The 142428-nt window shown below is 40.6% G+C and overlaps 3 protein-coding genes across 9 annotated transcripts in view; 1 reads left to right on the top strand and 2 right to left on the bottom strand.

Annotated features, from left to right (window-relative positions):
- Asb13 (ankyrin repeat and SOCS box containing 13) overlaps positions 1-3540 on the bottom strand; it is an 18201-nt gene extending 14661 nt beyond the window's left edge. Inside the window, exon 1 of one of the 3 annotated variants that reach the window (XM_041630878.1) lies at positions 3317-3540. In XM_041630878.1, coding sequence (XP_041486812.1) covers positions 3317-3359 — 43 coding nt within the window. In that variant the 5' untranslated portion in view covers positions 3360-3540. The remainder of the gene's footprint in view (positions 1-3316) is intronic. The other 2 variants (XM_041630876.1, XM_041630877.1) reach the window with 2 other exon arrangements.
- A 12456-nt stretch (positions 3541-15996) lies between these two features.
- Tasor2 (transcription activation suppressor family member 2) lies at positions 15997-68187 on the top strand. 5 transcript variants are annotated; one of them, XM_041630550.1, is made up of 21 exons: positions 16095-16313; positions 18068-18119; positions 25681-25805; positions 25946-26082; positions 26161-26186; positions 26276-26375; positions 28797-28897; positions 29864-29967; positions 31080-31152; positions 31254-31316; positions 35426-36142; positions 37241-37483; positions 39956-40829; positions 49562-49991; positions 54984-58679; positions 61553-61678; positions 62361-62514; positions 63690-63795; positions 66379-66560; positions 66977-67091; positions 67499-68187. In XM_041630550.1, the coding sequence occupies exons 4-21, from the start codon at positions 26057-26059 to the stop codon at positions 67500-67502; spliced, it is 7140 nt and encodes a 2379-aa protein (XP_041486484.1). In that variant the 5' UTR covers positions 16095-16313; positions 18068-18119; positions 25681-25805; positions 25946-26056; the 3' UTR covers positions 67503-68187. The 5 variants fall into 5 exon arrangements, with proteins under 5 accessions (XP_041486485.1, XP_041486484.1, XP_041486483.1 ...); XM_041630551.1 differs by lacking the exon at positions 18068-18119 and having other exon boundaries at positions 15997-16129; XM_041630549.1 differs by lacking the exon at positions 18068-18119.
- Positions 68188-68460: 273 nt separating this feature from the next.
- Gdi2 (GDP dissociation inhibitor 2) lies at positions 68461-91823 on the bottom strand. Its single transcript, XM_041630554.1, has 11 exons — positions 91598-91823; positions 83241-83348; positions 80879-80978; positions 78841-78975; positions 77497-77695; positions 76943-77074; positions 73480-73579; positions 71934-72105; positions 69650-69794; positions 69415-69469; positions 68461-69324 (listed from the first exon to the last, which is right to left on the bottom strand). The coding sequence occupies exons 1-11, from the start codon at positions 91640-91642 to the stop codon at positions 69178-69180; spliced, it is 1338 nt and encodes a 445-aa protein (XP_041486488.1). The 5' UTR covers positions 91643-91823; the 3' UTR covers positions 68461-69177.
- Between the last annotated feature and the right edge of the window lie 50605 nt (positions 91824-142428).

Raw genomic sequence — 142428 nt, forward strand, 5'->3', positions numbered from 1 at the left:
CAATGTGACTTTAAAATGCACTCAGTGTTGAAGAAGAAGAAGAAGAAGAAGAAGAAGAAGAAGAAGAAGAAGAAGAAGAAGAATCCCAATCTATACATTTTTTAGAAACACACAGTGAGGTTCAAGAAAAAAAGTTTGCCTCGGTGGAAGGACTAAGGAGGTGCAGCTCTAAAAGACTGAGGAAAAGAAATGGAAAGAGAGAAAGTGAAAGTGAAAACATTGCCTAGGAGGAGAAAGAACCAGGAAGTTGCTGCACCATGAGCAACAGGAGTCCCCTTCCACAGCCCTGCTAAACACACTTGCCTAGAATGATTGATCTTTTCCTTCTCCTCCACATCACTCCCCCAGTAATTTGCTGCCTGCCTTCCCTGTTGTTAGCCATCCTACGATGCTTACACATGAGGATGCTCTCCCTTCCTTCCCAAGCCTCAGTCACAAAACACAGCAAGCTGGGGCTTCATTTCACACAGCACTGCACTCTTGTTCTGTCTTTTCTTGTCTTTTTTTGGAAGTAGTCTGAGCTGGCCTTGAACTCATCACCATCCTCCTGATATTACAAATGCATACCTCCATGCCTGGCTTATCTTTTTCATTTCTGTTGAAGAACTTTAGGAAAGGTTTTTTTTTTTCATTTGAAGTGGCAGCCTTAGTTTTCTTGTGAAGGACCTAGCTTTTCACGGGGCCCACATTACGGAGAAAAGATAAGGATGTGTGTGCTGTTTTGCTCATCAAAAGTGGATTTATTGGGGCTGGAGAGATGGCTCAGAGGTTAAGAGCATTGCCTGCTCTTCCAAAGGTTCTGAGTTCAATTCCCAGCAACCACATGGTGGCTCACAACCATCTGTAATGGGGTCTGGTGCCGTCTTCTGACCTGCAGGCATACATACAGACAGAATATTGTATACATAATAAATAAATATATTTTTAAAAAAGTGGATTTATTAGTTACTATTTTCTTTGAGATCTTTTTAAGCCTCAGATATGCTTGTCTTGCTTGTTTGGCAACAACTTCTCTTTGAATTCCTATTTCAGGGTAAGTTTTCCATTCTGACCCTTCAAAGTATGACTCTAAGCTTTGGAAAGCATCCTGAATTCTTGCTAAGAGTAGGTGGTCACATTAAAAAAGAATAATGAAGCTGGGGGTTCCCAATGACACATGGACAATCTTTTCTGGCCCTTCTCTCCAAAGGCCTCATTAAACTGAAAGGGAAACATAGCTACATAAGCAAACAAAAATGATCTAAAAAGTGGTATGCACAAATATTTTGTTTACAATACAACAGGAATATAGAAGTACAGGTCAGAATGTCACACAGGTAAAATTCCTATGGCGGGCTCCACTTTTGCTGGAACAGTGATGCTGTTTTGGATCTAACACATTCAGTTTATTCAGTTAGGCCAGAAATACAAATACCCCCAAGACAGATTTTTGGAGAAGCATAGTATTTTTTAAATGACAATGCCAAAAAAAAAAAAAAAATACAGCGTAGTGGCACAAGCCAGGTACTCGGGAAGCAGAGGCAGGTGGCCAGTTCAAGACCAGCCTGGGCTACAAAGTGAGTTCTACGACTGCCAGGGCCACACAGAAAAACTGTCTCAAAAAAAATAAAGAAAGAAAAAAATTAAAATTAAAAACAAAAAATCCAAGAACCTCAACATGTGTGCATCCACTAATTGAGAATGTGATTTTCTTTTCTACCAGCTGTGCAGAAAATATACTTGGGAGTGATGTTTTTAAAATATTTATTTAGAGACAAGGTCTTGCCATATAGCCTAGGTTGGCCAGGAACTCTACTTTCCAAGGGCTAGGGTTTCAGGTGACTTCCACCAGGCCTGGCCTGGATGCTGTGCTATCCTCTACCTGAGCAAAATAAAACGTGTGCTTTACAGGCTTCCGTAGTTAGCCACCCATTGCATATTCGCTTGTCAAATATTGACCATGCTACAAGGGTCAAAGTCTTGGACCAGCCTCGGGTGCCAAGAAAAACAGATACTCATTAAACGGTCTTATCCTTCTGAAGGTGTTTGTTTTGCAAAAATCAATTAAAATAATTTTCTGCCTTGTTATATCTGCAATTTCCTACTTGGCCAAATTAACTTAGGGTTTTTTACTTTCTTTACATTACTGTTTTTATTTATGTAAAAATGCTGGGGCGGGGTGGGGGCGGGGTGGGGGCGGGCTTTTGGTTTGTTTAACTTTGCTTTTGTTTGTTTTCTTTCCAAGCTTTCAGAATATATTTTCGTTTATTTATCATGCTATTACTTTGTAAGCAATAAAAAAAAAAAAAGATTTGCTTCTCCAAAGACTGCCCCTTCGCCTTCAAATCCATTTCATTCTAAGGCTGCCCTAAAGGTACAGAGAACACTTTTTTAGCGCCAGAAATGCCACAGGTTTGGGCCTAGTCCTCATTCTGGTGCTTACTCCCTAGTAGGGCCTGGCCATGGCAAGCTCAAGAGAGGTCTGGGTTTCAGTTTACCCTAAGGCAATGCCTGGTTCCAAGAAAGACCACCCAGGTACCAACCAGGAATGGGTTCAACCATTGTAGGTAGGATCACCTGCCAGCACACACCCATCGCTTTTCACCAGGACACTCCTAGACAAATGCCAATCAGGGGTCCTGAACCTTAGAAATCCCTCAGCCCAACCTCTGGTTTTATAAAAACCCCACCCCAACTGAGCCTGGGGCTCTCTTATCATGCCAATGCGTTGGACACAGGGAGAATCCGAGTTTGAACTTGAATAAGAATAAAGGTTCTTTGCTTTTACGTACAGGACTAGGTCTCCTAGTTCGTTTTTGGGGGGGGGGGGTGGGGGGGGGGCTCCGTGATCTGGGCATAACAGCCGCAGCTGAAGTATGGGTAGGATGCTGTGAACCACCACGCGATACACTGCACCAAGCGCCCGGAAAGTGGTGCTGAAACCGCAGTGGGCTCCTGCTGAGGCTGCCAACCAATGTGTCCAGTGCACACACGCTTCCCAGGATCTGTCACTGAACTAGGCAACGACCCCGCTTGATCCCCAAAGTGTGCGGTTCTCGGGTGGACTGGCGGTTCTGAATCCCACACCTGGTGAAACTCAGGGACGACCAGCCCCGCAGTTCACCGGTCTGGAACAAGGTGATAAAATTAAACGCCGATCCGAGATGCTCAGAATCATCCGGACCCTGCTCGAATCCCTACATCCCACTCCACCAACCGGGCACGCTGCCCATCTCCGGGATAAAGGCCACCCATAAGCTTACTCTATCCCCAAGAGCTGATACTTGGCTCCAGCCCCTGTGTGGTGCCCTTGGCCTCTGCGGCGCGAAGCACGTACCCACGTCTCCAAAAAAGCTGCAGTCCCCGGCGCACAGCTCCATGGGGCTCGCCGGCTCTGGGGCCCTATCTACTGGCCTTGTGACTCCGGGCACTGGGACTTGAGCCCAGACTTAAGCCCGGACCCAAGCCGGGAAGTGAGCCGACTCCTAGCCGGGAGAACAGGCCGCTGGGCGGGGCCTGACTGCTTCCATGGCCACCTCTGGGAGTTGTAGTTTCTGTTGATTCGCAGCTTGCAGCTTGCCACCCACACCCGTGTCACCACCAAAAGGTGTGCGCGCTTGCGCATGCAAACTGAAGTGTGCAAAATGTGCTTTCGTGTGACACGTTGCACGTGTGAATACGTGTCCATAAACAAGTCCTGCATTTAGACAAGAACCCTGGATACCTGTGTCCGCATGTAAAAGATGCGTCCGCGTGCAAAATGTTTGGTCCCTAAAACGCGAGTCCATGTGCAAAATGTGCCTAGCTGCCGAAACTGGCCTCCTGTAGTTTACACTGTTCCAGCTGAGCAAAGTATCCAGGCCCTTCATGCCTTAAAGAGGAGACTTCCAGTGAAACTGGTGATCAAAAGGCCTGATTCTTCCACTTTTTAAAATAAATCATAACTTTCAGATAGTTGAAATTCATTGACGAAAATTACGTTTTTTAGTGGACAGTTTTAATTTGGCGTCTTGATAACCGTTTTAGCAGAAGGAAGCTGGAGTGCCATGAGCAGCCTGGCAGAAATGAGAAACTGGTCTTCCCCCTGGGGAATTCAAAAACAAGCAGTATCCTCTTCTCCTCTGCTCTCCTCTCCTCTCCTCTCCTCTCCTCTCCTCTCCTCTCCTCTCCTCCTCTCCCCTCTCTTCTGTTCATTTGTCTTCTCTTAACGTTTGGTGTTTGGGGGGAATTATTGCTCTTTTTCTGCTTTGTTGCTATATCACTATGTTGTGCCAGGCCAAAATCAAACACACATTTCTCCTTCCTTGCCTCACAAGGATCAAGGACTACACAGGCATGTCCTGGCTTGCCCAGATTTGAGGTATCTTGGAGGGATAGTTTGCCTATTAGAGCACAAAACTCTCCGTGAAATGCAGAAACTGAAACAGTATGATAATATGAAATATTAGAGATAGGGCCCAAGAATCAGGTTAACTTACATGGAAGAACTTTTTGTTTAACAGAAAACATTTAACAAGTAAATAGGAAAGGAGGACTCAGTCAATAAACTCTAATGAACTCATGCTGCTCTATATGAAAAAAGATAAAAATTATTTTACATCACAAAATTAGTTCCAGATGAGTGAAACCAAGTGTGGAAAAAAAAGAGGAGCTTGGGAAATGGCTCAGTGGTTAAGAGCACTGAATGATCTTTCAGAGGTCCTGGGTTCAATTCCCCATGCATATGGTGGCCCACAACCATCTATAACTGTACCCCCATGGGATCTGATGCCCTCTTCTTAAATACAAACGTACATGTAGACAAAACAACCATCTACGGAAAGTACATAAATAAATCAATCTTTAAAATAAAAGAAAAATGTGACTATAAGAGAAAATTGCTTTGGCATCATAATAATTTCTTATACAAGGCACAAACACAGAAACGCAGAAGGGGAATTACTGGTGAATTTGACGACACTAAAATCAAAAGATCTTGAAGGACAAAAGACACCTGTAAATAAGATAAGAGTATAAACCACAGAAAGAAAGCAGCTGCAGCCATGAAGTCAGCAGCAGATGGATCCCTGATACAACCTACGTTCTCCAGAACAGCGAGAAAAAGACAAAACAACAGGGGGAAACTATGCATCAAAGCATATGAAGGGGTAATTCACAAAGAAATGAGGTTTGGTTTGCCAATGAAATGCTTTTGTATGCCTATTCATTTGGCACAAATGTTAAAGTTTGACAATAAGAAGATATAACAAAGACATTAAGAATTAATCATTTTTCTTTTTTGTTCTTGTTTTGTTTTGCTTTGCTTTTTTTTGTTTTGTTTGGTTTGCTTTGGTTTTCTGAGACAGGGTTTCTCTGCGAAACAGCCCTGGCAGTCCTGGGCTTTGTAGACCATGCTGGCCTCGAACTCACAGAGATCCACCTGCCTCTGCCTTCCAAGTGCTGAGTTTAAAAATGTGTGCAGGGGCTGGAGAGATGGCTCAGTGGTTAAGAGCATTGCCTGCTCTTCCAAAGGTCCTGAGTTCAATTCCCGGCAACCACACGGTGGCTCACAACCATCTGGAATGAGGTCTGGTGCCCTCTTCTGGCCTGCAGGCATACAAGCAAAACAGAATAATGTATACCTAATAAATAAATTTTTTATTTAAAAAAAAATGTGTGCCAATACACTCATCGAAGAACCAATTCTTATATATGACCAGTGGAAGGTAAAATTAGTATAACTACTTTGACAAAGCTGAGTCAGATTGGTTCCCAGAGTGGTCCCCAGGATGCCATTCTGGGAAAGCTTCCAGGATCCAGTTTCTCTTTCACTCTATAGCTTTAAGTCCTTCCTTTATCAGCATAATGGCTGACTTCCTGCTGTCAGAAAGGAAAACCTAATTGATCATTGACTCAATAAGTTCTTTCAGAAGGGCCACTCAGAATGGGCGAGTTCTCAAGTCCAATGTACTGGTAAATCCCTGTTGGTCATCACCATAGACAGGAACATTTCTCAGAGGTACAGGTAAGAATTGTGATTTTAAAAAGAAGTATCTCATTCCACCTCCCTTGAAGGAAGGTATTAGCAGGTTTTAGGCAAATAAGAGTGTATTGTATCTTTTTAATGATCTGAGAATTATCACTTTGAACTTTTCTCTATAAAATGGAAATACTAATCACTCAGGCATTAATGTAAGATCATAAAGTCTCTGAAATCTGTAAAATGTTCAAAATTGCTATACTAAGTTCAAGGGCTTCTTTTTGCATTCAACAAAATCAAGGTTAAAAAGTTGAATCATCCTGAATCATCCCCACCCCTTGTAAACTAATATAGAATCTTACATTCACCTCACTGGTTACACCTTTATGAAACTCTGGAAATCTTTTATTAGAATTCCACGTTTGAACTTTAGACTTTAACAGTGCAACAATCCTTGCTCTAGTTTCCTCTCTGCTTCATTCATGTCCTATCTTCCCTCTCTCTACCCCTTCCTCCCGCCTTCCCTCCATCCCTCCTCTGTCTTTCCTTTCTTAATTCCTTCTCTACAAAACTTTGTAATAAATTCAGAAATCAGGAAACGTGGGCTGGAGAGATGGCTCAGCAGATAAGAGCACTGGCTGTTCTTCCAGAGGTCCTGAGTTCAATTCCCAGCAACCACATGGTGCCTCACAACCATCTGTAATAAGATCTGATGCCCTCTTCTGGCCTGTATGGATATATGAAGGCAGAACACTGTATACATAGTAAATAAATAAAACTTAAAAAAAAAAGAAATCAGGAAACATGAGTCAACTTTGTCCTTGCATAATGTTTTTACAGCTGTATTTGAAGTGTAGCATTCACCTGAACTGTATGATAAGATTGCTAATTTCTGCCAGCAAGAACATCAGTTGGGATTTTGATTGAGGAATGTATTTTACCTATAAGTCAGCAGGAAGGCACTGTCTTCTTAACAGTGTTCAATGTTTTGACGCAAAACATGAAGTAACGGCCCATTTATTTCTGTCTTACTTTGTTTCAAATTTTTTCTCTAGCTTTCAGTATACATGGCTTCCAATTTTTTGTGAGATCTATTTCTAAATATCTTATTGGGTTTTGTAGTATTGGAAATTACTTTCTTAAACTTAATAGTCTTTATTATGAATGTAGAAAACATGATTGATAATGGATTTGGTTTTTTATTGATATTTATTGAGCTCTACATTTTTCTCTGCTCCCCTCTCTGCCTCTCTGCTCTCCCCTTCAATCCTCCCCCAAGGTCCCCATGCTCATAATTTACTCAGGAGATCTTGTCTTTTTTTTCACTTTCTACTTCCCATGTAGATTAGATGTATGTAAGTCTCTCTTAGTGTCCTCATTGTTGTCTAAGTTCTCTGAGATTGTGGTTTGTAGGCTGGCTTTCTTTGCTTTATGTTTAAAAACCACCTATGAGTGAGTACATGTGATATTTGTCTTTCAGGGACTGGGTTAACTCACTCAAACTGATGTTTTCTAGCTTCATCCATTTGCCTGCATAATTCAAGCTGTCTTTTTTTTTTTCTGTGTAGTACTCCATTGTGTAAATGGACCACATTTTCCTTATCCATTCTTTGCTCATGGGACATTTAGGTTGTTTCCAGGCCCTGGCTATGACAAACAAAGCTGCTACAAACATAGTTGAGCACATGTCCTTGTGGCATGATTCAGCATCCTTTGAATATATACCGAAAAGCGATATTACTTGGTCTTGAGGAAGGTTGTTTCCTAATTTTCTGAGAAATCACCACACTGACATCCAAAGGGGTTGTACCAGCTTGCACTCCCACCAGCAAGGCGGAAGTGTTCCCTTTTCCCCACAACCTCTCCAGCATAAGTTGTCATCAGTGTGTTTGATTTGGGCCATTTTTACAGGTATAAGATGGAATCTCAGAGTTGTTTTGATTTGCATTTCTCTGGTGACTAAGGATGTTGAACCTTTCCTTAAGTGTCTTTCAGCCATTTTAGATTCCTCTGTTGAGAGTTCTCTGTTTAGGTCTGTACTCCTTTTTTTTTTTTATTGGATTATGTGATCTTTTGGTGTCCAATTTCGTGATTTCTTTGTATATTTTGGAGATCAGACCTCTGTCTAATGTGAGGTTGGTGAAGATCTTTTCCCATTCTGTAGGCTGTCGTTTTGTCTTGTTGACCATATCCTTTGCTTTACAGAAGCTTTTCAGTTTCAGGAGGTCCCATTTATTAATTGTTTCTCTCAGTGTCTGTGTTGCTGGGGTTATATTTAGGAAGTGGTTAACTGTGTCAATGCATTCAAGTGTACTTCCCACTTTCTCTTCTATAAGGTTCAGTGTGACTGGCTTTATGTTGAGGTCTTTGATCCAATTGGACTTGAGTTTTGTGGATGGTGATAGATATGAGTCTATTTTCATTCTTCTATATGTTGATATCCAGTTATGCCAGCACCTCTTGTTAAATATGCCTTCTCTTTTCCATTTGATATTTTTTGCTTCTTTATCAAAGATCAGGTGTTCAAAGATGTGTTGATTCAGTTCCATTGGTCCTCCTGTCTGTTCTTATGCCAATACCTTGTGTAAACTTTTAAATTACTAACTTAAACCTACTTCAGATAGGTTTGTTCACATTTTCTATTGCTTTTTAAATTATTTTAAATTATATTTATCTATTTGTCATAAGTATGTGTGTAGACATCAGAGGGCAGCTTGCAAGAGTCAATTCTCACCTTCCATAATATGGGTTCTGGGTGTGAACTCAGGTTGTTAGATTTAGAGGCAAGTGTCTTAGCTCACTGAATCATCTTGCTAACCTAGATTTCTATTCCTTCTTGGCTCAGTTTTATCAATCTGTTCCTTTCTCAAAATGTGTCTATACGATTTACCTAATTTGTTGCCTTGAGTTGTTCATAGTAGTTCCTTAGAATATTTTTTTATTCCTGTGTTTTCATCGCTGCTCTTCTTTTGTGAAGAAACACCATGATCGAGGCAATTTTTTGTTGTTTTTTTTAAAATATTTTATTTATTTATTTATTTGGTTTGGTTTGGTTTGGTTTGGTTTTTTTGAGACAGGGTTTCTTTGAAGACTGTCCTGGAACTCACTTTGTAGACCAGACTGGCCTAGAACTCAGAGAGATCCACCTGCCTCTGCCTTTCAAGTGCTAGGATTAAAGGCATGCACCACCACCACCCAGGTCCAAGGCAATTCCTACAAAAGAAACTATTTAGTTGGAGGCTTGCTTATAGTTTCAGAGGTTTAGTCCATTATCAATATGGCAGGAAGCCTGGTGGCATGGAGGTAGATGCTGGAGCAGTAGTTGAGATCTGCATCAAAATCATTAGGCATAGAGAAGGAGGGTTTGTTGAAACCCAAAACCCATCCCAAGTGACATACTTCTTCCAAAAAGGCCAAACCCCTTATCTTTCTAATTCTACCAAAGAGTTCCACTCCCTAGTAACTAAACACTCAAATATATGAACCTCTGGGGGCATATTTATTATTATTATTATTATTATTATTATTATTATTATTATTATTCAAACCACCACATTCTACTTCCTGGCCTCAATAGGCTGCAAGCCTTACCAAAATGCAAAAATACATTCAGTCTGACTTCAAAAGTTCCCACGTCTACCACAATCTCAACTGTTTAAAAGTTCAAAGTCTCTTCTGAAACTCATGGCAATTGGTTAACTGTAACCCCCTGTAAAATCTAAACCAAAAAGCAGATGACAAACTTCCAACATACCGTGACACAAAATATACACTACTATTCAAAAATGAAGGTAAGGAAATATAGTGAGGAAATACTAGACCAAAGCAAATCTAAAACTCAGCAGGGTAAACTCCAAATGCTATATTTCCATGTCTGATGATGTCAAAGGGCATTTCAGATCTCCAACCCCTTTCAGCTTTGTTGATTGAAACATATTTCTCTCTCTTATGCCGGTTCCATACCCTGTCTGCAATTTTCCTTGACAGGTGTCTCATGACTCTGGCATCTCCATCATCTTGGGGTCTCCAACATAATCCAGAATTCACCTTGACAGTTTTATACGGTAGCCTCTCTAAGCCTCCTTGCAGGGATTTCCCTGACCTGGCCTGGCCTGAGCAGCTTTCCTTAGCTACAAAGGGAAACTCCACAATCAATTTCTTGTGTCCTTGATTATAAAGTCAGAACCACGTAACTGCTCCCCCATTCCAGTCTCTCCCGGAAGCTGCCAAGTTCTACTGCTTGCCAGCGCTAGAACTTGGACCCCTCCTTCAGTCACATTTGCATGAGCTTTCTGTTTTTGAGGAGGTCCTTCACCTCTTAAGCTTTCCTTTAATTACTTTCACAAATTGGAAGATTAGCTGGGTGGGGTCTTGCCCTGAGGTCAACACTCCTTTTAGTCCCTCTAAAATCAGGCTTTTCTTTAAACTTTTTCTCTTTGATCACAGGACTTGACTCCAACTAAACACTACCAAGTACTCTTTTTCTCCTCCAACTGCACACTCTTCACTTTTCTTTGTCCATCTCGCTCCTTTTCATTATAGATCTGCACAAGAGTGATTACTGATAACCCCTTGACTAAGTCAATACTCCACTGTTTTTCGTTATGAGAAAAAAATGAGCAACCCATTCCCAAGCTGGAAGGACCGAGTCTTACACAGTAGTTTGTCTACCTGTCTACTTTACCAATAATGTGATAATCACACACCAGCCATCTTTTTGCACTGAGCTATTTTTTTTGTGGTTATGCTTTAGTTTATTGTAGGCACTTCTTGAGATTATGCCATGCGTAATAATAGGAGGCCTTAATTTTTTTTAGCTTCATGTGTATGTTTTGTCTGCGCATATGGCAGTGCATCACTTGCATGCCTGGTGCCCTTGGAAACCAGAAGAGAATGTCAGATCTCTTGGAAATGGGATTACAGAAGGTTGTGATTTACCATGAAGATGCTTGAAATAGAACCTGAGTCCTCCAGACCTCCCAGGAGGCCTTCTTTTTAAAAACTGTTTCTTTTACATTTGTAGATTAATATGATTAGATAATCCTTCCCTTTCCTCTTTCCAAACCCTTGGTGTTGTGTAATTGTCTCCATCAGTTGCAAAGAGAAGTTTCCCTGATGTGGTATGAGGACTACAATTATTTGTGAGTTTAAGAATAAATGTTTAGCATATAATTAGAGAATGGACTGGTAAAGTGGTGGTTATAGTACTCCAAGATCCATGACATCACCAGCCCTGAGTAACTGGCCTCGGTTCCAGTACCAAGGCATGATTGCTCTCTTATTGAGTAGGTCTTAAATTCGATTAGAGAGACGTTAGCTGTAATGCTAAAAATAAAACAGTGCCATTCCCCGAGGGGTGGCAGCAGGAAGCAAGCAGGAAGCAAGCAGTGAGCAGCAGGCCACAAGGGGCAGCAGGTCCCAGGAAGGTGAAAGACCTCAGGGGGTCAGCAGGTCCCAGGAGGAGCAAGGAGTGGGTAAGAGATAGAGAGAATAGGCACACCATGCAGAGAAAGTGGGTATTTATTTAATGGGTTATAGAAGGGAAGGGAAATGGGGAGAGGGAGAGAGAAGGGAGACAAGGAGAGAGAGACAGAGACACAGAAAAGAGAGAGTGTGTGCAGGTTGGAAGCAGAGGGACAGAGGAGGGAGTGGGGAGGGGCTTGTCTCTTAAAGGGACAGGAAAGACCAGTACATTAGCTACTATCAAGGTATGTGTGCCGCTATTGTACTCTAAAGATTTTGGTGCCATGTGGTTCATTGTTGTGGTTCATTGGTGTCAGAGCTATGTAGGACTGTTGGTTGACTCTCTCATTTGGAAGTTTACATGGTGCCTTCTGGTAGCATGAAAGCTAGTCTTCAGCTAGCTTTCAGGTCAGTTCCAGTTCAAGGGTTTTTGGGTCCTGTGTCTGAAGTGCATGGTGTCTTCAGTAATAGGGACTTACTTTCCACCTCCAGGAGGTCTTCTTAAACTAAGAAGTCATTCTCTTTTTCTAATTTCCCCTTTTATGACTTGTTTACCTATCGTATAAAATAATGGGTATATGTGGTTTGAGTAAGAATGGCCCCCATAAGGTCATATATTTGAATGCTTAGTCACTAGGGAGTGGCATTATTTGAAAGGATTAAAGGGAATAGGAGGTGTGACATTATTGGAGGAAGTATGTCTTTAGCGGTAGGTTTTGAGGTTTCAACAAACCCACACTCACTCTGCCTAATGATTATGATGTGATGGCGTTCTCAACTACTGCTCTAGAACCTGCCTCCATGCCGCCATGCTCCCTGCCATAATGATAATGAATTAAACCTCTGAAACTCTAAGGAAGCCCCATCTAAATGATTTCTCTTATAAGAGTTGCCTTGGTCATGGTGTCTCTTCACAGCAATAAAACAGTGACTAAGACAAGGATGAAGATGTATGTGTGTTTATGCATATATATTGCTGGTACTTTGCACAAGTTCACATCTGAGATTGATGCTATTATTCAAATGAGAAAGTAAAATTAGCAGCTAACATAAGAGCAAATTTGGAACAAGAAGATTTCAAATAACAAATCATTACTGGACCAATTTTACAGGGCTTTTCCCCCAAAGCAGTAGAATGAATAAACTCAGTATGCTGTGGCTCTTTGAACGCATTGTTCTTTGTCTTCTCCCAACACTAGTTCTTTCTTCTTTCTCCTTTGATGGAACATCCTTTGTCAGTATTTAACTACTGAGATTGTGTTTAAGTAAAATTTTGTACAAGGTACCGTGGGGGGTAGAAAAGAAAAGGAAACTATGATCCTCAAACTAAGTCTCCTCTACTTTCTTCCTCTGCTCCACACTTTCGAACACAGTATTCTGTGTGACCATTAGATTATTTCCAAAACACAGTTCTCATCAGACCCAATCATACCTCTGACACACTAGACACCTGGCAATGGGCTATTTCTTGACATGGCTGGTTTAAGACAAACCATTAAGGTGTAGTCTGTGTAGTTTTTGATAGGTTCTCTTGTGGTTCAGCCTGGATTCAAATTTGATATGCAGTTGAGGATGACTTTGAATTCCTGATCTTCTTACTCCCACCTTCTGAGATTATATACCCGCACTACCATACCCAATTTGTGCATTTCTGGGGATCAAACCCTGGTGTAGGAGGTCCTTCTGTCTATGTGTTGCTCTCATTGGTTGAATAAAGAAACTTCCTTGGCCTTTTGATAAGGCAGAACTTAGGTAGGTGGAATAGACAGAACAGAATGCTAGGAAGAAGGGCCGTGTGGCAGATGCCATGAAGCTCCTGCCTGAGACTGATGCTGGTTAGAATCTTTCCTGGTAAGCCACAACCTTGTGGTGTTACACAGATTGGTAGAAATGGGTTAGATCAGGATGTGAGAAAGAAATTGAAGAAGACACCAGAAAGTGGAAAGACCTCCCATGCTTTTGGGTAGGCAGAATTAACATAGTAAAAATGGCAATCTTACCAAAAGCAATCTACAGATTCAACACAATGCCCAGCAAATTTCTTCAAAGACCTCAAAAGAACAGTATTCAACTTCATTGGGAAAAGCAAAAAACCCAGGATAGCCAAAACAATCCTGTGCAATAAAAGAACTTCTGGAGGCATCACAATCCCTGACTTCAAACTCTACTACAGAGCTACAGTACTGAAAACAGCCTGGTGTTGGCATAAGAACAGATGGCGAACAATGAGGGCTGAGGAGAAGCCAAGGACAATGGCACGGGGTTTTGAACCTACGTAATGTGCTGGCTTTGTGGGAGCCTAGCCAGTTTGGATTTTCACCTTCCTAGAAATGGACGGAGAGGGGAGGACCTAGGACTTACCACAGGTCAGGGAACCCTGACTGCTCTTTGGACTGGAGAGGGAGGGGGAGAGGAGTGGGGGGAGAGGGAGAAGGGTGGGAGGAGAGGGAGAAGGGTGGGAGGAGGGGGAGGGAAATGGGAGGCTGGGAGGAGGTGGAAACTTGTTTTTTTTCTCCTTTTCTCAATAAAAAATGGAAAAAAAAACAAAACTCAGGGAGAATAACAAAAGAATGAGTAGAGAATGAAAGAAGTTAATAAAATATTTATCAAAAAAAAAAAAGAACAGAAAGGAGGACCAATGGAACTGAATAGAAGACCTGGATATCAATCCACACATCTTCGAACACCTGATCTTTGATAAAGAAGCAAAAAATATCAAATGGAAAAAAGAAAGCATATTAACAAGTGGTACTGGCATAACTGGATATCAACATGTAGAAGAATGAAAATAGACTCATATCTATCACCATCCACAAAACTCAAGTCCAATTGGATCAAAGACCTCAACATAAAGCAAGTCACACTGAACCTTATAGAAGAGAAAGTGGAAAGTACACTTGAACACATTGGCACAGGGAACCACTTCCTAAATATAACCCCAGCAGCACAGACACTGAGAGAAACAATTAATAAATGGGACCTCCTGAAACTGAAAAGCTTCTGTAAAGCAAAGGATATGGTCAACAAGACAAAACGACAGCCTACAGAATGGGAAAAGATCTTCACTAACCCCACATTAGACAGAGATCTGATCTCCAAAATATACAAAGAACTCAAGAAATTGGACACCAAAAGATCACATAATCCAATAAAAAAAAAAAGGAGTACAGACCTAAACAGAGAACTCTCAACAGAGGAATCTAAAATGGCTGAAAGACACTTAAGGAAAGGTTCAACATCCTTAGTCACCAGAGAAATGCAAATCAAAACAACTCTTGAGATTCCATCTTACACCTGTAAGAATGGCCCAAATCAAACACACTGATGACAACTTATGCTGGAGAGGTTGTGGGGAAAAGGGAACGCTTCTGCCTTGCTGGTGGGAATGCAAGCTGGTACAGCCCCTTTGGATGTCAGTGTGGTGATTTCTCAGAAAATTAGGAAACAACCTTCCTCAAGACCCAGCAATACCACTTTTGGGTATATATCCAAAGGATGCTGAATCATGCCACAAGGACATGTGCTCAACTATGTTCATAGCAGCTTTGTTTGTCATAGCCAGGACCTGGAAACCACCTAAATGCCCCATGACCAAAGAATGGATAAGGAAAATGTGGTCCATTTACACAATGGAGTACTACACAGCAGAAAAAAATGACAGCTTGAATTTTGCAGGAAAATGGATGGAACTAGAAAACGATGATTTGAGTGAGGTAACCCAGTCCCAGAAAGACAATTATCACATGTACTCACTCATAGGTGGTTTTTAAACATAAAGCAAAGAAAGCCAGTCTACAAACCACAATCTCAGAGAACTTAGACAACAATGCAGACACTAAGAGAGACTTACTATAGATATAATCGACATGGTAAGTAGAAAGTATAAAAAGACAAGATCTCCTGAGTAAATTATGAGCATGGAGACCTTGGAGGAGATTTTGAAGGGGGGGGGGGAGGGAAGCCGAGAAAAATGTAGAGCTCAATAAATATCAATAAAAAATATACCAAAAAATGTAACAACCGGGCCAAGGAGATGGCTCAGAAAAAAAAAAAGAATGAAAAACTCTAAGTATAGCAAATTAAAAAAAAAAAAAAGGTAAAACTACATCCCAGTATCTCACCCAGCAGCTGAAGGGGGTTGGTTTGGACAAGCAAGCAATTAAATAGAAGTCAGCTGGGGCATATTGGCCTACGGTCTTAGAACAGAAGTGGGTAATTTTCTACAGGATCCTCCATTAAGGAGATCAGATTCTAATTAAACCTGAAGTGACCTCAGCAAGAATACATGACGGAAGTCTGTGTACCATCTAGCCCTGTCTCAATAGCACCTGGTACACGAAGCACAGGAAGTTGCGCATAAGCGACGCACGAGACACTAGAGGCCCTGACTGAGGAACTTCACTTCCTGTGCACGATTCCATATCCGGCTGCCTACATCCGGTGAGAAGTAGCGGAACTGGGTTGGCCGTCCAATGCGAAGCAAGCTGTATCCGCCCCGCGCCTGCGCAGAGAGGAAAAGCAAGCGCAACGTGGACGCCGCGGGCGGTCGCGCCTGCGCCTCCGCGTCCTCCTCGTGATTGGCTCCCGTCTGTTACGAGACCAGGGCGCTTCAGTTTTCACTTTCTGTCTGTCTTGCCCCCTCCCTATTTCCTAGGGCCACGAGGTTTCACTTCCGGTTGCGGGTGCCCGGGGCTAGAGACGGAACCCGTTCCCAGCGCCGGGGTTGAGGTGAGGCTGCTACCCGCCTGTGTGACTGAGCGACTGGTGCGCACGCGGCCCGTGTCTGAGGCGAGGTCGGGAGTCGCCTCAGGGTGAGGGGCCAGGAGGAGACAGGGACGGGCAGGAAAAGCATGGGAAGGACGCTGAGCGGTGAGCTCGACTCCTCGGGGAAGGCGGCCGCGTCGGGGGACAGGTAACGTTCCCTTGAGTGGCGGGGCGTCTCGGGCGAGGATTTCCACAGACACCCGTCGGGAAGGCGGAACGCCGCTCTCGCGCGCGCGTCGGGGGCACCCGCGGTGATTGAGGGTTGGCGGGCGGGGTGGGCGTCCCTCGGGGGCCGCTGGACAGATGGCTGGGTCGCCCCGGACGGGCAGCCGCGGTCATTTGCTCCAGCGTGGAGAAGGTAGTCATGGTGCGAGCCCGTGGACGGCTTCGGAATTGGTCTCTGCACTCAGAGGGGGCAGGACGACTCGTCAGAGCGTTTTGTTTGTGTCGCCTGTCACAGGTCAGCTCCATTCCCAAGGGATGCGGTCAGTTCTGCACTCAAGTTTTCCCTTTATTCGGGGCGGACTTGCTCATTCCCTGAGGGTTCTTAGGAAAACCCTCAAGTTTGTGAAGGCTGTAGGCGGCGAGGCAACACGTGGCATTACTTACTTATTTATTACGTATAAATGGGCCTACCCATATGGCAGTCAGCAGGCGGCTGGAGTGACGGTGAAGGAATATTGCAGTGGCTAGGGTCCCGCAGTTGCTCAGAAGACAGTACCAACCAGCACTTGGTAGGAAAAGTGGCTTAGCTTCAGAATCGGAGATTGAACGTTGTTGAGTTTCCCTTCATCGCGATTTACCAGTTCGAAAGGCCTAACTTTAAGCAGCTTGAACCTGTATTCTCTCTGAAGGTCAAATTAGGATGGGAAAGTTAATGAAATTCTTTCTTAACACTTGTCCAGTGACCCGAGGACTCACAGGGTTTCCCCCCTGAGACAGCAGAAAGAAGACGGGAGCGTCTATGTGGTAGTATAGAATCTGAGATTGTTGGAAATCCTACCTAAGAGGTTTAGTAAAGAGCACATATACTTGGTAGTGTAAGAGGGTGCTTTTCTATTGGAAAATTGTCTTGTAGTAAAGGAGAGTTCTATTGTCACTAGTATACTAATACCCAGTGAGCCCATGTTAGAAAAAAAATAATAAAAGATAGCCAAGTTATTTCTCTGTAATTATTATTTTAAGGAAGATGATGTTTGAAGTGTGTTGCCCGTGTATTTTCTCACTTTCACATTCTTTTAAATCATTACATTCTTTTAAGTAAGAAAGATAAATTGGCAGGCATCTCTTCTAGCCCAAACATTTGTTTAAATAAATTGAAATTTGAAAATTGCCAGAAAACCTGGCTGGTACTTGTTTCCCATAGCATATCTATTTAATACAAGTATCTTAGACATGTTTATTCTTTGTGTCTCATCGGTGGATTTTAAGATTTTTCTCACAGCAATACTGTAGAGCTGAATTTTGTTTTGTTTTGCACTACAGATATTATAAACAGGTTTGGGTGCTGCTGATGTTTCTGTGGACTCAAATTCGTAGGAGAATGCTAGGCAGTCTGTTAAATGCCCTGGGGTGATTGTAGTTTTACATTTTCATTTCCTCTTAGGTATGGTTTTCATTACTCCTAGGCAGCACTGGAAGGTAACAATGTTTTCTAAACATCTAAACCCATCTGATAGTTGAAAAAGATCTTGTTTTAATTTTTAATTTTCCCTAGACATTTGGGACATTAGCCCTTGTTTATGACCTTGAATCTGAACACTCTTTGACCTATTTAGCAGCTGCCATACTGTTTTACTTGTGGTAGCTTTATAATATAAATTGGTACTTTATTTTAGGGAACCAGAAAAAACTGTGGATTCTTCTTCTTCTTCTTCTTCTTCTTCTTTTTCTTTTTTCCAGACAAATCATCTCAATTTCTATAGAAACTCTGACTGGAATACTTGTATTTGCAGTGAGTAGCTTATTCCTTGCATTTATAAATTTATAGATTTGCTGGGTAGTGGTGGCGCATGCCTTTAATCCCAGCACTTGGGAGGCAGAGGCAGGCGGATCTCTGTGAGTTCGAGGCCAGCCTGGTCTACAAGAGCTAGTTCCAGGACAGGCTCCAAAGCTACAGAGAAACCCTGTCTCAAAAAATAAATAAATAGATAGATAGATAAATAAATAAATTTATAGATTTAAGAAAAGACATTGTTTTGATTTTTTTTCCTTTCTAAAAGAACAGATTTTATTGTATTGAAAATGTATTTACAAAGAAAAAGCAAGCAGGGTATCTCTGCACCTTGCTTAGTAGGGCACTGCAGGTACAATAGAATGGCTTGTGTGCATCTATTTTAGAAGGAAAGTATCCCTTGAACTGTCATCATGCATGGTCTTTATTTCATTAACCAATAAATATTCACCTGTTTTGAACTTAAAGAGAATTATACTTTATACTTTTTTTTAAATGTAGCATTTTTAATGTGTTTTTTAAATATTTATTTGTTATATATACAATATTCTGTCTGTGTGTATGCCTGAAGGCCAGAAGTGGGCGCCAGACCTCTTTACAGATGGTTGTGAGCCACCATGTGGTTGCTGGGAATTGAACTCAGGACCTTTGGAAGAGCAGGCAATGCTCTTAACCACTGAGCCATCTCTCCAGCCCCCTATACTTTATACTTATATGTTCTGTTCCAAGATTATGTTACAACAGTATCCATGCTCTTTCACACTTTTCTTTAAACTGTAGCCCAGGCTATCCTTGAACTTGATCTGTAGCAAAGGCTGGATTCAAACCCTTGATTTTCTTGCTGCCTTCTCTTAAATGCTGGGATTATAGACACACTGCCATACTGGATTTGTGCAGTGCTAGAGATTGAGGTGGGACTTTGTGTGTTCCAGACAAGCACGCTTCTACATTCCCAGCCAACTCCTTTACAATTCAAAAACTATTGCACACTCCAGGTGTATCTGTGATAGATGTTAAGCCAATTGCTCTCAAACATATTTATTGGTATCTTTAAAAAACAAATCAGTTACATCTTGACTTAAGTAGCATTTTAAGTGAAAAATAGCTATTTCTCTTCCAGAAAATATTAGTGATAAGAATGGCATTGTAATATGTTTTTGCAAATAGCCTTCCTGCCACTATTATTGTTCAAGTATTGCTTCTGCGCTTAGTCTGTTGTAATAGATTGTTTTAGTTGAAGTATATGGCACAATAGTCTGGCATTGGCTAGCTAAGTATTTGGAAAAAGAGAGACACTTTAATAGCATTTTCAGATGTGTTTTCTTTGGTATTCATCAATTTTGATAAAAGTTTCTTAAAGTTGCCTAAACAGTGTAAATTTGAAACCTTATGAATGAACTTATTAAAATCAGTTTATCTAGTTTGCACTTTGGCTTTCATTCTTTCATTAGTCATTTGGGAAAATACTGGTCTTCCAAATGATGGCAAGTGTTACTGTGTGTGTGCCTGTGAGATCACATTAACTAACATAGTCATCACCTCTTAGAGAGCCTTTGTTTATCATTCATTTCCTTTGAGATACAATTTATTGTAAGAATATGTTCTGTTCCTCACCATATCTCTGTCATTCTGTCATTGGACTACTCCTAATCACTTGAGCCTACAGTTTTGTTTGTGGCAGATGTTAGGTTAGTGGTTTAATCTCGTTAGTGGTTAAAAGCTACTTTTTTTTTTTGTTTTTTGTTTTTTGTTTTTTGTTTTTTTTTTTTTTTGTTTTTTTTGGTTTTTCGAGACAGAGTTTCTCTGTAGCTCTGGAACCTGTCCTGGAACTAGTTCTTTAGACCAGGCTGACCTCGAACTCACAGAGATCCACCTGCCTTTGCCTCCCAAGTGCGGGATTAAAGGCGTGCACCACCACCGCCCAGCTTTAAGATTTTTTTAAAAATTAGTTTAGGGTGCCACATGTGGTAAATTAGATTTTTCTAGGATTTGTTTTAATATTTTTCATTGGTTATTACAGGTATGCTCTTACTTTTGAAATGTCTTACTATTTTACATCTCCTTTTTTAAATTTTAATTTTGACTATCTTTTCTTACTACCCAAGTTGCTTTGATTCATCTTACCTCTAAGCTTCTCATTTATATTACTCTTAACAATGAAATCTATGCTCATTTTAAATTTCTCACTAAACTATTTTGATATAACTAGATGGGATAGACACTTGTATGTTTTATTTATTCATTTATTTTGTCGTGCTAAGAATTGAATCTAAAGTTTAATACAAACTAAGCTACAACTGAGCAATATCCCCATCCCTTTACTTTTATATTTCAAGTAAATACTAATGGAAGGGCTCTAAATGTTGCATATGCCTAGTATGTGTACCACCCTGGATTCAATTCCTAGTACCACTAATAAATAAAAAAGTATCTGTTAGAATTTTCTTTTTTCTTTCTTTGATTTTTTGACATTATGTAGTTTAGGTTGCCCTTGTACCTATGATTTCCCTGCCAAGTCTCCCAAGTTCTGGGATTACAGGTATGTTCCATCATGCCTGGCTGGGATTTTTTGTTTTAAGACTTCATTTTTATTTTAAATTTTACATATGTCTTTGTGAGGATACAGTTACTTGAGGGCAGGTATCTGTTAAGGCCAGAAGAGGGTGTTGGATCCTGGATCTGGAGCTACAGGATGCTAAGTTTTGGGGCCTCTTCAAGAGCAATATGTGCTCTTAACCACGTAACCATCACCTCTGTTGCCTGGAAATTTTTAAAAGCAATTTTAAATATCTTTAGGGGCAGAGCATTACAATTTATTTGAATTTAGTGTAATTTTTTTGTTGTTTGTTTGCCTTGTCCTATGTTTCTAGTCTTTTCATTTTTATATTTTCCTAGAATTCTGTGTTCTTAATTATTCAAAATTAAGTTTACAAGCATCTTTATCTTAGAATTGCTAACTTCAATCACCCGCCTCATGATTTATATGCTATTTTTGTCATGTAATAGAACTCCTTTTAAAGTTATTATCACATAGCTGGCAGCCTGTTGAGAGTTGTTGGGATTTAGAAAGCCAGTACTTAATATTTCTCAGATGTCTTCTGTGCTCTCCACTCATGACTGTCTTTATCCATCTGGAGCTATCTTCCTTGTGATTAAAGTAGAGGCTTTTATGAAAAGTTTGTGGGTTTTTTTTTTTTTTTTTTTTTTTTAGTTTTGATGATAAACTTTTTTGATTCGCTTTCTTTCTTGGAAAATGTTTTTGCTGAATGTAAACATTGTACTTTGATGATTGTCTTTTAGCATGTTGGTTTTAAATACTCCTTACATGTCCTCAGATAGCCTCATTTCTGTTTTTGGCTTCCATTCTTGCTACCAATTCACCTGTTAAAATCTTTGGGTTTGTTTTTCTCTGACTGCAATTATATAAGTTTGTAAACTGAAAGTGTTTTTTAATGCTTATTGGCTATTAAATGGCTCTTGAAATATGAATTTTCATTTTTTTAAATTCTGTCTTAATGTATTAGTATAAATCTTTTATTGTATAGTGAATATTCTCTTCTAGTCTTTTTCTTTTTGTCTTTTTCAATTGGTTTCTGTTTTAATTACTGCCTTTGTCATAAGAAATGTGCCTAGGGCATACTTTCTGTTTTTCCTTAATAAGATATAATAACATTTAATTGGAGAACTAAACCCCTTGCTAATAGTCAGTACACTGTTGCTTGATCAAATACGCCGTTTAATGTACAGCTGCTCTCTCGTTAGGAGAAGAGATATTTGACCTCAGCTCTTAAGGCCCAGCTCATTTGGTACAGGACCTGTTTCACCTCAGTGGAAATCCTCTACTTTGTGCTCAGAGCATTTGGGGTGGAATATATCTAGCGGTGAAAGCAGTTTTAAACATTACTTTATTTTTGCCTCTTTGTAAGATATAATGATGGAGAGAATCAAAGATGGATTTTAAAATGTAATTGTCACAGAAAAATTAATTCAGCTTTTTCTTTTAGATTTTCTTCTAAGAGAAAAACTACTTAATATCTTTTTTGGAAGGTACACAGCATACCAGTGAGTTTGGTGCAACCACTTCATTGAGAATTAATAGTTTAAATGCCATAGCACAAATTCATAAACCCAATTTGATGAGTCAGAACATTGTCACTGAGATTATATGGATGTCATCATAAAGGACAGGGAGGGTGTGCCTCGAAGGATTTAGCATGTGGGATCCCCAGTATCACAAGAGAGAAATGCACATACCACATACATGTTAAAATAATTTTATTTTATTTATTTATTTATTTATTTATTTTTGAGACAGGGTTTCTCTGTGGTTTTGGAGCCTGTCCTGGAACTAGCTCTTGTAGACCAGGCTGGTCTCAAACTCACAGAGATCCACCTGCCTCTGCCTCCCAAGTGCTGGGATTAAAGGCGTGCGCCACCACCGCCCGTAAAATAATTTTAATAATAACAAAATTATATGATCTCAAACAACTTATTTACTTTTGTACATCATGCCAAAACAAAAAATAATACTTTCAAAATTGTAAGTATCAGCCTGGTGATCAGAAACTTTGTATATCAAATTTTAAGAGTATTAAAAACAGTCTTCAGAAATTGAATGTTGCACTTAGGAGACTGAGACAGAAAGATTGCTACAAGTTCAAGGCCACTTTTGGGCTACAGGATGAGAGGGACCCTGTATCAAAAATCATGGAAGAGGGGGCAAAGTAGCTCAATGGATAAAAGCACTTGCTGTCAAACCTGATGGTCTGAGGTTGACCTCAAATCCACTTGGTGGACAGAGAGAACCAACTCCTTCCAGTTGCCCTCTGACCTCCACACACATACATGTTTAAAAAAATGTAGTTTACATTTATTTTAAAGTTGAATATTGAATCCAAATGTAAGCAATTTGCAGTCAGATGAAAACGTCATCATTTGTAGATATAACTTGTTTATTGTACATGAACTTGTTTTGAGCTGTGAATATACAGTGATCAGATTGTATATTGCTTTATAGATTATATAAATTATATTTTAAGATTTATAATTTTAATTTTAACATTTGTAATAAGCAAAATAGTTCCATTGTTAAAAGGCAAAATTGGCATGTCATTGTGCACTCTATGTTGGCCAAGTGCTGTTACCACAGATAACAGCCAGATGTAGGGCTGAGGAAAGTGAATTTCGACTTCTACAAAATGAAGTGAGACTTAGTTATTTCCCTGAGATGACTATAATAAAAGCTAGATTCATTAGTGTTAAGAAGGTCATAATCTTCAATTAGAAGTTTAGACATAATTGAGTTTTGAATCTAAAATGATATTTTTCAGTGCCAAGAGATTAGTACTTTGGTAAGACTCCTATGCCATTGTAATGATAAAAGAATAGAGAACAGATAGATCTGAGCAAGCTTGACAACTGTGGAATGTTAGGGGTGAGCGAGACTGTAATGCTGTCAACACACTGCAGTGGTGCCCTGAGTAGAAAGAAAGAAAGAAGAAAAGATTGACAGGGATGCTTATGAATTCAGGGCGATAAGTAGGTAATAGTTAAAAACATAATTAGCATGAAAGTTTTAGGCTTTGTTTTCTTATTTGGAAAAATAGTTAACTTTGTAGGATTACTGTGAGGATTAAATGACATTTAGAGTCCTTTACCAAGGAAAAAGAACTTGTACTTAATAATTTCTCAGTAAGTGGACAGGTATTATTTTATGAATTAAAGAAATACTCAGCCTTTCAAGATGTTTCTGAAGCAGCCTTGTAGTAATAAAAGTAGTGTAAGAGGGATCCAGGGTTGGGGGTATTAGTTGAAGCCAAGACGGCATTAGGTGGCTTGTATAGGAGTAGTAGAGTAGATGAATCTAGATAATAGGGAAGTGGAGGAACATATGCACCCCACAGCAGCAGGAACTCAAAAAGAGGGTGTTTAGTAGTGTTGATAAAGCAAAATATAACAGAGGACTGAAAAAGATCATTATGCACGCTGGCTGATTATTGATGATTGTGGTTTTTAAGGTGCTTCGCAGTATTTCCTGTGCAGTAGTATTCACCCATTTAAATTGTGTGGTCTAGCATGTGTGTTGTTCTCATGTATTCAGATTTGTGAAACCATCACTGTAATCAATCTGCGACCCTCTCGTCACCAACCCAGGCAACTAGTCTATTTCCCACCTTTTTAGATCTGTCTATTTTAGATATGTATGTAAATAGGACCACACAGTATACAGATTTGTTTTTATTTTGTATATGAATGTTTTGCTTAAACATCTATCTGGATACAGTATACATGCCTGTTGCCCGAGGAGGCCAGAAGAGGGTTTCAGATCCCCTGGAACTAGAAGTAACATTCAGTTAATAGTCATCATTTGGATGCTGGGAATTAAATCCAAGTCCTCTAGAAGAGTAGCCAGTGTTCTTAATCATTTGAGCCAGCCCCTGTTCTTTTACTTACTATAGTAGTTTTGTTAATTATTTGAGGATTTCATATAAAGTATTTTGATATTTACTTCTTGTAATTCTCAAGATTCATCTCCCCCTTCCCTAACCCTTCTCAACTACCTGTTCTTTTTTCCCCTAAGTAAACTACCTAGTCCCATTTGTGCTGCCCATATAACCATGAGTGTGGTGTCACTCACTGGGAGTGTGGTGGACATATTGGGACTATACCCTTAAAGAGAACTCTCCCTCCCCCAGAAGTCATCAACTGTCAGTAACTCCTCAGCTACTAGTAGAGGCTTATGAGCCCCTCCCCCCCTTAGCACTTACTCATTCTATGCCGGTTCATCCTATGTTAAGACTTGACTTTTTTTTTTCCTATTGCTAGAAATCAAAACTAAGGCCTTTCCCCTATTTGCCCACGTTAGGTGAGCACTCTACTACTTAGTTATACTCCTAGCTTCAGGAAACCCGACTTTTAATCCTTCATCTAATCTATCACAGAAAATACTGTTGTATCTGCCTGTGATTCACTTTATTACATGTTCTCTCTTTGAGGACTTTCTGGGCACTGGCTTAATTTACAATTCATCAATTCTTTGCTTTGGAAACTCATCTTGTTTTGTCTTTTGAGACAGGGTTTCTTTGTGTGACAGCTCTAGCTATCCTGGAACTAGCTTTGTAGACCAAGCTGTCTTCCACCTCACAGAGATCCACCTGCCTCTGCCTCCCAAGTGCTGGGATTAAGGGTGTGCACCACCAGTGTCCAGAGGAAATTCATCTTTTGATAATTTAGGTTTTATTTGTTACATTTCCTATTACAACTACTACATAGCCGTTCAGTGAAGTTTCATTAAAGGTAATTGGTGTGATCAAGTATTCCTTTGATACTTGATGGAAACTTTTGAAAGATACCCAAGTACAGCTATTTTTTCAAGTTTTAAAGTGCTTATGAGTGATTAAAACCATCAGTGACTATAAGATGATTATTTTTCTAAGAAGCATAACTTTTATTTTGGTTACTAGTGAAAAAAATACGTCTATATCCCTATTTTAAAATGAGCCCTACTGTTAAGCCTATTGCTATTTGAAGACATCTCATGAGCCTTTTGTTTTAATTCTAGGGAAAAATCAAGTTTGTGTCTGAGAATTGTACAGGCCATCTTCTGATAGTGTCTGATATGTGGCCGCAGATACCTACATGTTTTCTTACAAAAGAAGTCATTTTCGTGCCTTCGAACTAAGTCAGGTATAGTCACTATAAATAAATTATGCCTAAAAAATTATTTCTTAGACTAATGTCCTAAATTTCAGGTTTGACTAGGGTTGGGATGAACTTAATCCATGGGTAATTCTATAGTACTGATAATACATTTTTCCTTCTTTCAGAATTTTCTTTCAGAATTACCTCTATGAATTTTCACGCAACGCTGTTATTAAATGACCCAGACAGACCTTTCCTCTTATAATTGTAGCTTTTCAATCCTGGGAACCTAAAAGATGGCAACGCCCACTTATAAAAACATGTGAGTGATTGCCTGTGTACTTTGTTTGTTTGCTTTAGTTTTTTTCCTCTAATAAAAATATTTTTTGTTTCTTTCTAGACTTGAAAGAAGTCTCAATAAAAATGGTAAGGAATTAAATAATTCTTATAGATTTTGTTGTTTTAGTAAATGTTTCACAAAGTAATCAGCTTCTTTCTGTCCTCATTTCTTCAAGCTCTCACCTCTCCATGGAAAGGGCAGTTAATTATTCAGGGTTGTTTCCTGTGTGATATAACTCTTTGTTCTACTTATGGCACAGTAATTCCAGTACAACTGTAAGTATTATATTTGATGTCATCCTTAATGCATATTTTGTTTTTCCAGTCCTAGGTACTTGGTACTCTTTTCAAGGTCTTAATGGTGTGAAATATATTTTATATATTTTACTTGGTTTTAGGTTAGAATACATTTGTTTAAGTGTGTAGAGTAGAAGTACACAAGTGACCTGAATTCTGATCCTTAAGGGAAAATAGTATTTCTCTTGTTGTAGTTGAGATGGGATCTTGCTATATTGGCCAAGCTGGTTTGGAATTTATAGGTTCAAGTGATCCTCTCACTTCAGCTTCCTGAATAACTGGGACTCCATGAATCTGTTGCCATGCCTGACTGAATTACTTTATATTTAAAGCTTGCATTTCCTCTAAAGCAAATGAAATTTGTCCAGCGAGCAATACAGCTAATGATAGTCCCTATTGATTCTTCATTAAGATTTATGTTATCTGATGTTCTAATACTCAAATCACTCCCTTTCAAAAAATACTAAAAGTAACTGTTAAATCTGTTTGTAGTATGATGAATTATGATAATGAAGTTGTTTTCGTTTTTTCTTCATTTCTCTCTCTCCTGGAGAACTGTGAAGGACGTCTTAAGAAACCATTTTGTTAAAAAGCCGGGCGGTGGTGGCGCACGCCTTTAATCCCAGCACTCGGGAGGCAGAGGCAGGCGGATCTCTGTGAGTTCGAGACCAGCCTGGTCTACAAGAGCTAGTTCCAGGACAGGCTCCAAAACCACAGAGAAACCCTGTCTCGAAAAACCAAAAAAAAAAAAAAAAAGAAAGAAACCATTTTGCTTCTTCTGTTCATACTTTGTACTCCATATCACTGAAAGATAGATATAGTTTACTTGACTTGACAATTTTATTCTGTCAGAATTCATTTTCTTTTGGCCATTTGTAAGAACAGAGAATAGGGATAGTATAGCCCATAAATAGTAAAGTAAGAATTTTGTCAAAAATAATTTTAAAAGAAAGAAAAGCTCTTTCTTACTGTAGAATGTAGTTACTAAATGTAGGAAAAATGGTAGCACATAGTATTCTATTAGATGATAAAGTGAAAATCTGGTTGTGTATCTTTTAATATTTTCCTACAACCTGCATATTAATCAGAAATGAAAAAAAAAGGCAGACTCTTCACTGGAGACAACTGAAAATCTTTTTGGTTTTTCAAGACAGGGTTTCTCTGTGTAGACCATTCTGGCCTCGAACTGAGAGATCCACCTGTCTCTGCCTCCTGAGTGCTGGGATTAAAGGTGCGCTATCTGTCTAGCAAAATCTATTTTTTAAGTTTTTTGTTTTTGTTTTTGAAACAGTTTCTCTGTGTAGCTCTGGCTATCCTGGAACTTGCTTTGCAGACCAGACTGGCCTCTGCCTCTCAGAGTGCTGGGATTAAAGACTTGAGCCACCACTGCCCAGCTTTTTAAAAGTTTTCAAAAATGCTTTTAACTGAAATAGATTTACATCACTTTACGCCTTCCCTTTCTTTTAGTCCCTCCCCTCAAGCTTCTCTTTTGTCCCCTCCTTAAATAGATAGCCTCTTTTTCTTGATTGCTATTTGTGCAACTTTCTCAGTCTGTTTTCTTAGGGATAGTTGGTTTTTGAAGAATCTTAGCAAAGTTTGGATAAGGTATAAGCTAAGTAATAGTAATCTGTGATTGTGAATTTGTTTATTTTTGGTAATTTATTGTACAAGGAAATACTATTTGGGGGAGGAATGTGAGGAAGTATTTTGAGGTAATAGGGTATCAGATATGCCTCTCAAAAAAAAGAAAGAAAATTAGAAAAAACAAAAGCATGTAGAGTAAGCAAATATAGTACAGTATAGAATTTTTTTGTGCTGCTTTTACAACTTTTATATAGGTCCGATACCATTTCAAAATAAATTGTGAAGAAAAAAAAATTTGGGGGAGACAATAGAATAAGGATCTGCACATGACTCATTCTATGGTATCACCCAGTATTTCAGACTTTTCAATTTAGTAAGTTTTGAAAAGTCTCAGTTTTAGAACACAATTTTTAACATACCTGGATAATTGAGCATTGCCAGAAATACATGTATTCAGAAGATGTAAACATGTTTATACATGATATCTGTAGGTCATGTGCGTGAGAATTTATATTGTCTATAGATATCTAAATTACCTAGCCTGGAATTTAAGGGCTTTAAAACATTGTGTATGTATGCATGCCTTTTGTGGGAATATGTATGTGCAGGTGCCAGTAGAGGCCAAAAGGAGGGGTCAAACTGCCCATTGTGGGTGCTAGGAACCAAACTCAGCAAGAGTAGGACTCTAACAACTAGGCCATTTCTCCAGCCCTGAAGGACTGTTTTATGGTTATATTTTTGTTTTCATTTGAATTTTAAAGTGATAAGCTTATGTCACTATTTATTACACTGATTGATAACATTTTTGTTTTTTAGGCCACGGGAACTAGATTTTAAGTATGTAATGAAAGTATCTTCTCTGAAAGAAAGCCTACCAGAAGCTGCCTTTAGAAGACAGAATTATTTGGAGCAGAAAGGTCTGTCAAAATGTAATAGCACAGTACATACTCTGGGCTTACTATAGTTACTGTCCACTCTGTCATCCAAACATTCGCATACATGTCTAAATTTCATCTTAAATGATTCATAAAATGGTCTCTTGAGAAAGCTGTAGAATTACCTTGTTGTCTACTTCTTGGATGCCTGTTAGAAACTGACTGATTCATCTGAGATGACAAAGATTTTATCTTTAATACAGAATGCTCAGAGAATTGAGCAAATGCACTTTAAAAAAAAAAAATTTCCAGGGGCTGGAGAGATGGCTCAGTGGTTAAGAGCATTGCCTGCTCTTCCAAAGGTCCTGAGTTCAATTCCCAGCAACCACATGGTGGCTCACAACCATCTGTAATGGGGTCTGGTGCCCTCTTCTGACCTGCAGGCATAAACACAGACAGAATATTGTATACATAATAAATAAATATTTTTAAAGAAAGCTGAAAACTCTGACCTGTTCCTCTCCTGCACAAAGTTTTTATTGTTTTTAATTTATGCACTGTTAAATTAAAAATAAATAAGAGATCAGCATTTGGGAGGCAGAGGCAAATGGCTGGAGCTCTAGGAGTTCGAGGCCAACCTGTTCTATAGAGCTAGTTCTAGGGCAGCTAAGGCTGTACAAAGAAACCCTGTTTCAACAAACAAACAAATGTTCTAAAGCATGGTATGGTTGCTCATGCTTTTAATCCCAATCCTAAGGAGGCAGAGGCAGATAGGTCTCTGGGTTCAAGGTCATTCTGTTCTATAAAGCAAGTTTCAGGCCAGCTAGGAAAACACAGTGACACACTATATAGTGTCTGTATGTACGTAATACATACATATATGTCTTAAGGAGAGGGCATTGGGAGTGTATGTGATCAAAACACTTTATACACCTATATGGAATTGTCAAAGAATACTTTTAAATTAACATTTAAAATGTTATTGTGTATTTCTGATTCCCTCTACAGTTTGTTGCCAGGATTTATGCTTTGATTTATATGAAGTGGAACTGTCAAACAAACAAGGGGAAAACATAGATAAGCTAATCGAGTACATTAAAAATCAGCAATTGGTAAGAATCACTAATTTCAAATGTAATTATTTTTTTCCTTAAACTGGGAAATTAGCTGAATTACTTAGCTTGTTGGTAGGGGTTTCATTGCTGTGTATACTGATATATTAACTGGCATTTTCATTTTTCTTACATCTCAGCTTACCTTTTGTCTTATTATTCAGTTTTTATTTCTGACTAAAAGAACAAGGTTTTTTTTCCTCTTAAGTCTTTGTTCTTTGATACATTGATAGTTATCTAGGTGTGTTTGCGTTAGTTGCAGTACCACTTCCGAGATGCTTCTTTGAAAGCTACATTTACCATTTTCCAGGGATTTATGAAAGTTTTTTCTTGTGTTTTCACAATAGAGGCAATAAGACTGAGGAATAGCCACTGGTTTAAAGGACTCTGTCATGTTAGCCAAAGTTGCTCAGAGTAAAGATAGAAATAGATGCTTGACCCAGAGTTTGAACTAGCTTTTATGATGAGTTATTTCTAAATATTACAACGGAAATGATGCAAATGTTGAACTACAGTAATGAAGCAAGCCAGGACTTGTCTGTCCCCATAACAGACATTAAGAAATCAATGAAGTGGGCTGAAGAGATGGCTCAGTGGTCAAGTCCCAGCAACCACATGTGGCCCACAACCATCTTTAATGAGATCTGGTGCCCTCTTCTGGCATACAGATGTATATATAGGCCGAATACTATACATAATACTTTAATCTTAAAAGAAAGAAGTCAGTAAAGTAAAACAGACCATGCATTCATGCACATGTGTTGGGACAGTGACTTGTCTTAATGATAACGTTGGTTTAAACACTTTGACTTGCAAATAACATTAGTTTCTGTGTGATTGTTTTGTCCTGTGACTGCCAGTCAGGGTTCCATGCTTCCTTTCCTCATGGGTGGGAAGAGACAGAGCTCCTTCTGACCACCACTTTAGTTTCATTAGAAAGGTTAGTATGATCTGCACACCTCTCAGTAGCTCAAAATGGCATGAGTTACACTGATAAGTGGAAACTTTTATGGAGCCCACCTTTCAAAAATATCAGTCCTGTTCAGTCTGTAGTAGTTCTCCTGAAGTAGAGAGATTGAATAGACCTCTTTTATTTTTGTTTTTTTAATTAGGCAATCATCAAATGCTTAGAAGATAGGGAATTTTTCATTTTACTTACGTCATCAGCCTTAACACCAGAACCAGGTAAGAGCAAGTTTTGGGGGGAAATTTTTTTTTTAATGTTTTTACTTTTGTTTCAAAAGATTAACAACCTACATTTTCTTCTCCTGATTCTACTCTTACAGATTTTGGAGATGAGCAGATGGGTCTACACGGTTTACATTTATTCCATTCACCTCAATCAACAGGTGAGGTTACAGTGGTACCCAGTTTACTTAGACTGTTGCATACTTTCCAAACTGTATCTTATTCGACTTCTCAGTAGCACAGAGCACTTGTTAACTGTGTTTTTCTCCAAGTATCTGCCTGTCTTTTGTCTTCCTAGTTGACCTTTACAAGTAGACTCTAAGCTTCAGACCTGGGTCTTTACCCACTAACAGCATATCTAGTATGTCTAAGCTTCCTCAAATTCTAAATAGTCAAAATTGAATTCATTTGTTGTTCAACAGTAGCTAGGATATGCTTTTTCCATGCCTGTCTAAAAACAGTGACTTGGAGTTTTCATGGCTATCGTTCATATCTAGATGGTGGGACTTTGTATTTGGACCATGCATTCCCAAGATGATATTGACCCCAACGACAAATACTTGATTGTTAGAGACAAAAAATTTTTTTTCTCTTTTTGGTTTTTTGAGACAGGGTTTCTCTCTATAGATTTAGCTATCCTGGAACTTGCTCTGTAGACCAGGCTGACCTTGAACTCAAAAGACATAGATCCTCTTGCTTTTGCCTCCCAAGAGCTGGGATTAAAGGCATGTGCTGCTATCACCTGGCCTCAAAGGGTAATATTAATCACGTTAGTGACTTTTCTGTCGCAGTGATAAAACAGCGTGAATAAAGCAGCATAAAGAGAGAAGCGTCTGTTTGGGCTCATGGTTCCAGAGGACTAGGATCTGTGATGTTGGATCGGAGACAGCAGACTGGGGGCTGGAGCAGCAAGCTGAGAGAACTTGCTAGTAATGGCAAGAGGCTCTGAAACTTCAAAGCTTGCCCCATTGACATGCTTCTTTCAGGAAGGCCACACCTTCAAACCTCCCAAACAACTGCCATCCATTGGAGACCAACACTGAAACATCTGAGCCCATGGAGGACATTCTCATTCAGACTCTCACAAGTCAAGTCATATAGTACCTGACACAATATGTCACGTGTGTCATATTGCAGTTAAAACATTTCTGGGATGGGGGTGTAGCTCAGTTGGTAGAGTGTTAGTCTCATAGGCATAAAGCTCTGGATTTGATCTTCCAGAACTGCATCACCTGGGATTTTAGCTATTTGCCATCATACCTGGCTGTGCTCATCATACAAATATATTAATGCGCTTTATTTGGTTTTTGGTTCACAATGCTGGGGTTCTGAGCATGCAGTTTACCGCTGGGCTACATAATGTCTACCTTGGTTTTTTTTCTGTATCTTCAGAGCGTATGTGTGTCAGGCATCTAAAGAAATAAGTGTTTTAAAGAAATGTAACAGGGTAATCCTAGATTTAATATTTCTAAAATTATAAAATATAAAAATGTTCTTTAAAAATTATTAGACCAATGATGGTGGTGTAGGCCTTTAATCCCAGCTCTTGGGAGGCAGAGGCAGGGGATCTCTGTGCGTTCAAGGCCACCCTGGTCTACAGTGTGAGTTCCAAGATAGCCAGGACTCTGTCTCAGAAAAAATTAAAATAAAATGATTGTACTTTATGAGTATTTTGCCTACATGTATGTATGTGTAGCACATGTGTGCAGTGACCTTGAAGGCTAGAAGAGGGCATTGAGTCCCCAGAAACTGGAGTTTGGAGTAGTTTTGAGCCTCTGTGTTTACTTGAATTGAACTTAGGTCCTGTGGAAGAGTGACCACTGCTCTTAATTGATGAGCCATCTCTACAGCCCCTTAAAGTTGATTTTTAAGTATATATAAGGTAGTCAAAGAAGAAAGAGCACAGTACTTTTTGATATTTTGGAACAAATAAAACAACCAGTTATACAAACAGATTGACAAATGATATTCACATTTATTGTGTTATGTATTTTTTCTAAGTATAATTGATTTTTTGCAATCCTTAAAGTAAGTATTTTTATAACCGTTTTAAAGATGAAGAAACAGACAGATTTGCCCTAAATCAACCTGATTCCAGGGCTGCCTCTCAGCTACCATACTGTGTTACTTTTTTTCTGTTAAGGTTTTTTTTTAATTTGGAGCTGTAGAGATGGTTCTTTGGTTAAGAACACTTGCTGTTCTTTTAGAGGATCCAGGTTCGGTTCCCAGCACCTACCTTAGGTGATTCAACCTGCAGCTCTATCTTCAAGGGATTCAGTACCAGCATTTGCAGATACATGTGTAGTCACATACACAAAAAGTACAATAACCTTAAAAAATAAAAGATTTATGGTTAAATTCTTCACTTTTTGTCTCTCACTTCCCTTTTCCCCACTTCCTTTCCTTTCTCCTGGAGATTTGAATTCAAGGCATCATCATGCTTCTTGAACCCCATGCTACTGAGCCACATCCCAGCCCTCATTTTTCCTCTTTAATTATAAACCGCCAGTCTGATAACTCTTTCTTGAACCCAGGAAAAGCACAGGAATGCTGTGTGAATGAATAAAACAGTGTTGGATTACTTTTTTATATCGTCCTCATTGAGACAGTTCTTAGTCTTGTTCAGAGCTTTAGCTACTTTTCTTAAGTTGAAATTTTGCTTAGCCAACTTAATCTTCATGTTTTGTGGTAAGTCTACTACAAAGCGTATTAACTCTTACTTTTCTTTTTGAGACGGGGTTTCTCTGTGTACTAGCACTGGTTGTCCTGGAACTCACTTTGTAAACCAGTTTGGCCTTGAACTCACAGAGATTCTCCTGCCTCTGCTGGGATTGAAGACTGCATTACCACTTCCTGGCGACTTCTGTCTTTCTAAGTCAATTCTAGAAATAGTGAAGTTGCCTAGGGAATGTTCCTTTTTCATGAAACTGTCTTTAGTAATACATACATGTAGTAATAAGGGTGGCGGGGCTGTGTCCCCAGCACCCCGGCTGCCTGGCTAGCTTATGCCCAAAATAACAACACACAAACTGTATTCATTTATTCACTGCTTGGCCCATTTCTATCTAGCCTCTTCTAGGCTAATTCTCACATATTAATTTAGCCCATTTCTAATCATCTGTGTAGCGCCTCTAGGTGCGCTTTCCGGGAAGATTCTAGCCTATGTCCATTCTGGGTCGGAGCTTCATCGTGTGCGTCTGCCTGGGAGCTGGGAGCATGGCGTCTCTCTGAGGAGTCTGCTCCCAAGAGGAGAGCTGTGGAGTCTGAGCTCACTTCCTCTTCCTCCCAGCGTTCTGTTCTGTTTACTCCTCCCACCTATCTTCTAACCAATGAGGGCCAAGCAGTTTCTTTTTATTTAACCAATGACCTTCCTCCATCACATACAGATCTTTTCTATATTTTCTTTTTCTTCCTTTTGGTACTCTGAATAATGAGCTTTAAAGAAAGAAATTTTATTTTAATACTGAACTACATTTTTTTTTATTTGCCCTTTTTGCCTTTTCTAATATTTGCTACAGTGTTAGTGTATTTAACTAAGATGATTTTGGTATTTCATAATTCTACATTTTAATGTCATAATTCCTGTTTCGATTTAGTAGGCACTGGAGTTGTTTCTGTAGATTTATAGTACTGGTGACAGATATTTTTAGGATTTTGTTAAGTAGTTCATAGAAATCTGACATTCTCCTTTTTTCTCCTTTGTGAGGTTATTGATTTGCTTTAAAAATAAAAACAAAATTAATCGGAGAGTGGACCAGGAAGATGAGGTACAATACACATTAGACAGTACAGTTAATTTTTAAGATATGTGTAAAATATAATTTCATAGAGGACGCAAAATAGCAGCTTTTAGTTCAGTTACATTTGAGGTTTAAGGCCTCTGTTCTGTTTGTATTGTAGCTTCTTAGAAGAGTGGAGCTGGAAGCGGGCTGCTTGTCCTTAGGGTAGTAGTACTGCTGCTATAAGGTCCACTGGGCTGTCTCTAAACACCCTGTAGGTGAAGTGGAATTGGAGGCAGAGTTTTTACTCATTGTAACATGGTAGTCATATATCAAATCATTCTTTTTCAATGTATGTGTGTGTGAGAGATAGAAGTATATGGAGATACATATTTGTTAAATTTACTCATTAAACTTTTACTAGTTGCCACTTTGGTTTTTATTTGCAGTACTGTAGCATATTTAACCTGGTAATAATTTTGAAATCTAATATTTTTCCTGTTTGTCTGAAACAGTGTCAAATTTTTAATGTATGTGTATATGTGTTTTAGGGGCAAAGGACTTAAAAGTTGAAGATGACATCTCTCTGAAAGTGATACCTATTATACCCGCCCTTAGTTGTGCACTTCTAGAAGCAAAGAAATCACTTCCTGAAAAAGGAATCCCTCCAAACGTCTTAGTAAAACATAGTTTCCAAGACCTGTATAAGGTGGACAAAAGCCTATCATTGATGGCTCCTCAAGATGGAATGAGAGACACTGCGTTCATTAGGAAACTGTCCTATAGTTTTGACTTGGCATCCCCAGATGAAAAGTGCCCTTCAGAGTCTCTGATTCAGTTGAAGAGTTATTTTTCAGACCCTACTGGCTACACTCTGGATCTGTCTACTACTTTAGACTTTTTAGCAGAGCATCCTCAGTGTCCTCGTATTTCAGATGGGATTTGTGATGCTGGATTTTCTTTAGTTATGGCTTCAGATCCTGTATTTCTTGACTCAGAGGTGGAAGTAAGAAAAGAAACTGAAACAACAAAAAAATCTGGGAAAAGGCTTAGAGTGAAGAAGAGAGCTGTGGCTCCATTGACTCCACCTTCAAATCTGAGAGTTCAGCCAAAGAGAAAGGCCAGCACATCAGCTGTTACGCTTCCAAATAAACGAGTAAGCCTGGGCCGCCCCCTTTCCAAAAGAACTGCGCCCAGGGCAGACAGCGGATCATGCATCCCAACTCTTAAGTTAGTTAAAGGGCAGTTTCCTCAAAAGATAAAAAGAGGTAAGAATTATATATGTGATTATTATAGTTATGCTTCACCTCAAACCCTATTATTTGACTGGATTCATGTGACCTAGAGCTTAACAGTTTGTTAGAAAAACCATTTTTTTTTCTGAGTGATACGCACGTATATAAAAACTAAGACAGTGATTTAGGTAAGGTATATACTTTCTGGTCAAGTGGGAGGTCAAGGTCATGTTTGAGGAAGGATGCAAGACGGGGAAGAACAAATGGTTTTTTTCAAAAGCTTCGCTTTTAAGTAAATATGTTTCCCATCATTAAAAGAAAAGATTTGCAAACATTTCCCACGAAGAACCAGAAAGTATATACTTTCAGCTTTGAAAGCTATATGATCTCTGTCTTAATTTTCCAACTCTACCTATATAAAGTGACAGAGCCAGAGATGATTAATGTATGACTGAATAGAAGAAACATTGGTTATATAATGTGTTGACCCCTTTGCTTATGGGCTGACCTTATGTTCCAGGGCTGGATCTCTTGTTGACAACAGTTTTGTCCAAGGGGATGTCCACAGAGGACCTGTGGGCATGAGGCGATGGTACTTACAAACCTTCACAAAGGACATGATCTTTGATCTCTTGGCGATTTTCTTCTTGCTCGTGGCAGCTGTCACTTTTTGGGGATAAGGTCAATTCTAGCCACCAGGGCATGGCTGTAAGGGCGGTCTGAGGTGCCCTTATCTATATTCATCACAATGATGACTTTGTATCCAGAGTAGCATCCAGCCAGGACCAGCACCACGTTCCTGGGTTTCATGAACTTACCCATTTTGACAACAAGCAGCTGGTCTTGTTTTTTTGTTTTTAACTTGGAAATGTTGGTGTCTAAGAAGCATAAAATATGCTGATTACCAAGATCTGAATGTTAAGCTTGACCCTTGTAATTTAACCACTAGTTATTTTCCTGCATTTTGCTTTAATTTTGAAATCTTTTACTGATACCCAGAACTTTCTAATGTATTTCCTAATATTAGTTAGCTCCCACTCCCCTGAAATAAAATAAAGGACGGGTTATGCCACTAAATTTCTGGGTAACACACACATGTCCTTAAAACAGTCTTGTTTTTCTCTGCATAAGGTGCAGAAGTGCTGACTGCACAATTTGTACAGAAAACCAGACTGGATAGGAAAAAGCGTGAAGTTTCTGTCTCTAAAGATGCTCCAGTAGCTACAAATGCTAAAAGAGCAAAGAAACAAGAGAAATCTCCAGGTAGAGTTGTTTCCCAGCCTAAACCACCTGTGAAAAAGTGTACCCCAAAACAAAAGGTAAATGTAACAAGAGGTCGTCGGAATTCCAAAACCAGAAAGCAGCTGCATCCTGGTAAGAAACCCTATTCCTGTAACTATGAACACTAAAATAAATGTCTTAACAGATTATAAGAAAACATATTGCAATATGTAACAGCAATTGAAACATATCAATAACACTATAGCCTTTAGTTCAGACATGAATGAAAATGATATGATTTCTTCTTTCTTAAGTTTAGATAAGTTTTATGTGTAAAGTGTGTTACGTGCATTTATGTCTGTACGCCATGTGCATCCAGTGCTCATGGAGGCCAGAAGAAGGAGTCTGGTCCCCTGGAACTGGAGTTAGAAATGTATGGGAGCCTCATGTGGGTGCTAGGAACTGAACCCAGATCCTCTGCCAGAGCAATAGTGTTCTGGATCCCTGAGCCATACATAGCCCCTGGTTTCTTAATTGTGCTATATACTTCAAAGACAGAGAAGTAAAATAACTTAAATTGCTTCTTTTTAAACCTAATACATTATTTTAGATTATTGGCAGTTTTGAGCAAACTACATATGATTTTCTTTAAATAACTTAGAAAACCTGTAAGCTTCAAACAGTAGTTTCTACTTTAATTTTAAAGCCTGAACAAAGATTTTATTAGAGTTAAAGGATAAATAATCCTTTTTTATGATTAAATATTCTTGCAGGTAGTATCTGCTAGTGTTTGTCTGAACTGTAATCATTTAGAAAAGGCTGTAAACGTTTTTAAAAATAATTACAAGCAGTAACCAAAAGTGTGTTTGTTTTAAAGGGTGATGTAATTTTAAGATACCTTACTTTTGATAAAACTTATATACATAAACTAAAAGCTGTCTGTTATTAGTCTTATATTTCCACCTCTTGGACATTCATTCTTTTTTAAAAAATATTTATTTATTTATTATGTATACAATATTCTGTCTGCATGTATGTCTGCAGGCCAGAGGAGGGCACCAGACCTCATTACAGATGGTTGTGAGCCACCATGTGGTTGCCCGGAATTGAACTCAGGACCTTTGGAAGAGCAGGCAATGCTCTTAACCACTGAGTCATCTCTTCAGCCCCTTGGACATTAATTCTTGATCAGAATTATAAGTCACCTCAACCTTAACCTTAATACAACCGAACATACAACACTTTACCCTTAGGCCTATTTTTCTTCTTAATTTTAATCTTCTTTATATGATGTGTTTTTTCTTCCAAATGGAAAAGTCTTGATTGTTTTTAGATTTTATTTATCTACCACCCCCATTATTATATTTTAATTGAGAATCAGTAAGAACTCAGTAATTTTTTAATTAAATTATAATTAACACTACTTTTCTTGACAGTAGTCATTATCATAGTAGCCATAACTTACAAGTGGTACTCAATATAAGAAATAGATGAGCATATGTAAACTAATGTTAACAAAAGTAGAGAAAAATCAGTGTAACTTACAGGGCATCGAGTTATAAAATAAATTCAATGTTTCCAGTGTGTCTCAGGCCAACAAGAAAATTCTTTACTTTGGACCCTTTTCTATTTGGCTCTCTTTAGGTTTTGCTATGTTAAACAGCTAAGCTATGTTTCATTAATTTTTCCTTCCAGTACCCTTCTCATTCCAAATGATACATCATAGGCCAGAATTTCCCTCTCCTTAAATGTATTAGTGAGTTAAATTTATGAACTAGCCTTTTACAGGCAGGTTATTGATCCATTTCAGACATCCTGTGATTGATCCAGCATCCATCTGGCTCTTCTCTGTATCCATTTATCTGCAAAGGGAATTGTTATATAGTATAGTTGTGAATTTTATTTTTTATAATAACAGCATTTAAGAAAGATTAGTGAGAATGCCTTGCAAACCACCAAAAATTTAATTTTTCTGATAAGGGAAAATGGTTACATTCTATTATTACAGAAAGAAATTGCTAGGAGATTGCCTCTTTTGTGGGTCATAGTGCTTTTATTGCTAAAAGTAAAATTTTTAGTATAAAATTAATTAAATTTAAAATTAATTGATTATAGTTGAATATTCACCACTTTTATATAATGTTTTATATGCCGGGTGGTGGTGGCACACGTCTTTTAATCCCAGCATTTGGGAGGCAGAGGTAGGTAGATCTCTATGAGTTTAAGGCCAGCCTGGTCTACAAGAGCTAGTTCCAGGACAGCTAGAGCTGTTAAACAGAGAAACTCGGTCTCAAAAACAACAATATGATAATAATGATGATGATAATAATAATGTTTTATGCATATCATTATGAAGCAAAATATCTGTTTTGAATTTAATTGCTTCTTGGGAAATGGGTTTTTAGAAGTGTGTTAGCAAACAGCATAATACTTATTTCACATTTCTAAATTACATTTTAGCTAGAATGTAAGCATGCTAAAGGGAGAACTCTAGATTTTTGTTTTCCCTACCCTCTTTTCGTAAATCTTTTGTATTGACTGTTAGTTCAGTTAAGTATAGGAATGTGTAAGATATTCTAAGAAAAACAAATATTATATCTGTTCTTTTTGTTTTTTATTATGAAGCTGAAAAAGACATTACTTTACATCTTCAATCAGAAATTTCATCAAATGGCCAGAAAGATGGAATTAACCTAAGTACTGCTCAACAAGAAAGTATTGCAATGATTCCTAAAGGTTTTCCTGAAAACTCGGTTGTCAACTGTGACTCCCAGGCCTTAAATATGTTGGCTGATCTGGCATTAAGCTCTGCTGCTTCTTCCATACCACCTTGTGAGCTTAGGAACCTTCCCAGTGTCTCTGAATTGCCACAAAATAATGTTTTACTCTCTAAAGAAAATTCATTGCACAGTACCTCTGACCATGAATATCATAGGGGAGTTAAAAGTGAAAAAGGTGTTCTACTAACTAAATCATCTTCTGATGAGAAGCTTAATTCAGAGTCAGATTTACCTGTTAGCCAAGAAGAAAACTTGGTACCTTTTGCTCAGTTTCCTACTATTGCCCAATCAGTACCCCCTGAAGAAGGCCAAGAATCCTCAGATGCAAGTCAAAACTCTGTTGCTGTGGAACATTCCTATGCCTTGCTTCTTGCTGAGCAGTCAAAGAAACATCTGCATCAGAGAAAGTTACCAAGCCCTGCTTTTGCAAAGAATGGGGCAAAAGGCCCCGAAGCTGGAACTCCTATAGGAAAGGTCATGCCATTTCGGCATCTTCAGAACACCTCTCCTCTACAAAAGCTTTCTGAGGATTCATTGACTAAGCGCAAAAGTCTGTTCGTGTCTTCCAGTCTCAAAGATTTTTTTTGCTCTCATACGGTTCTTAGTTATAATGGCTCCTTTAAGATCACTTTCAAATGTGAAGGAGAATATGCATTCAGCTTAGATAGCAAATACACCAGCAACCCTCTGGAGAAAACTGTTGTGAGAGCATTACATGGGTAAGTAGAAAGGGTACAGCTGTTTGTCAAGATCTGTGTGGTAAGATGGAAGACTTGGGGAAGAAGAAAAAGTTATAAAGCCATAATATAATAATAATATAATATCAGGTAGGTTGAAAATGACAGATTTTGCCATTGTTGATGATCACATGGAGATTTATTGTAAAGATAAATGAGACTTATGAATGGATTTTCATTTGCTTGTTCATCAAATTGATGGGAGTGGCCAATGAGTGATTTTGTAAGTCTTCCTTAAGGATTGATAGAGCTGGGTGGTGGTGGTGCACACCTTTATTCCCAGCACTCAGGAGACAGAGACAGGTCTGTGAGTTTGAAGCCAGCCTAGTTCAGAGTTTCAGGACAGCCAGGGCTACAAAGAGAAACCCTGTCTCAAAAAAACAAAAGGGGCCTGGACAGATGGCTCAGTGGTTAAGAGCACCCACTGACTGCTCTTCCAGAGGACTTGGAGCAGAGCACCCACATGGCAGATAACAACTGTCTCTAACTTCAAGATTTTTTTTTCTTTCTTTCTTATTTATTTATTAAAGATTTCTGCCTCCTCCCCGCCACCGCCTCCCATTACCCTAGCCCTCCCCCAATAAAGTCCCCCTCCCTCATCAGCCCAAAGAGCAATCAGGGTTCCCTGCCCTGTGGGAAGTCCAAGGACCGCCCACCTCCATCCAGGTCTAGTAAGGTGAGCATCCAAACTGCCTAGGCTCCCATAAAGCCAGTACGTGCAGTAGGATCAAAAACCCATTGCCATTGTTTTTGAGTTTTCAGTAGTCCTCATTGTCTGCTATGTTCAGCAAGTCCGGTTTTATCCCATGCTTTTTCAGACCCGGGCCATCTGGCCTTGGTGAGTTCCCGATAGAACATCCCCATTGTCTCAGTGTGTGGGTGCACCGCTCGCGGTCCTGAGATCCTTGTTCTTGCTCTCTCTCCCATCTGCTCCTGATTTGGACCTTGAGATTTCAGTCCGGTGCTCCAATGTGGGTCTCTGTCTCTGTCTCCTTTCATCACCTGATGAAGGTTAATATTCAGGAGGATGCCTGTATGTTTTTCTTTGGGTTCACCTTCTTATTTAGCTTCTCTAGGATCATGAATTATAGGCTCAATGTCCTTTATTTATGGCTAGAAACCAAATATGAGTGAGTACATCCCATGTTCCTCTTTTTGGGTCTGGCTTATCTCACTCAGGATAGTGTATTCTATTTCCATCCATTTGTATGCAAAATTCAAGAAGTCATTGTTTTTTACTGCTGAGTAGTATTCTAATATGTATATATTCCATACTTTGTTCATCCATTCTTCCATTGAAGGGCATCTAGGTTGTTTCCAGGTTCTGGCTATTACAAACAATGCTGCTATGAACATAGTTGAGCATATACTTTTGTTGTATGGTAGGGCATCTCTTGGGTATATTCCCAAGAGTGGTATTGCTGGGTCCAGGGGTAGGTTGTTCCTGAATTTCCTGAGAAACCACCACACTGCTTTCCAAAGTGGTTGCACAAGTTTGCATTTCCACCAGCAATGGATGAGTGTACCCCTTTCTCTACAACCTCTCCAGCAAAGGCTATCATTGGTGTTTTTTATTTTAGCCATTCTGGCAGGTGTAAGATGGTATCTTAAAGTTGTCTTAATTTGCATTTCCCTGATGGCTAAGGAAGTTGAGCATGACCTTAAGTGTCTTTTGGCCATTTGAACTTCTTCTGTTGAGAATTTTCTGTTCAGCTCAGTGCCCCATTTTATAATTGGGTTGATTAGTTTTTTACAGTCTAGTTTCTTGAGTTCTTTATATACTTTGGAAATCAGACCTTTCTCAGTTGCAGGGTTGGTGACGATCTTCTCCCAGTCAGTGGGTTGCCTTTTTGTCTTAGTGACAGTGTCCTTTGCTTTACAGAAGCTTCTCAGTTTCAGTAGGTCCCATTTATTCAATGTTGCCCTTAATTACTGTGCTGCTGGGGTTATACGTAGGAAGCGGTCTCCTGTGCCCATATGTTGTAGAGTGCTTCCCACTTTCTCTTCTATCAGGTTCAATGTGTTCTGACTGATATTGAGGTCTTTAATCCATTTGGACTTGAGTTTTGTGCATGGTGATGAATATGGATCTATGTTCGTTCTTCTACAGCTTGACTTCCAGTTATGCCAGCACACTTTGTTGAAGATGCTCTCTTTTTTTCCATTGTATATTTTTAGCTCCTTTATCGAAAATCAGGTGTTCATAGGTTTGTGGGTTAAAGTCAGGGTCTTCTATTGGATTCCATTGGTCGATTTCTCTGTTTTTATGCCAATACCAAGCTGTTTTCAGTACTGTAGCTCTGTAATAGAGTTTGAAGTCAGGGATGGTGATGCCTCCAGACAATCGTTTATTGTATAGGATTGTTTTAGCTATCCTAGGTTTGTTGTTTTTCCATGTGAAGTTGATTATTGTCTTCTCCAGGTCTGTGAAGAATTTTGATGGGATTTTGATGGGGATTGCATTGAATCTATAGATTGCTTTTGGTAGAATTGCCATTTTTACTATGTTGATCCTCCCAATCCAAGAGCAAGGGAGATCCTTCCATTTTCTGGTGTCCTCTTCAATTTCTTTCTTCAAAGACTTAAAGTTCTTGTCAAATAGATCTTTCACTTCTTTGGTCAGAGTTACCCCAAGATATTTTATGCTATTTGTGGCTATCGTGAAAGGTGATGCCTCTCTGATTTCCCTCTCTGCCTCCTTATCCTTAGTGTATAGGAAGGCAACTGATTTTTTGGAGTTGATCTTATATCCTGCCACATTACCAAAGGTGTTTATCAGCTGTATGAGTTCTTTGGTAGAATTTTGGGGGTCGCTTATGTATACTATCATATCATCTGCAAATAACGAAAGCTTAAGTTCTTCCTTTCCAATACGAATCCCCTTGATCCCCTTATGTTTTCTTATTGCTATCGCTAGAACTTCAAGCACTATATTGAAGAGGTATGGAGAGAGTGGACATCCTTGTCGTGTTCCTGATTTTAGTAGGATGGCTTTGAGTTTTTCTCCATTTAATTGAATGTTAGCTGTCGGCTTGCTGTAAATAGATTTTATTATATTTAGGTATGACCCTTGTATCCCTAATCTCTCCAAGACCTTTATCATAAAGGGGTGTTGAATTTTGTCAAATGCTTTTTCAGCATCTAATGAAATGATCATATGGGTTTTTTCTTTGTTTATTTATATGGTGGATTACATTGATAGATTTGCATATGTTGAACCAGCCCTGCATCTCTGGGATGAAGCCTACTTGACCATAATGGATAATTTTTCTAATGTGTTCTTAGATTCAGTTTGCCAGTATTTTATTGAGAATTTTTGCGTCGATATTCATGAGTGATATAGGCCTGTAATTCTCTTTCTTGGTTGGGTCTTTGTGTGGTTTTGGTATCAGGGTAACTGTAGCTTCATAAAAGGAATTTGGCAATGACTCTTCTGTTTCTATATTGTGAAATACATTAAGGAGTATAGGTATTAGCTCTTCTTGGAAGTTTGGTAGAATTCTGCATTGAAACCATCTGGTCCTGGGCTTTTTTTGAAAGGGAGATTTTTGATAACAGTTTCTAATTTCTTGCGACTAACAGATCTATTTAGATCATTCACCTGGTCTTGGTTTAGCTTTGGTATATGGTACTTATCTAAAAAAAATGTCCATTTCTTTTGCATTTTCCAGTTTTGTGGCATACAGGCTTTTGTAGTAAGATCTAATGATTCTCTGAATTTCCTCTGTGTCTGTGGTTATGTCCCCCTTTACATTTCTGATCTTATTTATTTGCGTGTTAGTTTGGATAGGGGTTTGTCAATCTTGTTGATTTTCTCCAAGAACCAACTTTTTGTTTCATTGATTCTTTGGACTGTGTTCTGTGTTTCTATTTTGTTGATTTCCGCCCTCAGTTTGATTATTTCCAGTCTTCTACTCCTCCCTGGCGCATCTGCTGCTTTTTTTTTTCAAGAGCTCTCAGGTATGCTGTTAAGTCTCCAATGTATGCTTTCTCCGTTTTCTTTAAGTGGGCACTTAGTGCTATGAACTTTCCTCTTAGCACTGCTTTCATCGTGTCCCATAGGTTTGAGTATGTTGTCTCTTTATTTTCATTAAATTCAAGGAAGACTTTAATTTCTTAATTTCTTCCTTGACCCAGGTGTGGTTCAGTAGTTGACTGTTCAGTTTCCATGAGTTTGTCTGCTTTCTGGGGGTAGTATTGTTGTTGCCTTCTAACTTTAATCCGTGGTGATCTGATAAGACACAGGTGGACACTAATTTTTTTTGTATCTGTGGAGGGTTTTTTTTATTATTTATTTATTATGTATACAGTATTCTGCCTGCATGTATCTCTGCAGGCCAGAAGAGGGCATCAAGTCTCACTGCAGATGGATGTGAGCCACCATGTGGTTGCTGGTAATTGAACTCAGGACCTCTAGAAGAGCATCTATAGATGTCTGTTAAGTCCACTTGCTTCATTACCTCCAACAATTCTCTTAATTCTCTATTAGGTTTCTGTCTGATTGACCTGTCCATTGGCGAGAGAGGTGTGTTGAAGTCTCCTACTACTAGTGTGTGTGGTTTGATGTCTGCCTTGAGTTTTAGTAATATTTCTTTTACATAAGTGGGTGCTTTTATATTAGGGGCGTAAGTATTCAGGATTGAGACTTCATCCTGATGAATTGTTCCTGTTATGAGTATAAAGTGTCCATCTCGATCTCTTCTGATTGATTTTAGTTTGAAGTCAGTTTTATTAGAAATTAGTATGGCCACACCTGCTTTTTTCTTAGGACCATTTGCTTGAAAAACCTTTTCCCAGCCCTTTAATCTGAGTAGATGCCTGTCTTTGTGGTTGAGATGTGTTTCTTGCAAACAGCAGAATGTTGGATCTTGTTTTCGTATCCAATCTCTTAGCCTGTGCCTTTTTATAGGTGAATTGAGACCATTAATATTATGTGATATTAATGACCAGTGGTTGTTTACTCCGGTTATTCTTATTGTTTTTGGTAGTAGAGTTTGTGTGTCTCCCTTCTTTGAGATGTGCTGGTGAAGGGTCGCTAGATGCCTGAGTTATTGTAGGCAGTGTTGACAATGTTGGATTCCTTGGGTTGTGATTTTCCTTCTATTACTTTCTGTAGGGCTGGATTTGTGGCTACGTATTGTTTAAATTTGTTCTTATCCTGGAATGTCTTGTTTTCTCCATTGATAGTGAAGATAGTTTGGCTGGGTATAGTAGTTTGGGTTTGCATCCATGATCTCTTCGTTTCTGCAGTACCTCTATCCAGGACCTTCTGGCTTTCATGGTTTCCATGGAGAAGTCAGGTGTAAGTCTGATCGGTTTACCTTTATAAGTTACGTGCCCTTTTTCCTTTGCAGCTCTTAATATTCTTTCTTTATTCTGTATATTTTGTATTTTGATTATTATATGGCGGGATTTTTTTTGATCCAGTCTGTTTGGTGTTCTGTATGCTTCTTGAATATTTAAAGGAATATCTTTCTTTATGTTGGGAAAATTTTCTTCCATAATTTTGTTAAAAATATTTTCTGGGCCTTTGAGCTGTGACTCTTCTCCTTCTTCTATCCCTATTATTCTTAGATTTGGTCTTTTTATTGTGTCCTGTATTTCCTGAATGTTTTGTGATGAGAATTTCTTGGCTTTGCTGTTTTCTTTGATCAGTGCGTTTATTTTCTCTGTGGTGTCTTCAGAATCTGAGATTCTTCTATCTCTTGTAATCTATTGATTATGCTTGTTTCTGTAGGCTCTGCTCATTGACCTAGATTTTCCATATCCAGCTGGTCCTCAGTTTGTGTTTTCTTCCTTACTTCCATTTCAGTTTTCAATTCTTGAACTGTTTCCATTACCTGTTTGATCGTTTTTTCTTGGTTTCCCAGGGTATCATTTATGTATTTACTCATTTCTTCAAACTTTTTGTTATACTTCTCATCCCATTTTTTACATGTTGTTTAAGGGACTCTGTTGCTTTCATAAAGTCAATTTTTTTCCTCTTCTTCTGTGTTAGGGTGTTCAAGTCCTTCTGTTGTAAGATCATTGGGTTCTGGTGTTTTCATGTTGTTTTTCAGATTGTTGTGTGAATTCTTGCCTTGGCGCCTGCCCATCTCCACCTATTGATGCTATCTAATGGGTCTTTTAAAACAGGATCAGGTTTCCCTGCTGACCAGGGGCCCCACTTACAAATTGCCCTCGCTCCGTTTCCTGGCTCACCACTCAGAAGGGTCTTCAGGACCAGGCTCCCTGTTCGCCAGGGACCTCACCAACTAAAGGCCTACCACTCTGCAGGCCAGCCACCAAAACAGAGAAACTCCCGCTGCCCTCTGCCCCGAGCTCCCGACCCAGCGCCCAATAGGCTAAACTGGGTGATCCTTTGGCCCCGCGGATGGGAGGGGGAGTGAAGGAGGCCCCTGGGCGCAAGCTGGGATGGGTCAGGGAGAGAGAGGTCACAGCAGAGGAGGAGCAGCCCCAGCAGAGGGTACCAGCCCTCGCAAACTAATGGGGGGTCAAGCGGGTTGGGGAATGCCCCCGCTCCGTTTCCTGTGTCCCGCCGCGAGCCAAGAACACTCTCCCCACTCAGGAGGGTGTTCAGGGACAGGGACAGGCTCCCCATTCTCCCGTGGACCTCACCAATGAAAGGCCTACCACTCTGCAGGCCAGGCCCCAAAAAACCTACTTGATTTAATTGTAATGGGGCGATCTGCTCTCAGTGTGGGCTTCACTGTTTCATGCTTGGACTATCCCGCATCCGCCGCATCTGCGTGCCGGTCTGTCTGCCGCTTGTGCCTGTGCGCTGGTCTCTAACTTCAAGATTTGACACTCTCACACAGACATACATGCGGGCAAAGTATCAATGCAAATGAAATAAAAGTAAATTAGTAAAGAAAAAACAATAACAAAAAGGAATCCTGGCAATAACAACAGACTTATTAGCATTACAGGGTTTTGGAGCATAAACTAATGGCTTTCCTAGTTAAGCCTCTTGTGAACTGGAATAAGTATGTACTTCTAGGCAGTGATTCTCAAGTTTATTGTGTAAATACAGTTTACTTAGGAATCTCGTCGAGCTGCAGATTCTGGTATATTCTGGTGTCTACGTCTCTTAAAAAATCTCAGATGTCAGTGGCAGATTGCAGTCGTCTGGAGAGTATGGTTTTCAAGTACAAGTTTAACAGAAGCGACATTCTGAGGGTCGTTAATATATTATTTTTTTGCATAATGACTGACCCACTCTAATAAATGGTAGCCATTATTGTTTACAAGAAGAATTAACACCATGGAATGACATTCAAATATTTGTGGACCATTTCATATTTACTAAATGGCATTCGACATTACCAGATTTCTTCTTTGCATGGGTTCACATACATAGAGATAGTGTCCTAATTAGTCTGACTCCAGTATGACAACTGTAGCCTAACTCTAGTTTAGCCTGTGTCAACTGTCTGTCGTCTTTTTCCCTAAGGACAAGAACTGTTTTGTGTCTATCTAGAACTGTAATGTGAAAATAGTATAGTTTTTGCAATATTGCCAAGAATATTCTCTTTTTTTATTATTTTTCTATTTAATTTTTTAAAGATTTTTTTTGAGCTATATATTTTTTGCCTCTACCCTCCTTCCTTCTCCCCCCCCCCCCTACCCTCTCCCAAGGTCCTCCATGTTCCCAATTTACTCAGGAGATTTTTCTTTTTCTACTTCCCATGTAGATTATATCCATGTATGTCTCTCTTAGGGTCCTCTTTGTTGTCTAGTTTCTCTGGGGTTGTGAATTGTAGGCTGGTATTTTTTGTTTGTTTTGTTGTTTTTTCGGGGTTTTTTGTTGTTTTTGCTTTATTTCTAAAAGCCACTTATGAGTGAGTACATATGATATTTGTCTTTCTGAGTTACCTCACTCAATATAATGTTTTCTATATTCATCCATTTGCCCACAAATTTCAATATGTCATTATATTTTTTCTTCTGTGTAGTACTCTATTGTTTAAATGTACCACATTTATCCATTCTTCAGTCAAGGGGCATTAAGGTTGTTTCCAGGTTGTGGCTGTGGCAAACAATGCTGCTTTAAACATAGTTGAGCACATGTCCTTGTGGTACGATTGGTATATACCCAAAGTGGTTTTGCTGGGTCTTGAGGTAGGTTGTTTCCTAATTTTCTGAGAAATAGCCACACTGATAACCAAAGTGGCTGTATCAATTTGCACTCCCACCAGCAAGCCCAGAGAATATTCTAATCATCATACTTTTCCAACTATTAAAAGGGATAAAATGAAAGCTAATTACAAAGCTACTTTCAATATAGCCAGGACTGTTGCACAGAGAAATCCTGTCTCAAAAAAGAAAAAAAGAAAGAAAATTAAATTAATTAACAATCCCCAGCCAAACTAAAGTGATAAGAATTTGAGTAGTTGCAAGAACATTAATCTTAAAATAAAAAGACTGTCTCCAGAGTGAGTTTGTGTGGTATGAAAGACAAGTGCTGGGCCAGAAATCAGTAGACCCAGCTGCTCTTCATGTAAGTTTTGTGATTTGAAATAAGTCACTTAATGTTCTGATTGTTGGTTTACTTCTCTTTAAAACACTTTATAATTATTTGTTAAATTAACTCGTACTGTACCACATTTGTAATATTTATAAGTAAACACAATTTATTATTGATAGAACTTGTTTATGATAATTAAGTAAAAATAATATTTCAATTAATTTTTGTGTTCCCTTTAACATCATAGACCCTGGAACACTGATTGGCCTGAAAATATGGAAGATGTGAAGCTTTTACTTCATATGTGGGTAGCTCTGTTCTACAGCAAACAGAACAAAGTCATGGGGTCACCTCGAAAGGTGGTAGAACACAGAAACCCAGCAAAATACGTATGCATCAATAGGTCTATAGAATCTTTTGACCAAAGTGAAATTGAGGAGTTTCCCGGTGTGGAACAATATTCTGAAGACTCTCTGTTGGAGAACAAGGAAGCGTGTGAAGGTCATGCCACCAATACAACCTTTCCTGGACCTAACTGCATGCTTCCTTTCGTTAATCCACCAACCACCAGAGACTTGGAACTCTGTGTACAGAATGAACAAAAAGAAACATTTACAGGAGAGAGTCACCTGGATACTTCAGGAAGCCAGAATTTCATCCATTCTTGTAATAATGAGGTGAGGTACTATTATAAATGCTGGGTTGTTTTTCTTTTTTGTTTTTATTTTTTTGGTTTTTTTTTTTAAATAGTGCCTTTTCATTTTATTTGTGGACATATTCAAAAGAAAAAATGGCTCTTCCAGCTATGTAAAGGATTTTAATTTTCCAAACAAAATTTTCATAAAGTGTTCCTCTGTATTGTCCATAGGTAGGTTTGTCTACCATCTTCATTGAGCAAAATACAGGAATCAGTTATGTGGGACCCCAGCTTGATAGTTATTTCTTAATATTATAATTTGGGACAAAGTGTTTGCTCTGAACTTGTTTTAAAATAACTAGCTATAAGGACTAGGGAGATAGCTTCATGGGTAAATTGCTTGCTGTGCAACCATATGGACCTGAGTCCGAATCTGGAGCATCCGTGTATAAGGTAGGTATGGCGGTGCACATCTCTAACCTGGCACTAGGGGAATGGGCAGGGGTAGACACAGATTAATCCCTGGAGCTTGTTGACCCTAGCATATTCAGTGCACTCCAAGTCAATGAGAGAAAATACACGGTGAGTGATACCTGAAGAACAACAACCAAAGTCAAAGCACACACAAATAACTAAGGTCTGACTTACATATACACCACTGGAGCACACACAACTAACTGAGTATGGTTTACCTAGATACTAAGGATCTGTGAGTATCTATTTCTAAGTTTGGAAAGCATACTTTGTTTTACTCTTTTTCAGCCAGGCCAAGTAATCCATATTTTATATAGAATAAATGCTATAGTGGTAACAAAAACCTTCTAAAGCCCAGATTTAATCTAGAAACTTGTGATAAAATGTGAATATCATCTGGTACTTTTCCCTACATTGGGTAGACTGTGTTGCTGCACATGAGGTATGAATTAGGACGCTTAAAAGAAATCCCACACTAGATCAGAATTGGGAAATAGACGGTTATTTATTTAGGGGTAGACTCACAAATCAGAATCCTCTGCTGGAACGGAGATAAGAAACCGAATCCTGCAGCTGGAAAAGGGCTGGATGCATGCTCCACATCGGCATAAATAGTTTAAGGGGCCACACCCCAGTGGGCAGGTAACTACTGGCTTGTAGAACTTCCTACAGCAGAGGTCAGTGGGGACTTGCAGAGCCAAGAATGAGCCAAGGAAGATGAGTATCTTCAGGTGACCCATTATTAGCAAATTTAACATATCTATCATTAGCACTGTATACCAAAATAAGTTTTCCAAGTGCTTCCCTCATAACAACTCAGTTAATTCTGAAACAAAGCAAGCAAAGTAAGAACTGTTAGCTTACGAAACTATGATGAGGAAACTGAGACCAAGTCAGTTGTCTGAAGTCACAATGTAAATTGCAAAGCCAAGATTCATTTCCAAATAGTCTAGTTGTTTCTGCATCATATTCTGTGGATGTAGTTTTGTATGTACACAAATCCAGATGACTATTTTGTGCATAGTAATATTTTTTTCTAAAAATGAGGTTCAGAAATTTTCACCTATTCTCAAGGATATAAATAAAATTCAGTTAAGAGCAACTATACATTAGACTAAGAAAATACTTAGCAAGGCAGACTTCAGTTACTACCTAAGTCCATACTAGTTTCTTTCTCTCATTCATTCATTCATTCATTTTTTTCTTTTTTCTTTTCTTTTTTTCTTTTTCTTTTTCTGAAAGGAGGGTTTCTCTGTGTAGCCTTGGCTGTCCTGGAACTAGCTCTTGTAGACCAGGCTGGCCTCGAACTCACATAGGTCCACTTGCCTCTGCCTCCAAGTGTGCGATTAAAGGCATGTACCACCATACCCAGTGAGGATGGTTTCTAACAAACATGAAAGGGTATAAAGAAGGCGGAACCTGGCTTGGTAAAATGGCTCACCAGGTAAAAAGTCATGCAAGCCTAATGACCTAAGTTTGAGCCTGGAACTCTCAATGGAAGGAGAACCAGCTTGTAAAGTTATCTTCTGACCTCCATAGATGAGCTCTCTGCATGAGGGTGAACACACACATGGAATAGTAATAAATACTTTTTTTTATTTATTTAAAAAGAAAATGAAGGGTAAGCCAGGCATGGCACAAGCCTGTAATTCCTGCATTTGAGATGTGAAGACAATAGAATCAGGAGTTCAAGGCCAGCCTCAGCTACATAAGATCCTGTTTCAAAAGAGGGAGAGAGGACACTATACATATAAAAATTGAAGAATAAAAATAGTATATATTTTTTAAAGGTTAAGCATTGAGTAAAATTGTACTAAATGTTTATGTGAAACAAATTCAGAACCTATTCATATCGTTCATTAAATTTGCTAGTTGGAGAAAAAAATAATTACAATGAATGACTTTTTTTTAAAGATTTATTTATTTATTTTTATTATGTATACAACCTTCTGCTTCCATATATGCCTGTGTTCCAGAAGAGGGCGCCAGATCTCCTTACAGATGGTTGTGAGCCACCATGTGGTTGCTGGGAATTGAACTCAGGACCTCTGGAAGAGCAGCCTGTGCTCTTAACCACTGAGCCATCTCTCCAGCCCACAATGAATGACTTTTAATTGATCTTTATAGTATATGCTGGTTAAATATTTTTCATTCAAAAATTTTAGAACCAGAAATTGAGATATGGGAAAACTTTTGAATTTAGAATTTTGCTTCTGGAACATCACTGTCCCAAAACTCATTGAAGTAGTCTATTCAAAGCTTAAGTATCATGTCACCAAGTAAAGACTTTAGATATCAAAAAATGTGGGTTTCAGATTTTCAAATGTTCTAGCTTATGGTCCTAAGAGTATTTGAGGGTTGGGGGCAGGGGCTGGGGATTGAGTAGTGTGCCTGCACCTAAAAGCATGTGACTGCTATAACATCCCCTTGTTCCACAAGTGACACACGGAGTGTGAACGATATTTTACCACAAAAGACTAGAGGCCAATACCATGTTGCTTGTGGTCACAGGTGTATTTGACCAATTTTTAAATAGACAATTTTTAGAAATATCCCATTGTACCTTTAATTAAATATATATCTTAAGTATAAATATACCAAGATTGTCACAACTAGCATTTCACTAATCGCCATAGTGTGTTTTAGAATTTTGGTTGGATGTTTGCAGGCATGGTGTTACTAGGAAGACTGCAGGAAGATTCTCAGGTTTCTTCTCATCGAGACTTTTCTTTAGCCAGATGGTGGTGGCACACATCTTTAATCCCAGCACACAGGAGGCAGAGGCACATGGATTTCTGTTGAGTTCCAGGCCAGCCTAGTCTACAGAGAGGGTTTCAGGAGAGCTAGGACTTGACAGAAAAGCTCTATGGTCTAAGAGAAGAAAGAAAGAAAAGAATCTTTCTCATTGTCCTTTTAAAACTGACATCTTGGTGTTCCCTACCCTGATTACTAAAGTTAATATCTCTTTGGTTGGGACAGAAAGTTTTTAATGAGTTAAGCCTTCACTTAGACCATATGCCTGTAGACATAGCAATCTGTGAGCATTGTGCTCCAAACATTGCCATGTGTGGTAAATTGTATTCGTTTGTTTTTCAACAAATTTAGACAAGATTATGTGGAGACTTAACAAAACAACCTCCTTATAAATTCATCAAAATTATCCTGTTGATAGTTTATCTAAGTTCTATTTAATACTGTTTATCTCAGTCCTTTTATTATATGAATGAAAAGTCATTGACAAATTTTCTGTTGCTTTGTAGAATAAGAGGCAATAAAATGAATAGTTGTCTCCAGCTTTACACAAAGAAGTAGTTAGGGATTGAGGAAGGACTCTTACTAACAAAATCAGTTATTCAGAATTCATGGGGTGTAATTATTACTGTCTCATGGGAAAATTCCAGATGTCAGTGTTTGTATAGTGTAGTTGGAAATTGCTGTTTAAGAATAAAAGGTTAGCCGGGTGGTGGTGGTGCACGCCTTTAATCCCAGCACTCGGGAGGCAGAGTCAGGCGAATCTCTGTGAGTTCGAGGCCAGCCTGATCTACAAGAGCTAGTTCCAGGAGAGGAATCAAAAAGCTACGGAGAAACCCTGTCTTGAAAAATTAAAAAAAATAAAAAAAAAAGAATAAAAGGTTATTTTTGTCCTTAAAAATTATTTAATTTCATTAATAGCAAAATTAAGTGCTGTTATTTCTCTGGTGCTTCATTTCTGTATTGATAAATGACACATTTAAATTTGGGAGTAGGGTGTGTGTGTGTGTGTGTGTGTGTGTGTGTGTGTGTGGTGTCTCTGTGAGTGCAGGTCTATGCGGCCCTGGCTGGCCTCCAACTCAGAGATGTGCCTGCCTCTGCCTATCAACACCTCACACATTTAAGATCTAGTAAACTGGTCAATTAATAAAGTATGGAACGGAACTCTGTCTGTGATACTTGTTTTTATTTTTTCTTTCTTTTTGAATGTTTGTTTGTTTGTTTGTTTGAGACAGGTCTTAACTTTATGGCCAGGGGCCTTGAACTCATTATTTTCCTGATTCAACCTTCTGAGTACTGGAGTTAACTGGAGTGTGCCACCACCTGCACTTCATCTGTGATTTTTTTGTTTAGGGTTCTTTTGTTGTTTTCTGTTTTTGTTTTGGGACAGGGTTTCTCTGTGTAACAGCCCTAGCTGTCCTGGAACTTGCTCTGTAGACCAAGCTGGACTCAAACTCACAGAGATCTTCCTGTCTCTGCCTCCTGAGTGCTGGGATTAAAGGTGTGTGCCACCACCGTCCATCCAGTATCTGAATATTTTTAAAGGAGAAAAAAACAGTGAGCTTGGGGTTCACCTAAGAAGAATGCTCACTTAATGTAAACAAGGGCCTACGTTCAATACATTTGGTGGGTTTGCTTATCTCTATTGTATGATAATGCTTATAGATAATGCTTATAGATAATGCTTATAGAATTCAAAAAACAAAGTACAATTATCCCATGCCTTTTTTCATAACAGTAAGTTTTCTTAATCTGCTTATCTTTTTTTGAAATTGCTTTTTTTTTTTTTAACCTTTTGTCATTTCAGGTGACTGGAGGTAAAGACAAACAAGAATTATCAGATATACCCGAGACTTCTAATGTTGGGCTCTCTGATGTCACACGTGCCCAAAATAATGGATCTTATATTCCCAGTGAAGATAAGACCTTACCGAACACAACAGCTTATGATGGGGCTGGCAGTGAGGCAATGATGTGTCAAAGGTCTGTGTTGAGCACCCTTGAGAACAAAGTTGATACTTTTCATCCATCGCTGCTGATAAAAACAGGTGCTGTACAGGATGCTATCCAGTATAGTAGCCCCAACAATAACAAATGTCAGCCCTCTGCAGAAAGGACAGATGATAACGTGGAATATATGATGATTAATCTGGAGCCGGTTACTCTTGCTCTTGAAAAAGCTGCCTGTGTACCAATACATACAGAAGTAAATACAGCTGACAAACCTACAGACTTTAATACTGAGCTGGTTAAACAAGTGTCCTCTGCCTTGAGTATTCAGTATCCTGTGTCTGAATTGGAAGAGGCACAAACACAGTGCCCTAGGGACATTCCTTCTCTTGCCATTTCAGAGTATAGAGAGAGTAAGTGCCTTTCTGCCTCCTCCCTAGAAATGGAAACAGCTCCTGAAAGCCTGTGTCCATTACAGAAAGAGATTCCTCCTCCAACATCAGCTGATGGATTGATAACTGAGGCACTGCCTTTAGTTAAAAGTTCTAGCTATTCATTAGCCAGTAAAAAAACAAAATGTCCACAAGATGCCTCTCTACAGACTCAGAATGGCTTCAGCATGTCTATAAATGAGGTTCTAGAACCATCACAAGTTAAAGTAGTATCATCATCAACCTCTGCTACTCTGGAAAACAAACCATCCCTTAACTGTATTCCAGCAATACGTAATATATCAGATGGCCCCTCAGAAGTACGGATTAATGACAAGAGTAGTCTAAACCAAGAAAAGACTTTGCAAATACTTAATTCAGTATTTCCCAAACAAGCTGATCTATCTATGAATAGGGAGGAGGTTAGCATGGAGTTGTCAGGGGAATATTCTGATACTAACCCAACTTTAACGGTATTACCACCTACAAACCCCAGGGAGGAAATGGCAGCTGGTGAAATCGAACAATTGCAGAAGACCCCAGTGTCAAATTTAGGACTGCAGAGTAGAATTGAAGAAGAGGTTGAACCAGAAGTCCAGGTGAGCCTCATAAAAAACAAAACAATAAATTCAGCTAGCTATATCTCAGTGTATGCTGTGGACCCCAGAGAACCATTAAAAGAGACACAAAGCAGTGATTTAAAGCCAGGTACATTAATACTTTCTAAAGAAAATTGTGCCCCTAAGGTGGCAGAGGAAATTAACATTCCCTCAGACTTTCCCTTTGGTACTCTAATAGAAGAAGTATCACCAGCTTCTAGTCCTGATCCCATAGTACAAACTGAAGAAACACAACCCACTCCATGCTTAAAACTTCATGGTACACAGTCTGAGAAAAGTAGCGAGTTCTCCCAAGTTAAGTCAGGAGATTTAACTATAGCAGGAAAAGAAAATTCTTTTGTTGGTCCTAAGACTTCAATGGTACAAAATAAGTTAACTCAAGTACAAGTGCAGCTCTCTGCAGAAATGCCACAGGTACTAACCAGTGCAGGAATAGAAGGCAGAGTAACTGTACCAGGTGAGATAGCTGAGTTCAGTGTCCCAAGTGAGCAGAATGAGAGTTTATTTTTTTCAGAAAAGGTACAGTGCCATGATAGAGAGTTAAACAAGCCTACCTCACCCCCTAAATATGGAGGTAACTTCAAACCTCTTGGAAAACTCTTAAAATCAGGGAACTCATTGCAGGCAATGTGTATGGAGAACAGAAATCTGGGCATAAAACCTTTTGCCTTGGAGTCCATTGTACCCTTATGTAGTACTAGAAAAATTGTTGAAAATAAGTCTTTGGCAGACACATTGGTTTCTATCCCCAGTGTAAGTGAAATAGTAAATATGTCATTAAAACACACTAGCTCTAAAAACAGTAAGAAAAATAGCTCTGATTTAAAAACAGTGGCTGATATTAATATGCAGCCTGGGTCCATGAACTCTGCCTCCATTGACAAAACTGAAGAGTTTGTTTCTTCCTGTGACAGTGCTCAGTGCACCTATCACAAAAAACCAGCAAGTGTAGAGCCAGGGTTTCAAACACAAGAAATACCAGTAGTTAGAATGGCCAGTTTACTTCAGAATATTGGAACTGAATTACGTGAAGAAAGGATGGATCTCAGTGCTGTTGGCCTTCACTCTCACTCCACATCTACAAAAGGTGAACAAAAAATCTGTGTGCTCCAGGACACATCAAAATCTGAAGAAAAAAAGCCCCTGAATGATGGAGTTTTCTACCAAAATGTTCGTTCTTACCAAAATACAGCAGACATAAGTAAAAGTATCAATGAAGAGCCTTCTGCTTCCTTTGTCCCAGAATCCCTTGACTCTGTTTGTGACATCTACAAAAAACATACTGCCAGTGAAAACCCTAATATGGGACATAAACCCAAGGCAGATTCTAAAGCACTGAGCAGGAGTACAGAGATAAGTGTGAATGCTTCCACATGCTATGAACCACTTTCTGGAGATACTGACCCAGATTCTCTAGATTGTAGAAACTGCAAATTAGATGTAGAGAATTTGTGTACTTTGGGAGGTAGTCATGCAAGCCACAAAGATGCTGTAAAAGATAGCAGTGATTCTTTCACAGGCTTGAACAACAGTGACACTTGGGTCAACTCCAGCAAAATTTCAGAGCTGGAGACACATGTTCCTCCTAGAAGCTGGGACACAGAATCGTGTCCTATCTCAACAAATGATAAGTGTATGCCACGCTACGTCCAGATCCCAGATTCCAGTGGTATCTCCAAGACTTATGCTAACTTTACTATAACAAAAGAATCCAAAGATACCACAAGAACATTGCATAGCCTGAAGAGGCATCGGAATTTCACTGCAAATTGCAATAGCCTTAGCTCCTGGACTAGCACTTGGCATGTGACAGATGACCTCACGCAGAATACTTTAGACCTGGAGTACTTGCGTTTTGATCATAAGCTAAAAGAAATACTAAAGAAGGGAGATTCTCAGCCATCTTCCCTTTCCACCAACATCTTCCCTAAGGAGTCACTTATCCGAGTCTCAGTTGAAACATGCCCTTCAACACAAACATCTGATGCCTCGCTTCTGCATCTTCCACCTAAGAGCAGAAGCCCCATCCTAGTAACAGTTGTACACTCAGACACCAGGCCGCAAAGTCATTGTAGAAGAGACCACTCGCCCAGCAATCTAGACCGTTCCTCCTTTTGGAAGGAGAAACATAGTCAAAGTAGAAATCCTGAAAGAAATCAGATTATTCCAGTCCATCTCAATAAACTGAAATACAACAGTACTTTGAAAGAAGCTAGAAGTGATATTTCACTTATTCTAAATGAATATGCTGAATTTAATAAAGTTATGATGAATAGCAACCAAACTGTTTCCCAAGATAAAGAGTTAAATGTAGCTTCTGCAGAAGCTTGTCCACAGGAGACATATCAGCCAAGACAATCGGTATCCTACAAAGATGTGATCACGGACTTATGTGCCACTCTGCATATCAAACTAAAAGGAGTTATGAGGGAGGCTTGTAAGAGCCCTTTCAGGTTCTACCTCGTTGAAACAGAAGATAAGTCATTCTTCTTAAGAACAAAGGTAAAGTACCAGCTTACTCTATACTTCGTTATATTCTAATTTTTAGTTTAATAGTAATAAAATTTTATGCTTAAAAAATGGTACGGGATGTGATTTAGGTTTTAATCTTCAGTTTTTGTTTACTACATGGCAGGTGTTATCAGTAACTCAGAGGGAACATAAATTCTAAGAGGACAAAAATGAAAAGCTAATGGTGAATCAAGACAAATGCTGCCCTCCCCCAAGTTAGGCTTTTACTATGATTACATCTATTTTCAACGAGCACATTTTTAGCATTCTTTTTTTTTTTTTAAAGAAAAATTATATTCCAGGGTTGGGGAGATGGCTCAGTTAGTAAAGTACTGACCATACAAGCATTAAAGCCTGAACACAGCACTCATACAAAAAGCTGTGCACGTGGCCTGTAATCTAAACACTGGGGAGACAAAGACTGGCAGGTCCCTGAAGCTTGCTATTCAGTCATTCTAGCTGAATAGGTTAGCTCTAGCTTTGGTGAGATACCCTATATCAAAGTGGTGGAGATCAATAGTAGACACTTGATGTCAATTCTGGCCGCATGTTCATACATAAAAATCACACACCAAAATGTCTTTTTCATTGGTGTATAGAATAGAGGAAAATGAGTAATGATAACTTCTAAAATGAAGGCATGTCTGCCATATAACATTTTGTGAAAAGTAATCCTTGTACTAATTCAGACACACAATACAAAGGGCTTAGTGTTGCAGAGATAAAAGCATGAGGGGTGCCAAAAGACAAGGTATGTATGGGACACAGGATCAAAAGGGACAAGAGCTAAGCAGAGGGAAGACCTGATTAATACTACTGCGCATAGAGTATACTGCCAAGAGATGAATTGGGAGACATTATAAGCCATGCTAGGAAGGGGCTCACCAAGATACCATATTTAGACTTCATCCTGAGGTTACTGGAAAGACTCATAATATTCTTAAAAATAGCAGGGATTGGAGAAGTGGCCCAGCAGTTAATACCGACCGTTCTTACAGAGGACCTGGAATGGGTTCTCAGCACTTAAAACAGTGTCTCATGACTGTTCATAGGCATCATCTTGTTTCTTTATTGATTGTATTAAAAAATATTGACAGTTGTTTTACCATGTGGCCACTGTTTTTAATGCAAAGTGCATGTTTGTACAAAGGTTACAACTTCTAATTGAACATATACTAAAATAAACATAACATGCATTCAAGAGCACAATGTTTGTTGGGTGTGGTGGCTGGCACCTATAATCCCAGCACTTGGATGGTTGAGATGAGTGAATCCCAAAAGGTTTGAGGCCAGTGAAGTTACAGAGTAAGATCCTGTCTAAAGAAAACAAAAAATAGTACATGTTTTTTAAGCCTTGGAAACATCCTGAATAATTCTGGCAAGCCCTGAACTATTCTTTAGTGATGGGATATAGACCTGTTTGTAAGATGAGAAGGATCTGCAAACAGTGACAGCTCAATCTTCAGTTGATTCTTTCCTAAAAGAATTTCTTCAAAAATTATGCTGTCCTTTTGAGTGCAGGTGGGATAGTCAGAAGTTCATCTGTTTGGGTATTCAAGGTAGACAATGTAATACATTATAAAGACAATAAATGTTCTGAGCGGAGTATAATTGGGTGTGCAGAGTAGAATATAATTGGGTGTGCAATGGCAAGCCATAATCCTTCATGAAGGAGGATCACGTAAGAGTCGCAAGGGACCAGCGGTAGTGGCACACACCTTCAGTCCCAACATTTGGGAAGCAGAGACAGGCAGATATCTGAGCCCAAGGCCAACCTTGTCTACAAAGTAAGTTTCAGGACAACCAGGGCAACACAGAGAAACCTTTTCTGGGGACGAGGGGGGAGACAAACAAAAACCAAAGAGTCATAAGGGAGATTGGATTTAGGAAAATCTTTGATGCACATTCACCTTCCCAATGAAGCTACTCAAGGAGATGCTCTGAGGGAAGGTCAGAACATGCAGTTCCTTACCAACATGCAGTTTATGTTATATGGATAGCCAAGGAACAATTAATTCTTCAGATTGGTTCCAATTAGTGATAGAGAAATGCACTGGTATGTTGCTAAAGTTCTAGCTACATATTACAAGTAATGACATCATAGAGACAGCCAGCAACCCTGTCCTGTCTCCCTTGAAAGTGAAAATTTATGCGAATTAGTTTAGACTTTTTAAAATCAGCCTTTGATATTTTGTAGTCATAAGCTGCTTCATCATCAAATTAAACTTCTTGGGCTGTAGAGATGGCTCAGTAAGAGAAGGCACCTGCCACCAAGCCTGACAACCCTAAATTTGATCCTCCCAGGACCACATGATAGGAAAAAAACCAAATCCTGAAAGTTATCTCCTGCCCATGGCATGTGTGTGTGTACCTACTTACATGCATACACTCTAATTGTATAACTAAAAATAAAGCTTAAATCCAGTTTATAGTAATATGTGCATGTGTTTATTTAGTAGTAAGACCAGTAGCTATGTTGCCTTGTAAATAGGATTTGCTTTTTTCATGTATTGTTAAATATTTTTGTTTGCTTCCTTTGAGATGTGCTGCTAAGTAGCAGTATAATGATCCTTCCTCAATCTCCAAGTGCTGAGATTGTATGCACTACCAGGCCTAGCTGGTGGCTTCTTTTTATATAAAAATAGTTGTACCTTGGTAGGCGTGATGGCACATGCCTTTATTCCCAGTACTTGAGAAGCATAGGCAGCCGGATCTTTGTAAATTTGAAGCTAACCTGGTCTACGTAGTGCATTCCAGGGCATTCCAGCCAGGGTTTTACAGAGACCTTGTGTCAAGAAAGAAAGAAAAGAAAGGTCTGTACAAGTATCCTTTTTTTTAGTAAAAGCTGTTTGTAAATCTTTCAGAGCATTCTAAAGAAAGGAGGCCATACAGAAGCGGAACTTCTAGATTTCTGTCAAGCCTTTCAAAGAGAGACTGAGACACTATTAGTTATCATCAAAAATGAAGACATAATATCACATTTGCATCAAGTAAGTTTGGAATCTCACAGTAAAAAGAAATATGTTCTAGGCACTGAAATTGTTCTGTATTGTGATCCATTGCTGCATTCTGTACATTCTGTGTAGGGGAGTAGCTGACATATACTTCCATTGGACCTTTACTGGGAAGATAGTGGGGAAGGAACAGTGTGGCATACTCATTTAGAATCACCCAGGTGTCTGTAGGGCAGTTTGATGCCATGTTCACTGAAAAAATGTGAGCCAGTGCTAAGTTTTCTCACTTGAAGAAATCTTTATTACTTGATGTCTGACTATTAAGAAAATCATGCTTTAAAAGGACTTAGATTGGCTAGTTGATAAGAAATAATTACTTGTCACAAGAAGCGACTTGTGGACACAGGATAGTGACATGAGCTTAGTGGTATTGGCACCACCAGGTGAGCTGGAAACAGAATGAGTTTGTGTGACTTAACCCTTTATAGGTCCCCTGAACTTCAGACATGTTCTTTCATGAGCTATATCTAGCGCTCTTTTTAATTAATTTTGATGAGCTAATGGCTACTCATAGGTGAGAACTGCTCTACGTGTGTGGCAGCATTGTCTGTGGTTCTGGCTGAAGTATTTACAGCTGCTCATGGTCCTTGAAATCTGTGAGAATGTTAAATGTGCCTATATGTGTCTTTCTTCATGGAAGTCCTTTTATGTCTAACAGATTCCTTCTCTGCTGAAGCTGAAGCATTTCCCAAGTGTCATTTTTGCCGGGGTAGACACTCCTGAAGACATTCTGAATGATACCTACCAAGAGCTGTTTCGCTCAGGCGGCTTTGTGGTATCGGATGATGACATACTAGAAAATTTAACATTAGGTTTGTCTTTAATTTTGAAATCTAGGCATCTCAATTTCTCCTTACCCAGTGACACAAATACTGTTTCATCAAGAAGAAATTATCAACTCTAAAGAAATCATTTACCATATGTTGAAGGCTTACTTTGTGCCAATTGCTGCACCAAATCCTTTTAATGTAGTCATCCTTAACACTTGGCAGATCAGCACTATTTTAGGGCTTTGTGGGTTTTTTTGGTTGGTTGGTTGGTTTTGTTTTTTTTTTTTAGAATCAGTTCTCCGTTTCTAATGGCACAGTGCCTAATATCTTAATATTAACAAAAAAAAAAACTTTAAAAAAAAAAAGGCTTCCTGACCAGGCAGTGGTGGTGCACACCTTTAATCCGAGCACTCAGGAGTCAGAGGCAGGTGGATCTCTGAGTTTGAGGCCAGCCTGATCTACAAAGCAAGTTCTAGGACAGGCTCCAAAGCTACATAGAAAAAACCTGTCTCGAAAAACCAGAAAAAAAAAAAAAGCCTTCCAAAAGTCATCCTGGTTAATACCTTGAACAGTCTAATGTAGAATTTACTTTTTTTTTTAAATATTTATTTATTAAGTATACAATATTCTGTCTGTGTGTATGCCTGCTGGCCAGAAGAGGGCACCAGACCCCATTACAGATGGTTGTGGGCCACCATGTGGTTGCTGGGAATTGAACTCAGGACCTTTGGAAGAGCAGGCAATGATCTTAACCTCTGAGCCATTTCTCCAGCCCCTAGAATTTACTTCTTAAACCTGCCTTAACTCTGATCACATCAGGATAATTTGAATACCATTTTGCAATCAGCTTACCTTCATCAGCATAAATTCTTCATGGAAACCCTGTCTCGAAAAACCAAAAAAAAAAAAAAAATTCTTCATGGAAACTAGGTTAATAAAAATACATAACTTTTCTACTGCACTGGACTACTGCTTCTGTCTGTCATGTGGCTGGTTCAGAGCTTTAGCACAGGCCCCTTCACAGTTGTTTCCCATTATAGTGTGACTGGGTAAAACTGGTTTGAGGAGTCTCACAGGTTATGTGTTTCTGAGGCTGGACATTGCCTGGACATGGAAGAGGTGGAGACGTGGGTCTGATTGTTCCTAAGTGACAACTAATGGATCTTGCATGAATAAAAACTAAGACACATCTTCTCTTTGCTAAACTTATTCTACAGTTCAATTGAAGGAAATTGTCAAAATCCTGGAAAAACTAAATGAAAATGGAAGATGGAAGTGGCTGCTTCACTACAGAGAGAATAAAAAGCTCAAGGAAGATGTCAGGTATGTACATGTGGAGAAAGGTGCAAATACCCTAGTTTTCCATGTGCCTTAGATTATGTGTAACTCAAGCACCACAGCTACAAGAACGGTGTCAGTGAATATTAAAGCTTGGCTTCCTAAGATTTAGGTCTGCTGGATAGCTTTGGGATTTGTTTTTTGTAATAGGGCATCCAGTGAGAGTTGTATCTACAGCAACATCAGCAGCTAAGTCAGGCTCTGCTGCCATATGCAAAAATATGGTGAAATGTGAGCTTGGTGCTGGTGGTTTTTGGCTATTGATTCTTATTTTGAGTTGTCAGGGTATTGGATTTAAACAGTAGGCAGGTTGCTATAAATCTAAAGCAGTGATTTGTTGTTTTGATTGCTTTTAGAAAGTTTTTTGCAGCCCAATCAGTGTCCCTTCCTCTCCTCAGTCCCTCCCCAACCCCCACCCCCAACACACACATCTTCTCTTCAGAAAAGTGCAGGCCTTCCTGCCAGAGCATATCAAGTTAAAGCAGTGATTTGTGTGTGTGGTTTGTGTGGGTTACACACTTGTTTGCACGGAGCCTGGCAGTCTGTCAGGTGTTTTCTATCACTGCCAATCTTATTTTTTAAGAGAAGGTCTCACTGAATCTGGAACTCATGGATTGAACTTGGCTGGTTGGCTGGCCAGTGAGCCTGCCCTCACCTCCCTATGTTGGAGTTACAGATATGTGCCACCACACCTGGCTTTTTACATGGATGCTAGGGGTCTAAACTCAAGTCCTCATGCATGTCCACATACTGACCTCATACTGACCACATCACATCCCCAGCATCAAAGCAGGGATTTTTTTTAAAAAAAGAAAATTAGTTGATTTGGTTCAAGAGACTTGGAGTCTATAAGAGTTTCTGCACATTCAAAGTGTGACTCCAAATTCTCTGCGAACAGTAGGAAACAAACAAGTAAATAAAAGATAAAAGGCACCAGGTACTAGATACTTTACACACCAAGTAAAGGATAAAAGGCACCAGGTACTAGATACTTTACATACCAAGAAAGTAGATAAAGGATAAAAGGCACCAGGTACTAGATACTGTACATACCAAGAAAACAAACCTGAACATGAGCACATTACTAGTTCCAGACTTTGAACGCTAAATTATTGAATACTTTTAACACTGCTATCTTCAGACACTAGGAGCAAGTATATTGTGTGAGTGTAAAGACGGTACAGGCTGTAGAAATAGCAGTTAGCAGCACTTGCTGCTCCATCAAGAGTTTGGATATTAGCACCTGTATTCGGTGACTCACAACCATCTGTAACTCTAGCCCCAAAGGATCCAGTGCCCTGTTCTGGCCTCTATGGGCACCTGCACATCCATGTCACTTACATTGACCTGCAGGTGCATACAGACACATAGATTATAGACAGAATAAAATTTGAGGTTTTTCCTTGGGGCAGGAGCTAGCCAAGATAAGGCTCACTAACAAGGTAGGGATAGTGAACCAAACAAACCTGACTGGAGGGTATGGCCAGGAACTCATAGAAGATCTTGCTAACCAGCTTTTTAAAAGATGGTGTATTATTGGTGTCTTGCCTGTATGTATGTACCATATGCATGCAGTGCCCCCAGAAGCCAGAAGAGGGCATTAGATTCCCTCAAAGGTGGGAGCCACCATATGGGTACTGGATCAGACCAGTGCGCTTAATAGCGAAGCTCTTCATCCCCTGCTAACCATTATTTTAGAGGAAAGGCTTAACAGCAATACTAATCATGTATTAAACTGTCAGGTACACACCTATAGGTAAATAAATTTAAAGAACTAAAGAGATTTTTCTCTAGGAGGAAAAAAAAAGGAAAAGTAAGATTTTATAGAGATAAAAAATTAAGAAAAGTCTGGCTACTGCTTAGTTTCACTGAGATTGGTTATCTGGCCACAAAATTTAAGTATGAAACATAAATTAGACCAGTTGCTGTCAGATATAGCAGCAGAGTCTAATCCCAGCACTAAGGGCAGAAACAGGGAAATCTCTGGATGACAGTAATAAGCCAATCTGAACTATGGAGCAAGACCATTACGTCACTCCTAAGGAAGATTTGTTGGTTTACATGTTAGTGCAAATGTCCACTAAGATCAGTGAGAAAGCATAGTTGTAATTGTGTAACTGCCTGAGAACTTTGAAGGACCTTTAGTTACCGGTGAAGTAGCAGTAACTACGTGGGTTGTGTTTGTCCCAAGGTTACAGTCTATATTTTCAAAGGAGTTCATTATTGTTGTAAAGTTTAGAGGCAACTAATCAGGACAGTGCATACATATTGGCCATTATGCCATGATAAAGAACATCAAGAAAAAAGGGGCAGGCTCTTTGAGCAAGTGTTGTTTTAATACAAGTAGCTAAAACTGAAAGCAAAGAGCAAAAATCTTGGTAGTTGAAAGATAAAGTTCAATTCCCAGCATCCACATTGGGTGGCTCACAACTGCCCGTAACTCCAGATTCAGAGTCTCAGACACTCTTTTGGACTCTTAGGGTGCACATTCTTTCACAGATACACAATTTAAAATCTTTTTCTTTTCAATGAAAGCAAGAAAAGCTAACATTTCTTTCTCTTTTCCAGGGTAGATTCAATCGCGCATAAAAAGAACTTAATTCTGAAATCATACCAGAGTGTAAATATCATTGAATTGCTTCATTATCACAACTGTGACTCTCCATCACCGACAAAAGCTGAAATTTTGAAATGTTTGCTAAACCTGCAAATTCAGCATATCAGTGCCAGGTTTGCTGTCTTCCTAACAGGTAAATTTAATCTTGAGTTCTAATCTTCATTTCTCAGTTAATGCTAACACAGGACGGCTCTAGAAATATCCTTTCTGAGTAGTTATTGAATGCCTTAGATACATGTGGAATTACCCACTGCTATTAGTGCCGTGTATGTTTTGACAGATACCCAGAACCAGAGGATGCTTGCCAAGGAGTTCTAGTTAATAGTCCTCTAATATTATCAGGTCCTACAAAGTACATGGTTTTTTTTTTTCACAATTTCTATGAGCCTTAGCTGCCACCTGGTTTACTGAAAACAGTACCGTGCCCATTATGCCCCTTCCCTCCTCATTCTACTACCATATGTCTTAGTGCTTCTCATTCTAGTGAATTCTGCTACCTCGAAAAAAATGGGAATACTGGCTTTTTGTCACAGTTTTTCTTCTTTACAGACAAGCACACGGCATCCCCGGAAGTCTTTGAAAATAGTGGAATCCTTGTTACAGATGTAAACTACTTTACTGAAAATATACAAAATATAGCAGCTCCATTTAGGAGTAGCTACTGGTAAGAACTTTTTTTAAAATTTCCAGAGTAAGCTGGAATTACTGACAGCAAACACTGCCATTGAGGGAAAGAATGTTTAAAATGGCTCTTTAAATTCAAAAGGTTTTTTTGGTTGGTTGGGTTTGTTTTTTTAGTTTTTGTTTTTTTGAGACAGGGTCTCTCTGTAGCTCTGGAGCCTGTCCTGGAACTAGCTCTTGTAGATCAGGCTGGCTTCGAACTCAAAGATTCACCTGTCTCTGCCTCCTGCTGGGATTAAAGACACAGGTCACCACAGCCTGGCCTGTTTTTTATTTCAGTTTACTTGCAGCCAGCCTGGGTTGACAGGGGAGACAGTAAAATGAATGTATAGTTGTCCCAGTTATAAGTATTTCTTAGTCATTTATCATACCAATTTTGTGTTTCTACAGGTGATTTAAACTACATTTTGGAGTTGAGGCTAGGCATGGAAGATGCCAACAATAAATTAGTATTTTCTTGTGTCTGAAAAACTTCAAATACATACAAACAATCCTCATCTGAAAAAATCCATGTTTCGTTTTTATACTTTGCTAAAATGTCGCATTTATCAGACCACAGTTGCCATTAGCTTTGGGTTACAATGTTGAGTACTGTTGTAAAATTTTCATTCTAAATATAATGCCTTCAAAACTATTGAGCTTAATATTAAAATTGAGACCTTCACATGTTTACCTAGCTAAAGTAAAATCTATTTTAACAAATAGCCATTTTTGCGTGCGGTTAGAGGCTTATGAAGTGCATGTTTCAGAGGTTTTACCACATTGTAAAAAAGTATAATCTGTAATGGTTTTGTTTGCTATTGCCTAAGAAACACTACAAAGAGAAAAACCATGTTTTTCGTAAATGACAAATTTATACACTTTTCCACTTACTCGGGTTTTTTTTTTTAATGCTACACTACAAAAAAAATCAATCTGAGGAAGAAATTATTTATGATATTAGAACTTTCTTAAGTCTTTAAAATATACACAAGAAGAAACCATTTGTATATTATCTATTTGGAACAAAGGATTTTATACATAGTTTGGGCTTGGGTTGGTTGTTTTTTTTTTATTTTTTTTTTTAAATAAAGAATTAAAATGCAGTTGTTTGTGCTGTGATTCGATCTGCTGTGATTCGATCTGTGTATAGTCTTTAGCAAGGCTTAGTTAGGCCTTTTATAAGAAGAATCCTACTACAATGAGCCTGGTACTACATTAAGAATAAAATGTAACTAGTCATAATGAAGCCAGGAAATGGCTCCCATCCAAACCTATGAGGTAATAGTAGTAATACCCTCAGCTCTCCTGAAGGCAGTGCACAACACCTGTGTTGTTTACAAGCAGGACACAGACAATATGGAGGACAGTGGTTTCCAGAGTTTGGCTTTATTTTGCAGTACAGAAATCATTTGGAGCCATTTTGAGACAGACATCATTGAAATCAAGGCTCTGTCAAATCAATACTGCATTGCAGCTTGGTCCATTGAAGAAGCCATACCTGGGATAAAAGGTGCTTCTATATTTTACCTGCTTACCTCCTTTCCCCTTCTCAGCAATTGTAGTAGGTTAAAATACCACATACTAGCTTCCTCCAAACAACTCGCTAAGTCTGAAGTTTGGTTAGAAGTTTATGCCCACATAAAACATGTGGGTCAACTATTTGGGCCCTGCTTTAATACAAAGTAGAGAAAACAATGTTTTCCCAAACCAAAGGATATTCAATTAGACTTCCAATATCAGGATGGCACAAAATGTATAGATCCAGCTCTTGAGCAGAGGCACACAATTGCAAAGGCTACACTGATTAAAAGATACAAGTACTGTATCAAGTTCTCTATCAGTATCAATATTTGTTTAGATCAGCTCCTTCACTAGAAAAAAAGCCAGAACCAACCAATTCTGACTAGCCATTCCATGAAAACAAGTTAATACATGATATTAGAAAAGTGAAGGGGAGAAGTATTCACTGGTATAGCACTCTTCAATCTCCATTTTGATCATAAAAGCAGGGCTTACAATGTTGATTTCATACAATACACATTATTTGCCAAATTTTGTTTGTCCTAATTACATAATATGTACTGCTGTTAGTCTTCTCCATAAATGTCATTCTTCTTGCGCTTCATTTCTTCAAAGTCAAACTCAGATCCTGTCATTCTCTTATAGATATCTTTAATGTCATCACAGGTTGTCTCAAAGTGAGTGGTAGCATCATATGCACGGGAAATAAAGATCTGGAATTAAGAATTATAGAAGACTTCAGACTATTTAGGGATGCTCCCCAATAAAAACTGGTAACATCTTTTTCAGATCATCACACTCACCTGGCTCTCTGATCCCAAATCTTTAGGTACAAAGAGGTCACTGATGCTGACAAATCTATATGGGGAGAAACAGACCAACATCACTGCTTTGTTTTGAAAGCATAAGACTGATAAGGGCAAGGCATTCTAGGGATTCATAGCAGCCAATGGCTGGCCTGTCTTGTTCCCAGAATTACCTGACCATGAAGCAGACACTAACACTTCAGTTTTAGTTGACAATGAACACAATACTCACTTCTGTTCAATTGGTTCCAAGAGCTCCAAAGCTGGTCTGATTTCTTTCTCTGGTTCCTTGGTCTCCACAGTTGTACTTACAATGGCAATATATTTGCCCTGTGCTGCCACATTGTGTGCAAAGGAGATCATACAAACATAGATATCTAAAAGCAAAAAAATAACACACACCCTGGTATTTGTAAACTTTGGACAAAAGTACACTCAAGTATCACATGGTTTCACTTTGTTATAAATTAAAATTACTTCAAACAGGCTCTTGTCTAAACTTATTATAAACAGAAATAAACTAAGTCTTGGTACAAATATTTACTAATTGAAATTTCTTTTAACCACATAATCTGGATCTAAAATCGATTCATACATTGAAGGATTGGTCCTCTGCTGATGGTGTTTCTGACAGATGAATGGGTCAGTGAAGTGCCAATTTCATCAATCCATTGATGAGTTCAGAGCCGAATAATGAATGGGCTGTTAGGAAATAGGAACTATCTAGCACAGTGCCTTTCAGCTTTCCTAATGCTGCAACCCTTTAATACAGTTCCTAATATTGTGACTCCTAGCCATAAAATTATTATTTTATTACTATTTTTTGGATTTTTTTCTTGTTGTTGGTTTATTTTGGGTTCTGAGGCAGGTTTTGTTTTTTTATTTTCCTAACAGTCCTGGCTGTCCTGGAACTTGTTTTGTAAACAAGGCTGGCCGTGAACTCAGAGATCTGAATGCCTCTGCCTACAGAATTCTGGGATTAAAGGCATGCATACCACTGCCCAGCCATAAAATTATTTTCATTGCTACTTCTTAGCTGTAATTTTGCTAGTTAGGAATCATAATGTCAATATATAATGACATTATATATCTGATATCCCTGTGAGAGGGTTGTTAGACTCCCCACAAACCCTAAATTCAGAACCTCTCTTATGTCTATGAAAGGGTATAAACTTGTACCCAAGACCCTTGTTATACTTGCTGTCTTTGCTGCCCTAGTTTGCATGACCTAAGCAGATTTCGCTGCCACATACTCCCACTGTCATAATACTCTGCCTTCAACACAACTGAGTAAACCGACTACATTGACAACATGAGCCAAAATCTTTCCTTTGACAGGGCAGTTTCCCCATGGAAAAGCTCGCTGAAACTGTAAAAGAGTGATGATCTATGTGACCGTGAACTACTAAACCTGGAGATAAACTCTGCACTAGACCAAATTTTAGATTTGGCCAAGACCAAATCTAAAAAATCTTATTAGCTGGATGTGGAAGCATATATGGTGAGTTCAAGGCCAGACAGACTGTCTCAAAAAAATATAACATGAAAAACAAGAGATTTTCTGCTGCTCTACACTCTGTATTTGGAAAGGTTTTGAATAGTTATGAGGCTTTTAAGTACAAATTTCCGGTGGCTGGAGAGATGGCTCAGAGGAATAGAGCACTGCCTGCTCTTCCAGAGGTCCTGAGTTCAATTCCCAACAACCACATGGTAGCTCACAACCATCTGTAATAAGATCTGGTGTCCTCTTCTGTACTGCAGGATACATGAAGGAAGAAACCTATATACATAATAAATAAAAATCTTTAAAAAAAATTAAGTACAAATTTCCTCATTTACTTATTGGAAAATTGATACAGATTACCACATCTAACCTCTATTCTAAGTATAATTTTAAATGTAGAAATAATTTTTGGAATTTTTAAGTTCTTCCCGGGTCTAAGTATCTGCTTCAGAATCACTTTAAAAAATGTGTATCTTTTTCTAGTGAAAATATTCTGTGGTGTGGTTTTCTTATGGGAAAGGGGAAAAAAAAATCATAATACTGAAAACTCAGTGAAACCTGAGATGTGGGGCTTCTAGCTAAAAATAAAACAGTTGAAAAATCACTGGTTATATCAAAATTTGAATTGCAATTTTAGACCAAGTCCTGACTTGAATCACAGAAATAAACAGTTTCTAGCACATTGCTAAAACAAACACAATCATTAGAACCACGACATAGAATCAGCTCAAACACAGTGATGTCAGTTGAACTAATAAATGAAGGCTGGAAGCTTGAAAGAGTCCATCTATGTAGTATGTTCACTCTAGCCGTGAAGCCAAGATTCAAGGCAATAGGTATCAGGCTGACATTTCAGTGCACTGCTGCTAGGAGGACCACATTTGGCTTCCCAGGTCTGCTTCCAATATCAAACCAAAGTCTCTACTAAAGTAAGGAGTAAAGCCAGGAATATCAGTGAAAACACTAAGAAATCTCACAATTCTACCCTCACTGGCTGTTTTCCAAAACTCACCTGACTTGCGGTTGACTTGGTTCTGTGGAATGATGATCTGGCAGGAATTGGCATCATTGGTGTTCTTGATAGGGTGGCTAAGGATACAAATCACTCTGATTACCTGGCCCACTTTTTCAACCCGATCTTTTACGTAGCTGGGGTCGCAGATGAGCTGCTTACAGCGAGCAATCTGTAACAAACCATTTAAAGGAATATTTTTTTAAAGATTTATTATGTAAACAGAGTTTTGCCTGCATGTGCAGAAAAGGGCACTAGATCTCATTATAGATGGTTGCTGCTGGGAATTGAACTCAGGACCTTTGGAAAAACAGTCAGTGCTCTTAACCTCTGAGCCATCTCTCCAGCCCTTAAAGGAATATTATAAAGAAGAAATCAAAACATGGTGTATGTCCCACATTCATGTATTAGAAGGTTAAGCTCTTTAAATCAATCCTAAAGTGGATATTGAATTTTTTTAAAACACAATTTATTTAACATTTTTTATGTGCATTGGTGTGAAGGTACAAGATCCCCTGGAATTGGGAGTTACAGACAGTTTTGAGCTGCCATGTGCTAGGAATTGAACCCGGGTTAAGCCAGTGTTAAACCATCTCTCCAACCCCATGTATATTAAATCTGAATTTATTAGTAACTAAAAACAATTGAAAAAAGAACACAGAGGAGGATTCTACTAAAAAACTACAGCAGTCAGTATGGTACCTGGTACTAGCACAAAGACAGATACAGAGGCCAAAGGAACTGAGACAAGAAGCCAGAAGTAAATCTCCATACTTTAAGTGATTTGGGGGGAAAAAAAAATATGGGAAAAGGAAAATCTTAAAAACTTGTGCAACATACCTATAATCTGAGCACTGAGGTGCAGAGGTAGGATATACATAGAGTTTAGGTGAGTGAGGGCTAAAACATTTTTTTAACACAGAATCACAAACTGAATTTCATGAAAAGTTAAAATTTGTGTGTATCAGCAAGTATTAAACTCATAATGCAGCTAAAAACAAAAGGAAACGTATGCCTTTAATCCCAGCACTCGGGAGGCAGAGGCAGGCAGATCTCTGTGCATTCAAGGCCAGTCTGGTCTACAAGAGCTAGTTCTACGACAGGTACCAAAGCTACAGAGAAACCTTGTCTCAAAAAAAAAGTAAAAGAAACATAATGACATAATGAGAAGAAATATTTGCAAGTACTATATCTGATAAGGGATTAATAGCCAAAATATATCAAGAATTAGAAGAACTCAGCAACTTAAAAAAAGACCTAATTAAAAAAATAGGCAGTGGTGGCATATGCCCTTTAATCCCAGCACTCAGAGGCAGGTGGACCTTGAGATCAAGACCATCCTGGTCTACAGAGTAAGTTCCAGGTCAGCCATAAATAAATAAACAAATAAACAAACAAACAAATAAATAAATAAATGGGGGGGGTCTATAAAGAATTTGAAAAACCATTTATGTGTATGTGTCCCCAGGATATACTATCAATGTCCACACCACATTAAGTATTTAGCAGACGAAACATTTTATTCACAGAAAGAACAGTTACTTACCTCTCCTTCAGATTTTACACCAATCACTTTTCCATTTTGCACAATGATTTCTTCAATTGGTTTATTCAACATGTAGGTACCTCCATATATAGCACTTAACCTAAAAAAAATTTTTTATCATCTATAATTCACAATTATTTGAATTGTTAAAATCTTCCTTCTTTTTTTTTTTTTTTTTCGAGACAGGGTTTCTCTGTAGTTTTTGGTGCCTGTCCTGGAACTAGCTCTTGTAGACCAGGCTGGTCTCGAACTCACAGAGATCCTCCTGCATCTGCCTCCCGAGTGCTGGGATTAAAGGCGTGCGCCACCACCGCCCGGCTCTTCCTTCTTAAATCTAAATAAATTATAGTACCTACGAATTAATGGTACTAGGCCATAAACAAAGACATGAAAATATGAGGAAAAACTATTGGAAAGAAAGGGTTAGAGAGCAGCAGAAAAAAACACATATAGGGGCCAAATAAAGAGAAAAGTATGGGGCTGGAGAGATGGCTCAGTGGTTAAGAGCATTGCCTGCTCTTCCAAAGGTCCTGAGTTCAATTCCCAGCAACCACATGGTGGCTCACAACCATCTGTAATGAGGTCTGGTGCCCTCTTCTGGCCTGCAGACATACACACAGACAGAATATTGTATATATAATAAATAAATATTAAAAAAAGAATAAAAAAAAAGAGAGAGAAAAGTATGGATGAGTGTAGACAAAAATGAAATTATGTCATTTATATAAAAAAAGGTGAATCCGGAAATCATGTTACGCAAAATAGAGACTTAAAAAAACAAATCACAATTTTTCTCACAGGACTTAGATCTGAATAAATTTTCTCTACATATTTATAATATATAAAGTAACATATTAATAAATATACATATACACATAAATGTATGGCATAAAGTTGAAGGGGGTTCTATGTGGAAGAAGAGCTTGAAAAAGCAAGTAAGTAAAGAACAAGGGAAATTAATGGAAGACTAAAGAGTAAAATACCTCATCTTTTTTCATATAAAAATAAAGATATAACTACACATATAATAGTAGAAGTCTTGGCTAACATACAGGAAAGCCCTGGGATGAATCCCCAGTGCTAGATAGAAAAAGCAGGCAGAAAAAGTGATAAAATTTATGACAAATATACAGCACCCAAAATAAGAAGACGAGAAAAAGAACATTCCAAAAGAAAGCCAAATGAGCAGAGCCTCATTATCTGAGGGAGTGGTGTAATGCCAAGGACTCAACACACAAGAGACTGGTGCTCTGCAGCCAAAGGAAAAAGTGACCAAATAGCAGAATAAATAATGACATAAAGCTCTGGATGGGTTCTTTTCAAACAGGAAGAAAGTAAAGAAAACCCTGAAAGCCAGATCTCTGACAGAAGAGAATAAAGAAAGAAAGAACAGCCACTTTCTCATTCAAGCCAAAATCTGCCATGGAGAAAGCTATTTCCAATGTGCTAAATGAAAACAGGTTACAACCAACAAAGTCCTTCAAAAAGAAGGCAAAATATTTTCAAATAAACAAAAGCTAGGCTGAGGTTGTAGAAGTCGTACAAGGCTCAGCATGGAAAACTGGTTGCAGGCAAGGCTGATACTGAGTTTGACCCCTTGAGCCCACAAGGTGGAAGGAGAGAACTGACTAGCAAGTTGTCCTCTGCTCCACAGGGAAGATGTTTGACACCCATGTTTTGGTATTGATTTTGTTTTGTTTTGGTTTGGTTTTTTTAAAGACAGGGTTTCTTTGTTTAGCTCTGGCTGTCCTGGAACTGGCTCTGTAGACCAAGGTGGCCTTGAACTCATCTGTCTCTGCCTCTGCCTCACCAGTGCTGGGATTAAAGGCATACACCACCACCACTAAACTTAAAACATTTTAAAAGACAAAATTATGATGTGGCATAACCTACCCACTTAGGTGTTAAAAACATAGGTTCAATTCAATCTCCACTGCTGGGGGGGAAAGTATATTAAAAATAAAGATGGAGCCAGGTGGTAGTGGCACATACTTTTAATCTCAGCACTCGGGGAGGCAGAGGCAGGCGGATCTCTGTGAGCTCAAGGCCAACCTGGTCTACAAGAACTAGTTTCAGGACAGGCTCCAGAGCTAGAGAGACCCTGTCTCAAAAAAACAAAACAAACAAACAAACTAATTAATTAATTAATTAAAAAATACAGGTGGTAGACAGAGGCAAGCATATCTCTTAAGAGCTCAAATCCAGCCGGGTCTACCTAACAAGCTCCAGGATGGCAAGGGCTATAGAGAGACATTGTCTCAAACACCAAAAAACCAAACCAAACCAAAGCCAATAAATAGGGTCAGAGAGATGGCTCATCAGGTAAAGATACCTGCTATAAGGGATATCTGAGTTCAGGTCACAGGATTCACTAAGTAGGAAAGAGCAGACATCTATACATGTACACACACTCAATTAATAAATGTAATAATGTCAATAAACAGTACCAAATATGACATAAGGAATAAGTAAAACTCTCACTGCTGAGTATAGAAAAATGGCACAAGTGTTAGAAAAAGCAGCAGTTCACACAGTCAGCAATATCAGATGTACACAAAACTCTTGAGAGTAGCTTCATTTGTAATAGTCCCAAACTGGAAACCTAGACATTCACCAAGAAGTGAGAGACGAATGATACTCATGTTAACACTGTGACTTTAGAAAAAAAAGTGGCACACACCTTTTATCCCAGCACTTGGGAGGCAAAGGCAGGTAGATCTCTGTGAGTTTGGGTTCGGTCTGGTCTACAAGTTCTACAAAGTGAGTTCCAGGACAACCAAGGCTACACAGAGAAACACTCTCAAAAAACAAAAACAAACAAACAAACAAAACAAACCCGGAAGTCAGAAATGGATGAGCATAGACCATATTTTTCGATGGGGAAGGGACCAGTTTGTGGGGAAAAGAAACCATTTTTATCTTGGTTGGAATTGTAACAAAACAGGTCTTCTCAAACTGCATTTCATTTTATTGAAGCTATGTGTTTCACTGTGCGTAAATCTTATTTTAATTAAAAAAAAATCTCAGCCAGGTAGTGTTGATGGACACATTTAACCCCAGCACTCGGGAGGCAGAAGCAGGAGAATCTCTGAGTTTGAGGTCAACCTGATCTCTAGAGCGAGTTCCAGGACAGCCAATGCTACACAAAGAAACACTATCTCAAAAAAAGAAAAAACAAAAACACCAAAATAATATTAATAGCCGAATGGTGGCGGCATATGCCAGCACTCAGGAAGCAAAGGCAGGTGGATCTCTGTGAGTTCGATGCCAGCCAGGTCTACAAGAGCTAGTTCCAGGACAAGCTCTAAAACTACAGCGAAACCTTGTCTCGAAAATCCAAATAATAATAATAAACATAAAACAAATAGCATCTCATTATTCAGAGACATTTTTCCACTTTCAGTAGGCAGGATGAAGTCTAGGATCAACAGGGCTATAGCTAATAGGTTAAACAGATGCTCACCTTGCAAATCCTTGCGGCAATTCTCCAAGGCCATAGAGTGGATAAAGGTATGGGCTTTTACCATATCTTGCCAAAGACTCACTGTAAAGTTTAATTCTATTAATGGTATCAAAACATGGCTGATCCAAGTAGCTGGGAAAAAGTAAAAGAAAATTAGAAAAAAAGTACTTTATTTTAAACTCTTTTTCTGAAGCAATCCCACTACCCTCTTATTTCTCTAAAATGCCCTAACGCTAATTTGAAACTAGAAGTTCTTTCACTAGGCCACAACAGCATACAAGTCCTAAAGTCTCCATCTGGAAAATTGGAGATTCATTTGAGAATTTCAAGAAAAATATAAATCTGAAAACCAAGAGTTTCTCACTGGAATCTTCACTCTCACTCCGTTGTTGATATTCTCTAATAAATGTAAGTTGACTAGAAATTGAAGCGCTTGGAATTATCTATAATATAGACTAGGAACTGCAACATTGCCTAAATCCACTCGTGGTAAAACAGACCTCACTGTTAGCAAGTATTTCACAGCCACCAATGAGATTCATTAGCCTACTTACTCATCTGTTCTGTACAGTGCAAGAGAATGGCCAGTAAAGTCTATAACATCTTGGCCCAAATCAAACTTCTTATACAGATCTCTCATTGAGGTCTTCTTAGGATCAACACCCTCAAAAGTTCTAGGATCTTTTTCATCAAAGTTGGCAACATAAACTAGGAATTTCCTGAAGCGGCGTTTTTCAAATAGTCCCATTAAGCCTGAAAAATATTTTTTCAAATAACACATACTCACAATAGGACACTGAGAAGAAAAAATATAAACAGTCCCTTTAAACATTAATGTCATGACTGGACAAATATAATTTGTGTAAAATGAAATCTAGTCAACATGGTTTTCAGGGGCACAACACTTTAATACAGATCATTCATAAAGTCTTCAATTTACCACACAAATTCAGGTAACTAGTACATAATTGGAGAAGTTGAAACTTGGAAGAAAAATTGTTTCAAAAGCATCTATATCAGCATTCTTCCTCTAATAATGCCAATCCGTAACTAAGCCAGTTCCCAAAATTATGAGAGCTCTTCCTTTCCCCTCTTCTAAATGCTACGACACTCTTAAACCTAACGGGAAAAAGACGCAGAAGACACCAAGGAAGAATTATCAGCAGCTACCTTTAGGAGCCAACTACACTGTAGGTCATTTACTTTGATGAAATCTTAAACAATCAGTGCGCTGCTCTACACACTTTTTAAAAACGGCTATAAGCAGGGCCAAAGACATGGTTCAGCAGTTAGGAGCACTTGCTGCTCTTGCAGAGGATTCAGGTTCAGTTCCAAGCACCCCCATGGTGGCTCACCAACCATCTGTAATGCCTGCACCTTCTGGCCTCCATGGGCACTAGGTAAGCATGTGGTCTACACATATATACAGGCAAATCATCATACAAAATAAGAATGAAATATCTTTAAAAGAAATTCACTGGCAATGGTGGGATATATCTTGTCTAAAAATAGTAAATTAATATTTAAAAAAAAAACGTGTGTGCAGAGAGAGAGACAGACAGAGAGAGACAAAGAGAAACAGAGAAAGAGGAACAGAGAGAGGGAGAGGGAGACAAACATAGAAAGCAGTATGTAAACTCCAAGCTCTTTCTTAGTCGGTACTCCTATAATAACATACAGCTGGTAGTAAGATAAAGCTGAGTTCCCCTCCTCCCCTAAACAGAATAGAACATTAAAGGTAATTAATGTATGCCTAAGTGCCTAAATAGTGCCTGGAAATTTCCAGTGCACATAACTGGAAATCAATAACTATTTCTTGACCAGATAAATGGGTTTCTGAGACTCCTTTTCACAATAAAAACCTCATCATTCTGATAAATAAAATGAGAATTACTTACTAGATGCCAGGGCTTCTGCTTCAGTGGAAGGAACCTTGTAGATTTTCCCCCCCTTATACACAAAGCTCCCTTCAATCACTTTGAAATCCATATAGCGAGTGACCTCCGTGTAAAGCAGCATCTTCACCAACTGACCTAGAAAGTCACACAATACAAGCTGTCACCCAAACCTTACTACCAATAAAAATTAGCAGAAACTGCTACCAAAGGTACCCATTTTTTCCCTAACATTGTATAACAACTCTTACCAAGAAGCCCCCAAAGCAACACTTTCAATGGTGCGACTAGAACACACACCTCAAGCACATGTTTAAGCTTAATGTTACAACTCCTAAGCTAATGAAGCTCACCAGCTTGGGTCTGCAAAGGCCATGAAATGTGTGCTAGCAGTGAGAAGCGGCCTGTTTTCCTGCACATGGATTCAGGCTACTTTACTGTTCTACATCATAGACAATTCCATATATTGCAATTTCTAAGTCAACTTATACTTGAGAATATCAACATCAGATAGAGAAAGGACTACAAGTAGGAATATCACTGCCTAAAAGCCAAAGGAGGGGTATGGGCCCAAATCAGCCAAATTTCTTGTGAGACTAGAATCATTTTAAAGCTCGTAGTCACATCTTTGTTCAAGTCAGGACTTGGGAACATAATTCATTTGTCTAGTATGTATGCTGTATTCAAACTCCAGAACCAAAAAAAAAAAAAGTTATGAAATAAAGTATGAAGAGATACTTACGCAGCAAAGATTAAAGTACACTGAACAATTCTATTAACTGGCCCCAATATTAAGATTCATTACTAAGAATTTAATACAGCTGGACATGGCACACCAATCTAACTCAGAAAGCTGAAGAAGGATTGATTCAGTGTTCCATGTCATCTGGGCTACACTGAAGACCATGTTTCAAAACAACAACAAAGTGCAAGAGTTCAATAGAATAAAAATTCAAATCAAAATGAAAACAATGAAAGCCCTCTTTGAAAGGGTACAAGTTTTTTGTTGTTATTGTTGTTTTTTGAGATAGGATTTCTCTGTGTAGCTTTGGAGCCTGTTTTAGAACTCACTCTGTAGACCAGGCCGGACTCAAACTCACAACGACCTGCCTGCCTCTGCTTCGAAACAAACCAAAAAAAAAAAATCACTAAAAGCAAATGCTGATATTCTTATAACCTAGTGGTAAAAAGAAAATAATAAGCATATTAAACATAGTAGGATTCCAATAAAAACTAAACCGAAAGGACCAATGAATGTTTTGTACAGAAAACATGCCACAGAATCATGCAGCAAAGTCACAGATTACCAAGGCTGCTCCTGTGTCTTTAGAGGGGTGATACTCTAAGGAGTTCACTGCAAGAACACAACTTCACAGAAAATATGCCAATTCACCAATAAGCATAACATTTAAAAGATATTCCAGTCCTCTAAAAAATTAGTGACTAGGTATTCTCAAAAGCTTGCACACTAGAAAAATCTTTAAAAGACCATTTAAGACTCAGGTTCACAGGCGGTGGTAACACACGCCTTTAATTGGGAGGCAGAGGCAGGTGGATCTCTGTGAGTTCGAGGCAAGCCTGGTCTACAGAGCTAGTTCATAGAGAAACCCTGTCTCAAAAAACAAAGCAAAACAAAAATGACTCAGGTTCTTCTAGCTCACTGCCTATACATTAAGAAGAAGGTCTCTCACAGGTACTTACAATGGTATTATATTTAGAATTTTAGTTTGTACAATACCACACCAGAATTGCAACAAATGTTTTTGTGTGAAATGCCTATAATATTTTACAAAATTTATACATATATTACAAAATCTTCAATTTTGGTACACACTGTGCCACATCATAACTTTCTTTCCAGAGCTATCTACTATATCCCCTTTCCTCCATTCTTAATTTGACCCCAGACCTTTTAATGGAACAGATTACCAAACATACTGTTAACATTAACAAATTGTTCAGGGCCTTAGACCTGGGATAATATTCTCTACTTCCAAACCAGATTCTAGACACTGCCATAAATGATGTTACAATTCTTTACCATTGGCCATAAGGAACTTGGGAATTAAGTCAACATTCCAGTCTCGTCCTCTCCCCATTGATGCTGGTGGTTGTCCTGGTAACTTAAATCTTTTGTATAACTAAAAGTAGAAAAAAATATATCAATTATGTAACAAGATGAAATTTTCACTAAAAGATCAATAATTCTTGGATTGAGAGGCTGAGGTATAGCACAGCTACAAGAGACAAAGTACAAGGCATTTTAATTTTAGTCAGCTAAAACATTTATCTGTCATATAAGACTTTTAGGTCTCAATATAGTATGTAGTTAAATACAGTATTTAACTCATGAATGCTAATATAAACCAGAATTGGAAAAGTCCCATTTATCATAGAAGCATTTAAACTCATTTCCCCCTAATGTTGCTTCTCTAGTTACACAAGTTAAATACTTCAAATCTAGAAAAGATAGCTAAAACTCATTCTTGTTAACTTGAAGGTGTTAGGCTTTACTGAAATATAACTGATGTATAAAAAATTGTACATACAATGTAAACACTTTGATAAGTGTGAACATATGCAAACAATGTACCAATGGCTACCATCATCAAAGAATACTAAGCACACATTCACTTCCAATGAGTGCCTCCAAGCACAATACAGTATGAAGTAATCAACAATTTATTTCAAACTAGTAGCCTGTACTTCTCCAAAGACAAAAGAGGAGAGAGGCAGTGAGAATTGTAGACTAAGAGGACAGAGAAGAACACATACACTACTTAAGCCTTTAGTTAACCCTGATTTTAAAAACAAGCCTACTCAAGAACTATCACTCTCTGAGTTATTGGAAACCTGAATATAGTCTAAATATTGCTCATCTTCATACATGTAGTAGTATTATGATACTGTAGAAAATGTCATCTTTAACAGATGGAAGGTGAAACACTTAGGTTAAGCGCCACTATGTCTTTTTTTACTTTCAGCTTTCCAAAGCCATAAGAAAGCTAGGTCTAGTGGTGAAGACCTGTAATCTAGCACCCTGGAAGCTGAAGCAGGGAATCTTGCGTTCAAAGCCAGCTAGGGCTACATAATAAAACCTTGTCAAATTTAAAAATAAAAAGCATAGTGACAATAACAAAAAAAAAAATTCCAATCAAATGCAACAAGATGCTAACTGCTGGATTCAGATGGGAGGTTTTGCCACACTGTAATAAAACATTCTTTCAACTCTTCTGTGTTCCTAAAGACAAGAATAAATTTCTTGGTTTAAGTATTAAATGCATTTGGGCAGTGATTTCAATACTAGCGGAAGAAGTGTACATTATTTCACAAAGTGTTAATCCTCATATATGTAAATATTTAAAAACTCCAGGTGTAGAAATAAATTTAGAAAAACTCACTTATAAAATGAATCATACATCATATGCCGCTCCTCGTCCTCTCTCCCCTCCGCCCCCCCAAAAAGGAAAAAGGATAGGGGAGCAAGCATCATTAAGCTTGAAATTACAACTATGATTTTTTAATATTTTTTTTCATTTGCATTCCTTTTTTGTTTGTTTGTTTTTTGAGACAGGATTTTTCGATGTAGCCCTGGTTGTTCTGTAGACCAGGCTGGCCTCAAACTCACAGAGATCTGCCTGCCTCTGCCTCCCGAGTGCTGGGATTAAAGGCATGTGTCACCTTTTGCCTGCATATATGTCTGTATGAGGGCATCAAATCCTCTGGAACTGAGTTACAGACAGTTGTGAACTGCCATGTGGGTACTGGGAATTGACCTTGTGTCCTTTGAAAGAGCAGTTAGTGCTCTTAACCACCAAGCCATCTCTCCAGCCCACAGCTATGATTTTTTTAACCCCACAAACACAATTTTGTAATCTGGAAAACAAGGATAAAGAATACGTGATTTTAAGAGACTGAGGAGGCCAGCCTGGTCTACAAAGTGAGTTCCAGGACAGCCAGGGCTATACAAAGAAACCCTATCTCAAAACAAACAAAAAGACTGAGGCAATAAATAAGGGCAGGTGGTGAGAGATGGCATTCTGCTGGCACACAGGGTACCTTCCCATTCTTTCCACAACCCCCAAACTAGAAGCTCCTAAAAATAACAGAGTTGAAGACTTATTAATTTAATAAACCAAAACTGCCAGGCATGGTGAGCCAAGCCCTTAATCCCAGCACTACAAAGTGGAAGCAGGTGGAGCTCTATTAGCTTGAAGCCAGACTGGTTGTGTATAGTGAGCTCAAGGAGAGCCAGGACTAGGTAGAGAAAGAGAGATCCTGTCTCACCCCCCACTCCCAAACTGTAATAGTAACAAGCCAAAATTGATATCATCTCCAAGAACTAAAGTGGAGACTCACAAGGAATTCCGACATGTAAAGAAACATTGACCACAGAGACTTACATCTTCCAGTGGTGTTATTGATGCACTTTCTCCTCCATAGTACGGGTTCTGGTCCATGTGAAGAACCTTCTTTCCATTCACTGACATTATCCCTGACAGGATACATTCCTAAGGGTAAACATGTATTTTTAAAAGAAAAGACATATATACAACATGTTTAAAATATATTCTTTGTTAAAAAGAAAACCCTTAGTAATTAAAACACTCAGTCACCATGACAACCAGTAGGCTTAAAGACTCTCTCGAACTCTTGGGAGTTCTGAGCTGAAAATTAATTTCACAATAACAGGACATATCAGTCACTGCTTTTTCCTGGGCTGTCATTTATATTAAGGCCAAATCACAGTCAGACAGAACAAAGGCAGAGGCTTTCAACTACACCCTGCCATTCTATTCTTTTCTGCCAGGCATTCATTAAGGTCTTTAATGAGGCATTGAAATTTAACTTAATAAAAGCACATCTGAAATATGCACCTTTTTTACACTGCATGTGACAGATAGCACTTCCAGCTCAAGGAAAAATCTTTGGTGCCATTCAATTACAAGCTGTACATAGACACTTTGTTCCATGAGTAATCACTTTTATTTGAAAGAACTATGATTATTCAGCTTTGGTAAACACTTTTCAAAAACGAACCTCTTAAAAGTTGATACATGTTGGGTATGGGAAAGAAGGAAGCCCTGAGTGAGTCCTGAGTCAGTGTGTATTGTTGACATGGCCATGCTCCTGGAAAATGGCAGACTTCCTTTCAGACAGATATGGGGAAACGGCAAAGCTTTCCCTACTTGTCCAAGTGTAAACATTGACAGTATATGCAGAAAATGTCCACCATAGCAAGTTCCAGGACAGCCAGAGCTGTTATACAAAGAAACCCTTTCTCAAAAAAAAAAAAAAAAAAAAAATCACCTATAGGGCCTGGAGAGATGGCTCAATGGTTAAGAACACTGGCTGCTCTTCTAAAGGACCCAGGGTTCAATTCCCAGCATCCACACGGCAGCTCACAACTGTCTGTAACTCCAGTTCTAAGGAACCCAACATGACCACACAGACATACATGCAGACAAAACACCAATGCATACTTTAAAAAAAAAAATCACCCAGAGGCAGGCAGTGGTAGTGCATGCCTTTAATCCCAGCATCCAAGAGGCAGAGGCAGGATCTCCTGTGAGTTTGAGGTCAGCCTGGTCTACAGAGAAAGAAAGTTCTAGGATAGCCAGGGCTACACAGAGAAACTCTGTATCAAAAAACAAAACATAAAGCCAGGCGGTGGTGGCGCACGCCTTTAATCCCAGCACTCAGGAGGCAGAGGCAGACGGATCTCTGTGAGTTCGAGGCCAGCCTGGTCTACAAGAGCTAGTTCCAGGACAGGAACCAAAAGTTACGGAGAAACCCTGTCTCGGGGAAAAAAAAAAAAAAAAAACATAACAAAGGGGACTCACCTAGAATACTGACAAAGCACACCTCAAGGTGTGTCTGTGAGGGTGAATAACTATGGAGGTAAGACCTGCCCCAAATGTGGCAGCTACACATGGAAGGATGGTGCAGGCATAGGAAATAAAAGGGAAATGTAGTAGGAGGCCACTTGTTTGTCCCAGCAACCCAGAACCAAAATAACCATACAGAAACTATATTATTTAAAACACTGCTTGGTCCATTAGCCCTAACTTTTGATTGGCTAACTTTACATCTTAATTGAACCCATTTCTAGTAATCTGTATATTGCTGTGGCTTACTGGCAAGGCAAGATTCCAACTGGCATCTGTCTCTGGCAGGACTACATGGCTTCTGACTCCGCCCTTCTTTCTCCCAGCATTCGGTTTAGTTTTCCCCGCCTAGCTCTGTTCCCCTATAAAGCTGCTATAGGCCCAAAGCAGTTCTTTTATTAACCAATGATATTTACAACATACAGACAGGAATCCCAATCAGGAGGAAAAGGAGAAAGCCAACCAGTACAAGCATTCTTTCCCTCTGCTTCCTGTCTTTGACTATGTGGGCTGCTCTGCTCATTAGAGCCACTTGGCCTCTGAAAGGAGGAGAAAAAATAAATTACCCTTGGGTTGTTTGTCAGCCGCTGAAGTCTAACACAAATGTGTTGAAAAGATGGGCTGAGGAGAAAATGTGGTCCATATCCTTCCAAGAACAGGGATGCAAGTTAGAACCCTTAAAGCCATATGAAAAGAAGTCAGGCATAGTGACACACACTTGTAATCCCAGTGCTGGTGAGTCAGAATCAGGCAGATCCTGATTGGGCCTTAGTAGTTACCCAGGCTAATACACTCAGTGAGTTCCAGGCCAGTGAGAGACCCTAGCTTCAAAATAGGTGGATAGTGCTTAAGGACTATTTTTTTTTTATTTTTTAAATTTATTTATTTATTAAGGATTTCTGCCTCGTCCCCACAACCGCTTCCCATTTCCCTCCCCCTCCCCCGATCAAGTCCCCCCCCCCCTCATCTGCTCGAAGAGCAATCAGGGTTCCCTGACCTGTGGGAAGCCCAAGGACTGCCCACCTCTATCCAGGTCTCGTAAGGTGAGCATTCAAACTGCCTAGGCTCCCACAAAGCCAGTACGTGCAGTAGGATCAAAAACCCACTGCAATTGTTCTTGAATTCTCAGTATTCCTCATTGTCCGCTATGTTCAGCTAGTCCGGATTTATCCCATGCTTTTTCAGACCTAGGCCAGCTGGCCTTGGTGAGATCCCAATAGAACATCCCCATTGTCTTAGTGTGTGGGGTGCTTAAGGACTATTAATAGTTCGCTTTTCCTAGTCTTCCTCACACACATAACACATACCTGCACCGAATAAATGTGTGCATACACATATGCCCCCAAAAGAATTTGTTCATGTTTTCTGTTGTTCTGTCTCTTGACACAGTGTCTCACTGTATATCTGTATCCCTAGTTGGTCTGAACTCAGTATGCAGACCAGGCTGCCCTGGAACTCAAAGAGCTCAAACTCTGTTTCCCAAGTGCTCGCATCAAAAGTGCAGATGCTTGTCTGTGGTCTTCTGAAGGCATCACTCATCTACTCTCCTACTACAGAGCAGGGGCTCCTAAGGTCCATGGCCAAATCTAGCTTACAGACTCATTTTATAAATCATCTTACAGGTATAGCATGATGCTTGCTTGTATATACACTGCCTGCAGCTATTTTCCCAGTAACAGAATAGCTGTGACAGAGCCCACATGGCCTGCATAGCCTAAAATATTACTTCCTACCTGAAAATCTGACTAATCCTGCAAGCAGGAGATCTCGTTATGTTTACTGGTTTGCCACAATCTGCCACCTTGCTGTGAAATGTTCATTCTAAGCAAACTCCAGAGGTCTTGAGTTTAATTCCCAGCAAACACATGGTGCCCTCTCTGGAGTACAGGCATATATGCAGGCAGAACACTGTACACATAATAAATACATATTTTAAGAAAAGGAGATAATGGCAGCTTATCATGTGAGTTAAAATAGTAACCTAGAGTAGCCTTTCAAATCTAATGTGACATGAAATGAGATAAAAATCAGACATCAAATCAGACAAATACCTGACTTTACCTGTAAACATGCTTTAAAGCAACTCTGAAACACCAAGTGCTTGCATCTTCTAAAGCTAATACAAGCTGCAAATCCCTGATTGAAATGCCTGGGAACAGATGTTTCAAATCTTTGCTTTTTTTCACAATTTAGGATATTTGCATACATAAGAATTTTTATTGTTTTTATTTGGCTGGTCTGGTACACTCTAGATAGACCAAGCTGGCCTCAAATTCAGAGATCTGTCTCATCCAGCCTCCTCAGCCACCCAAATGCTGGGATTAAAAGCAAGCAAGCCACAGCAAGGTTTCTTGGGAATGGCATCCAAACCTGAACATAAATTGTACTTATGCTAAGAATATACACAGCCTGAAAAATATCTTAATACAGTAATTTTAGTGAATCTGCATCTTGACAACCACCCAGCTAGATGATGTCAGGGCAGAATTTTCCATTTGTGGTATTACATTAGAGCTTCAAAAGATTTATTTGGAATCCTCTTTTTTTTTGTTTTTTTGGTTTTTTTTTTTGTTTGTTTGTTTGTCGAGACACGATTTCTCTGTGTAGCCCTGGCTGTCCTGGAACTCACTTTGTAGACCAGGCTGGCCTTTAACTCACAGAAATCTGCTTGCCTCTGCCTCCCGAGAGCTGGGTTTAAAGGCAGTACACCACCACAGCCCAGCTAAATTAAATAGTTTTAGGCTAGGAATAATAGGAATTAAGAAAAAAAAAAGCACTTGAAACATTGGTCCTATGACCACTACTGCAGGGAATACAACTCTCACAGCTATGGCAGAGTTTTTCAAGACTAAATCTAATGTGAGCAAATTTAAATTACAGTTTAGGATTTTCAAATCAAGTACAAAACCTCAAATTGATAATCATGTTTTAATAAAAGAAATGGTAGGGGGAATGTTCTGCAATATAAAATAATTTTTAAACATGCTTAGAAAGTTGTTTAAATGTCAAAATACATGTTTCTATTCATAATTTCTAGGCTTACTGTGAAGAAAACAAAAAAGCTCTTGGGAAGCACAAATGGCTGCAGAGTTGCCTCCTCTTTTCAAATAAACTAATTCTAGCACAACGCATTGATTTATTACCAAGCCCATATGAGTTGTGTGCCAATTATGTGATAAAAATCTGCTTACACACTCAAAGCACAGAAATGCAGAAATTGCCAGCAAATCAACAAAGGAGGGGTGGGAGGCAAAAATGAGATGGAATAACTCAAAAGGCAAAGCAGCCCAAGACTAGTCAAAGAGGGCTGGAATCCCTATAAAGCTTGCTAGATCATAATGCCTTTGTTACGTTCCAGCACAAAAATTAGTCCTTTAAAAATACTAGTTATCAAGAAATTTTTTCTTACATTGTCATCATTAGAAAGGCTTTTTTTTTAATATTTTTATTTAACTTTATTTTATGTGCATTGGTGTGAAGGTGTCAGATCCCCTGCAACTGGATCTTCAGACAGTTGTGAGCTGCCATGTGGGTGCTGGGAATTGAACCCGGGTCCTCTGGAAGAACAGTCAGTGCTCTTAACCACAGAGCCATCTCTCCAGCCCCTAGAAAGGCTTTTTTATGAAAAAAAAAAAAACCCTATAGGTTTGTTTTTGTTATATGTCCCCCTTCACCACCCCCAAGATAAGGATTTTCTGTGTAGCCCTGGTTGTCCTGAAACTCTGTAGACCAGGCTGGCCTCAAACTCAGAGGTGGCCTGCAAATACAACACATATACACACACCATGCTGGGATTAATGGGGTGAACCACCACCACCACCACAGGGTAACCAAACTAGAGTTCTTTAAAATGACAACTCTCAATGCTAGAGAATTACACAGAATCTGCCATTTCTAACAGAGAAAGAAGTAAAGGTCTTTACTAAACTTATTTTTAATACTTGTGGATTAATTTGAGTTTAACTGATAGAAAGCAATGCCAATATCAAGGGACATTGAAAACACACTATTTAAAAGTAACAAGTTCCCTGCACTCAAAGTCCTTGACATACCAATATTATACAGCATTTGGTACCTTTTTATTAGGTTCTTAAATCTTCAACACTAAATATAAGTCAAAGATGAAGGACAGCAAACGTTTTGTGTCCACAGATAGTCAAAGTTACTTCTAATTTGAGTTTTTAAATTTTGGCTGCAAGTCTCTTCAAGATTTAACCTAAATCAAGATTTCACCTGCTATTATTGCTTCTATCAATAATGGTCCTAAAGTCACTACCCTGCACTGATATAATTCTAAAAGAACACCTCCCAGTATACACCTTTAAGGCCTACAGAGGAGGAAAGTTAGCATAACTATAAGACACAGACTCTTAGAATTCTAGCTACTTATGTATCCACTACTCAAGAAACTCACAATTTCAGCGAAAATGTAAATAAAGGGTGTTATTTTGTTAAACAGACTGAGCTATCTTTGATAATAGTGATGCTTCTGAACTAGGCGGGTGGGAACTTGCAGGATAGCTCTGCACTCACTTAGCTATACTCAACTGACCTTATTAATGGGCAAATATGAAATATTAGCAATGACAATAAAAATGGAAATAACTGGCTCTCAAAATATGCTGGCAGCCACAGGACCACTGAGAGAGCAAAATCCACCACAAACTACTTGAAACCCCAATTAGACATTTAAGTCAGAACCTGCGGCCTCTCCTGGGCAGAGTGATTCATTTTGGCACCCATCTTCCCAATTCACACTCAAAAAACTTCAGTCACTGGGTGTGAGGGTACATACCTTCGAATCCCAGCACTGGAAAGGCAGAAAGATCTCTTTGAGTTATGGCCAGCCTGATCTACATAAGGAGTTCTAGGACAGCCAAGGCTACACAGAAGTACCTTGCCTCAAAAAAAGAAATTAGGAAAAAAAGAAGGGGAGAATGAGGGGAAGGGGAGAAATAAAATCAAATCATTCAAGGGCTGGAGAGATGGCTCAGTGGTCAAGAGCATTGCCTGCTCTTCCAGAGGTCCTGAGTTCAATTCCCAGCAACCACATGGTGGCTCACAACTATCTGTAATGAGGTCTAGTGCCCTCTTCTGGCCTGCAGGCATACACACAGACAGAAAATTGTATAATAAATAAATAAATATTTAAAAAAAATAAAATAAAATCATTCAAAATAAGTAAGTGACTTTCGAGATAAGCAATGGAGCCTATTTGACAGTCTACCCCTGGGCAGGTACATGTCTATTGAGTCTTAAGCAGGACTTTTTTGTTTGTTTGGTTGGTTGGTTTTTTTTCCCGAGACAGGGTTTCTCAGTATCTATGGAGCCTGTCTTGTAATTGGCTCTGTAGACCAGACTGGCCTCAAACTTACAGAGATCAGCCTGCCCCTGACTCCTGAGTGCTGGATTAAAGGCATGCACCACCACTGCCCCATGAGCAGGACATTTTGGCCTTGCCTTTAATACCAATACCCAGAAGGCAGGGATAGACAGAGCTCTGAGTTCCAGGCATTCAAGGCTACATAGTGAGACCTTGTCCAAAATAAAATAACCTTCTTTAGCAAGCTTCACTAATCACTATAAAGAGAAAAATAAGCTTTTCCTAAAAGTTAAAAAAAAAGCGATATAAAAATCTTGAAGGTTTTCTCTAAAACAGTTATTTCAGAGTATTTTATCTAAAAATTTTTTTTGATCAAAAGATTTCAATGCATTTCAACAAATTTGAAAGCCGTGGCTTTTATTAAATGACTCAGGCATTTGTATGGAATGCATGAAATAACCCAGTCATAATTTCACACACATCCAAAGTGATAGTCAAAATGATTGGTTCTCTCTGCAATTTCTTTTGGCAAATGGTCCGCTGTTTTCTTAAACAAGTCAAGAAAAAAAAAACACAAGATACAGAAATTTGTCTACGTTTTTTGCAGATCATCTAAACAACTCAAAGTAGGCAGATATCCACAAACATAAATATACTACAGCACTAGGTACTGACTTATATTTATATATTGTCAGTACATTCACGCTGCACGGTTACCTTCTAACCTGCCTGCAATGTAGTACAGAGAAATTAGCCTCCCCCTCCTCAATCCATTTCTTAAAGGAAAACACTAAGAAACTGGTAGCACACAATAAACCACACAAAAGGGAAACACGGCAAGGGCCCGGGGTGAAAGTACTTAATAGACAATTCATGTCCCATTCTATTCTCTCATGAGAGGATGAGAGGACGCCAAAGGAATACGTAAGGGTTTCTTTCTTTAAGAAACTCGTTTCATTATTTTCTCTAGAAACTTCAGTTGGCCAGACTCTAGGACAATTACCGACCAGCGATATCCTTCTGCCTGGCCTTCCCAGCCAACTGACTAGCTAAGCAGTCACTTCTGCTGGCCACTTAGGAAATGCAAGCGCCAGCTGCGGCTCCCTCCCGCTCTGTGCAGGGCTTGCCTGCTTCCTATCGGGAGAGGTCATCCACCCAAAAGGGAAGTGGAAGGCAGGCGCACAGGCTGTTTTCCCTTTCTTCTTCCTTCCTGCAGAAGGACGAAGCTGTTTCTCTCCAGCTGTCCGGCGATTCTGTCCTCAACTTCCCAATGGGCTAGCTTCCCAGACACCCGTCCCAAGCTCCACATCCTGGTTTTTCCTAACACTCTGCGCCTTCAAATCAGTGCAGCCCAACAAGCCACGACCTCCCTCCCCAGACACAAGACGGATTGGGGGGTGGGGGGATGGACGGTCCCCAAGGGAGTGCAGACACCGGCTGTTAGGGCGCGGGCGGAGCTAGCTCAGTGTCCACCGAAGGGACCCGCCCTCTGCCCCGGGCCCGGTAGAGGCCGGACGGACACGTCTCCCCGCCGTCCACCGCAGCTCACCGTCAGGCCGGTGCCCAGCACGATCACATCGTATTCCTCATTCATGGCGGGGGAAGGAGCGCACGCAGGGGCTCTGGGCCACCGTAGAGAAAGAAATGAGAAGTCTGGCCGCTCTGGGCCCCGGGGAAAAGGGAAGACTCGAGGAGAGGAAAAGCGAAGCTGACTAGGAGGCGAGGCCGGCCGCCACCTCAACGGGAAGAGAAGAGCCGGGCGGGGAGGGAGGGAAGGCGGGGAGAGCGCGGGGAGCGCAGAGCGAGCGCCGCAGTCAGGGAGGGGCGTGCGAGAGGCCGACGGAGCCGTCAGTCGCGCGCGGCCTTCCCTCTCATTGGTGCATTTCCTGCTCGTCCCACCTTCCCCTCTCCGCTCCTCTCGCGAGAGAAGGGCGGAAAGCTGCCATCTTGGCTTCCGGTGTTTCCACGCGTCTTGTGGCACAGTGGTTTGGGCGGCGACACGCGAGGCCTGGGCTATAGTTGAATGGGAGGAACACGGCGGAAACTGCGGCTGGGCGACCACGTGCCTGACTCCCGCGGTGTGGCTCTCTAGTCCTCAGTCCCAGGAGCCCGAACTCCGCCCTTGGGGTCTGGAGTGGGATGTGCACCGGCTGATGCGTTAGGGGCCAAGTCGTGAGAGCATCATCCTCTTGGAAGGTTGGCAGCCGCGTTGCCTCTGCAGCTTGGCTCCAGCCCCTGCCCGCAGGGCAGGGAAGAGTTTAGGATTCCTGCGTACCCTCTTTTAAAATTGGGTGGTTCTGTTCGAACAAATCTCTTCTAAGCTGGTATCCATATTTTATAGGTAAAATTGGGTCCAGAGTGACCTTCCGATATAACGGTCTGCACTCTAGCTTGAGATGCAAGGCAGGTTATAAAGTATATACCGTGATAACCAAGCAACTGGACTCAGCCCAGGCTGAAGGCTGCCAAAGTGTGCCCATAAAAGGCCAATCCCGAATTGCACTGTTGAGGTAATTTTGTATGTTTACTCTGTTTTTATCCCTAATTACAGTTCACCACACTGGAGGTGGGTGTTCTGAACCATCATTGGGATGCTACTTGGTTCTAGAGCCTGTTCTTCGTTAAACTTTGTTAAATTTTATAATTTGAGGGTTTTTGACAAGCAGAGCTGTCAGAATCCAAAGTAGACCTTCCACTAATCCCCAGTAAAGCAATCCCCTGGATTTCAAGCTCCACTGGTTTTGAAACCACCATACTTATTCTCAGCCAACATTTTTTATTTATTTATTTGGTTTTTCAAGACAGGGTTTCTCTGTGTAACAACTCTGGCTGTCCTGGAACTAGCTCTGTAGGCCAGGCTGGCCTCGAACTCAGAGATCCATCCCAATTGCTGAGATTAAAGGCGTGCGCCACCACCAGGCTTCAGCCAACTTTCATCGTCCTTCCCTTACCCTCACATTTTACTAAATGAGTCAGTTAAGTAGTCTCATCTGTTGGCTGGGTTAGTATCAGAACTATGTTAAGAGTCATACTGGAGATTGGGGACTTAGCTCAGTGGTAGAGCACTTGCCTAGCAAGCCCAAGGCCCTGGGTTCAGTCTTCAGCTCTGGGAAAGAAAAAAAAAAAGTCATATTGGAATGTACAGTTAAGAGGATTGGATCGATTTAATGGCTTTGAGCAAATACTTTTGTTTCAAGTCAGGGTTTCTCTGTAGCTTTGGAGCCTGTCCTGGAACTAGCTGTTGTAGACCAGGCTGGCCTCAAACTCACAGAGATCCACCTGCCTCTGCCTCCTGAGGGCTGAGATTAAAAGCATATGCCACCACTACCTGATCAAGCAGATACTTTTTTAAACTTTTTATTTGAGAAGAGGTAATTCTTTACAAAAGCTCTTTCTAATTCAAGAAGTCCGGGACTCTACTTTCTTGTACTCCAACTAAAGTTCCTGTATTAAAATCATGAGCCCAGACTATGTATAATTTGGAAGGACATAGTTAATCTAAACAAACATCTTGGAAAAGCAATAACCACAATAGAAAAGGTTTTAGGTTGGAGAGAACTGTTTTCAAAGCATACTTGGGGGGAAAGAAACAAAAAATGGTCATCAACAACCCTGAAAAATGGAAGGGATGTAGCTCAGTAGAGCAGTTCCTAGCATGCTCAAAGCCCTAGCATGGTTGGTTGGAATGCCAGTTTCATGCCTAGCACCACAAAAAATTCTTTTAAGGTTCCCTGCCTAAGCAATGTTAGGTTTTTAGTTAGTATGTAGAAGGATCTAAATAAATCAGAAGCTGTAAGCTGATAAGGCATGTAAAAGCGCTTGCTGCAAAGGCGTGACAATCGGACTTCACTCCCCAGAAGCCACCAAGGTGGAAGTAAAGAACTCCCCGTTGTCGCCTGGCCTCCACTCACCCACTGTGCAGGGTCACACGCATGTGCTTGCCATAGTAACAAGTACAAGTGAAAAGGAGAATCAGAAGTTGCCTCCTTAAAGTTTTCTTTGGAAAGAAAAAGTCTGAGCAGCAAACTCAGGACTGTACTTTAAACCTTGACCATTCCCTTTATCTGACTACTCTGATTCTACTAAACCCTTTGCACAGTTGTCTTTTCCCCTTGAAGACAGGCAGACATGCCTTATAAGATAAAACTGACCAACCAGGCCTGCATGCATAGCAGCTTTCCTCCAGGCTATGAGGCAGAGTGCTCAGTCATCACAGGAGAATTTCAAAATCTAAAAGAAAACCTTCAAAACTACTGAGTATTGCTAAAATTCTTTCCCAAAAGGACCTGTAAACACCTACCCACTCCTGTGAGTCCTAAGGGCAAACCAAAGTGTAATTCCACCATAGTTTGCTCTGGTCAATCATCGAGCTTATTAGGCTTTCCCTTCAGAGAAGTGAGTGAGGGGTTTGGGGAACACTGGAAAGTTGACACCCAGCTTAAAGACCACAAACCCTCACACTTTATCGTGTAGATAGTGTCCCTTCCCCTCATCCTTCTCCACCTATATACCCTAGCTCTTCTCAGAAGACACCCCTCTTGCCTTCTCCTACCTGCCCCTCATGTACAATTAGGGCAAAATTGCATACATCTGGATGGGAAGGGTAGCTGGCTATTCAGATGAAGGTCCCACAGCCTTCCCCACCTCCTTCCTCCCTCCAAGAGGAAATGCCAGCAGTCAGCAAGCCCACCTGTGATGATGTCTGGCAAGCACGCACAGCTGAACTGAAAATGGTGGCAGTTTAGCTTGGAGAATGCTTCTATACAACAGTAGTTTAGATCTGTCTGCCTCTGAAGGGTTGTTTTAGCTTTAACTTAAAGTCTCCAGCAGTTGTATAGTTTTAAGTGTCTGGAGGAGTCCTTGTGAGTTGAGAGATTTGAACACAAAATTTAAGGCTCTGAGACTCTGCTCCAATGCATAAGAAAGTGGTGTTGAGGACTGAGGGGTGGTTCAATTGGTTAATTGGTGAGTTAATCCCCAGAGCACGCATCAAAAAGCCTCATGTGGTATCTTGGGTTTATAATTCCAGCAGTGGAGAGGTGGAGGCGAGCAGGTCCCTGGGGCTCACTGGCTAACCTGTCTACTCGAATCCATAAGCCCCAGGTCCCAGTGAGACTGTATCTTGGAGAATAAGATCGCTCCCGAGGAATGGCAATTGAGGTTGAACTCTGGCTCCCACAGGCACATTCTGTAAATGCAGTCACCTACATGAACACACATGTACACAGAACCTGAAATCAGGCTGTTCGTGGTGATTAGTACCTATAATCCTAGCATTCAATAGGTGGAGGCAAGAAGATTAGGAGTTAAATTCATCTGCTAGATAGCAAGATCCAGGCCAACCTGGGCTACATGAGTCCCTGTCTTTAAAAAGAACTTGGCAGGTTTCTTCCCAATCAGAAATGTAGCCTTTCTCTGATATCATTTTCTGAAGACCTGGCAAATTCTAAAAATCTTTTACCTGATGGAAATAGACTCTGGCATAATGCATTAAAACCTGACAATGGTTTGATACCAGCGTGGGAAATACATGAGGCTCTTTTAAAGGTATAGACGTTCCCAAACTATCAGAGATCAAACGGCTTTCACTGGGAGCTGATCTGCTGGCCATTCAATACCAACACCATAAATTCATTCAGCTAACTGCCAATTTAAATTGTATTATTTAGAAACATGGTCTCACTATATATCATTATGGTGTCAAGGCTGGCCTTAAATTTTCAGTCCTCCTGCCTCTACCCCTTTTTCCCCCCAATGGCATTACTATACCAGGTTCCAATTTCAAAATCTCATACATCCTCTTCAATAGTCTAGAAGAATTAGAAAATGGCCATGTGATGGTGTTCATAGTACCTGATTTAATTGCCTTTTAATTTGTTCACTGAAATTGGTTTCTTTATCACTGAACATTTTTTGGGAGGGGGGGTGTCTCAAAAACAAACATTTTCTAAAATTTTTAAGTTAATAATATATCATCACTTTTCTACCTGAGAAAACCTCCATCCTGAAAACATACAAACTTACAAGTACATACTGGATGGAGCCTTAGAGTTACGACTGCAGTCCATCTCTAAGTGTCCAAAGGGTCTGTCACATGGGCTGGATCACCAAAAGTTTTTATTACCTTCCCATTAAGGAAATTATAGGTTTAGCAAACCAAACACTCACAAACCACTTTTGCAGTTAATTGCTTGGACTAACCAATTTCCCACACCGTCTGATGGAATAGCAACCACTGGAAATGCTAAACTTGTTCCCAGTGCCCCTCAGGAAGACCAAATCATTAAGGTTTGGAAGGTGTTTTTATTTGGTTTTGTTTTGTTTTTCATTAAGTTGTTTGCAGCAGTAAGGTCTGGTAGCTGGTGTTAAAATTCCTTCCCAGAGGAAGACATACATAAAATCTACCCCTCCCACTAAAGTCCCAACAACAAACTGGGGCATGAGTTCACCAGAGTTCTCTCTAGGGAGCCAATGAGTTTGCTGGACATAGGTGAGGGATTACCCATAGGGCATGAGTGCTCCTGCCCCAAAAGACCACACCAGAAAGTCTCAGAGCCCCCTTCCCCTAATCTTCCCTGGTCTTTATTCTCTAGTCCCTCCCTTAGGCCATGTGCAATAGGGCAGAATTACATACAACAGGTGACTGGGGGTGGCTGGATACTCAGGCAAGGGTTCAGTGACCCCTCTATGATGTATGTAAACAGTCAACAAATCCAGCTGGGATGATCTTTGGCAAGTAGGCACAGCTAAACTCCAGAAGTTGATGTCTGGCTCAGAGGATAATCCTGCTTATTGTTGTAATGAATCAACTGCAGCCCCAAACAATGTATCACATTCAAACTTGAGGAATGATACAACTTGAGTGGGGATGGGACCCCCCTGGGACCACCCCCCCATCTACCTCCTGCATTTTGTGGAAGTGGAGGATAAATGTGATACTGTTCTCAAATATGGTGCATGCCGATCACTTTTTGGTTTGGGGGCTTTTTTTTTTTGGTGTTTGTTTGTTTGTTTGTTTGTTTTTCGAGACTGGATTTCTCAGTAGCAATGAAGCCAGCTCTGTATACCAGACTGGTCTCGAACTCGCAAAGATCCACCTGCCTCTGCCTTCTGAGTGCTGGGATTAAGAGCATGTGCCACCACTGTCTGATGCAGATCAATTTTTAATGAGAAAGGGTTACTTGTAGTGTAAGTAAACTAGAAAGCCAGATTCAGTTTGGAAGCAGATCTTTACCTACTGAGTGATATACTGATCAGGTACAAAAATGACAACTGATCAGTGTATGAAAAGGTTTAAGCCTTAAGCAACGAAGAGATTCTTCCCTGGTGCTCACCACTTTTTCCCTCCCAAGTCCCTTTTCCTTCAGCTGTTACTGGAATCTCCAGTTTTCCTAAAAGACATGTAAGCCTGTCAGTCAATCCAAAGGGGCAGGCCTCGAGAAAGCTTCTGTTTTTTGTTTTGTTTTATTTTGTTTTGAAACAATATCTCACTTTGTAGCCCTGACTGGCCTGGAACTGGCTTTGTAGACCAGACTGGCCACAAATTTACAGAGATCTACCACCACACTGGCAAGACCAGGACTTATTTTAAATGTCTCCCACTAGTAGCCCTTCTTTAACCTGATAAATTTTTATGTAACTTTAGGTATACAGATTAATGTGGAATTCCCCTCTGTATGCTGTGAATGTGTTTTGTTAATGAATAAAGCTGCTTTGGTCCTGTAGCAGGGCAAAATAGAGTTAGGTGGGAAAACTAAGCCGAATGCTGGGAGAAAGTAGGCGGAGTCAGAGAGATGCCATGTAGCCACTGGAGGGGACAGACACTGGAACTTTGCCCCTTAAACCATGACCTTGTGGCAATACACAGATTAACATAAATGGGTTAATTTAAGATATAAGAGCTAGCTAGCAATATGCTTAAGTGATTGACCAAGCAGTGACTTAATTAATGGGTGGTTAATTTAATTAACGAGCAGCCTCCGACTACAACAAATAAAATAGGTATAAAAATCATTTCCAGATACTATATAATTTTATTTTAGAACAATTATTTGATATACAAAAATGTCACTCATAGACTCACAGAGAGCGGCACTATTAGGAGGTGTCTTGTTGGAGTAGATATGACCTTCTTGGAGGAAGTGCATGGGCTTTGAGGTTTCAGAAGCTCAAGCCAGGCCCAGTGGCTCATTTTTCCTGCCTTTGAGTCCAGATGTAAGAACTCTTAGCTATTTCTCCAGTACCATGTCTGTCTGCATGCCACCATGCTTCCCACTCTGATGAGCATGGACTAAATTTATGAACTGTAAGCCAGTCCCCAATTGATGTTCCCTTTATAAGATTTGTCATGTCATAGTGTCTCTTCACTGAATAGAAACCCTAAGACACCTTTTATTAAAAGATTAAAGTGGTAGTGGTGCATGCCTTTAATCAGTGCTTGGGAGGCAGAAACAGGTGGACCTCTGTGAGTTCAAGACCAGCCTGGTCTACAGAGCAAGTTCCAAGACAGCTTCCAAAAGCTACAGAGAAACCCTGTCTTAAAGCACTCAGGAGGCAGAGGCAGGCAGATCTCTGTGAGTTCGAGTCTAGCCTGGTCTACAGAGTGAGTTCCAGGACAGGCTCCAAAGCTACACAGAGAAACCCTGTCTCAGAAAAAAATAGATTAAAGCAAATCTGTACACTAATGATATTGATGTGCTTGATATTGATATTACAGTATGTAGAACATCTTTAATGTTTTTCAATGGGCTTTCCTGGCTTATCACAGCATCAAGCCTTAGCTATTGACTGTGACCCCATCATGCCTTCAAACCAGTACCACTAAGTGACTCTTACACATTACCATGTCCAACTGCCTGAACAAGGTACAACTTTGACCACCTCTAGAACACAGCTTTTTTGTGCTCTCAGGAAACACTTCCCTGAAGATTTTACCTTAGTGATGCTGGTGTCTTCTTAATCACCACTAATTTCTTAGCTCCAGCTGATTAGCATCAAGTATTCCAGCAAAGCAGTTTTGCTTTAGTAATTCTGGATTCTGGTATCTTGTCAATCATAGCTGATTCTTCAGCCCCAGCTAACCAGACCCACAGATTCTTAATTCAGAATAATAGATGACCCCAATACAGACTTGAAACTTCCTTCTAAAACTTCACAAGCCAAGCCTCCATCCTCTGTACCTCTATACTGTTCTCAACATTCTTATCTTCCAAACTCCTAAAGAACATTCCACTGAGCCTTTAACACTCAATAGCTCTTCTAATCCAAAGTTATATCCTCCCACAAGCCTCCCCAAAAATAATGGTCAGGTCTGTCACAACAATACCCCACTACACTAGTACCAACTTGTCTTAGGGTTTCTATTGCTGTGACAAAGCACCATGACCAAAAAGCAAGTTAAGGAGGAGAGGATTTATTTGGCTTACACTTCCACATTGCTGTTCATCACTGAAGGAAATCAGGACAGGCACTCAAACAGGGCAGGATCCTAGAGGGAGGAGCTGATGCAGAGGCCATTGATGAGTGCTGCTTACTGGATTCCTTCTCCTGGCTTGCTCAGCCTGTGTTCTCATAGAATGCAGAACCACCAGCGCATGGATAGCACCACCTAACATGGCCTGGCCCTCCCCCATTGATCACTAATTGAGAAATGCCTTAGAGCTGGATCTTATGGAGACATTTTCTCACTAAAACTCCTTCTTCTCTGATGACTCTAGCTTGTGTCAAGTTGATACAAAACCATCCAGTACAGATATTAGAGAGGCTTTTAAGTGTATCAGCTGAATTATACCATGTTGTTTTGAATGAACAGTATTTCCTCAATGATACAGTTATCAAGAAATATAAAGGCACTGGGATACAAGAACCGAATTTAAAGCTACCAAAGATCCTTTACACTGAAATTTAATGTTGGCAGTACAGGTCCAATAGCCCTGCAGGAAGAACAGCAAACAAAATCAAACACCTGAGCTGAACTAACCTTTCCAGACAGAACCCGACCACACCTCTGCAGCCATTTTTATTTCTTGCATCACTACCTATCCCAATTGATAAACAGCTAGTTAAGCAACAAAAACTACCCATGGCGAAGTGACTTTAAAGACACTAATTGGTTCAGTAAGTTACAAAGCCACAGCTGTTCTTAGTTCCTGCTGGAGTGAAACCTGAATAAGAGGAAGTAGGTTGGGTGGTGGAGAACGGTAGAAAGTACACCAATCTTAAATGTATCAAATCTTGACACTGTAGTATATTGGAGTCTCACATATCTCAGAGCTTGGGAACAGCTGATTGCTGAACTGTTTTTACTAAGCTTCTATTCTCACTCTACAAAGGAAATAACTGAGTCTAAGAATGGGCGAGCCTTAAACCAGGCGGATTTCTTCTCTTCTAGGCCACTGATCACATTGATCACATGATGGTTTCTCAATGGGCTTTCCCAATACTCTGACTGTCTATATTCTATCCATTGTCTTCTAAAAAATGAATCTGGCCATGTCCATGCCTCTGCATATATTTTGTATCTAGAAAAAAATGCCAGGCTGGTAATACAACTCACAGCGAATTGCTTCATCTAGCCTCTGCAGGCCCTTCAATTTGTCTTGTGCTGGGCCTCTGCTTCTTGATTGGCACAATCCAAACACATTCGTTTTTCAAGTCCTAGAATCTGGCCTTTAACCACATCACACTATTGTGCTCTTCTTGGTTCCACAACGATCATCCTCCACTTCCTCCCTGAGCATTTTCGCACAGCTAGCCCTTCCCACTTCCCCTCAACCAATATTCTGTCAGTTTTCTGCTTATTTGTTTTCCACTGCTTTATCAGATTGCAAATTATTTTCTTCGCTTGCTCTTTGCCTGCCAACTAAAATGTCAAAGTCCATGAAGGCAGGGATATTATCTGCCTTGTCTACAAGTATGCTTCCAACACTGTGAAAAGTGCTGAGCACATGAGAAGTGATCAAATACTTGAATAAACAGGATACTTGGGCATGCTGCCATGATCAGCTAGGATTAAATGCAATGGAATAAAGTGGTGAGGATATAGTTCAGTAGTAAATGTTTACCTAGCATTCACTGGGCCCTGCATTCAATCCCTAGAACTAAAAAAAGAAAGAAAAAGAGAAGGAATGGTGGTACGCACCTCTAATCCCAGATCACAGGAGGCAAAGGACAGGGGATCTCTATGAATCTGAGGCCAGCCTAGGCTATATATAGTGAGACCATCTCAAAAACAAAAACAAACTGGTCGATGTTGGTGCCTGCCTTTAATCCTAGCACACAGGAGGCCAGGAGGCAGAGACAGGTGGATCTCTGTGTGCTCAGGGCCAGCCTAGTCTACAAAGCCAAGTTCCAGGACAGCCAGGGCTACACAGAGAAACCCTGTCTGAGGGGGGGACGGGGAGGGAGGAAAAGAGAGGAAGGGAGGGGAGAGGAGGAGAGGAGGAGAAAGATTTAGTATCGGCTCTTCTGGGTGTTTTGAAAAGTAGGTGTTTTGATTTCTAAAAAGGATTACTAAAACCTCACACTGAGGATGTAGTTCAGTGATCCAGTACTTGTGTGCACAAGCAAGGAAAAGACCCTGTGTTCAGTCTCTAATGTGTCTTTGTCTTCTGTGGGTCTCCACTACTTTTAAGATAAAGTCCAAATGCCTTATCATTTCCTAACACAGCTTGAAGCACCTGCTGTTGAATTATCTATTGAACCAAATCTCTCTCCACAGCCCTCCTCCACCCCATCTTATTTTATGACTCAGCTGCTATTTTAGGGTCCAGTCAGAAAGTATTTTAAATATAGGCAATGTGATAAATGGAAGTGTTAAAAAGACTTAGAAGCGTAAAAAGGTCTGTTTCCCCAGAGATTTATAACTGCGTAGACCTAAGCTGGAGAAGTGTGAAAATGATGCTACCTAGCCTCAGCAAAGGATGCTGTCGCCACCAGCACAGCATATATCCACCATTGTTCCCACCACTGCTAGGGAGGCTGATGTAGTGACCCTGCCATGGCTGCTGGTGGACCCAGAAGGATTCATTCACTGGCTGCTGTTGCTGCCAGTAGTGGAGATGCTAGCGATGTGGAAGAACATGGCACACACATACACACAAAACACCCATCGCCATCCTCCTCCACTGCTTTCCACTGGCAAAACCTGGCCAATAGCCAGTTGGCAAAGAAATCCGGGAAATGTAACTGGCTGGCTTTTTGTCCCCTGCAATGCAGAGAAAAGCCGAACTGGAGTTAAGAGCCAACAGACAGAGTGGCACTGCTACACCAAACATTTTTGCATCCCAGACACTTGCCATGCTGTTTCCCTTATGGACAATTGGTCCTCTGTTGAATGTGCACTCACACACTCATCTTCTTACGTGGCTGTGTTTCCTCTTGCTTGCCTGAGTTCTCAGTGTATATGTCATGTCTGTAGGGCTCTTTCCTTACCTCTCCCAGCTCAGTGAAATTCCACTGTTCTGGAGTCTTAAAATACCCTGTATCATCCTTCTCTTAGCACTCATCACCCTATCTTGGTTTGGCTTATTGTCTTGCTTTGTTTTTTAGATAGGGTTTCTCATGCATTCCAAGTTTGCCTCAAACTTTTCTCTGTAGCTGAGTCTGGCCTTGAACTCTTGATCTTCCTCTCTCTACCTTCCAGGTGTGCCATGACTGGTACGCCCTGGCTCTAACTGGGTGTTTTCTACTCTGTATTCCTGGTGGTTAGAAAGAAAATGGCCCCAAAGGGAGTGGCACTTTAGGAGGTATGGCTTTGTTGGAGGAAGTCTGTCACAGTGAGGGTGGGCTTTGAGGTCTCTTCTGCTCAAGCTTCCCTCAGTGTGACAGTCAGTTGACTTCCTGTTGACTATAATATATAGCACTCTCACTTCAGCACATCTGCCTGTACACTGACATGTTCCCCTTCATGATCAAAATGTACTGAATCTCTCTGAAACTGTAAGCAAGCCACCCTCAATTAAATGTTTTCTTTAGAAGAGTTGTCATGGTCATGGTGTCTCTTCACAGCAATAGTAACCCTAATTAACTTAGGCAGTATTGTTTCTAGGTTGTGTACCTTTCAGGGGTAGAATGCTGCATTGTTCATTATTGAAAGGAAAAACCAACATGCAGAAAGACTTGAAGCTAGGATGTAGAAAACTTGCTGGGGCAGCAGCTCAATAGTACAGTGTTCCCCTCATGTGCTTGAGGCTCTATGTTGAACCCCTTGATAGAAGAAAAGGAGGCAGAATCAGAAAACTGTCTCTTAAGTTTAGCTCCTCTCCACACAGCTTCTCTGTGGTTGACCACTCCTCCTGCACGTGTGATGAGAGCCAGGAGTTTCCATCAACTGGATTTGCATTATCTAAACCTAATGATGCATTAGGTAAGATCATTCTTTGCTGTGGAGCTATGCTGGGCATCATAGGATGTTTAACAATATCCTTGACTTATAGCCACTGGTTATCTGTACCAGCTACCCCCATGACTCTATTGACTTAACAAAATTTCTACAGATGCTTGGCATGGTGGCACATGCCTTTAATCCCAGCACTCTGGAGACAGAGACAGGCTCTTTTTGTTTGTAGGGAAGGAAACCCATGGCTAAGAAAGTTTAAATAACTTTTGCCATTAATTATCTTCTCTTAGCAAATTATATTTAAATTGCTCATTTGGTGGAATCATATCAAATTGTATGGTTTGGGGAAGCCTAACTTTACGCTATTTTTTTAGCTTTAAAGTATTCTCCAAAAAGTAATAAAGAATTTTAAAAAGTTAAAAATATTAGTATAAATGTTTTTTTGTTTATTTGTTTATTTGTTGAAATAATGTCTCTCTATGTAGTCCTGGAACTTGTTATGTAGACCAGGCTGACCTCATACCCACAGAAATCTTCCTGCCTCTCCCTCCCCAGTGCTGCATAAAAGGCATGTGCCATTGTCACTGCTCTAGAGGAAGTGGGACATGGGAGAATGGAGCCTAGACGTGAGGTGAACTAAAGTCTCATGCAATAGCCAACTTTATTCAGAGCATCAGACAATTTATACTCTGAGGGTTGAGAAGACTCATATGAGTAAAGTGTTTAATTACAAGGGCAAGCTGAACATGACAGACAAGCTGATCACAGCAGAATCATGTTTTTCCATAGAAGCATATTAACAAATAATAATAGCCAGTCGTAAAGAAGAAGAAAGAAGGAAGGAAAGGAAGAAAGAAAGAAAGAAAGAAAGAAAGGAAGGAAGGAAGAAAGAAAGGAAGAAAGGAAGAAAAAGAAAGAAAGAGGGAACATTTCCTATGGAGCTGGGCATGGTGGCATCATGTTGGAACATAGTCCAAGAATGGACTTCTGAGTGCTTGTGAGAAAACTCCAAGAAACCAAGGTAAGAGTCTTACGACCTTAATCTCTTCAAAAACAGGAAATTGTTCTGAGATTATGCTCTTGTGCCCCTCCAGGTGTAGCAGATAGGAGTGAGTTCACTTCAGATTATTTTTTATGACTGGCTCACAAAGATCCGCCTGCCTCTGCCTCCTGAGTGCTGGAATTAAAGGCGTGCACCACCACCGCCTGGCTCATAGAAATGTTCTTACCTGTTCTAAAAAGAATGATTAAAACATAGTAAGGGAAAAGAAGGATTTAAGATGTTTTTTTGTTGTCGTGGTTTCTCTGACAAGATCTGATGTAGTTCAGTCTGGCCCTGAACTTGAACTTCTGACTTGTTTGTCTCTACCTCCCCAGAACTAGTTATAGATGTGCACCACCATGTCCCATTTATGTAGTACTAGAGTTTGAACCCAGGGCCTCTTGCATGTCAAACAAGCCACTCTACTAACTGAGCTATATCCCAGTCCCTGGACTTGAGATGCATCTAGGGTATGAAAATGAAGAATATTTTAGGCTTTTGTTAAGTCCTTGTATTTATTTTAAGGGGTGCTAGAGACTGAATTTCTAACCCTCCCCCTGACACAGTACAGAGACTAACTGTAGATAGACATGAATTACAGGAGAGATTTGGGCAGTTCAAACCAGGGCAGTAGTTGTGTGATGTACTGAAAGTCAACTGGACTTACAAAAACACAATGAAAGGAGGGTGGCTCTATAGGTTTGAGGTTGAGTGAGTGTAAAATCCATAATTAGTCAAAAATGTCTGACATTTATTAACCTAAACAGTTTGATGACTGACAAGGAGAGCTCTCTAGGGGAGTCATTCTGTCTTTTAGGGGAGGATTAGCAGGACACAGCAGATCCTGTTAAGGCCAGTTAGGAGACAGAGTAAGCTAGCTTTGCTTTGAAAGCTGTAACTTCTGACAGGAGAATTCTTCAATTTTCTGTCTAATCACTTCAAAGAAAGTGTTGACACTGAAAAGCTATCCTTTATCTATGCAAGGGCAGCTAGGCTGATAGGTGTGGCCTGACTCACTGTTTTCTTGATTGTCTTATTGGCTGGCACAGTAAGAAAGCAGCCAAGACAGAAGTTAAATATGCGCATTAAAGTTTCAGCTTTATGCTGGGTGTGCTGGTACATACCTACAATTCTAGTATCGACAGGAGGATTACCGGGAATGCTTGGCCAACCTGGGCTACTTAGGGTATGGAGACTATCTTAAAAACAACAAAAACTGAACAAGAATACACTTCAATGCAATAGCTTTTGTTTGGTTAGTTTTGGTGCTGAGACTCAAACCCAGGGGCTCAAGTATGCTGTACAAGAGCTACTTGGCTACACATTGAACCCCACAATTCTCTCATTTTAGGTCAATCTTCACTTCTCACATAAGTGTTAAAGCAGCAGTAACTGGAAAGAGAAATGGCCAATGGGCCGAAAGGTCAGTATTTGTCTTGGTTGATTTTATATTAAACTAAAATAGATGGAAATTGCATATGCTTCGTTTCTCTTTTTAAAAAAAAATTTGTATATATCCATTGCACGTGACACTATTTTTTTAAAGGTGTTGTTGTTGTTGTTTGTTTGTTTGTTTTATCAGGGTTTCTCTATGTAGCCCTGAATGTCCCAGAATTTTTTTATGTAGACCAGGCTGGTTCAGATTCACAGAGAGCCACCTGCCTCTGCCTCTGAAGTGCTGAGTCTAAAGGCTTGTGCCTCCATACCCAGCTTGATATGGTAGGTACAGGGACATTTCATACATACCTCTATACTCTTCCTCTTTCTCACCTGCCCCTTCCATTCTCCCCCTTTGTTTCCCTAGAAAATTTTCCTTTTACTTTTAAAAATAGATTTCATTTAAATTTTATTATAAAAACACATTGCAAAATTTAAAAGTCACATTACTTGTACATTCATATATACATAACATGATTTTATGTGTCTACATAAAATCTAGGATCCACATGGAGAAAACATGCGCTATTCCTCATTTTGAGATGACTTAGTTCATACATGAGATTATCTGTATTTGTAGCCGTTTTCCTGCATATTGCCCTGGCTTATTAAAGTAGCCCCACTTACTCTCTTCACTTTTTTGCCACACTTCCTGTTCTTGTCTTCCCTTTTGTTTTTTATTTTCTTTTTCACCCTGTCCTCCCTCTTCCTCTTAGGTCTTCTTCCCATGGGCCCTGCCAATTGTGCTTGTATCTTTAGTGCTTCCTAAGCCACTGGCATGAGAAGGCATTTGTTTGGAAGATGAATAGCTAACCTTCCACTTGCTTGGTGTGTCCTGAGCTGCCTGACCCTCCAGCTGATACAACTCAATGTTCCCACCCAGTTCAAGTGGTGGGTTTCTCATGGCTCTAATTCCAATTGTTTTGCACACTCTGGTGCTAACAGATCTGACCAGTGTATGAGTAAAAGAGGCCAGGGATGTTCTTTGAGAGGTTTCTCCCTGTATAGAAGTCAGGCATTCATTCAACACAGTATCTGAGTGCTACCGGGGAACACTGCAGGGAAGATCAGAAGCTTGCCTGACCAGTTCGATTTGCATATTTGGGTCACTTAGCATTTGTTGTTCTGTAGGAAGTAGGATCCCACAATGTAGGAGGACTTTCTCACCCTGCCTGTGATGCCCGAAATTGCCCTGAGTGAACTGAAGCTTAGCCTTAGCCTGCTTGACAGTAGAGGTCTCCTCTGACTTATACCCCAGCACTCCCACAGTGTTTAACAGTTTATATTGTGAATTTAAATTACAACATCAATATTATGTGTTTTTATTACGTGTGTGTGTGTGTGTGTGTGTGTGTGTTGCACATGCAGGCATGAGAAGGCTAGAGGACAACCTTAGGTATTATCCACAGATATGTCATCTACCTACTTTCACACATGATTCACTTATTAGCCCGAAGCCTGCTGTTTTGATTCTTTTGGCAAGCCAGGGAGGGGGTCCCTAGGGATCCTCGTGTTTCTGCCTCCCCTTTGCTGGGATTACAAACTTATACCATGACCAGGCTGGCCTCAAACTCACAGAGATCTGCCTGTGTCTGCTTCTCAAGTGCTGGGATTAAAGACATGCACCACCACCACCCAGTAACCCTGGGCATTTTTACAGGGTTTTGGGGATAGAGTTCGGGTCTTCATACTTCAAGGCAAGCACTTTATTGACTGAATTATTTCTCCAGTCCCTTTTTGCTTTACTTTTGATTTTAAAATTAGACGTGGTATTTTGCAAGTCAAACAACACTTAAGACAATGTGTTGGTTAATTTTTTTGTTGCCTTGAAAAAGCATCTAACAGATGTGAGAGGAAGGGTTTGTTCAGGGATACAGTGCGTCAGGTAGGAAGGCACAGGTCAAGGGCAGTTCACGGTGGTGGCAGGGCAAATATGAGGGAATTAGTGAGACCATCTGAGCAGTCAGGAAGAACTCAGGCCATAATTATATAGCACTTGGCCTTACATCTGCTAGCTAGTCCTCAGATCCCAAAGGTTCCACAACCTCCCCAAACAACACAACCTCCTGGAGATCAAGTGCTGAAACAGACAAGTCTGAGATGGGGTGTCATTTTATGTTCAACTTACAGAAGACACAAAGAGAGAAGCAGGATGTGTTTATTTCATAGAATGAGGCCTCTAGGCCCTCTCCTTGCTATTAATTTTATAGCATCTTGTGCCATTTGAGAAATACACTATATATACACTAGCAAAGTTTATGTGTGTATATGTATGTATATATGTGTGTATATTATATATGCACATATAGGTTAACACAATGGGCAAAATAACATTATTCCTTTTTCACTTCATATATTTGATAGATCATTTCATTTATCCACATGCAGATCTCAGTCTTCCTATATTTTTGGTTGTAAACTTTACCTTTAAGATCTCACTCAGCCATTAAAGAATAGGCTCACAAAGCTATAAGAGCTTACTTATCAACAGTTGTGTAGCAACCATGACTATAGTACATATTAAAACATTTGGGGTTATAGTGTATATATAAAAATTCTAATGTGGTTATGAACACTGACTACTTTTATAGAAGACCAAGGTTCAATTTTATATATATGCAGGCAAAACACTCATACACGTAAAAATAAGCAAATAAGCCGGGTGATGGTGGCGCATGCCTTTAATCCCAGCACTTGGGAGGCAGAGGCAGGCGGATCTCTGTGAGTTCGAGACCAGCCTGGTCTACAAGAGCTAGTTCCAGGACAGGCTCCAAAAACCACAGAGAAACCCTGTCTCGAAAAAACAAAACAAAACAAAACAAAACAAAAAATAAGCAAATAAGTAAATAAATAACAACAAAAAGAATTGTCCTCTGACATTTACGTGTTCACTGTGGCATGTGTGCCCCCACACACATTGTATGTATGTATGTATGTATGTATGTATGTATGTATACACAGGAGTAACAGAGAGAAGCCAAGGAAGGAAGGGCTGTGGCTGCACCTCAGTAGTAGAGTACTTGCCTACTAGCATGCACAAGACCCAAGCTCAGTCTCCGCTAGAGAGAAAGAGATGGGGAGGAGTTAATAACGAATTATCAAGTAGACAAAATTAATGAACTTTTTCAAACTGGAGAACTAAATTGAACATTGGATATATGTAGTGATTCGAAAAGGGCTAGCACCCTTTTGTTACCATTCTGCCAAAGAGAGTAGCTTGAGAAGAAGATGTACACCACCCGGATCCCCCCTTGGTAATAAGAAACTTTTTACCTAAATGCTTGCAAGATACACAGCTACAGAGAGGCATTTGCCCAAGGCCGTGTCCTCCGCAGGGCTGCGTCCAGTGACTGATAGCCACAGAGCCCTGAGCCGATGTTCTTGCCCCCACTACTCAGGACTCTTGTGCTCTTGTAAAACTCCCCTGGGGCTAGCCAGGCTGATGTTGATGTCTGTTTTAATTAGGGTTACTAAGGCTGAGATGAAATACCATGACCAAAAGCAACTTGAGGAGGAAAGGGTTTATTTGGCTTACATATCCTGAATCCGTTCACTGAGGGAAACCAAGACAGGAACTCAAACCACATGGGAACCTGGAGGCAGAAGCTGATGCAGAGGCCATGGAGGAGTCCACCACAGTCCAATGGGAGGTGGTGTCATCCACAATGGACTGAAGCCTCCCACATCAGCCACTAATTGAGAAAATGCCCTCCAGCCTTGCCTACAGCCTGATCTTTTTTTTTTTTTTTTTTTTTTTTTTTTTAAATTTATTTATTTATTAAGGATTTCTGCCTCGTCCCCACAACCGCTTCCCATTTCCCTCCCCCTCCCCCGATCAATTCCCCCTCCCTCATCTGCTCGAAGAGCAATCAGGGTTCCCTGACCTGTGGGAAGCCCAAGGACTGCCCACCTCTATCCAGGTCTTGTAAGGTGAGCATCCAAACTGCCTAGGCTCCCACAAAGCCAGTACGTGCAGTAGGATCAAAAACCCACTGCAATTGTTCTTGAATTCTCAGTATTCCTCATTGTCCGCTATGTTCAGCTAGTCCGGATTTATCCCATGTTTTTTCAGACCTAGGCCAGCTGGCCTTGGTGAGATCCCAATAGAACATCCCCATTGTCTTAGTGTGTGGGTGCACCCCTCGTGGTCCTGAGTTCCTTGCTCGTGCTCCGTCTCCTTCTGCTCCTGATTTGGACCTTGAGATTTCTGTCCGGTGCTCCCGTGTGGGTCTCTGTCTCTGTCTCCTTTCATCGCCTGATGAAGGTTAATAATCCTGAGGATGCCTATGTATTTGTCTTTGGATTCACCTTCTTATTTAGCTTCTCTAGGAACATGAATTATAAGCTCAATGTCCTTTATTTATGGCTAGAAACCAAATATGAGTGAGTACATCCCATGTTCCTCTTTTTGGGTCTGGCTTACCTCACTCAGGATAGTGTTTTCTATTTCCATCCATTTGTATGCAAAATTCAAGAAGTCCTTGTTTTTTACTGCTGAGTAATACTCTAATATGTATATATTCCATACTTTCTTCATCCATTCTTCCGTTGAAGGGCATCTAGGTTGTTTCCAGGTTCTGGCTATTATAAACAATGCTGCCATGAACATAGTTGAGCATATACTTTTGTTGTATGATAGGGCCTCTCTTGGGTATATTCCCAAGAGTGGTATTGCTGGATCCAGGGGTAGGTTGATCCCGAATTTCCTGAGAAACCGAAACACTGCTTTCCAGAGTGGTTGCACAAGTTTGCATTCCCACCAGCAATGGGTGAGTGTACCCCTTTCTCCACAACCTCTCCAGCAAAGGCTATCATTGGTGTTTTTTATTTTCGCCATTCTGACAGGTGTAAGGTGGTATCTTAAAGTTGTCTTGATTTGCATTTCCCTGATCGCTAAGGAAGTTGAGCATGACCTTAAGTGTCTTTTGGCCATTTGAAGTTCTTCTGTTGAGAATTCTCTGTTCAGATCAGTGCCCCACTTTATAATTGGGTTGATTAGCCTTTTACGGTCTAGTTTCTTGAGTTCTTTATATATTTTGGAGATCAAACCTTTGTCAGTAGCAGGGTTGGTGAAGATCTTCTCCCAGTCAGTGGGTTGTCTTTTTGTCTTAGTGACAGTGTCCTTTGCTTTACAGAAGCTTCTCAGCCTCAGGGAGTCCCATTTATTCAATGATGCCCTTAGTGTCTGTGCTGCTGGGGTTATACATAGGAAGTGGTCTCCTGTGCCCATGTGCTCCTACAGCCTGATCTTGTGGAGGCAATTTCCCAATTGAGGTTTCCTCTCTCGGATGACTCCAGCCTGCGTCAAACTGACATAAAAACTAGCCAGCAGCTGGGCGTGATGGTACATGCCTTTAATTTTAGCACTCAGGACACAAAGGCAGATAGATCTCTTTGAGGAGGCCAACCTGGTCTACAGCCAAGACTACATAGAGAAACACTGTCTCAGGAAAAATGACAAAAAACTAGCCAGCATAGCCCCTCTAGCCTGATAAACTCAATGGCTTTTCCTATCCTCGGGCAGGACCCATTGGTTTCTGTAATCAAGAAAGTGACACAGTCTCAGAAGCTCTGAGCCAGAGCCCCTATCCTGAGCTGTCTTATGCTGCAGGTCGTGGACGACACACACCTGGTGATGGGAAGATCAGGAGTCAAGGTCATCCTCAATAACAAGAGTTTGAGGTCAGCTTTGGGGTGTATGAGACTCTGCATTAAAAACTACCCCCATCCCCAGCAAAAAAAAAATCTAACCCATCCTCCCAGTTCAGACCGAAGCAAACAATAAACTGTAACATTAAAAGACTCGTGTCGCCGGGCAGTGGTGGCTCACTCCTTTAATCCCAGCACTTGGGAGGCAGAGGCAGGGCGGATCTCTGTGAGTTCGAGACCAGCCTGGTCTACAAGAGCTAATTCCAGGACAGGCTCCAAAACCACAGAGAAACCCTGTCTCGAAAAACCAAAAAAAAAAAAAAAAGACTCATGTCATCTGGGCAGGGCGTGGTGGCACAGGTCTTCAATTCCCAGCACTTGGGAGGCTGAGGCAAGTAGATCGTTATGGGTTAGAGGCTAGCCTGGTCTACATAGCATGTTCCAGGCCTGCTAAGGATACACAGTGGGAGCCTGTCTCAAAACAAAACAAATAAAAGACAAAAACACAAGAATCAAATCAAATTTGTAATGCCAAAACACTATCGAAGTAGATCTGGATGTTGCTTCCTCCTGTCCCCTGACCAGTGTCAGGTCAGGAAGCCATATAGGAGCTGACAGGGCAGATGCCTTCTGAGCTTCTGGCTGGCTTTTCCACTGCCTGCATTGTTCCACTACCCTGTATCGTGAGCCAGGATCAAGAGCTTGATCCACATAAAGCAAGCAGATTTGGAGTCATGTCTCCATGGTGGTCTGTGGCCCAGCAGGTACTCAGCTGGGTGAGTAGCAGTGTCATGACTGGGTTTGACTGGAGGTCCAGGGGCTAAGAGCACAGGAGAGATAGAGATAGAGATAGAGATAGAGATAGAGATAGAGAGAGAGAGAGAGAGAGAACTGGCAAGGCAGCATGGCCTCTGGGACTGATTTCCCCCTGATTTTCCTGAGCTATGTGTCCCCACATTTTTTTCTGCGTGCATCAGATGAAAGTTAAAGGTGCCCTCCAGCCAGTATCCAAATGAATCCTCCTTTAGTCTTTGAACATACTTGACTGACAGAAAGGGAAAACATTTCCTTGGGCACTGGCATCTTGAGATCAGTGCCTTAAATCAAAGAGATTAGATGTTAAGGAAAGAATTCCAGACTTCTGCTGGGACTGCACTTGGCAAATACTCTGGAAACCTGACGGGACCTGCCTTGATCTTAGAGGCAGCCTCCACTGAAGACTAAAGGGTGAGAATCCGCAAAATGTATGGCTGAGCTCTGAGTTTGGGGTCACTCACATCTGCAGATATTTATTATAGCCTTGCTCTCCTGTCCCTGGGCTGGTCCCACTGTGGACACTTAGCTAGCATTGGTGGTGAGTAGATAATTGGCCAGCAACCCTGGAGGGACTCTTTAAGGACTATCTCTGGGAGATGTTCTAGAGGAGAAAAGTTAGAAATTATGCAAATCTAAAATAAAACTGACTTTTTGTTTTCTTCATTTTTCCAGGAAAAATTTGGGGAAATCATGACTATCCCAGGACTATTGACTAGTAAGTTTTCATAGGGCAAGATATAGAAAAAACAAAACAAAACAGACCAACTACATTTTAGATATTCTTAGATACCCCTTATAAGTATATGGTATTATCAGAGGATTTGTTTCAAGTGGAAGAAAGTAATTTGCTCCTTCAATCAATTAGTGAAAAAAAAATCAATCATTCAGCAAATTCTACAAGGCAACAGCATACCAGATGCTGTGATGAGGATAGGAACGCGGCCGTTGTATGTAGTTCCAGTTCTTCGTCTTCTTTAAATTATCCTTCTCATTTTATTTGTTTGGATAGGAATGTGGTATACATTTTTCTATAGTTCCTATTTTTATGAGAGTCTGGCATTAAAGATAAGCATTGCTCCATTGAGCAGGAATGGAACACTTGTTCCACAAGACAGCACAATAACAGTGCTGGGACTCTCTGTCCCCCTCAAATATCAGACAGCCTCTCGGGGTGACATGCTTCATGATCATCACAGCTTCTGAGAAGGCTGCTCCCTCCTGCACACAGTCAAGTCTTCCATGAGAACCTGGTAAAGGCGCTCCTTGCTCTCATTTGGATTATATTGTCATAGAATTAATATCTCTTCCCGGTGAGAAGTCACTCTACACACTTAAGACGTTAATGATTAATAAATGAAAAATCTCTTTAATATAGCACAGATATGGCTCTGGCTAATGCCCAAAGGAGAGTGGGCCTCTAATAGAAGATTTTACTAGTTTACATAGACCTTAGCTTATGCTTTCCACATACACTGCCATCCTTGAATCTCTTTCAGGTCCTGGCTCAAGGTTCCTATTAGTATTTGGGCATCTGTACTGACCTGCCGTTGGGGTCCTGACAGGATATGTCCTCAGCTGCAGCCACTAAGAGCACCTCTTGTACACATTTGCTATGTTCCCTTTTAAGAGGTGGTCCTTGCCCATCTTCTGTCTCTTTTTTCTCTCTTTCTCTCTTTCTCTTCCTCCCTCCTTTCCTCCCTCCCTCTTTTCTTCTGCTTCTCCTGTTCCCAGAAGTCAGTCTCTCCACTTCCCCTTTTCCCATTCCCTTTCCCCTAATAAAAACCTTCCATCCTGACATGATGTCTTTCTCTCACACACTGCTTGTTAAATTATAACATTAGTTCCCTGACTGTGAAAGGCTCTCCTGGCATTTCCTCCTGCAGCTGGCAGTCCAAGGTGTGCTGAGAACCTGGAACCTGGAATACAGCAGCCTTGCTTCTCCAGTATCACTGGGTCTCTCCATCTAATAACGGCGAGATTGGTGAGCCCCCTCTTCTCCACCTCTGGCCATTCCCACTCATATCTCGAGTGTGGTTTCTCACCTTTTGTCCTCGTCAAGTCCTGGTACCAGGCATCCATGTCTCTCTCAATAGCCCTTAGCCCCTACTCTGTATTTGATGAATCACTAAGCAGCTTGTGCCTTCACGAAATCGACCTTCTCTGAGTTCCTAGCAATTACAGACCCTTGAGTCTCACGTATCTGCCTCACTCATGGGATCTTTGACATGATCTATTGTTGAAATACAGAGCGGCGAGGCTGTGTCCCGCCACCCGGCTAGCTTTACCCGAAATAATTACACGGAAACTGTATTCTTTTAAACACTGCCTGACCCATTAGTTTCAGTTTCATATTGGCTAGCTTTTACATATTGATCTAACCCATTTCTATTAATCTGTGTAGCCCACGAGCTGGCTTACCAGGAAAGATCTTAACCTGCGTCTGTCTGGAGTGGGAGAATCATGGCGACTCCTTGACTCAGCTTCTTTCTCCCAGCATTCCATTCTGTTTACTCCGCCTACCTAAGGGTTGGCCTATCAAATGGGTCTAGGCAGTTTCTTTATTAATAAGAAATCAAGAACCTGGAATACAGCAGCCTTGCTTCTCCAGTATCACTGGGTCTCTCCATCTAATAACGGCGAGATTGGTGAGCCCCCTCTTCTCCACCTCTGGCCATTCCCACTCATATCTCGAGTGTGGTTTCTCACCTTTTGTCCTCGTCAAGTCCTGGTACCAGGCATCCATGTCTCTCTCAATAGCCCTTAGCCCCTACTCTGTATTTGATGAATCACTAAGCAGCTTGTGCCTTCACGAAATCGACCTTCTCTGAGTTCCTAGCAATTACAGACCCTTGAGTCTCACGTATCTGCCTCACTCATGGGATCTTTGACATGATCTATTGTTGAAATACAGAGCGGCGAGGCTGTGTCCCGCCACCCGGCTAGCTTTACCCGAAATAATTACACGGAAACTGTATTCTTTTAAACACTGCCTGACCCATTAGTTTCAGTTTCATATTGGCTAGCTTTTACATATTGATCTAACCCATTTCTATTAATCTGTGTAGCCCACGAGCTGGCTTACCAGGAAAGATCTTAACCTGCGTCTGTCTGGAGTGGGAGAATCATGGCGACTCCTTGACTCAGCTTCTTTCTCCCAGCATTCCATTCTGTTTACTCCGCCTACCTAAGGGTTGGCCTATCAAATGGGTCTAGGCAGTTTCTTTATTAATAAGAAATCACTCCCACATCATTTCCCCTTTTTCTGTTTAAACAAAAAAGAAAGGCTTTAACTTTAACATAGTAAAATTACATATAGCAAAACAGTCATCAAGCAAGAATTAAAGTTACAATATTTATATCTATTTTATCTTTTATCATAACTAAGGAAAACTATAACTGTCTATTCATTCTTCAACTCCATCAAGGACTTCAGAAGGATATAATACTACCTAAGTAAACAAGAAATAAGAAAACTCTAGAAATGACAGAGACATCTCGCTGCCTGGACAGTCACCCAAAGTTCTTTTGTACGGTTGGGGCATCCATCTTCAGCCTTCAGGCCCATAGTATCCAGCAGACATTTCCATGAAGCAGGGAATTTCAAAGACAGTTCAGTCACTATCTGTTGTGTCCTGCAGAATGTCTCGCAGACTCTTTCATGAGTTATGAACCCCACAAGACCGTATCACCTTTAGGCAAGTTCAGCAGTCCTCTCTCTGCGGGGTCTCTGTGTCCATTTTATGCAACAGTCCAGGCAAGAGCAGTTTCTTGCCCAAATGGCTGTCAAACTCCATAAGGATCCTCTTTGATGCCCATCTTCCTCTCGAAGTAGATTGGTGCCACCAGGAGCAGATATGTCTCATTGTCATGAAAAGTCCTAAGTTATTAAAACATTAAATGCCATATTCTGCAGTCTTTGAAAGATATGAAGAATGTCTATCTAACTGAAATGTATCTCTATATATCTAGAAAATCTAACTAACATGACTACAAGCTTGACTATTATTGATGATTAACCATTAACCTATATTTCTTAATTATACATTACATTTTAAAAATGAACTACACAATCACAATACCTTAATCAAGATCAGAAATACATATACATATAACAAAATTGACCTTAAAATCCATACCAATGCAAATTATTCATACCTATATCATTTCCCCCTTTAAATGTAAAAGAACATTTATAAACAATATTTTGGGAACATGGGCGCAGTTTTTTTCTCTCCAAACTGCTTCCTGCTGAATGGGGGCGCTGTTAATCAGATCATTTAGGGTGTAACCTGTGTGCCAGGTTTATCTCAGTTGGCAGTTGAGTGAAGTAATTTCTTGAGGGTGTTCACAGGAACTTTTCAGGAGGTCGTGGTCTATCATACCATATCGGGATAGATGCAATCCATAGGGTCTGGTCCTCTGTGAAAACAAAAGAAGACCCTCTCCAAAGCATCATATTCTTAAACCCAAATTTTGAAATCGTAATACCCTTATATCCATTCTGGTTTAGCTTAGCAGCCCATGTAATGAAATGTCTCTCTGTACTTAGCTCCTTTATAGTCAAAAATTTTAAAGAAAGCACAATGTACATAATCCAGACTCTCTGTGAATTTTCCATTTTTACATGGCTTATTTTTCTTTATTTCTTTTAATCTCTTAACTATCTGTACTCTGTCTCTTTAAAGACTTTACCTTTTTTTTTTAAACCATTAACTTTATTCTCTATATTCTTTTTCTTCTCTCTCTCAAGCCTACGTACATTCATCCAACAGTGTGGTCTTTTATGTCTGAATCTGTTTTATTGTGAATCTGTAACATTTTTTTACTATCCAGGAGCATTTCTTAAAATGTTAAGCAATTCTTAAAAACTTAAGTTGCACCATGTACAGGTAATACGGTACCGCCTGTGTCCTGCCCAGTTGACACCTTAAATGCGCTGTTTTTATGGTAATTACGGTAGTTTTTGCCTGAGACCATCACAGTTCAGCATGGCAGAGCTGAGCCAAGCCGCTCCTGCCTCAGAGCCATTTGGTGCCCCTGAGCCACACACAGTTCCAGGCACACAGCAGTCCACATTGCCATCAAGCAAGCCGTAGAGCTTTACTCCAAATGCTCCATTCAAAAGCTCTGTCTCCCACAGGAGCCAGACAGAGATCGCAATGGCGGCACAGCCCAGAAAGCCGGCATTTTAAAACAGCCAGTTTTTTACTGCTGCTGAGTCAGGAAAATTTCAAAATGGAGGACGTACATACCATTTTGTGCTAGCTCTGGGGCTTTAATTCTGAGACTGAGCATGCAGCACAGAAATTCTTTTCATCCAAGTTACAGCCAAATCTGACATGCAGAGCACTGCGCAGTCTGAAAACACGCCATGGCCTTCCCCCTGCCTAAGCCTGATTCGGCCATCTGCCCAGGTGCAGTTGGGGAGCGCTGAGCCATCAGCACAGTCTCAGAGCACTCTCCTTCCGATCCCAAGCGGGAACACAAACATCCAGTCCCAAACGCTGGCAGCACAGCCCCAAGAAGCTGCGTTTTAAAATGACACAGCGTTTTTTCTGCTGCTGATGCCAAATCAGGAAATCTCTCTACGGCATGCCACCAACAAAGAGCAAAACTTTGCGTTAAACTCTGTTTTTTCTCTGTTTAAAATTAAGCTCTCTCAGGTTTTTAAGTGGATTTAGCCCATCACGTCTAGGCGCCACCCTGTTGAAATAAGAGCAGCGAGGCTGCATCCCCGGCACCCAGCCACCCGCATGGCTAGCTCTAGCTTATGCCCCAAAATAATTACACAGAAACTGTATTCTTTTAAACACTGCCTGACCCATTAGTTTCAGTTTCATATTGGCTAGCTTTTACATATTGATCTAACCCATTTCTATTAATCTGTGTAGCCCACGAGCTGGCTTACCAGGAAAGATCTTAACCTGCGTCTGTCTGGAGTGGGAGAATCATGGCGACTCCTTGACTCAGCTTCTTTCTCCCAGCATTCCATTCTGTTTACTCCGCCTACCTAAGGGTTGGCCTATCAAATGGGTCTAGGCAGTTTCTTTATTAATAAGAAATCAAGAACCTGGAATACAGCAGCCTTGCTTCTCCAGTATCACTGGGTCTCTCCATCTAATAACGGCGAGATTGGTGAGCCCCCTCTTCTCCACCTCTGGCCATTCCCACTCATATCTCGAGTGTGGTTTCTCACCTTTTGTCCTCGTCAAGTCCTGGTACCAGGCATCCATGTCTCTCTCAATAGCCCTTAGCCCCTACTCTGTATTTGATGAATCACTAAGCAGCTTGTGCCTTCACGAAATCGACCTTCTCTGAGTTCCTAGCAATTACAGACCCTTGAGTCTCACGTATCTGCCTCACTCATGGGATCTTTGACATGATCTATACCTCCAACTTTTGCACTCAGTGTCCAATTTAAGGGCTTCTAAACTCATCCCCCTTTGCAGTCAGATCTGACCCAAATATCCCTTAGATACTGCTTTCTGATTGGCTCTCTTCTGCAACAAATCTGCTTTCTTTTTTTATCCTTTCCTTTTCTGTTTTTGTTTTTGCTTTTCAAGACAAAGGGTTTCTGTGTGTAGGCTTGGCCGGCCTGGAACTCACTCTGTAGAGCAAGCTAGCCTTGAACTCACAGAGATCCACCTGTCTCTGTCTCTCAAGTGCTAGGATTAAAGGCATGCACCACCATACCCAGCTATTCTACTTATCTTTTTAAGTCATTTTGGAAGCAGTACTCTTTTATCTAAATTCTACTTCGCGTAACTTAGTATTTCTTAAGCAAGTGTGAGTTAGTAAACTCTTTATGGCATCAATTTTACTACTTCAAATTTCTCCTTTAATATGCTCATCATTTGTCAATGCAGAACATAATTCTTATTTTGAAAGAGATAGTTCATCTGAATTAAATATGAGTGACTGTGACTGGGAGCATTAATTTATGAAATGTTCTGTGGAAGAAGCTACATGAATTTTTATAGTTGTAGAATATAAGAAAGTCTTAAATTGGTGGAGAAACAAAACAGATTGGTGAGACATCACCTAAGTGGGCTGCAGCAGAGTTATAAAATATCCTCTGTAGGTCTCAGATATTGTAGCATTCCTAGCTTTAGAGCTGGTGGAAGGCAGTGGTCTGGTAAGATTAACGATGACTTCCAAAAGTTTTCCCTATATGTTAGTCATGAGGTTCTTAGGCAGCAGTTTTTGGGTCTTGATCTGTAATACCATATCTTCTCCCCAGAGTCATGAAGTTCTGGTCAGTCATCAGGATGCAGGATTGGCATAGAATGTCTCAGAAATGTCAGTTCACACAGGCCTGGCTGGGACTGGTGGGCGGCAGTAACCCTCCCACCCACTTTGCAAAGAATTGGATCTTCTCAAAGACAGGGCTCCTGTCTCCAGAAGGAAAAGGGAAGTCGAACAGGCCAGATCCCTGTCTAATCCCTTGTGCATGCAGGAGATAATGCAGCAGATGCTGAATCAGTGTGAGTCCCACCTGACAGCCGCTGTTTTCTCATTTCTCTTTGTTTCATGCAGGTTAACTAAGCTACCCCCATCCAGGCACTGTTCTGGGTCCTGGAACTGAAGCTCTTGTTTTTAATGCCTAGATCCTGCTCATGAGGATATCTTGAGCAGGGAAGGAGGAAAATCTAAGAAATTGAAAGGTGGGGCTGGAGAGCTGGCTCAGTGGTTAAGAGCACTTGCTGCACAAGCGTGGTGACTGGAGTCCAGGAATCCAGCACCCGGGTGAAAAGCAAGGTGTGGCTTTCCATGCCTGCAACTCCAGCAATATGAGGGTGGAGAAAGGATTCATCCAGCTGATGAGAGACTCTGTCTCAAAGGAATAAGGTGGAACGTGGCAGAGCAGGACACCCATTCCATCTTCCTCTGGCCTCCATGCATTAGCAATGCACCTCCTCATGTATACACACACCACATGTAGTCATTCTCTCTCTCTCTCTCTTACACACACACACTACTATTCAGAATAAAAAGAAATGGATCTTGATAAGGCTATGACAGGTAATATTATATTAACAAGTGAATGAAGCTAGGACAAAGCTCACATATAATGTGATTCCATTAAAAGGAAATATCCAGAATAAGTAAATCCACAAAAAGTAGATTGGTTGTTCTGAGGGCTGACAGGGATGAGAGGGAGAAGGATAGCTAAGAGATTCAGGATTCTATGCTGGGGTAAGGAACCTACTGTGTGACTGTTTCCTGCAGAGATATGGACAAATGTCTATTCATCCCAGACGTGGCATCAACCATGGAGCAAAGAACAATCCCTCCCAAGTCTAGCTTGGTGAACTGATGATGAGTTTATTAGGTTTGCTTACAGGAGCATGGGTGATCCCCCCCCCCCCAGACAGCCGCATCACTGCAAACTCTCACCCCTGCATGAATGACAACTTCCCTTCATCCCTCTTTAGTCAGCTTTCCACCATGCCACTGAATGGTTCATTTAAATTATTATTTTTACGTTATGTGAATTGCACTCCAATAAAAACCAAAAGGGTTTCTAAAGTTGTTGAGCTATGTAAAGCATAGTCAAAGGCAGGCCAGAGAAGGCATTGGCTCACCACCATCTACGGGAGTTATGGAAAACCTCCTGAGTAGCCCAGATTTCTCCCGGCAATAGATTTTTGTCTGAGTTCCTCAGACAAGTACAGCTGTGCACAAGACTCAACACTCCATTTCTTTGTATGCACCAAGATGGCACGTGCTTCTGCCCTGGAGGTGGGTCTTCATTTCAGGGTCAGGCCTCAAAGCACGGCTTGTGTTTGCTGGAGTCATCATCAGCATGTTTGTTACTTTGATTTAGATACTGGCATAAAGAGCCATTATCAAAGGACTGCATGTTCTCTGCCTGGTCACTGTGGGCCTGCATAGCATCCCTGGAGGCTATGAGTTTACTGATGGAGAACAAAGGTACCACTGTTGTGCACACCAAGCAGTTAGTAGATTTTTCTTTGCTGGTACTATGAGGCAGGACAATCTATTTCCTGTCTTCAGAGCGCTTAAGTAGGGTCTGTGGGCAACAGTGTTTACTCAAGTCCAAGGCTGCTGCTACAGAACGCGGGGAAATGGGGAGGCCCAAGGGCCCTCACGTAGGCTGATCCAATTAATACAAACCTCACCATGCACTCTCCTGGAAGCTCTTTGATGACTAAAGAGAGACTCAGACAAGGCATGATAGGATGTGGCCTTCCCAGAGGCAGTGCCATATGTCCCCAGGAAATCTTGTCCACAGCAGTTGGCTTGGCAAGAGCTTAGCACAGTGAGGGGTGAGCTAATGACTAGCCCTAACAGGGAGCCACCCAGGCTTATGAAGTCAGCCCCCGAACCCTCTCTTTATTCCTGGCATTTGCTTCTCCTAAAAAAAATTCTTCATGAATACAGTGTCACACGGCTCATGGCCCAGCATTACTTTTGGATAAGGGTCTCTAGCACACTACCAGTACTTCTATTTTGGGCAGGCCCTCTCTGAGTATCTGACACATATTGTTTTATTTAATTCTAGTAATGACCACCTAAAAGGAACTGACTCAGAGAGACTGGGGTATGGCTAGGGTAAACAAATCTTAGGAGCTATGGAGATGGTAAAGGGGCTTCCTATACAAGCCTGGCGACCTGAAGCTCTGCAAGTGTGAGCAAAGGAACTATTTCCTCCCTTTAGTTGTTCCCAGCTTTGCAAAGGTAAGTAATATATTATCTCATCCAGGGTTCTTTAACTCGGGGAGCAAAGGGGCCGGGGAAACAGCTCAATGGCTGCTCAATGGTCTTATTTCGATCCAGATAACCCAGTAAAAAGCTGGGTGCAATGGTAGGCATCTGTAACCCTAACACTCCTGTGGTGAGATCAAGGTAGAGCTAGGAGAATCCACTAGAAGCTCTCAGGCCAGCTAGTTTATGGTATGCAGGGTTAGAAGCCACTCAGGAAAGTCATCTTCTGACCAGCACAAATGTGCTGTGGAGTGTACACCTACACACACACATACAGACTAAATAAAAATGTTAAATAAGAGAGGAAAAGTGGCTGGGCAGTAGTAGCACACAGCTTTAATTCCAGAATTCAGGAGGTACAGGCAGGTGGATCTCTGAGTTTGAAGCCTACATGGTCTATAAAGTGAGATCTAGGGCAGCCAGAGCTACACAGAGAAACACTGTCTCCAAAAAACAAAAAACAGAGAGGGGGGCAGAAGGAAAGAGAAGGAAGGAATTACAACAGAAGGCTTACAACTAAGTAATAAACTAGGCTGTGGTGGCGCACACCTTTAATTGGGAGGCAGAGTCAGGCAGATCTCCATGAGTTCGAGACCAGCCTGGTCTACAAAGTGAGTTCCAGGAAAGACTCCAAAGTTACGTAGAAACCCTGTCTCAAAAAAATAAAAAAAAAAATCAAACAACAACAACAAACTAAGCAATAGAAAGATAACTCAGTTAGAACCTGGGCAAAGGCTCCAAGCAGAACATACAAATAGGCAGTGAGCACAAGAAAAGATTCAGTCTCATCCATTCCTGCAGAAACACCAGTGAACCTACATGGGCTGTCACTTCATTTTCACTAGGATGGCTGTTCTCACTATCAGAAAAGGGTGGAGAGGCTGTGGAGACACTGGGTCCCTTACATACTGTTGGTATTGGCGAAAGAGAAAAATGGGGCAATCACTTTGGAAGACAGGCTGGCAGGTTCTTAAATGATTAAACAAGTGCTTGAAAGAATGTTTAACAGTAGAGACATTAGTCAAAAACAAGTCAGGAGTAATGGTGCACACTACAGTCCTAGAGCTTAGGAGGCTAAGGCAGGAGATTGTGAGTTTAAGGCTACCTTGGGCTACATAACAAGACCCGAGATGGCTCAGTGGTTAAGAGCACCAGCTGCTGGCTTCCAGAGGACCCTAGTTCAAGCCCAAGCACCATATGACGGCTCACAACTGTCTATAAATCCAATTCCAGGTGGATCAGACACCCTCTTCTGGTTCTTACAGGCACTGAATATTCCTGGTACATAGACAAACAAAACACTCATACACATAAAATAAAAATTAAAAAAATAAAATAAAAAAATAGAAACAATCCCAGACAAACATGATAGTATATGCCTGTAATCTCAGTACTTGAGAAGCAGAGGCAGAGAAATTACTTTTTTAAATTTCCGGCCATCTCAGCTTCCATAGTAAATTCAGGCCAGCCAGAGCTACTTAGTCAGACCCCATCCCAGTACAAAACAAACAATCCAATAGTCAGCTGATAGATGGAAAAACAAAACACAATGAATTCATACAATAGATTATCATTTATTGTCAACAAAAACAGAATGAAGCAGACTGGCTGACGCATGGATCATTCTTGAAAATACACTCAGTTAAAACAGTCAGACTCAAAGATCATGCTTTAAGACTAGTTATATAAAATGCTTAGAATTTGCAAATCTAAACACAAAATATAAATTATAAGTAGACAAAGAGGGAGGCATAGAGGGGTGATAGCTACAAGAATATGAGTGTTCTTTGAGGTGACAAGAAATTCTAAAATTGATTTAATGAAGGTTGTATATATCTGTGAACGTACTAAAAATAGCCACTGAACTGTTCTTTATAGATTGCTTTGTCTTGTTTTCTGAGACAAGGCTTCACTAGGTAGGCCAAGCAGGCCTGGTATTTTCTAGACTGGCCTAGAACTCACCTTCCATGCCTCACCTCCTCTGTGTTGGATCTATAAGCATAAACCACCTCCAAGTTTATCCTTTAAATGGGTGAACTATGGGATGGATGAATTATATCTCAATCAAGATGTTATTCAACAGAAGGGTGGGGTTGGCAAGATGGCGCAGCCAGGGGAGAGTTTGCATCACAGGCCTGACAGTCCATGTTCCACCCCAAGAACTGTGTAAGGGTGGGAGAGGGAACAACTACATGCACACACTATAGATAGGCACATATGAAAATAATAATAAATAAAATGTTAGGGCTGGTGAGATGGTTCAGTAGATAAAGGTGCTTGTCACAAAGGTGATCCAAGTTCAATCCCTGGAGCCTACATAATGGAAGAAGAGAACTGACGCCTATAGGTTGTCCTCTGACTTCCACATGTACGCTGTGACATACCTGTGCCTCCCAATAAAAATAAAATGCAAGAAAACCACAAAAGCTTAAGATAATAATAGGGCTGCCTGGATGGCTCAATGGGTAAAGGGAAGTACTTGCTGCTAAGCCGGAGGATCTGAGTTCCTTTCCCAGAATGCATGTGGTGGAAGGAGAGAGCAGACCCTATGCATGTCCACTCTTACACATGCTAAAAAAAATTTAAAGTAGTAGGAAATTATTTTTTAAAGTTTCATAAATGCCCTAAACTCCTGCTATAATTCCTCTTTGTTCATGCTAAATATTATTACTTGAAATTTAACTGATATAAAATATGTTAATGCTTTATAGGCTTCCTTTTTGGCTGTTTTTTGTTTTGATTTTATTTTTGTTTTTTGAGACAAAGTTTCACTGGAACTATCCTGGAACTCACTCTGTAGACCAGAGGACTCACAGGGATCTACCTGCCTCTGCCTCCTGAACGCTGGCATTAAAGGTGTGTGCCATCATACCTGAGTTTATAAACATTTTAATAAATACTAAAATTAAGTTTAATATCTTTTGAGCTTATGAGTATTGTAGTGGTATTTCATTTGTATTTTAATAAATAAAGCTTGCCTGAAGTTCGGAGAGTAAAACAGTCTCACTGATCAGCCTTATAGACCAGGACATGGTGACACACACCTTTAATCCCATTAGCCACACTAGTTGCCATAAAAACCTTTAATCCCAGTCCTAGAGAGGAATATAAAGCAGGAGGAGACAGCTCTCACACACAGTCTCATTCTGAGATTCCTGGAAGCAGGATAGCCATTTTGGACTGAGGTAGAGGAAAGAGCCAATGGCTGGCTGTTTTGTTTTTCTGACCTTCAGGGTGGACCCCAATTTCTGTCTCTGGATTTTTATTAATCGTGCTACAGAGTATGGCTTATGTACCTTATATAGAAACCATTTAATATCTTTTATTTATTTATTTATTTATTACCATTTAATATCTTAACATGGAATTTTTTCCTCATGAAAGCATAAGATTCATGTACTCATGACATGAATTAACATGCCATTCCCATGGTAAGTCTAGGACTCGGCTACTCTCTCATCTTTAGTGTCAAAAAGGAGTGATGGACTTATAGTACCTGCCCTTATATCTCCAGGACAGAAATGGTCGCCAAGCCTGTCCACCTCCTGCCTGGCCCAGGAGGAATTGAGAAACAGTGAGGAGGATGATCACCGAGACCAACGCTGACACACACCAAGGAACCGCAGGGATCCTAGGCAGGAAGAATGGGAATGGGCTTCCCGGGTACCAGCCGAGACATAAGACCATCAGTACATCAGCTTCCTCTGGGACATTGGCATGACTGTCAATAACAGCCCAGTAGGTAAGGAATTTTAAGATTTAAAAGCAGACAAATTTCAAGCACTTGTTTGAATAATCTCCAGCTATTTGTAACTCATTTTCAAGTGCTCACTTTGTTGGCCTGATTAAAAATCAGCCAGCACTGGCCTTCCAGTGAGTGACAAAGATCCGAAGGCTGATTGTTAACTAACTGCAAGGTTAAAGATGAACCAGTGATAGCAGCTGTAAACGGACTACAGAGGGAGGACTAAAACCAGCAAACGTGGTGAGCTATCCCTTCCTAGCCCCATCTAGCAAATCTAAAACATAAACTGATGGCAAGAAACAGTTCTTCCTCTCTTAGACACATCCTGAATTCTGTATCACTTCCTCCCCCTAATCACAGGACAAAAGTAAGTGAAAGGAAGACTAACACTTGTTACTTGTTTTGCCAAAAAGGACGGAGCCCTGCTTTCATGCTGAAGTCACGCAGCTCCTTGGAACAAAGGCAGTTTTGTGCTACTTCAAGGAAAACTACAGGGGGTCTGAGCAGATGCTCAGTGGTTAAGCACACACTGCCTGTTCTTTCATAGGACCAGTGTTCAATTCCCAGCGCCCACACAACAGCTATAACTCCAGTTCCAGGACACCTCACTCCCTTTTCTGATCTCCTCAGGTACCAGGCACCCATGTGGTGCACAGACATACACCCCGGCAAAGCACACATATCCATCAAACTGACCGTTTCCATCAGCAAAAGGAATAATTGTCTTCTACTAATCCACCTTCTTTCTCATTCTCTCTAAATTTTATCCACAAGGGAGTGGATCGGGAGGTATCCCTGTTGTCTCCTTGGATGTGGTAGCTGAACGAAAAGCAACTTCAGAACAGAGAATGCAAGAGTAATTGGATGTGGCTTAGTTGCTCAGCTTTGGTAAAAGTTACCTCATGGGGCGAGGCATTGGTGGTACAGATCTTAATCCCAGCACTCAGGAGGCAGAGGCAGGTGGATCTCTGTGAGTTCGAGGCCAACCTGGTCTACAAGAGCTAGTTCCAGGACAGGCTCCAAAGCTACAGGGAAACCCTATCTTGAAAAAAGAAAAGTTACCATATGTGGGGACATCAAGATGGATCAGTAGGTAAAAGCATTTGCAGGCCTGATGACCTAAGTTCGGCTCCCAAGAACCCATGTAAAACAGCCAGACAGCGTATCACACGTCTGTAATTCCAGCACTCCTGTGATCAAGGGGAACAGGAGGGATGCAGGAAGCTTGCAGGTTAGGTAGCCTGGAGTTTGCAGCAAAGCAGTGGCAGGGACAATAAGAGAGACTTTGCACCAAACAAGGTGGAAGGTGAGGAACAACTCCTGAAAGTTGTCCTTTGACTCCGATAATCATTCTGTAACACACACACACACACACACACGTTATTATATGAAAAATAATTTAGAAAATAAATAGTTAAATGCAACATGCAAGGTTTTGATTTTGAAGCCTGGAAGTTGACTAAGTGACTTCTCTTGGTTTTCCATCTAGGACATAGCTTAACTCAAGAGCAGCCATGCCATAGGATACTTATTCTTTCCCTGTGGATACACAGCCAACAAAATGTGACTATGACCCTTTTTCTTGGAGAGAACACCCTTTCAAATATTAACTTTAAATGCATCCTCTAACCAGATGGGCCCAACCCTTTGACAGTGCAACCCAAAACTACTGTCTCTAAAGTTCATGCTCCAGAACCAGACAATTGAAATACAAAACAAAACAAAAACTACCCAATCTCAAAATATTTTAAGCAAATTTACAATTTTATGTTGGGCTGCATCATAACTGATCTGACCCTACAGGCCATGGGTTGTACATACTTGCTAATAAACCATAAGATTCATCTTAATTTTGTCAAAGATATATTTGAGTCTTAGCATAAAACAAAGTGTTTCAATTTATAAGGTAGAAATAGTGAAAATATTTATTTGCCAGTCTGCGCAGGAGTATAATCTTTACTATTTTCCCAGAGGAAGTGCAAGCAGTATGGTAATTAATCTCCAATGTCAACTTGATTTGGAATCACATAGGGGCACATTTTTAGGTGTATTTTAGAGAATTACCAGAGAGGTTTAACAGAGGAAGGAAGGCCCACCCTGGGTATGGGCAGCAGGATTCCTGAGCTGAAGAGCTCTTGATGAATAAAAAGGCAGGCAGACCTCCGCGTTGGAAGGCAGCCTGTTCTATAGAGCAAGCTCCAGGAACACAAGGGTACACAGAGAAACCCTGTCTCGAAAAACAACACACACACACACACACACACACACACACACACACACGGTAAGGGGTGGGAGACAAAGGAGGAAGCTAGATGAACACCAGTATTCATCTCTCTCTGTTTCCTGACTGTGGATGCAACGTGGCCTCACACTCTTGCCACCGTGCCTTGCAGCCATGGGGAATTGTGTCCTTTAAACTGTGAACTAAAACAAATCCTTCTTTCCATCAGATGCTTCTGTCAAGGCTTTCATCACAGCAGTAAGAAAAATAGCTAGTACAGACACCCTGTGGTTTACCTATGGAAATAAGTAGACTAGAGAATGGTTATTTTGGTTTGTGACAAGGGGATTAACCCAGGGCCTCACTCATGTTAGGCAAGCACTCCCCCTTGCCTAACATCCACAGCCCAGAATGGTATTTGGTGCTTGCTGAAAATACTCTGAAAGGAGAAGAGCTGGTTGCAGATGTCTGTGGTTATACAAGGAGGGCTCTGAAAGTATGCAAAGCTGCCTGCCCATCCAGTATCCTGCCTCATCTTTGAAGCAAAAATGAGTTCAAAGAAAATCAAGAATTGTCATTTGTCCAAGAGATCTTGGATCAATTTTTTCCCCCATTAATGTGTCTGTTGTTTGGATGCTGACAGATGGGAAAGGCCAACAGAATGGACAGGCCAAAGCCGTCGCAATACGTCACAAAGCAGAGGAAGTCCAGTAAATTGATGCTATGGTCAGTTGATTCCTTTTCACTGGAAAAAAAGATGTAGTAAAGATAAATCCACCCAAGCAATACAGACGCTGGCTATTGCAGAGGAATAGTAACATGATCAGCCTTCTGAGAAACTTCTGCTGGCTTGGCAAAATAAAACCAAGTTGAAAACCAAACAAGAAAGCAGGAAGATGTGGTTAAATGGCTGAAGCTATCTGTTTGTCTGTTGCCATTAGTAACAACTCACTTTTTTTTTTTTTTTTTTTTTTGAGACAAGGTTTCTCTGTAACTTTGGAGCCTGTCCTGGAACTAGCTCTTGTAGACCAGGCTGACCTTGAACTCACAAAGATCTGCTTGTCTCTGCCTCCCGAGTGCTGGGATTAAAGGCATTTGCCACCACCACCCGGCCCAGGTCCTTGTATGTAGATGGAGACACATGTTTACTATTGTTGGTAGCATGTGGCTAGAGTGGACTAGAGTAGAGAGGCCACATAACCTCTTACAATTTCTCTTTTGCCAGTTGTGCCAAGGATTCTGAGTTGGAGGCATCGCAGGTGTCCTGCAGTCTTCTGCTTTAGCAAGCTTTTGAGAGCCACCAACTCAGCATCCTATTAGCTGTTTCATCAACGAGAATTAGACCTGGGGTCTGTTAAGTTCCTGAGATTGTGAGGCTGAGGATTTCGGCAGCCGTTGAGACAAAATGGACTCCAAATTCAGTTCACTTTTTTTAATATTTAGTTAAGAAATCAAGTTTATTTCTGCCAATTTGAAAATAGTTCAAGGGGCTGAAAAGATGGTTCAGAGGTCAAGTGTATGTCTCTCTTCCAGAGGAACTGGTCCAGCTTCCAGCACCCATATGGGGCAGCTCACAACTGCCTCTACCCCAGTTTCAGTGAGATCTGACATTTCGTCTGGCCTGGGAGGACATGTGCACACACATGTATTGCACACACAAACTCACACCACAAACATGCAAACCAAGAAAAAAATTAAATATGTAAAGAGAAACTAAGTTGCCCTGTAAGTTAACTTTTCATAAAAAGTCACCAAATTCAGTGAATAAAAACAAGTGGTTATTACTTGAATTTGCATTTGTTTAAAAATACAGGACAAGTATTTTCTCCAAAATGTTTGGGTCAGTCTTACACTAAAAATCATCCATTGTTTATTTCAAATTCAGATTGAGTGAGTCAAATACAAGCAGGATGACCTGGTTCTATTTATTTAAAACTGTTTTGTTGGCATATGATTGATATACAAAAACTGTACATATTTAATATACACATGCAGTGAATTTGAGGCTAATTCACAAAATCATCGCTTTATATTGTAAACAGATTTATCTGTCTAGCACCTCCAGACATTTTCTACAGCCCTCTTTATTGCTGCTTTTCTAACTACTGTGCTGCTATGGTTTGAATGGCTATGTACTCCCCTACCAGATAATGACGCTAAGAACTGGGGCCTTTGGGAGGTAACTGGGTCATGACAATGGAACCTTTGAGAATTGGGATTCATATATATAAAAGACGTATGAGATTCCCCACCTGTGCGCCAGAAAGTGGTCCTCAGCAGAGACTGACTGGGCCAGTTCCTTGTTCTTGAACTTCTTAGTTTCCAACACTGAGAAAGATTTGTTGTTTAAAAACCACCCTGTTTATTGTATTTTCCTTAAGCAACCTAAGCAAACCAACACATAACACTTAACAGCAGATTCATCAGTTAGTCAAGTTCTAAGTATACACACACACACACACACACACACACACACACACACACATCCTTGGTGGTAACTACAGGTATTATGTAGTACAGTATTTTTTGACCAGCATCTCCATATTCTCCACATCCTCCCCAGCCTCCCCAAGGAAACATTTACCTTCTGCCACTATGAATTTGATTTTGGAAAACTTCGTCTGCAAGGGCTGGGAGTAGAGAAGAGGTTAGTGGTTGAGTGCCTTGATTCCTCATGAAAGTTAAATCCTGTGTCACTGGAGTGTCTTGGGCTTTTTTTGTACCTGGTTTATTTACATTAGTAAAATATCTTCTTGGTTTGCCCACCTTGTTACAAATGCCAAAATTTAAGGAAGAACTTTTAGAGTGAGATCAGGGACAATAACTCTTGAGGAGTGATGTTTATTAGGCTGGGGACAGAAGGCAGCAGAAAGCACATGATATCTCAAGAAAAGAAATTTTCAGGAAGACCCTGAGATAGAAAAACTTACAGTATGTTCTGTTTGAGGAAGTGAGAAGCCTGTGCTGTGTTAATGAGGCTCAGGGTGGGGGATTCCCTGCCCAGATGGCAGGGGCAGTTTATCCCAAGTGAAGGAGTTTGTATGGCCTATTGTTAGACGCTTTCCCAGGGCTGGGGAGATGACTCAATGGGTTAAAGTGCTTGCCACACAGGGCAGGGATCTGAGTTTGGATCACCAGAATCCAGGTGAATCTGTCATGGTGTGCGTCTGTAATCCCAGCAATGAGATGGGAAGGGGAAACAGCAACATCTACAGTGAGATGGGAAGGGGAAACAGCAACATCTCCTTCAATGACATGGGAACAAGAAACAGCAACATCTCCTACAATGAGGTGGGAACAGGAAACAGCAACATCTCCTACAATGAGGTGGGAACAGGAAACAGCAACATCTCCTACAATGAGATGGGAATGGGAAACAGCAACATCTACAGTGAGATGGGAAGGGGAAACAGCAACATCTCCTTCAATGACATGGGAACAAGAAACAGCAACATCTCCTACAATGAGGTGGGAACGGGAAACAGCAACATCTCCTACAATGAGGTGGGAACGGGAAACAGCAACATCTCCTACAATGAGGTGGGAATGGGAAACAGCAACATCTCCTACAATGAGGTGGGAATGGGAAACAGCAACATCTCCTACAATGAGGTGGGAATGGGAAACAGCAACATCTCCTACAATGAGGTGGGAATGGGAAACAGCATCATCTCCTACAATGAGGTGGGAACGGGAAACAGCAACATCTCCTACAATGAGGTGGGAACAGGAAACAGCAACATCTCCTACAATGAGGTGGGAATGGGAAACAGCACATCTCCTACAATGAGGTGGGAACAGGAAACAGCAACATCTACTACAATGAGGTGGGAATGGGAAACAGCAGCATCTCTACAGGCTGGAGAGCCAGCCAGCCTCAGGTACCCAGAAGTGAGCAAGAGCCCTGTCTCAAACAAGATGGAAGGCAAGGACCAACAGCAAAGTTGTTCTCTGATCTCCATATGCATGCCAGCACTCACAAATGAAGACGTACACGCACGCACACACTCATGCACGCGCACACACACACCTTACAAACTTATGAAGTAAAGTTTCCCAGGCTGCTTTGAGAACGGCATGAAGGGAAGTACAAAAGCAGAAGTTGCGAGGCAGTCTGGAAGACACCTGTGTCAGAACAACACCTCTTCCCATCAAGGGGCAGAGTCTGTTTCCCTCTCCTTGAACTTGGGTGAAACCCTCAATGGCCTTGACAGGTGAAATGTGAGGAAGTGTTATTGCATGACTGTCAAAGCTAGGTTATGAAAGACATTGTGGCATTTTCCTCTTCTGCAGCTCACACTGTGAAGATATTCCAGGAAGCCGCTCACTTGAAAGGGAACTGAAGCTGCCAAACAATTGCCAATGTCATCTGCCAGGTGCCTGTGTGACATCCGCTTTCAGATCCAGTTAAGGCCCCATCACCAGGGAGCAGAGACAAGCTATCCTTGTCTTTTGTTTGAATTCCTTATCCATAGCATCCAAGACCACAATAAACAGCTGTTCCAGGCTGTCAGATTTAGGGGTTGATTTTCTATGAAGCCGCTGCGACTGGAACAAGGATAGTACCTGGGACTAGCCTGGTGGCAGAGGACTTGGACTTATCAGAGATGTTGCATGGGATTGACAAGATGTAGCCAGTGGAGGGACAGAGAACATCTTGACTATAAAGATACCAGAGAAGGACAGGATAGAATACTTAAAAATTTTTATTTATTTCTAAATTTATGTGTATGTCTACTTGTTAGTATAGATACTCTGTGTGTGTGCAGTACCTGTGCATGCCAGAAGAGGGCATCAGATCTCCTAGAACAGGAGTTGTAGGTGGTTGCATGATGATGCTATGTGAGTGCTGTGAACTGAACTCTGGTCCTCTGTAAGAGCAGCAAGTACTCTCAACCACTGAGCCATCTCTCTAGCCCTAGAATAAATTTTGAAAAGTATTTTCTTATATTTTTTTAATTATATATGCCTTTTCTCCTGAGAGAGTTATTTATTTTTTAGAAGAAATAATTTGATATTTGTTCACTAATTTTATTTTTGTGCCTTAACACCTTAGCATGAATTTGAAAATGAAATCATTTACTTTTTGAGAAGATGGAGAGGTTGGTGATATAGCTCAATGACAGAGAGTTTGTCTAACAAATACAAGTTACAATGTTTGATCCTGACACCACACATACCCAAAAGAAAAGACGAGAAGCAAAACGGAAGTAAGCTAATGAGATATCCCTGGAATGGAAAGAAAAAAGCCAAACTAGAAACACTAGGTACAAATAGTGTCCTCAAAGCTACTCCCCATAGTTGAACCCATCCTCTTGATTTGGGGCTGCTGTTAATCACTATGGTTTTGCCTTTGGAAACTTATCCATTGAGTCAGTCAACTGCTGTTTCTGGGATCCACTGTGGGCAACAGGCATGTGTGTTGGGCTGTTGCTATATCCCAGCACCACACGTGTTAGCTCAGCTAATCTTTATAATGAGTTGAGAAAGGAAGCCCCATTGTTAGCCTGTTGTTAACCAGGAAACAGAGACAGGAAGTATAATGTCCCCATTTTTGGACGGCAGTGGGGTGAGGGTGTTTTTTAAAAATAATTTTTATTTTATTTGCATTGGTATTTTCCCTGCATGTCTATCTGTTTGTGGAGTCAGAGACAGCTGTTAGCTGCCATATGGCTGCTGGCAACAGAACCCGGTCCTCTGGAAGAGCAGCAGTTAGTGCTCTTAACCATTAAGCCATCTCTCCAGCCCCCGGTTGGCATGATCTTATGGATCCACAGTATCTTTCTCAGCTCCTAATACTGCCTTCTGAAAATACTATTCCTTACAAGTCTATAAACAAATGGATGGTTCCCTGCTCTCCTGAGCTTTAAAAGTAGAGGTTAGGAAGTGTTATGAGGGAAAGAAGGGAGGCAAAGATAATTTCACCCAAATAATCCTGATTAAGGCAGCTCTGATAAAGGCTTTTTTCCAGAGACTACCATTATGGCCAAATTCCAGTTCTCTTCTATTGACATATCTACGGCCAGCAGAAAGTGATGATTGGAAATTACGGATGTACAGAGGGGTACATGGCCTCCTTTTGCTCTTATCCCCTTCTTCTGGCTGGGGACAATCCTGGGGACTACAGAAGGGAGGAGCATACTCAGGCAGAACCACCAGTAGTAGGAACCTGGTTCACACACCAACATCTGCTAAGCTAATTCCTGGTTGGTCTTGTTGACTTTTTGATGGGAAAGAAAATGAGCTTTGGTCACTACCGCTTCTGGGCTTAGTAATAACAAAGGAATGTACAGCTACTGTCAGCCACGGAGGAGGTGTGGAGGGTATGCAGAAGATAAGAGGGAACACTACATGGTATACTTCTAGTGAGCTCTCCTCACCCTGTGTGCCTTTGTGGGCCTACTGCTGTGTACATAAGGTCAAGGAGGTTGGGGGTTTTGAGAAATGGAATTTTCATGTTTGGTGTAGCTGATCAGTTTTCTTTGCTTTCTGGAGTAGGTTTTTCTTTACCTGGAGACCTCTGAGCAATTCTTACTTCTTTTTAACACTGAATTGCCTTTGTCTCCATTGGAAGAAAGGATGCAGATCAACCAGATGCAGAGGTCTGTACCCCAAAGGCAGTGTACTGATTGCTCCTCTGTCGCTCTGACCAAACGGTCGACACAAACAACACTGGGGAGGAATCACTTATTTGGCTCTTGGTTCCAGGAGGCGCAGCCCCCCCCCCATCACTTGGCCCCATGTTCTTGTGCAGAACACAATGGCATTAGCAACTGTGCAAAGAAAAGTTGTTCACCTAAGAGAAAATCAGGGAACGCCAACACCTGACTGGCTTTCTCCTTTTCCTTTCTAATTCTGTCTGAGCCCTGTCTCCTGGGATGGTATCCCCCACATTCAGGGTAGCTCTCCCCATTTCCCCAGTTGATCTTCTTTGGAAAAATTCTCACAGACCACCAGAAGAACGCTACACTCATTTACTAGATGACTCTAAAGCCAATCAAGTTAACAATGAAGATTTGTCTACACAGGCCAGAAGACCCATTAGTGGAATTTGCTCCTATGATTTTTATGTTTATTTACATCCTGGTTGCTATGTCTTCAGGAAAACTAGCAAAAATGAAGAGGATGCATACCCAGGCCAGTCAGTGGATTTGGCACCACTCACTGTAGTCAGAATAGAGATGTGTTACCTAAGTAATGTTGTTATCTAATGTGCTCTCCCATTCCAAGATTTTTGTTAGCTTCTGTATATGTCTGTTGTCCATTTGAGCTGTTGTCTTATTTATTTACGTGTATGAGTATTTTACCTGCATGTGCCAGCTATGTGGCTGATGCCTGTGGCGGTCAGAAGAGCATGTAGGATCACCTGGAACTGTAGTTACAGACATGTGTGCTACCATGTAGGTGCTGAGAACCAAGCCCCAGTGCTCTTAACTACATCTCTTCAGCCCCTTGCTTTGTTTTGTTTGAGACAGGGTCTGGGTGACCCTATAGCCTCAGACTTGTGGCCATCCTCCTGCCTCTGCCTCCCAAATGCTAAGATTATAGGTATGTTGTTGGCCTGGAATTCATGATAAAGACTAGTAGTATGACCTTGGATTTACAGTAATCCTCCTGCCTCCACCTCCTTAGTACTAAAATTACAGGCATAAAGTTTGATGCTCTTCTAAGAATTTTTTAAAGAATTATTTCTATTCCTTTTGTTTGTTGGTTGTTTTTGATTTGTTTGTTTTTTGATTGGGATGTGTCTCCTATACTGATCATGGACATGGCCCATGGTTTGCTTTGGCCAATGGAATTTACACAAACATCAGAGAAGAAAAAGTGTTTGAATCACTGTTACACACCGTAGGTTTAGGAAGGGACACTGGAACACTCACATAGTGTGGCGGATGTGTGAGGCAGTCCATTCCAACCTCCTGTTTGTGTAACATACTAGAGATGCCAGAACACTGTATAACATACTACAGATGCCAGGACACTGTATAACATACTACAGATGCCAGAACACTGTATAACATACTACAGATGTCAGAACACTGTATAACATACTACAGATGCCAGAACACTGTGAAGGACACTGAGCTTTAGAAGACAGACGAGGAAGCCATGTTTCTGAGCTTTGACTAGCAAATACTGTCATGAAAGTAACTGCTTCTTCCATGGAGATTTCCTGATTACTCCATTTTTCCTACTGGAGCACAGAAAACATCCTTCTGGAGTCAGGAGTCAAGGCAGCCAGCTCCCCAGCTGAGGAAGGGTTGAAAAGGCAACAGTTCTTCCTGAGACCTGCAATATGACTTTTGGAGTCTCTCAAAGTTCAATCTAGATCTGCTCCTAAGCCCTCTCAGTGACTATGCGTCCCATCTAGGGCCTGCAACAAAGCTCCCTCTGCTAATGGCTGGAATGTGTGTTGTTTCTGCTAACTAAAATGTAACAGTAGCTGATCCTTAAAAACAGCTCTGGTCTGCTTCCAGGGACTATCTTCCAGTTGTTCAGCCCACACAAAGATGTGTTCATTATATCTCTAAGAACCCCACAGGCATTCTTGGTGTTTACAAATGGCAACAGTTCAGATAAATCTTGGTACATCTGAGTCCTGGAACCCTACTGAGTTAAACATGAGGGGCTGGCTCAGTGGCTGAAGTACTTGCCAAGCAAGTGTGAAAATCCTTTAGATTCCAAGTACCTTGATAATTGCCAGGTGGGTGGGGGGGGGCCTCATGTTCTTCCATATTTGGAAGGCAGAGCTGGAAAATCCCATGGGGGAGGACTCAGGATAGTGAACTTCAGACAGTCCTTGAGATATAGAGTCCCATTGGTTTTGAAAATGTGGGCTACCTGCTGGGAACATTCATGTCAGCAGGTGTGTGTGGTTTTTGGTTTATCAGGCTTGCTCAGTAAAGTTGTTGAAAAAGAAGAAAGGGGCTGGAGAGAAGACTCAGTGGTGAAAAGCATTTGCCGCTATTCCAGAGGGCCCTGAGTTTAGTTCCCAGCCCCAGCACTGGGTGACTCACAATTGCTTGTATCTCCAGCTCCAGGGAATCTTATCCTCTTTGCTGGCTTCTGTGGACATCCACATGCATTTGCACCCACCCACACACACACACACACACACACACACACACACACACACCCCTAGATAAATGAAATAAACAAATAGAAAAAGAAATACAAGTTATAGACTCCTTCCAGGCCTGATAGGCCTCCAGTGTGAGTCTGCAAGCCTCTGGTCATGCTTCCACTCTAACACATCTTTCCCCCGTATGTCCACATGGGGTCTTCAGTCTGTTTGTCACTGAGAAAAAAGAAGCAACCAGAAGACCCCTCCTCTTTCTTCCAGTGCACCTCCCTAGGCTCTGCTGTTTCCCCCTCTTATTGCTGGGCAGGATTTGTTGATGCTGGCGTTAATTTTCCTTCTGTGTCAGCAAGCTACTCCAAGCATAGTCTATGGAAATGTCCACAAGTGTGGTGGCATCTCTTGGGAACTTGTTGGAAATTAGGGCCCTCAAATTAGAATCTATATTTAACAAGTCCAGGTGCTTTATGCATGCAGATGCTGTTCTCCTCGGGGATCTCACCCCACCACAATGGTTATCTCTTATTTTTCAACACATTTACTCTTTGGTGGATCCTTTTTCTCGTCATTCAAACTGTGAATGTAAGTTTCTCTATTAAGAAAAATATGCCTACAGAGTTGCTTATTTATTTATTTATTGGCTCCAGATCTTCTATCCATTTGTGTGTGTGCGCGCGCATGGGTGTGTTTGTATGTGTGCGCACACAGGCAAGTGTTCATGCCTGTGAGTGTGATTGTGTTTTTTAAATGATTTATTTATTTATTTTTATGTGCATTGGTGTTTACCTGCATGTATGTCTGTATGAGGCTATTAGCTCTCCTGGAACTGGAGTTACAGACATTTGTGAGCTGTCGTGTAGGTGCTGGGAATTGAACTAGAATCTCTGGAAGAGCAGCCAGTGGTCTCTCACTGAACCTGAAGCCTACCATTTCTGCTAGTCAGCTCCTGGGATCTGCCTAACTCCCCCCCTCCCACTGCAGTGCTAGGTCATAGGCATGCTTGGATATTATGTAGGTGCTGGAGATTTGAACTCAGGTCTTGCTTTCAGAACAAACATTCTTACTTCCTGGACATCCCCATCTAGCACAGCTCCAAGGACTTGAACCAGACTGGAGCACAGCACAGGGACAGAAAATATGGGGTCTGGTGGCCCGGGTTCTCAGATGTGGAAACCTCAGCACCTTGGAAATGCAGCCTGTTTATCATACAGAGTTGAACTAAGAGGCGGGGTTATTTATTGCATACAGCTGAACAAGGAGGTAGTGCTGGTTTATGGTGCACAGCTGGATCAAGGGGACAGGTTTGACTCATCTCAGTAGGGACAGTCTCTGTAGGGAAACTGTAAACATCTTGGGAGAGAAAGCTATGGTGGACATTTTCTATCAACATCCATACTCACCCTTACCCTGAAGGCTTTGCCATTTCCTTGAGATTCACTCTTGTGGGTGGGTGGGTGGGTGTCTTGCCATTTTTCTATGGTTCTAAGGCCATGGAATCCTTGGCATGGCTCTGCCCAATGTCAACAGCCTGTTTCAGGGCTTTCTCAGATCCCTATCCTAAGTCATCTGCCCAGCCTACCATTCTTCCCTGAAGCTGTCCCAATCACAATCTTTGCTCATCATTTCACCGAAGCACCCCGTGGGGATTCCCCCTTCCCACCAAGTCTGAGTGCTGGGAGATCAGTGGGCCTCAGCCCACTCACTGATCTGCATAGCACCGGTCTCAATGGACACTTCTTATACTTAGAATAAGGCCAGTTCCAGCTTCTAGCTGCCTGCTGACTCCCTGCTGCTAGGTCTCTGCTAGTTCTTGCTAATTTTCCAGCCTGTGTCCTGTGGTACCCAGGGCTCAGTTCTGGGGCTGCTTCTCTTTACGTGATGGCATCATTCCATGCCACCTGTATGCTGCCCTTCCACCCAGGTCATCCCAGGGTTCCCCTTCTCTCTAGCTGCCTGTTTGACTCCTCCACTTGGACATATATGGGGCACTGAACATTAGATACATGTCCAAACTCACCGCCCTGCACGCCAGTCTTCCCTGACCCAGTGATTGGGAATTCTGCCTTCCCGTCTGTTCAATTGAAAAAGTAAGCTTTCTGTTCCCGCTTCCCACATTCAACTGTCAGTTTAAGGCATCTCAGAAAACTGATCCTCCACCTGTCACCAGGGTCCACACTACTATCCTGTCTCTCAAGAGTTATTGCATGGCCTTCCGCCCAATGCTCAGACCACCCTGCTAAAAATCAGGTCAGACTGAATCAGTCTTCTGCTCAGAAAGAACCCCCCTGGCTTCCTCCATCTCGCTAGAGAAGATGGTCCCCAGGGACCTCTGTGACTAGCTCTGACCTCATCTCCTACTTCTCTTTGCCTTCTTACTCATTTCTGCCACACTGGCTTCCTGCCCTGTCCTCTAATGCAGCAAAACCACAGCCTCCTCGGGACCTAGGCTGGCACTGCTGCATCTGTCTGCTGACAAATTTACCCTTCGGGTCCCCCTCACTATTTTAAATTCTTCCTAGGACTTCAGCCATCTCATATACTCCGGATTTCATAAGTTTTTGGTTAACAGGCTGTCTCCCCCACTACAGTGAGTCTAAAATGTTTATCAAGATCCAGGCCTACTGCATAGGCCTATATTCCTAGCTATTGGGATAGCTGAGACAGTTAGGATCACCATGTTTATGGCCCATCTGGGAGAATCTATGAGAGTCTATATTAAAAAAAAAAAAAAAAAAAGGGAACCGCCGGGCGGTGGTGGCGCACGCCTTTAATCCCAGCACTCGGGAGGCAGAGGCAGGCGGATCTCTGTGAGTTCGAGACCAGCCTGGTCTACAAGAGCTAGTTCCAGGACAGGCTCCAAAACCACAGAGAAACCCTGTCTCGAAAAAACCAAAAAAAAAAAAAAAAAAGAATGTTCATGGGGGAAGAGCATTGTAATCTCAGTTTGAAGTCCCAAAACACAAGGCGTTAAACAAGGACACAAGGACAAGGTGATAAACTCCTGTAACCCTGGCTCTGGGGAAAAGGTGTCAGGCTGATCCCAGAAGCTTGAAGGCCACACAGTGTGTAACAGGAGGGGGGCCGTGTTTTGGAAGTTGCTTACAATGCACTTCCTGTTTACTTAGGTAATATTATATCCTTCTGGAGTGTTTGATGGAGTTGAAGAATAGATAGTTATAGTTTTCCTTAGTTATGATAAAAGATAAATAAAAATATTGTAACTGTAATTCTTGCTTGATACCTGTTTTGTTATATGTAATTTTACTATGTTAAATTTAAAACCTTCTTTTTTATTTAAACAGAAAAAAGGAAGTGATGTGGGAGTCCCCTCTGTGTCCTGTGATTAACATTAATGAATAAAGACACTGCCTTGGTCTGTTGATAGGGCAGAACTTAGGTAGGCAGAGGGACTGGACTGAATGCTGAGAGAAAGAAGGGCTGAGTGAGAGAGGAATGCCATGGAGCCGCCAGAGACAGACTCTGGGAATTTTCCCCGGTAAGCCACTGCTACGTGGCAATACACAGATTACTAGAAATGGGTTAAACTAAGATGTAAGAGTTAGCCAATAAGAAGTTAGAGCTAATGGGCCAAGCAGTGATTTAATTAATATGGTTTCTGTGTGATTATTTCAGGGCTAAGCTAGTCGGGCGGCCAGGATGAACAAGCGGCTTCCCCCTGCAACAACTGGATGTTTCACTGGGTAAGCTTGACAGCCCGAGTTCAGTCTTTGGGTCCTACATGATGGAAGGAAAAACAGACTTCCCTACAAGACAACTTCTGATTTCCACCACAGCATATATGTATGCACTTTCACTTGCACCTCCACTTACACACACACACACACGCACGCACGCACGCACGCTGTGGGAGGGGTTCACAGCTCACTGGTAGAGATCTTGCCTTCCAATGTTTGATCTCCAGTGGTGCAAGAAAAACCCAAAACAACCAGAAATGCTTTTCTAGGTTGTGTAGTACTGAAGTGTGCCTGGCACAGACTAAAGTGGCCAAGTGTGGAGGTCCACGTCTTTAATCCCAGGAAGATGATCACTGTGAGTTCAAGGCCAGCAGGTCTATATAGTGAGTTCTAGACTTTGTAGAAAGACACCTGCCCCCCCCCCAAATCCGAATAAATAAATAAAGTGTTCAGATCTTGTTGCTTAAGTGAACTCTGATGATCCCCTTCAGTCCTTATGGCAGGCATGTTTGTATGTATGCAGTTTGTGGGGTCTTGTTATGTAGCTCAGGCTAACTCAGAAATAAAGCCCCTCCTGAAAGCTGAGGCCAATTGTTCTCTAGGAAGCCTAGGCTTAGAGAGAGGTGGCGTGTCTCTTTCAAGGTCACACAGCAAGTGAAGAGGCTGTGGTTTAAATCCAGAGCTCAGACTGGTGGTTTAGTTGCGAAACTCTTAGGGGGAAAAAAATCTCTGAAACAGTAAAAACTCTGTATGAAACTGAATTACCATTGCTATTTTTTGAAACATTGTTTCAATACCTCTTACAGAGCAGAGGGAAGGAGACTCCCAGCAAGCATTGCTGTCAAGATGCCCGCAGTGATTCCCAGGCTGTGGGAGAACCTGCAGACAGAAGCTGGGAACTGATAAGAGTAATTACTCCCCTCTGTTTTTCTCAGGAATGCCTAGGGGCAGCCCTGTTATTAAGTCAATTACCTTTCTCAGGTCTGGAGAGAGGAATTAGGAGCCTGTAATTGCTGAGTGACAGGCAATACACCATCCAATCCTTACTGGCCCTTGCTCTCCCTGCTGCAGCAGGAGGCCAGTCCTCTCACCTTTACCTTGTTTTCTTTGTGGTAAAAAGTCACATCACCGTTTACACTTGGATCTTGACCTCAGACCTGTTTCTGGGTTATGAAAGCAATGTTGTTTTGGGAGTTGGAAGGTGGAAACGGAGTCTATGTCCTCTACACCATAGGCAAGTACTCTGTCCTCAGCTCTATTCTTTTTTTTCCCTCAAGACAGAATTTCTCTGTGTATCCCTGGCTGTCCTGGAATTTGAGCTAGACTAGGCTGGCCTTGAACTCAGAGATCTGCTTGCCTCCTGAGTGCTGGGACTAAAAGCTTGTGCCACCACCGCCCAGCATTAGCACACCATTTTATTTTATTTTTACTTTTTTGGCCTTTCATTATTTGAAAAAATTGAGATAGGCCAGGACTACACAGATAAACCCTTTCTTGAAAAATAAAAAAGAACAACAACAATAAACAAAAATCAAAAAAAGAAGAAAAGAAAAAATGAGCTAGGATGTATTAGTTATTCTTCTCATTGCTGTGAAAATCCTGGACAATACTTAAAGAAGGGCCTGCTT

The sequence above is a fragment of the Microtus oregoni genome, unplaced genomic scaffold, assembly GCF_018167655.1.
Source record: "Microtus oregoni isolate MIOR12 unplaced genomic scaffold, Mior012 000035F_ref0000213, whole genome shotgun sequence".
Taxonomy (NCBI): Eukaryota; Metazoa; Chordata; class Mammalia; order Rodentia; family Cricetidae; genus Microtus; species Microtus oregoni.

Bases quoted from the DNA above. Each gene is read 5' to 3' on its own strand.
- Tasor2 (XM_041630551.1), top strand. From the start codon at position 26,057: ATGGCAACGCCCACTTATAAAAACAT. The intron at 28,898-29,863 runs GTCTGTCAAAAT...TTCCCTCTACAG, and splicing joins GAATTATTTGGAGCAGAAAG to TTTGTTGCCAGGATTTATGC. The intron at 49,992-54,983 runs GTGAGGTACTAT...TTGTCATTTCAG, and splicing joins TCCATTCTTGTAATAATGAG to GTGACTGGAGGTAAAGACAA.
- Gdi2 (XM_041630554.1), bottom strand. From the start codon at position 91,642: ATGAATGAGGAATACGATGTGATCGTGCTGGGCACCGGCCTGACG. The intron at 69,470-69,649 runs GTGAGTATTGTG...CTCCCCATATAG, and splicing joins TTGGAACCAATTGAACAGAA to ATTTGTCAGCATCAGTGACC. The intron at 69,325-69,414 runs GTGAGTGTGATG...TCTTAATTCCAG, and splicing joins ATTTGGGATCAGAGAGCCAG to ATCTTTATTTCCCGTGCATA.